The 139,716-nt window shown below is 47.4% G+C and overlaps 6 protein-coding genes and 1 pseudogene across 6 annotated transcripts; 5 read left to right on the top strand and 2 right to left on the bottom strand.

Moving 5' to 3' along the window:
* Nucleotides 1–5,590: 5,590 nt before the first annotated feature.
* GIPR (gastric inhibitory polypeptide receptor) lies at nt 5,591–21,275 on the bottom strand. The gene is made up of 14 exons (XM_063312621.1): nt 21,219–21,275; nt 19,920–19,949; nt 16,648–16,717; nt 15,362–15,469; nt 14,435–14,580; nt 12,676–12,779; nt 11,493–11,643; nt 11,201–11,360; nt 10,410–10,470; nt 9,334–9,403; nt 8,578–8,666; nt 7,757–7,895; nt 6,224–6,265; nt 5,591–5,860 (listed from the first exon to the last, which is right to left on the bottom strand). The coding sequence occupies exons 1-14, from the start codon at nt 21,273–21,275 to the stop codon at nt 5,591–5,593; spliced, it is 1,497 nt and encodes a 498-aa protein (XP_063168691.1).
* A 12,856-nt stretch (nt 21,276–34,131) lies between these two features.
* SARS2 (seryl-tRNA synthetase 2, mitochondrial) lies at nt 34,132–48,285 on the top strand. Its single transcript, XM_063312103.1, has 16 exons — nt 34,132–34,383; nt 36,662–36,757; nt 37,107–37,136; nt 37,821–37,961; nt 38,192–38,246; nt 38,413–38,476; nt 40,518–40,623; nt 41,234–41,281; nt 41,966–42,074; nt 43,252–43,297; nt 43,456–43,543; nt 44,197–44,309; nt 45,230–45,323; nt 46,303–46,395; nt 46,567–46,632; nt 47,508–48,285. The coding sequence occupies exons 1-16, from the start codon at nt 34,132–34,134 to the stop codon at nt 47,631–47,633; spliced, it is 1,527 nt and encodes a 508-aa protein (XP_063168173.1). The 3' UTR covers nt 47,634–48,285.
* A 2,479-nt stretch (nt 48,286–50,764) lies between these two features.
* Nucleotides 50,765–61,800, top strand: CCER2 (coiled-coil glutamate rich protein 2). Its single transcript, XM_063311848.1, has 6 exons — nt 50,765–50,842; nt 56,687–56,733; nt 58,061–58,154; nt 59,138–59,206; nt 59,804–60,642; nt 61,467–61,800. The coding sequence occupies exons 1-6, from the start codon at nt 50,797–50,799 to the stop codon at nt 61,548–61,550; spliced, it is 1,179 nt and encodes a 392-aa protein (XP_063167918.1). The 5' UTR covers nt 50,765–50,796; the 3' UTR covers nt 61,551–61,800.
* Nucleotides 61,801–63,392: 1,592 nt separating this feature from the next.
* Nucleotides 63,393–71,886, bottom strand: NFKBIB (NFKB inhibitor beta). The gene is made up of 6 exons (XM_063311845.1): nt 71,339–71,886; nt 70,227–70,332; nt 68,456–68,684; nt 67,854–67,942; nt 66,560–66,793; nt 63,393–65,220 (listed from the first exon to the last, which is right to left on the bottom strand). The coding sequence occupies exons 1-6, from the start codon at nt 71,758–71,760 to the stop codon at nt 65,182–65,184; spliced, it is 1,119 nt and encodes a 372-aa protein (XP_063167915.1). The 5' UTR covers nt 71,761–71,886; the 3' UTR covers nt 63,393–65,181.
* A 551-nt stretch (nt 71,887–72,437) lies between these two features.
* Nucleotides 72,438–85,407, top strand: SIRT2 (sirtuin 2). Its single transcript, XM_063311844.1, has 16 exons — nt 72,438–72,552; nt 72,654–72,703; nt 74,509–74,554; nt 75,286–75,402; nt 75,871–75,912; nt 77,030–77,136; nt 77,242–77,298; nt 78,427–78,495; nt 79,911–80,040; nt 80,439–80,498; nt 81,566–81,621; nt 82,343–82,419; nt 82,518–82,569; nt 83,635–83,702; nt 84,140–84,206; nt 84,407–85,407. The coding sequence occupies exons 1-16, from the start codon at nt 72,537–72,539 to the stop codon at nt 84,566–84,568; spliced, it is 1,176 nt and encodes a 391-aa protein (XP_063167914.1). The 5' UTR covers nt 72,438–72,536; the 3' UTR covers nt 84,569–85,407.
* Nucleotides 85,408–86,660: 1,253 nt separating this feature from the next.
* RINL (Ras and Rab interactor like) lies at nt 86,661–104,714 on the top strand. The gene is made up of 12 exons (XM_063311843.1): nt 86,661–86,951; nt 87,987–88,136; nt 88,948–89,086; nt 90,156–90,264; nt 93,842–93,914; nt 94,301–94,389; nt 96,695–97,021; nt 97,416–98,066; nt 101,091–101,405; nt 102,451–102,579; nt 102,952–103,112; nt 103,534–104,714. Exons 2-12 carry the CDS (start codon nt 88,084–88,086, stop codon nt 103,897–103,899), a joined length of 2,412 nt encoding a protein of 803 aa, XP_063167913.1. The 5' UTR covers nt 86,661–86,951; nt 87,987–88,083; the 3' UTR covers nt 103,900–104,714.
* Nucleotides 104,715–106,985: 2,271 nt separating this feature from the next.
* On the top strand, nt 106,986–137,726 carry LOC134503174 (SPARC-related modular calcium-binding protein 1-like; annotated as a pseudogene).
* Nucleotides 137,727–139,716: the final 1,990 nt, after the last annotated feature.

Below are 139,716 nucleotides of genomic sequence, written 5' to 3'. Positions count from 1 at the left end.
ACCAGAACAAGTGCTCTTAAAATACATTTTTTCTCATTTCTTCTTAATTTTAAATCTGCAATCTCTCCCTTCTATCATTCTTAAAGCAAGCATCTTTCTTAAGAAATACATATCTTAATGTGTATTTCTATGTTTATACAGTATTTGTTACAGCTAACATAAGATTAACTTCCTTCCTTCTCTTGATACATCAGTGTTTCTCAACCTTGGCCACTTTAAGATGGGTGGACTTCAACATCCAGAATTCCCCAGCCAGCATGCTGGCTGGGGAATTCTGGGTGTTGAAGCCCACCCATCTTAAAGTGGCCAAGGTTGAGAGACACTGCGAGTCTTTTCTCTGCCTCTACCAGCTTCCTATTCCCTGTGTTCCAAAGATCAACGATGCCCTTGTTTTTTATTCTATTTCTTTTTAAAAATTGTTGCTCCAGTTGAAGGCAGATAAGGGGTTAAGATTCCAAGAAGAATATCAAAACCATAGTAAATGTACAGTCCTGTTTAAAGTGTTTAAACAGGCATTTCTCACACACCAACTTTCCCTCTATCTGGTCTGCAGATATGATGGACTGCCACCTCCATCACCCCAGGCAACGTGGTCAAAACATTTGGAAGGCCCAAGATGTGGGAAACGCAGATGTACGTCACCTTAACATCTCTGCAGTATCCCTATAGATAGGCGAATGCCACAGCCATATTGCAAAGGAGAAGAGAGATGCTGAGTAATTCTATAGAGGTCACTGCCAGGAATTGCTTAGTCCACGTTCAATGCAACCCTGGACCCACGAGAAAATTCCTCCAGGTTCATTGGTACCTACTCTCACATAAATAGACAATGCCATCCTTAATGACAGATACCCCAACTGCTACCTTCTGGCTGCAGGGCAGTTAAGATTGAGAAAAGGACCGGTAGAGCCGCCACTGTTAAAAATGAAATGCTGTGCTGCTTGATTAGAAATCAAGCCATTCAGAGTGGCTGCCGGCTTCTTGCCAAGCACAATGTTTATGATTAACATCCACAACCGTATAATTAGCCTGTGTAACTCACCAACGCAGAACATCGCAGGAGATAAGGGAAAGCTGAAAGGCTGTAAAATTGTTGCAGATTGCACAAGCAAGGTGAGAGTGACACAGGCTAGAACTGAGCGCTCCCAGGCACAGGCACATCTAAGTGGTTTTTGAGACACCAGTAGTGTTCTTGTCAGGGCAAGAGGGAACAAGCGTTTCATCAGCAATTAAGGTGCTCTGGATAATGTTAATGGCAGGGACAGAGTTAAAGACTTGTACTTAATAAAGGGAACGTAGGAAGATCGGAAGATAGATAGATAGATAGATAGGAGATGGGATAGAATACAGGAGGGAAGGAAATTATCTAAGTCCTTGGAAGGGAGGAGGTGGTACTATCCAGAGCACCCCTTCCCCAAAACTGGCCTGGAAGAGTCCTGCTATTAGTCCTCTGTCAAGTCTGGGTCAGGAACAAGCACCTGGGGCAGGTAATATGCTTCAGGATCTTGGAATCAGCCTCTGGCATGAGACCTCCACTTAGCAGGGGGACTTGAAACTGAGGGCCACTGATTTCAGTGGGACTCCCACTGCAGGGCTGGATCCAACCCAGAAAGGAGAGCTCCTAAAGTTTGGGTGTCAAGACTCAGTTGCGTTCCTTTCTCCCTGGGTACGGCAGCTATTGCAAGATCAAAATGGAAAGTTGGGTCATAAACCACGACGTTGCTCTTGCATGGGCAGTGCGTTATGGTCCTTGAGTTGCAGCAAGCCAAGCCAGAAAGCTGTTGTGCGTTTGCTCTGTCGGGGCAAGATCAGCAGCCCCGCTCCAAAACTCTTCTCCCCCCTTGGAATTGCCAACAGCTCTGCAAAACCCAGCGCATCCAGGGATAGGCCTTCCGAAGACCGTTACCATTGCACCACGGGAATGTGAACGTGCTCTGGTGGAGGCAGGGGAAGCGTGGCCTCCCTGTCCCAAGAAAGGTTGCCACCTGCTTTTCTCTCTGAGTGGCCCTGCTCCTGTGCCTTTCACAAAAGCAGCAACCTGGCATGCTGAAATGCAGCCGGGGAAGACTTTCCCCTTTAGTTTTAACCCTCTTTTCTGGTGGGAGAGGCCTCGGCGGCTCTAACCTCTTCGTCCTGGGGCTGCTGCTAAGAAGCAGAGGAGCAGGGCTGGGAAAATAAGTTGGCAACCCCGACCCCCACCATCACATCCACTATCCCCTCGAGCCCCCGCCACCTCTTCTATGTTGAGCTTCCGAGAGCCAACATCCTATGCATTTGCACCCCCAGCCCCCAACAGCCGACCTTCCCCGCCTCTTACCTTCCACGCACCAGGACCGTCGGCCACCTCCACTCTCCCTTGGCAGCATTGAGTCCTTGGACTTCCTGGTTCCCCTCTGCGCAGGCGTCCCCCTCGAACCGCCCACTTCCGTGCCAGCCTCCCAATTGGCTCCCTTCCTCTCCTCCGCTCGGAATTCCGAGTCGCAAAGGTCTCTGGGAGTTATAGTTCTGTGACTTCACCTGGCGCCTTTGACGCGCTCTGCCGTTGAGAAGGGCAGGAAAGCTATTTGGAAAAAAGGGGGGTTTCTCCTAACCTAGCCACCCGTTAATAGAATAATAGAACCCCTCTTCCCCCCGCTTTTTTTTATCATGTTGCTTCGCAATAATGCATGCTTCTTTCTGGAAGTTGCATTTTTCAGGTTAAAAGTTCTGTGTCTCTGAGCATACAGTGAGTGCATCCTCCCCCTGAATGGAGCAGCAACATTTTAAAGCTATCTCAGGACAGGGGCTTGTAAGCGCTATACAAATTGAATGAATAAGTATAAGGAAGGAAGGAAGGGCAGATAGAGTGGATCTTTGTCTTCCCAGCAGAATCACCTTTGTTTTTTAATTCAGATTAAGACCAAGTATCTTTAAAGGCTTGGTGTGTATGGATGATGGTACGGACCGTAAATAATGAAAACTAAGTTACTGTTTTGTGCTTTATGCACCCCCGTTTTTGCAGTTGGAATTAAGGCTTATCAATGGCTGTGGGGGATGGGTGTGGTTTCCAAAATCCCAGTACAGGTAGTCCTCACTTAATAACCATTTATTTAGTGATGGTTCAGACTTGCGACAGTGCTGGAAAAAGAACTTATGACTGGTCCTCACGCTTAAAACCATCGCAGCATCCCCGCTGTCACAAGATCGCCAGTTTTGACCTTCCCAGCCAGCTTCTAGAAGCAAAATCAATGGGGAACCTCATGATTCATTTAAAAACCAGTTGGTTCTCTTAACGCCCACAGTGATTTGCTTAACGACTGCTGCAAAAGTAGTAAAATCGGGTCATGTTTGCTTAATGACCGCTCTGCTTAACAACTGAAATTCCAAAGAGACACAGATTGGGACCGCCTTAACCCTTGGGGGTTGTATGTCTGGGTTTTCCCCATGCTTCTTCAGTTTGTTAGGATTCCTGTTAAGTACTAGCAATAAATATTAGAGACCAGTTCCTTGTCTCAGTGTGTTTCCTGGTTGTTAGGACAAGGAGGGGGGAAAGGGTACCTCTACCATTGAGCCAGTACTTCAACAATTGGACTTCATTTCCTATAAAATAAAATTTCCTAACCCTTTACTTCCTGTCCCTTGTTTTAGCAGCAAAGGATGTCAAAAGTTCCAAAGTTCTTTTTCAAGAATCCAGACGCACCCATTGTCTCTTTTAGACCTGAGTCATTAAGCGGGTTGCAATCATTGCTTGGAACCTTTGCACTTTGAGTGATGGCATCAACTGTCCTCTTCTCGGCCAGACCTGCTGCTGATGGTCGCAATCTCTAGATCTTGCCTAACAAAATGAAGCTGATTTCATTTGGGCCTTTATCATTCTCAGCTAGCATTTTCTCTGAGTTAGTCAGCTGGTTGCCTGACTTTCTACGCTCAGAACCCTCACTTACTTCTGAAAGCTTTCGTTATTTCGGTGCCTAGACAATGTAGGAGGAGATCCATATTAGTCTATGGCAGGGTTTCTCAACCTTGGCAACCATGCTGGCTGGGGAATTCTGGGAGTTGAAGGCCACACATCTTCAAGTTGCCAAGTTTCAAAAACACTGCTATAAACGTACCTCAGTTTACATTCAATCTATATATTTCTAAATAAAAGTAAATTCAACTCACCACCAACAAGCTCTTTTGAAAAGGAATGAAACCTGAATAAATCTGGGAACTAATCACTTAGAAAAACAATGTTAGCTTAAAAAAAGTTGCATGTATGGGCTGAGCATCCCATGCCAGGTTCAATGGCTAAGAAGGATTATCTTTTTAAATCCACATTTAAATCCACCCCAATCCAGGAAAACACAGGATCTCCAATTTAGACATCTAACAAATAATTCCATTGTGCCCACAATAGCCACACAGAGAACCATTTTTAATTCAAATTAATAAATAAAATACTGTACCAATAAGAGATTAGTTAGCAATAAAAACAGAGTGATAAGAAGTCCCAAACTTCTTATCTCCTCACACAATCTGGAAGTGCCAATGAAAATATGTTCTTTGGTTTTACAGTTAATTCAAGGATTCCGTCAATCAGTAGAAGTTTTTTACCTATTCCTGTAAAGATACAGAAATCTGAGGGTTGCATTAAATACTGTTCTAGCAGGGTGCATCAGCAAAGGGGTGCACAGCATAAATCTGAACCAGCTGAGGTCAAGAGAAAAATCTCTGCAGTTTTAATCCAACAGGATTTTGACATTAGTAGTTCACGATGCTTCGTAACTCAAATCTTCCCATCCTGGGTTATGATTTCAGTCCAGAGAGACGAGATGAGATTCAGGATTGGGAATATGAAGTGAGAGCCAGCGGGGGTAGTGGTGAGGATACCGGACTAGGATAAAAGAGATCCAGGTGCAAGATTAAGCCATAGAAGTTCACAGGGTGCTTGGGGTAAGCCACAGTTTTTGAACCCAAACTATTTTGTAGCATTATTGTGGTGGGGGAAAAGGCTAGGTGATGCTGTTTTGAACTCCTGGATGAAAAGTAGACTATAAATCCAACAAATAAATAAAAATAATAAAGAAGTGGTCTCAGCATCTCAACTTCTGTTGAAGCCAAAGGCAGATATAAAAGCTGGAAAATGGGCAGAGTGGCGGATTAAATAAATTAAAAAATATATATCCCAGGAAAGGGCAGTGGAAAACCTCTTCTATACTGTGGCCAAGAAAAATGGAGTCTCCATGAAGTCACTGGGGGATTTCAAGATTGCAAAAGTTCTGATCCATCTGAATTGTTTCGGATGGTTTCTACCACAGAGCATTGTGAAAATCTTGACTGCTTCCTTAGTAACCCACCAAAAAGGCAAATGAAAATCAGCCCTTTTGCAGTTTACGGAGTTCTCACACTAGTCACCTAGAGGTGACTTTGACCGCCCACAGGCAACCAGGCAAATGACAATTTACTAGAGTTCCACTATTCCTCCAGGACTTCGCAGTTGCATCAATTTCCCGTATGTCTTAAAGCCCTTTGCCCTTTTGCATGGCTGGCAGCATTCTTTCACGTCCTGAAGGGAGCTGGTGTCAGCCACGGTTTCTGAGGGTGTGTGGTCGCTCCAGGGACACCCGTGCTAATTCTCCGCTTTCATCTGGATGGGGATGTACCAGTGAGATTGGCAGTTCACATGTGTGTGCTTGAACGGAGCCCCTGCCGCGTTCTCCAAGCCCCCTGGAGAAGCTTTTTGCCCAGCTTGGCTGTAAATCGGAGCGCAGGCGGGCTTCTTGGTCTGGCGTCTTTGGCGGCGCCAAGAACCCCAGAGGCCGAAGCTGCATCCTGGTTTCTCAAGCAGCCCGATGTCCAGCTGGCACGCCTGCCACTTCCTCTGGATCTCGGACTGGACCTGGAGGGAGAAGGGAGACAGACCGTGGCCCATAGGCAGGCTGCTTCAGCAGGTAGGAAAGGATGCCCCTGCCCTGATAGATAGCCAATCGCTTTCATTCGGATTCCTGCAGTGAAGTGGGGTTGGACTTGATGGCCTCGAGAGGGCCTTCCATCTCGAGGATTGGATGAGTCTATGAAGGGCTGGGAACAGCCCTTGAACTTGCAGCATTTCGTGCTGGAGATGGCTCCTCCCTCCCCCCCACCAGGGCTCTCTCTGGGGGACCCCCCCCACTTTAGCCCCCAGTCTGCTAAGAACCATGAACAGGCAGGGCTCAGCCCCATGCCTGTTTTGCACAAGGGGGCCTGCTGGAGGATGGCCTACCTCTTTATTGACAAAGCAGTAAAGGGTGCTCACCAACACGCCCTGAAAACAAACGAAAGATGGTGTTATCTTGCAGGCGTTTTATGCAATTTGAGCCACCTTCAGTGGAAAACCCCCAGCTGACTGGAAATGTTCTTCATTAGCTGGGTTTTATGCAGCTTGAGCATACCAGGGTTGTTGTTATTATTGTTGTTGTTGTTGTTTTTATATGTAATATAATATATTATTTTTTAGATTTAGAGGTTGCCCTTTCTTGGCAGTTTGCGCTTAAAAAATCATTAAGTTTTTCATGGTTTTTACCGAAACCGCGCGGCGGGGTGAGCTCCCGTTGCTCGTCCCAGCTCCTGCACACCAAGCAGTTCGAAAACATGCAAATGTGAGTAGATTAATTGGTACCGCTTCGGCGGGAAGGTAACGGCGTTCCGAGTCGTCATGCTGGCCACATGACCCGGAAGTGTCCTATGGACAACGCCGGCTCCAAGGCTTTGAAACGGAGATGAGCACCGCCCCCTAGAGTCGGACACGACTGGACTTTACGTCAAGGGAAACCTTTACCTTTACCTTACTGTCATGAGTAAGGATGGCCAGCAGGGGGCTCCCATCCAGACTGTCAAGCGCATGCGTAGCACTGAGGAACTGTTCAGCCATTCAAAGAGACACAGATCGGGACCGCCTTAACCTTTGGGGTTTGTATGTCTGGGTTTTCCCACGCTTCTTCAGTTTGTTAGGATTCCTGTTAAGTACTAGCAATAAACATTAGAGACCAGTTCCTTGTCTCAGCGTGTTTCCTGGCTGTTAGGACATGTACGTCACCCAGTGACACTATGTGAGATGGGTAGCTGCATAAATCGAAGAAATAATTTAATTAATTAATTAATTAATTAGGGGGAAAAAAAAGAAAACTGCATGTGTCTGGAGACACCGCAATCCACAGCTTTTGGGGATAGCAAAGACTTCCCGGGGGAATCCAAAACGTTCCTTCTTCTTCTCTTTTGAGATCAAGCAGGAGTGTCTGCAGGGTGTGGTCAAAAAAGTCATAATGGCAGCCACAACAGTGTGATCAAAGCGCCACCTCTTTTTTTATGTGAAGGAGTCAGATGTTTGTCCCCTCAAAAGCTTATGTCTTTTAATAATTCTTTTTAGTAGGAAAAGGACCAGTCTTCTTTTGATTTTAAAAAATGACAACCCTGGGAGCACATGTGCTGCTAGGGAAGATTTAGAGCAGTGTTTCTCAACCTCAGCAACCTTAAGACGTCCACACGTCTTAAAGTTGCTACGGTTGAGAAATACCGTTTTAGAGGGATGCAAAAATTTTAAGATGCACCTTTTGCAGTTTTAGAAAGATGCTCTCTTTTACCAGGCCTGTTGTGCTTTTCCTCGGTCAGGTTTTGCATGCAGGACTTTCTGATCACCACCCCTGCCCGAAATCCCAGGCTGCTGCTAGTCCCTGAAGTTGGTGGCTCGGGCCAAGGGTCTGGTGGTCTACAGCAGCTTCCCAAATGGGCAGCTGTGCCACACCGCTGTTCCCCTTACCTGGAAGGAGTTGAGGAAGAGCTCGAAGAAGAATTTGACGTAGCGCAAAGTGCCCTGAGCCTGCTCCTCCGTAACCAGGGCAAAAGCCACCTCGTGAGTGCCCAGCAGAGGGATGAGGGTTAGAGTAGATTTGGCCAACCTGAACGTGGAAAAAGAAAAACTGCAGCCTACTTCATCCATCACTGAGACGAGGCTTATGTACAGGTAGTCCTGATATTTTGGACAATTGAACGGTCTCATACCTTAGATATAAAGATCAAAAGCAGAAATCCTTTTTCAGTTAAAGGGAAGTGGGTACTTCTGCTCTAATAATAACCATCCTACAGGTGATCCTTGCTTCTTTGTTTAGTGATGGTTTGGACTTACGACAGCGCTGGAAAAACCGACTTACAACCAGTCCTCACACTTACGACCATCGCAGCGTCCCTGCAGTCACGTGATCACGATTTGGACGCTTGGCAACCGGTTCACATTTATGACCATCGCAGCATCCCGTGGTCATGTGATTGCCATTTTCAACTGTCCCAGCCGGCTTAACGGCCACGTGGTTCATTTAATGACCGCCGCAAAAAAGGTTGTAAAATTGGGTTGGATTCACTTAATGACTGCTTTGTTTAGCAACTGAAATTCCGGTCGCAATTGTGGTCACTAAGCGAGGACTACCTGTATTGCACTTAAGCATCATTAGCTCTTTTGGCTAACTGAAAAAGAGGCCATAGACTAGGTTCCCGCACCAAAGCCAAACCAGGGATGGGATCCAATCATCCTCCTTGCATTCCTCCCTACCACGGCTCTGTCTTACCCAGCAGTTAATTCCTTACCTACATTTGTAATCCGTGTAACGCATTTGCTGCGCCTGGAGCTTGGAGACCAGGATCTTAATAACCCGGATGAAAATCACAAAGTTGACCTGGGAAACGGGAAGGAAGGAATGATGCAGATATCCACAAATTCCACAGTCCTGCTGCATTTGGCAGAGCAGTACAGCCGATGCACCCAGATATCCTAAAGGAGAGTATCTGCAGGGCGTGTTTAAAAAGCGTCAAGACGACAGCTGCGTGCTGTGGACACCCGGCATAAAACCTGCGTCTGGGCTATTTCTTTTTCTATGCTATTTCTGACAGCCTGGACAAAATACTTAGCCAAACAGTTAGCAAGATAAGGTATGGAGTGCCACCTGAGACTTCCTATTAAGAGCAATCTCTCTTCTATATTTCAGGGCATGGAAATGTGCATGGAAAAAGGAGGGAAAGATCTTTTTACTTGGAAGAGGTCTCGGATCTGCATCCCACTTTTTCTAAGGGCAAGGCATGCAAGCGGATGAATAACTGGAAACAAGAATTTAAAAAACACATTTGAAAACATAGTAAAAAAAAGAACGTAGAAAACAAAGCAATAAATAGTACGTTCAGGGGGTTATTTTTAGTTTCTGCCCTCCTGTTCAGCCTACATCTGTCACCTGTATCTGCCTAGTTTTCTTGGCAGCACAGGCTGTATTAAAAATTCTAGGGGCCAGGAACTGATTTTTTGTTAAAAAAACAAAACAAAACAAGTGTTTGTGTTCCTTTGTGACTTACAAAGATTGACACCAAGATTGGGCAACGGATGATCCACCAGTAACCCATGTTGTCATTTCTCTCCCAGCACCTAAAAATTAAACACACACACACCAAACCCCGCAGTTTAGAAAAAGGAGGAAGATGAGTGCATCTTACCAGAACAACCTGCCTCTTTTCCAAATGTGGCATTTTAGTAAATCTGGCAGACTTAAATGAAGGAACTTCCAGTCAGCATTAACTTTACTGAGAAATCTGTAATTCAACAACTCAAAAGAGGCACTTTATTCTGTGAAAACCACACATGTATAAGCCAAAAATAAAACTCAGTTCCTTTTACCCTCCTTTATAACAATTGGTTATTCCTGGATGGGCATTCAAGCAGATTAAATAGAGTCATTAATTAACTGGCTGTAACCAGTCACTGACTAATAGCGTAATCCCACGCATTTTTACTCCGTAATAAATCTGCTGGGTTGAGTAAGACTTACTCCCAAATTGATAATAAAAATTTGTCCTGCTCTTTCTTCAGGGAATATAGGGCAAAATACATGATAGTTCACTACCATCTTTGGGCGTGGGGGCGTGGGGAATTAAACTGGCCCAGGGATCACTCAGCTTCATGACTGATTCAGGATTTCTGCAGAATTAGATTTAGCCCAACCTGAGTTTTCACTCATTACATAAAAAGCCTAATGGTCCACCTCACAAGATAGTTTGGAAGTTAAAATTTAGTAAGGAAGACTACGTATATTACTTGGACTCTGAGAAGAAAATCTAGTATATAAACACGTTACTGCCACAACTGCTGATCAAAATAACACACGATAATAATAGCAATGATTAGGGTTGTGCAGTAATCCAGATTCAAAGGGAAAAAGAAGATTTTGAGCAAGGCACGTCTGGTTTAAAGTATGGCCGGAAAGTTCTCCTTAAGCACTGCATGCTCCAAATCACCCTTTTTGTGTTAATTCTGGATTGATGCATAACCCTAATAATTGCTATCATTATTTGTTATATTAGTCTATTACTAGTTCATTGGTAGCCTTAGAAATTTTTGTAAGATGCAGCAGAAAGTTTATTCCAGGCTAACTTACTCATTATTTTCATACAGGTATCTCAGGATCCCCCAAGGGATGACAAAAAGGACGGGTGTCCCTACAGAAAAAAAAAGGAAGAAATTTTGTTCACACATCAGAAATTTCTTCCTCATATTGAAATAAAATCTAGGTAGCTACAGTTCATACCTGTCATACAGGTACAACCATTGACTGGACCTTTTCTGGGATGGCCCAACCTGTTATAACTCTCCTCCCATGAAAAAAACTAAGCCTTGCTCTCTAGAGAACTATAAACACTTTTAAAATTGACGTTTTAGGACAGGGTTTCTCCACCAGGGCTCCGTGGCACCCTGGGTCCTGCGTGAGGTCACTGGGGGTTCCCTGGGAGATCACGATTTATTTAAAAAATTATTTCAAATTCGGGCAACTTCACACGGAAGAGGCAAGTTTCATTCTCTTATTTTCAGTTTAAGAACCCTGTTCATGCCTATAGACAGGCCTACCCATGAAACGAATGTAATAATGTTGTAGCTTCAGGCCTCTATTTGAGCCAGAATGTGCAGGGAATCCCCGAGGCCTGGAAAATATTTCAAGAGTTCCTCCGGGATCAAAAGGCTGAGAAAGGCTGTTTTAGAAGGTTCTTATTGGCTGGGATTATTTAATATCATCACATATTTTCATGGTTCTTTAATTGATAATTGCCCGCCACTTTTGGGAGGGTTGGCAAACTAAACCTCAGAGTGTGAAGTCCAACGAATCATATTGATTAAAAATATCACCTAATTGTCTCTTTCCTTCTGAAATGTGGTACCAATGAACTGACTCACCCCATCCAAGGAGTAGATAAACCGGGAAATAACTTTCTTCCGAGAAGGCCATTGGTCCCAGCAGATTGTGGAGGTAAAGCCCTTCTACTAGTAGCCAAAAGTAGTTGGCACAGACGCAATACTGGGTTAGGATCTGGGCCAGGCGACAGCCAGCTACAGCCTGATCATCCGAGAGATTGAGAGAGAAGAGAAATGAATGCAAACCCAGAACCACCAGACCCCCTTTCTCGTCCCACCTGCATCCTGTTTCTGTCCTGTATGACCCCAGGATGCCCCATGGAAGGAATAGTACCTGTTCCCTTGGAAGACGCAAGAGATCCACCTGGGGCTCCTTGGGGAAATGAAGCCAGAGGAGGGTGTCCCGGACAAGGATGGAGGCTGCCCGCAGCACGTAGGACAGGAACAGATTCATGTGGATGTAATTGCGTATGCATCGAAGTTTCCTGGGTGGAAGAGACAGTGCACATACGGCAATCCTACTGCAAGTCTTTTCTGCCAGGGCACCTGCCCTTCGGAACATCACCCCCCCCCCGCAAGTGAGATTACTCTCAACCCTATTGACCCTCCGGAAATCTTTCAAAATGTGTGCTTTTTTTCCCCCAGCAGGCTCAGGGATCCCAGAGAAATAGGGAGCCCATGAGTTGGTTGTATTACAGGTGAGATTCTGACACGTTCTCCTGCAATCTTGTTTATGTTTAATTGTTTTAATGGCTGTTTTAATCATTGGTTTCGTTGTACGCCACCCAGAGTCACACTCGTGAGATGGGTGGCTGTATAAATAAGTAAATAAATAAAATCAGCCTATCCGGCCACAACCCAAGTTTGAGGCATATACTTGGTGCTGAAAGGACAACCCCGAACTGCATGGTACTGCCTAATGGGGTTCATTCTTTATAATTTCTGCCAGACTCCTGATCTTTCGCTAGCATAGACTAACAGGGCTCTCCTGTATAATGTATACATCAAAGTTACAGGAATGGCCCTGGTGGGATGATCGACTGGCAAAACCCGATGTTGTGATTGATCTCCTGTCCCCCCTCCCAACCTCTCTTCCAAAATAGCTACAGGTAGTCCTCACTTAACAACCATTCGTTTAGCAATTGTTTGAAGTTACGACAGCACTGATAAAAGTGACTTATGACCTGTCCTTGCACTTACGACAGTTACAGCATCCTGCGGTCACATGATCACCATTTGCGACCTTCCCAGCCGACTTCTCACAAGCAAAATCAATGGGGAAGGTGGCAGGAGGTCACAAGTTGCAGTCACATGGTGCCCTGCTTAACAACCATTGTGATTCACTTAATGACCATGGCAAAAAGGCCGTAAAATCGGGTGCAGTCATGTGACGCCTCACTTAATGACTGCATTGCTTAACAACGAATTTTCCGGTCCCTCTTGTGGTTGTAAGTTGAGGACGACCTGTAATATTTTGGAGCCTGGGGCACTGCCCTCCTGATCCGATTTCCCCATACCTGAATGCTGCCAAGATCACCAAAGCCACAAGGAGAGCCATTAGCGAGACAGAGTAGCCCACTGTATACATTAGTCGGAATTGTTCCAGAATCCACAAATGTTCCTGAAGGAGAAGAGATATTCAGGGATGCCTACCTCTAAAAACAGCACCCACATAAGAAGGATGTGAACATATAGATCCCTCTTGGATTATTAGCAAGAGAGGGTTTTAAAACCAGGATTTCCCTGCTGGTCTCAACTAGAATATCCATGCCTGCAGTCTTTGTTAGCATATACCCCATATATATTCCCCACAACATCGGCCCTCCCCACCCGGTCAGGCAGAGAGGGCGTGCTGCGGACCCCCTCAGCAAGAGAACCCCACCTGGCGGGGTCCAGGAGGCGGGCCTTCTCTGCAGTGGCCCCCGCCCTTTGGAACATCTTGGCCCCGGAGGGGAGGCAGGTACCTTCGCTCCCGACCTTCAGGAGGGCCCTGAAGACCTGGCTCTGCCGCCTCGCCTGGGGCAGAGAGGGGAATAGATCTACATGGGGATGGCTGCTTTAGACCTCTCCTCGCACATATGGACTGGTTTACTTTCTTCTGCCACTTGGACTTCCATTTTTTACCTTTGCTATGTGAGCTGCACTGGGTACCACTTTGCTTCCGGGTCCAATTCAAGGTGTTGGTGATCACCTTTAAAGCCCTACATGGCATGGGGCCAGGCCACCTGAGGGACCGTCTCACCCCCATTACATCGACCCACCCCACCCGGTCAGGCAGAGAGGGCGTGCTGCGGACCCCCTCGGCAAGAGAACCCCACCTGGCGGGGTCCAGGAGGCGGGCCTTCTCTGCAGTGGCCCCCGCCCTTTGGAACATCTTGGCCTCGGAGGTGAGGCTAGGCCCATTGCTCCCTGCCTTCCGGGGGAGTCTGAAGACCTGGCTCTGCCACCTGGCGTGAGGCGGGCAGGTGGGCAGGCATCCATGGGTTGGCTCACGCCTTAGAGCCCCTCCCACCTGATCAGAATTTTTAACCTCTTGGATTTTATACCTCTGTATATTGTATTTTATATTTGTAAATTGTTTCTATAGGATCTTAATTGTTTATTATTATAGTCTTAATTTTATTGTGAACCGCCCAGAGTCCCTCTTTTGGGGGAGATGGGCGGTAGCAGAATTTGAATAATTAATAAAGAAATAAACAGCTTCACTGAGTTTAATGGGGTCTGTGTGAGGCAGGGCTATAGATCTTGCCAGCGTTCAGTGGTCAAATACAGTAATGTGTTTCCATCTCAGAAATCATCAGATATTTTATTACATGAGGAAGAAATGGAAATAACCCTGTCCAGTGACTTAAGTTCTTTCCATCCACAAATCGCCTCATCAAGTTAAATGCATTTAAATGAAAAGCTGCGTCGTTAGCAAAACCCCTAGATAGGCACCTTTTTAAAATAGTGAAGGAAATGCAAAGTCACTTGCCATTTAATGACAGCAAAAGCTCACAAACTGTTAGGATGAAAAAACATCTCTCCCTCTCTCCCTTTTTTAATGCTTTTCTGTGGTAACATAACAGCCCCCCCTCCATCGCCTCAAACTGTCTTCTGTTTGCCAGCCTGTTAATCAAAGGGGGCTCTTCTCAAGCTTAATTTCATTTATGATTTTAGGAAATGTCTATCTCTCTTTGATTAAGTTAGTCTTGAAAGGGATTATAATTACTTACGACCTGAATGACCTGTCTCTAAACATACCAGACCCACAGTCCTTCGTCTAATGGATGTTACCTGGAAAGGGAGATCGTTGTTGAGGCCCATGCACTGGGAATGATCGCGCCATGGCAGCCCTGATGCGTCTATCACCCACTGCCCATCTGCACCGCATTTCTGGAACACGAAGCCAGCAGGAAGAGAAAGAGCAGAATCAGATGATGCTGGTAACAGCCAGCCTCTTTTTCTTTCTTTATTTTTACTCACATCAAGCATCATCTGCTGCATACCTGCCTGCCTTAGGGGACCCTTCCCCAGCTTGAGGTGATCCAGACAGCCTGGAGTACAGCTCCCATCATCCACAGCCAGTACAGCCAACAGGGTTCATATCCAGGTATTCTGGAATGCTCCAGTTGGGAAAATCGACCTTACTCCACCTGGGAGTGTCTGGAGGATGTGGTCCAAAAAGTCAAGATGGGGACCGTGATCAAAACTCTGCCCGTTTTTATGCACTTCTCACCTCCGTCCGTAAAAACCAGGCGGAGATTTGATTGCACTGTTGTGGCCAAAATCTTGACTTTATTGACTGTTCCCTGTGAACAGCCCTGCATCCCTCCCTCTGCCTTTCTGGACTCAGGAGGGTTACACTCTAAACCACCTGTGAAGTCATTAATCTTGGGGAGGACTGAGTGGGAAACTGTAACTAAAGCAGGGAGTTCTTTTTAGCACTAAAATACTTGCCAGAAGGTACAGCAGAAAGGAAACAGGACAGGAATGAAAAGTTAGTTTTAAGGAAGGGGAAAGGAGAATGTCATTTGGGGTGGACAGAGGGGTTAACAGACTTTAGCGTGGGAGGGGGTAAAGAAACAAGTAGAGAAAGAGGGAAGGAAGGTATTTTGGAGTTATTGTAATAGAAGATGAAAGGAAAAAGGCATCACCTGATACTCATACCCATTTCTCTAATGTGTCCATCAAGATTTTCTGCCTGCCTCAAATTGCATTTACCTTGCTGGTGCCAAGGGAGGTACCAGGGACAAGGAACTTGGGCAGATGTGTTCGGGAGGGCATCGTCCCAACAGGCGTACATGTCAAACGTACGGTTGCACACCAGGCCTGCAACACAACAGAGGAGAGGAAGAGGGGGAATGAATGAACATGGCGAGGAATCAATGACACTGACCACATCAAGGATGGAGAACGTCCAGATGTGACCTGCCTAATCACCCTATGCCTCCAGAACCCCTGCTCCGTATGCCTTAAGGGGCACATCAGGATGTACCCCGTGGTGTCACATGGTGGGGAGAATTTTTTTCTTTCTTTCAACATTTTACAGGCTGCTCACCAAAGGCTAAAGCTTTTCGGGGATTTAAAAATCACAGCATAAAACGCTTTTACAAAATGGGTAGACATATACAGCAATCAAAAACAGAGCCAGCAACAATGAAGTCAGATTTAAAAGCTCCGTTGCGGCATAAACTTTATTAGCTTATTGATATATGAAAAGCCCTGGATGAACAAATATATCTAGCCTCCAGGCTGAAAGGTGTAAAATAATTTGTATGTGAAAACAAAAGATGTGCCACGCAGTCTTCCTGGATAGCATTTGTGCCAAGAAAAACGGTTTCTTATGCATGGATATCTGTTCCTTTTGCATAATAGATTCTGTTCCACTTGTTATGGAGAAGAGCGGAAACATTACCACAAGAGACTTATTCCATCCACACACCCAAAAAGCATATTGCACCATCTTTTGGGCTGCTGAGATACTGCAAGATTTGCTCCACGCTTCTTCGGGACCTCAGGCAGCCCCGTTAAGGGCTTGATGCTTGTCCTGGTTAATATTAAGGCCAACGTCTCAAAGTTGCCTTTTTGAAAACCAGTTCAAAGTTCTGCACTTTGGCTGCACTGATGCAGCATACACCCAGTTTTGGTTGGGTGTGAACCCTGACACCGATTAGCATATTGCAAATATACCCACAGGCTGAAGGGCTCCCCGGCGTGTCATTTACAAAACAGATAGCATCTCTTGACTCATCCGTGCCTTCCTGAACAACGCAACAAGCTGCAGAAAGCAGAGTTCACTTTTGCTGTTCTGGCGAGCTGGCCAGTCTTTCCAATGTGCACAAAAATGTTCACCTGCAAGATGCAGCTGCTGGTTTTTAGTAACATCATTTGAACGGGGAGCTTTAAATCACTGCTGGAGAAGGCTGAGGAGAGGGAAGCTGCACAGGGAGAAGCCTGAGGTGCAGATTGACTCACAAGTCTGGGGAAAAGTCTACACGCTTTTGCACCTGTTGGATGGGGGTCTTCCACCATCTTGCGAATGCAGGCCTCTTGGTATCTCTGCCACGCCTCCAACATGTGTCATGTTCACATTCTAATGTCTGGTTAACATTGTAACGTTTCACATGTCATTCTCTGTTCCGTATCCCTTCACCCGGGGTTTTCCATTCTGTTGCCCTCCCTTGTTTTGAGGGCTTGGAATGCATGTTTGGGTTTGCGCTCCTGTTCAAGGTTACTTTCCCAGGCGCGTCTAACGGCATTCAGCACCTGGGAGGGGGAGCGTCCTGACGGGCGACGGGGCGGGACCTGCCCACAAGCAAGGCTTTTAAGTTTGTATTTGGCGCGCTTTTGCTCATTCTCAGCTTTCTCTGTATTTGCATACTATTCCTTTAATAAATCAGTTATCTTTAAGCCCGAGCTTGTGAGACTGAGTATTTGGGTTTAGGCAATCATTACATAAAGCTGAGAATCATTTTTTCCATTTTCCGCTGGCCCCATCCAATCCTTGGATAAGAGGGAACGCTAGCGATGACAGAACCTCACCTTCGCGTAAGTGAGGGAGGCGAAGAGGAGCGGGAGGTGGCCAAAAGCCGGCCAGCGCTAACCTCGAGAGCGCAAAGAGCAGCACGTCGGGAGTTGCGAGATACCCAATTGGACGAGCTGTTGACATCCATACAGGAGAGTCTCAGGAGTGAACAGAGATCTGTTATGGAAAGAACCACGGGGAGGGGGTCTCCCCAATTGGCCTGGGAGCACGAAGTCCCTCTGTCACCGAAGGTGGTGATAACCAACCAACCCCCGGAGGAGCCGGTCACTCCGGCCCGTATGAGGGCATTGGAAGATAAAATGGATTTAATAGTGACGATCCTCAAGGATCTACCCAGAGAGGATCAGCCCAGAGAGGCAGAGCCCACCCCGGAGGATTGGGAGGAAGAGCCGTCACAGTACCCCAGGCACAGCACCCTGTCGACCCGGGGGAGAAGTAAGACTCGATCAGCCCATCAAAGGGGAGAGCGAGAGGCAAGACCTCCTAGGGATCGACCACCTGTGGGGGCTCGGCGTACGCTGTCATTCGCGGCACCGCCACAGCCAGCTGAGCCGGCAAGAACCTTCCCACCATTTGGAGTGAAGTTTGATGGGGATCCCGCAACGCTCTCCTTCTTTATTACGAATGCCAAGCATTATATAGAAGATTGGGGTCGGAACTTTCGGTCTGAACACGGCAAGGTCAATTTCATTGCCAACAAGCTGAGAGGAAGGGCAGCGGATTGGTATGTGCAACTATGCCAAGCTGAGGCAACTGAGTTAGAGGACTTCGATGAATTTTTGTGGGCACTTAAAGAGCATTTCGAAGACCCCCTAGCTCAAGAAACGGCCAAAAATGACCTGCGGAAACTTTACCAAGGGTCCCTCTCAGTTGCCAAATATGCGTTGGAGTTTAAAGCTTTGGCAGGAAAAGTGGAAGACTGGTCTGAGCCAACAATCATCGAATTGTTCAAGCAGGGGCTTGAACCCGAAATCCTTCGATGGGCTCTGGGCAGAGATGATCCCAAAACGCTATATGGGTGGATTCAGTTGGCGGGAAGCGCAGAAAATGCCCTACGAACCTATGCCCATACCAAAGAGCTTAGACAAACCCGTCTCGCTAGAGGAGCGCGCACATCTGGACTTGCCAGCCGCCCCAAACCGAAAACCTGGGAAGAAGAGAGGGAGCAACGGTTCTCCAAGGGTCAGTGCCTCCGATGTGGGAAAGAAGGGCATCGAGCCACGTCGTGCCCGAGACGCCGTCCAGAGGAACGACAGACGAAACCCGCGATAAAGACGCCTGCTCCTGCTCCACCGCGAAAACCGAAGGCAGCCCTCGCGGAACTGGACCCCCCAGACCTACCCTTCGGAGAAGAGGAGGAAGAGTTGCAATTCGAGCAGCCGGCGGGAAAAGCCTACCACCTGCCCTGAAGGGCGCCCTAGGGCAGGTGGAAGAAACCGGGCGTAACCATGATTCGGTGAGTGGAAACTTTCCCACACTGACTGTTAAAGTTAAACTGGGCTCACAAACCAAAACGGTGGAAGTGTGGGCCATGCTAGACTCGGGTTGCTCCCGTTCCCTAATGCACCCTGATGTCGTAGCGGCTCTAGAACTGCCCACGTTCCCTTTGCCAAGACCCATGATTTCCACCCAGTCGGATGGAACTATGGCGGGAGGGAAAGCAGTCAATCTTTCCACGGAACTGGTCGCCTTGCAGATGGGCTCCCATCAGGAAAAGCTGCCATTTGTGGTAGCTCCAGTGGGGGGTCCTCTGGTAATCTTGGGGATGCCTTGGTTTGTGCAACAAAACCCTTTCATCAACTGGCTGCATAGAACTGTGACGTTTGCAGATGGATTTTACAAAGTACCCGAAAAGGACCTATTGGAGGACATGGAGGGTGGAGGGGTAGCGTATACCACTGTGCAAACGCTTCAACCTCTTGAGGGGCTACCCAATCAGTACCAAGATTTTGCTGAAGTATTTGGGGAAAAGGAAGCAGATCGCTTGCCACCCCACCGAAAAACGGACTGTACCATTGAGTTTTTACCAAATGTAAAATTGCCTCACCCAAAAATATACCAAAAATATACCATTGTAGCTTACTCAAACCCTGCCTGTCATCGGACCGTTGGCATCCGCAACCCACTCCTCCACCTCCCCTCATGATTGACAACCAGCAACACTTCGAGGTGGCATCTATTCTCGATTCCAGACGCCAGCGCTCTACTCTACAATACCTCGTCCGCTGGAAACATTTCCCTCATCCTGAATGGGTTGCTGCTCCAGACGTGCATTCTCCTCGTCTCGTAGCCCGATTTCACTCTGCCTATCCTGACAAACCGGCTCCCTAATTTCTTTTGGGGGGGCAATATGTCATGTTCACATTCTAATGTCTGGTTAACATTGTAACGTTTCACATGTCATTCTCTGTTCCGTATCCCTTCACCCGGGGTTTTCCATTCTGTTGCCCTCCCTTGTTTTGAGGGCTTGGAATGCATGTTTGGGTTTGCGCTCCTGTTCAAGGTTACTTTCCCAGGCGCGTCTAACGGCATTCAGCACCTGGGAGGGGGAGCGTCCTGACGGGCGACGGGGCGGGACCTGCCCACAAGCAAGGCTTTTAAGTTTGTATTTGGCGCGCTTTTGCTCATTCTCAGCTTTCTCTGTATTTGCATACTATTCCTTTAATAAATCAGTTATCTTTAAGCCCGAGCTTGTGAGACTGAGTATTTGGGTTTAGGCAATCATTACAACATGTCTTGAGCTGAATACCCAGTGGTGTGAGTCTGCAGTGTAGGAGGGAGGGGAGAGATAAGTGCAATTTGGAGGTTAGAATAAGGAGGAGAGATAAGTTGAAAATTTGGGGGTTAGAAACTAAGCTGCAAACTTGGAAACAGCTCTTTAAGAGCATGTTTAGAGCAGGAATAGGCAGGTTTTTCATGGATGTGGGGATAGAAATAAATTTTATTTATTTCTATCAGGATTGAGGTCCAAAGCAGTGTTTTTCGACCTTTTTGCACTCCTCGGCCCCCTTCCAACCTTGTTTTTCTCTCGGGGGCCCCCATCCAGGTCCCATTATTGGATATGGACACGGGGCAGTAACTGGTGCGTTTTCTGGTGTCAACAAGAGTGTATTTGCAGTATAATCCACGTTGCTTTTCTGTGGCCCCCTCAGCACATGCTATGGCCCCTCTGTTTCATCTGTGGCCCCCTTGAAATATCCTAGGGCCCTCAGGGGGCTATATGGCCCCTGGTTAAGAACCACTCAAGATGGCTGCACTCAAAGATGGCGCACAGCTTGTCCCAACTTCTCATTATGTAACTGCTCCAATTTTGCAAGTTTTGGGTTCGGTTAGGAAACACCTCGACTAGATGGGGATTAACAGTGAACAAGGACCCGCAAGCAGCCACATTCCTACTTGAGATATATAAGGTATGCTGCAATTAAAGATCAGAAGGCTAAACAGGGGTCTTCCAGGCTGCAAAGTAAGTCGGCGAAATCTGGACATTGAGAAAGAGCGAGAGAAAGAAGATGGGTGCCTTCCGATTATGGATTGGGTCTAGAGACTCTTATCAAGAGTATTGTGGGCTGCACAAAGACTCAGGCTGATGGCTTTCTTGAGGAGATGAGCCCCAGCAGAAACTCACGTACTTTGGGCTTGTGACACAAGCGGATCATGGAGTTGGAAAAACAATTACGTATTTGTAAGTTTGCGAGAAGGAGAAGAAAGGGGAGATGAATGAAACAAAAGATGGGTGGAGGGGATCAAAGACATCATAGAATCAACCCCAGAATCATAGGGCTGGAAGGGACCCTAGAGGTCTTCTAGCCCAACCCCCAATACCAACAACATCATTGGAATGTTTTTGACAAGTCAATGCTGGGGACAAGTGAGGCAGTCAAGTGGTCATCCGTGCAGTCGCCAGGACTCCATTCTGCTTGATGGCAGCTGGGTAACTATGCTACCGAGGTGTCTGAGAGAATTGGGCCCCACTGTGAAACCAAGTTGAAAAGCACTGAAGAAAACAGAGGCACAGATTCTCAAACACCTCACCTCTGTTTTCTGGTGGAGCAGAATAAACAGCAGGGTCAGCTCCAGGGATTTCTGCATGCCGCAGTTGCTCTGGATCAGGAAGTGCCCCCTTCAGGGCACCCAGGCTGGCACTCTCTTGAGCTGAGAGTCCTTGTCCACCCCCATCAACTCTGAGAGCTGAGCCAGGCAGCAGCCGTCTGAGAGGGAACAGGAAGGGGTCGTCCGGAAGTAACACGTCTAGTGTATTACACCTTAAAGGGCAAATTGGAGGAAGGGGATAGGCTCGTAAGAGCTTTCCATGCCACAATAATGCTGCTGTTGACTCAATCTGAGGCATCTGTGGCTGCATTCCCGCAATGTGTTTAATCTGGTTACTGAATTAACCCATGTTCTGGGTTCCCACAATATACTGCGCCATAAAAAAACTAAATGGGCTGGTTCTGCACTTCGTGCAAAGCCCACAGACACATACCCACATGCACAACTTAACCAAAGTTAACATGATCCAAGGCTTAGGTGTTGCATGGAAGTAGCTGCTAAGTCCTTATCTGGTGTGTGACAAGATCACAGCAACCATCTGGACCTGGCATCTTCAGACTGGTATCTCTCGTTCCACGTTTATCGATTTCAAGGAATTTTGTGCCTGTTCCCAAGATCCAGATGCACATAAAAAATGGGCAGGGCTTCAATTGTAACATCGAGGCTGCCATCTTGACTCTTTTGACGATACCCTGCAGACGCCCCCGTCCCAATTCCTTGCTTGTTCTTGTTTGCAACAAATCTGTTTCTCTGCCATCTCTTCCTGCCCAGGCAGGAGAGATTTCCCACATACCAGAACAACTATAAAAGTGGGCTCTGAGTTGGGGGTTGTTTTGTACAGGTAGTCCTCACTTAACAACCATTAATTTAGTGACAGTTCAGACTTACAACAGTGTTGGGAAAAATGACTTACGACCGGTTCTCACATAGAGTCCCTGTGGTCATATGATCACGATTTGGGCGCTTGGCAACCAGCTCGCACTTATGACTGTCGCAGCATCCTGTGGTCATGTGATTGCTATTTTCGACCTTCCCAGCAGGCTTCTGACAAGCAAAATCAATGGGGAACTGCGTGATTTTCTTAATAACCACATGGTTCGCTTTACGCCCACAGTGATTTGCTTAATGAGCACCGCAAAAAAGGTCATAAAATCAGGTCAGATTTGCTTAATGACTGCTTCGCTTAGCAACCAGAATTCCGGTCCTAATTGTGGTTGTTAAGTGAGGACCACCAGTAACTCCTTTCTGGCTGCAGCACATTCTGATCCCAGGTTTCCCAGCCCTGTCGCTTGGCTCCAACTGCCCCTGGCCCTTCATCCTGAATCCCTAGTCCATCACCCCTAATGAGGATCACCGCCCCTCCCACTCCCATCAACCTTATTACAATCATTGCCACTTATGCACTGTGAGAAACTCACAAAAGAACTGAAAAATACCCAGCCATTTTAAAAACATCATGCCATTTTTCTAAATGTAAGCTCTTTTTTTAAAGCTCTTTTTTTAAAACTCTTTTTTTAACGCACCCAGAGATTTAATCCAAGACTGTACAGAGAAGAGGGTGAGAACAAGGGATGTATCTTTCAGCTTTTGGGCTGCTCTGTTCCAATGGGTACAACAAAATCTCCTCCCCGCCCCCCAGAGAGGAAATTCACGGTCAGGAGAAGCCAGCCCTTCAAAGCGGGAGGCCTTTCTCTAGTCTGTCTGTACCCTATTTCCGCCAGGTAATGTTTACTTGGCTAAAAGCTGACACGAAGAAGTAAAAAAAAACCCTGCAAAATGATTGTCAACTGCTTCGCCCTGCACTTAACTGGCCAGGAGCATCATGCAGGCAGCCAACTCCATCTGGCCCAATCCTGCTGGGGACTCTGGGAATTGTAATCCACTCCCAGCTGAACAATGCCCAGTTAGAAAGCCCTGATCTGCACCACAAATGAGCTTAGCATGATTAAAGGGTGACTGGGAGACTTATATGTGGCAGGGCAGGCTCAACAAGGTACACACATACACAAACACAGCCATTTGCTCTCAGCTTATTCACTCTATCACAGGGTTTCTCAACCTTAGCAACTTTAAGATGTGTGGACTTCAACTCCCAGAATTCCCCAGCCAGCATCCAGGGGGCTTCTAACAAGCAAAGTCAACTGGGGAAGCCAGATTCACTTAACGACCATGGCAAAAATAAGGTGGTAAAATCAGGCACAACTCACTTAATGACCGCATTGCTTAGCAGTGGAAATTCCGGTCCCAACTGTGGTTGTAAGTCGAGGACTACCTGTAGTGCATCATTAAAACTGTGGGGTCATTGCCACAAGACAGGGCAATAAGTATTGCTTAAAAGCTGTAAAAAGGGGAGGATAAACTCATGGGTCTGTGACAAACTAATAACCTTGACAGTTTACTGTTATCTCTGGGTTGGGGGCAGCCTCCAAAGACTGGTTGCACCAGGGGAACAATGGAGGGAGAAGGGAATCTCTCCGTCTCTCCATCTCCTGCTTGTGAGCATCCAGGAGCCTCTGGCCAGCCAAAAGCAGGACCACGATGGGGGCTATTTCAGTGCTCCGATGTAGCTGGCTTTTCTTTTCCAGATCTGTCTTCGGTTACTCCTACCACTGCCCAGGTTGTGATGCAGGTGCATTCTGTCTGCTCCTGGTATCTAAATTAAATAAAAACCTTTTCATTTGATTAAGGAAAGGGAGAAAGCTAGGCAGGACCCAGGATCCATCAAATGGATGCGCACAATAATTCACCCCAACTATCAGAAACAGCTCTTTGTCCTCTTTTGAAAAATAACAAGTTAATCTGCAGACCAAGCCAACTACGCAGTTTTATTCAAGAGCGGACTATGAGACCCTCACTGAGTAACTTCAGCAGATTGCTGTCTGGGTTTATGCCATCTGCTAAACCCAGAATCTAGGTTAGCTACCTACAATTGCCATATTCATGTAGCACAGAGAAGCTAAATGACCATGGCTTAGTTCACCCACGTGCCAAGGGAAGGGCAAGGTTTCCACAACCTTGCTGAAAAATTATCCAGCCCTAGCTGCTGAACGTGGCCATACTGTGTTCTCAAGTAAAGTTTGCCCTTTTTAAACCGATTTCTATTTTATTTATTTATGGCCCAAGGCCAAGTCACAGAATTTAGAACAAAAACCAGCACATCATTAATACAAGTATAAGTATCTATCTATCTATGCAAAATCCTATAAAGTTAACATTACACAGAAGAGAGCAAACAGGTCCTACAAGCTATAAATAAAAAGTTCGCTACTGCCTTCAAAACACCCAGGTATTGGTCATTTAGTAAGAATACCTCTGATCCCTGCTGATCACTCTCTTCCCCCAGACCATTTCCCACTATTTTAAAAGTTGTTTTTAAATATGTCTGTCCTGGCTTTTGGCTCCCCCAACTTACCCTTTTTTGCAAGACAGGAAAGTCCCATTGAATTCAGTAGAATAGAAATTCCAATTTCTGGAATTAAAGATCAGATCAAAATATTCCACTGACTCTGGATATTTTGTTATTTGCAAGAGATGATGGTTAGGTTCATATAACACACCATGCCGTGGCTTGTTTAGCAACCCACCTGGGTCATTTGTCCAACCCTTCAATCCATAAATCACATTTTACAAAACCAAACGTCCCCTGGCGCTTTGCACAATGTCCCAAGGGGATCTATAACTTGTTACCCATCAACCACGCGATCAATATGGTGCCGTCTGAAACTTACCACCAGGTAAACTGAAAACTGGCTGATGTAACTGTTAGGTGGCCCCCTCAAAATGGCTTCCAGAATTTTTTCCAAGTTTTTTCCCCCCTATTTTGCTCTGCCCCACTACAAGAAAGTTGCCAGAAGAGCAGGGGGGGAAAAGGTAGCCTGACAGCTGCTTTAAGAGTGTTTGAAATCAACGGATTAAAGAGACACAAGCCTACGTACACGTTCTTAACATTGCCAGGCGAAGCAGCTACTGCTGAACTTCTCAACAGCAGTTCCAAATTGACCCGACAGCTTCTCGCAGCCTTGGAAGAAATCTGTTCCCAAAGCAGTCTTGAATCGAGAGCTAGAAGATGAACCAGCCGCAGCATGTACGTAGTTCCCCCAAAGAGAAGGAGAAGAACCCCACTTGCAGCTGGATTCTGCAGCCGGAAAAGCAGAGGGACTCTTACCTGCCAGGAAGGTAAGTCACGCGCTGTTCCAAAGCACCGGTGCCCCTGCCTTATCAAGAGCCCGAGTGGGTGGTTTGAGCAACAGGAAGGGCTGGAGCGAGGAAGAAGAAGGGGGTGTTCTCACGAGTCAGCAGGGGTGGAGAACATCCCTGGAGGTGCCTCTTGACGGCTTTGGACGTCATCCAGAAGTGCACGGGCAGGCACGGTCTAGCCCCATGTAGCAATTCAGGGGTAAGTGGGTGATGGGGGAGGAAACCTAATGCTATGGTTGCCATGCCAGAAGATGCCAAGTCCACGAACAGGATGGAGAATGCAAAGAAACAGTGCGGTGGAGGAAAACACTGGATTTTTGTATGCCTTTTTGTATTCTCAACGCACTTGAGAAAAGGCAACTTGTTACAGGATGCTGAGCATCATCATGCTTAATAATGTTGATGTGACAAGAACAGTCCACCTGGCTCACGAAGGAGGGAGCTCTGTGGTGCTTAGGTTCTCGGGGAGAGTTGCAAAGACTTCAGTCTTCCTCAAAGCCTTTGATTCAACCCCCTTTTGCCAAAATCCTACTCGGGTCAGTTGCCTGTAGCTCTTTTGATGGAAAAGTGCGCACAGAACTTGAGACCCATAGGACCGAACCACAGGGCTGATCAGGAAAAGAAGCCGCTGGTGTCTTCACGGGACCATCAGCAGCTCGGTCTGTAAAAATCAGCTATTGAAACTCGCAATCCAGAGAAAGCAATAATTTAAATAGGATATTTTCTGACAAATCCAAATGGCTATTAAAGGCACAAGAATAACGGAGGTACAGTTATAGATAAGCAGGATAAGCAAACAGGATAAGCAGCTGTGATGAGTCCAAACCAATGAACGACCATTCATAAGTTTATATCTTTATGGCTTTTTTATCATTTTAATCAGAGCTCACATTTTTTTCTCCTTCATCCTTGCTGCTGTTTAACATTAAACCTGGCAAATGAACATCCAGCCTTTCAGGAAATTGTGTCCATCACCCACGGGCTCCCCCAGTTCCTACTCACCATGGGGACACACTCCAGATTCTCTTCTAACAAGTTCTCAAAGACTAACCCTGTTCGTATCTTGCAAGAACCTCCTGTCACCATCATCAAGGATTTTGCTTCTGTTTGCTGAAGCTTTAATCCAGGCAATATATTTTCTCTCCTACTCTGTTAATTAAGATATCAAAGCTGGGGGGACAACATTATCAATTAGCAACTGCGGTAGTGAATAGCGACTGTGCTTATGTTGCATAAACTGAGCTTAATGTAGGATAATCACAGCTGGTACCTCTTCCATTTCGTGGTAATTTGGCCCCAGCGTTTGCAGCCATTTCCATGGTGCCTGCCAAAAGATGATGTGAACTTTCATTAAAGCTTACTACATTAGAACATCATGCATCTATCGGTTTTTACGCTGCCCGAAGACTCTGTTTACTTTCTGTAAGTGTCTCTGGCAGCACCAACAATGAAGTTAGGGCTGAAATATTTTGGAGGCGTCATGCAAAGGCCCGTCATTGGAGAAGACCCTGACGTGGAGTTTGTGGTGCTCTCTGAGCTGGGCCATTGGCTTGTAGGCGTTTCATCAGCAGCAGCGCAAACTATCTAGGCGGGCAACAAAAAGTCTGCAAGGCAACAACTGGGCTCAGAGAGCGCCAAGGACTCCACAGTTCAACCCTGAGCTACAGAGATTCTCTTCTGTTGGAACCCCCTGATGCTTGCAGGAAAACTGAAGACGATCAAAACAGGGGCTGAGAGAAAACAAGGAGGCTATGTACTGTCCCTCAGAGACAGACATAACCTTACAAGAACTCAGTTAGTGACAGGATGAACTTCAAGCCACAAAGAGCTGGAAGTGACTAAATGATGGATTACAACTAGTGGTTCTGATACATCTCATTTTACCCCTAAAGAATTATTATTATTATTATTATTATTATTATTATTATTATTATTATTATTATTATTAAATTTATATACTGCCCATCTCACTATAAAAGTGACTCTGGGCAGCTTAAAAATAAAAATTATAAAATCATTATAAAAATAGAAAAACTACAAAAAATAGAAGATAAAAGAGGCGGAGAGCGTGTCTTAAGCCACCAGCCACCCCCAGGGCTGCCTACCACTCTTGGACCTCCAAGCTAGTTGGCAGAGCCAGGTTTTGATGAAGACCGTGTAAAAATTTGAATTTGCAAAAGATGCCGATTGTCTCTGGCATCTGTGCAAGCCATGCAAGAGCTAAATGATCTTAGCATTAACCCTGGTTCAGAAGTCATATTAAACCACGATATGGTTAATTTGGTTCTGGTTGAGTGGGTTGGGTAAACCCCAATGTGGGTTACAAAAACACAATTTGCAATCTGTTTGCTGACCAAATTGTTGCTATATGGGTTCAATTTTAACCCCCAATATTCCCTGCCGGTTTGAGAGCCAGTTCGGTGTAGTGGTGAAGTCACCAGGCTAGAAAGCGGGAGGCAGTGAGTTCTAGTTCCGCCTTAGGCACAAACTCAAACTCAAACATCAGTGCCTGGAATTAACAATTGGCAGTTACAAGCATCTCCATTTGTGGAACATTGAAGCTTAGGAATTGCTGTCTTTAATGGTGATTTATGAGTTTTGGGCTCCAGAGACCCTTGAGTCATTATAATGGCTTTTGATAACTTTGGAGGATGGAGGCAAAGCCAGAGTGAAGCATCACGATTGTTTTCAAAGCTTTCGAAATCTTGCTCTCGTCCCATGACTCAAAAGAGTAAAAGCCATTCCCACCACCAATGAGATCAGAGGGAAAGGGCAGTGGCAAAAGCACCACGCAAGGCAGAAGAGTGGGTAAACATCTGGTCTGAAGATGCTTCTGGTGATCCACCAAGGTTCGTTGGACAACTTCCTTCTCCACTGCACATACCTGAAAGCAGGCCACAAGGAAAAAGCAGGCCTATAGTGAACAGTATCTCATCTGGGTCTTGCCACTTTGTGACAGCTTACCAAATAATTGCTGTACTGTAGACTGTCGATCCAGGATAGCTTATCTGAACTCATTCAATGTGCTTAAGCCATAATGTAGGCTTGTTTGCCCTTTTTTTAAAGATTTTTTTAAAAATCCTGCCTTTATTATTTTTATAAATAACTCAAGGCAGGGAATATACCTAATGCTGCTTCCTCCTCCTATTTTCTCCAAACCACCAACCTTGTGAGGTGAGTTGGGCTGGGAGAGAGGGATTGGCCCAAGGTCATCCAGCCGGCTTTCATGCCTAACGTTCAACTAGAACTGTCTTTTGCTTGATGTGTTGGGTGAATTCAGCCATTATGGTCTGTAAGCTTTGGTTTATGGCTTAGTATGTTTGAACTCACCCTACCGTAGCTTATTCAATAACTGTATTTAATAACCTGTGACTTTACTCAAGGGGCAGAGCAGTTGAGTGAATCCAGCCTCTACGTTACTGTTGCTGCATATTCATCTAAACTGTGAGTGACTCAGCCATAGTTCAGTGTTCCACGCAAACAGAGTTATTATTTTGAACAAACTTTGAAAAGGAAATAACCAAAGAAATGCATCAGGAAGCCTGAATGATCCTGGATGAGGCAGCCAAAATTACACATGAAGGAGTAAATAATATGAACAAAAATGGACATAAATGCATTAATAAAGTAGCTGTTTTTAAAAAGAAAATGACAAAATTGCTGCTATTTTTCACACCTTTTTACAGGCTTGGGTTGGAAATGTCAGGCTCCTTGTGGAATGACACAGAGGATCCCCAGAGGGGGGGAAATGGATTAGGAATACACAATAAACTTTAGCTGAGTGGTTCGTCATGGAAGGAACCTAAATTCAAAAGTACTTTTCTTTCTTTGCACCTTTACTCCTTTTTTGTTGTTTATTCGTTTAGTCGCTTCCGACTCTTCGTGACCTCATGGACCAGCCCACGCCAGAGCTTCCTGTCGGTCGTCAACACCCCCAGCTCCCCCAGGGACGGGTCCGTCACCTCTAGGATATCATCCATCCACCTTGCCCTTGGTTGGCCCCTCTTCCTTTTGCCTTCCACTCTCCCCAGCATCAGCATCTTCTCCAGGGTGTCCTGTCTTCTCATTATGTGGCCAAAGTATTCCAGTTTGGCCTTTAATATCATTCCCTCCAGTGAGCAGTCTGGCTTTATTTCCTGGAGGATGGACTGGTTTGATCTTCTGGCAGTCCAAGGCACTCTCAGAATTTTCCTCCAACACCACAGTTCAAAAGCATCGATCTTCCTTCTCTCAGCCTTCCTTATGGTCCAGCTCTCGCAGCCATATGTTACTACGGGGAACACCACTGCTTTAACTATGAGGACCTTTGTTGTCAGTGTGATGTCTCTGCTCTTAACTATTTTATCAAGATTTGTCATTGCTCTTCTCCCAAGAATGAAGTGTCTTCTGATTTTCTGACTGCAGTCAGCATCTGCAGTAATCTTCACACCTAGAAACACAAAGTCTTTCACTGCTTCTACATTTTCTCCCTCTATTTGCCAGTTGTCAATCAAGCTGGTTGCCATAATCTTGGTTTTTTTGAGGTTTAGCTGCAAGCCAGCTTTCGCACTTTCTTCTTTCACCTTCATCATAAGGCTCCTCAGTTCCTCTTCGCTTTCAGCCATCAAAATGGTATCATCTGCATATCTGAGATTGTTAATGTTTCTTCCAGCGATTTTAACCCCAGCCTTGGATTCATCAAGCCCAGCATGTCGCATGATGTGTTCTGCGTACAAGTTGAATAGGCAGGGTAAGAGTATACAGCCCTGCCGTACTCCTTTCCCAATCTTAAACCAGTCCGTTGTTCCGTGGTCTGTTCTTACTGTTGCTACTTGGTCGTTATACAGATTCTTCAGGAGGCAGACAAGATGACTTGGTATCCCCATACCACTAAGAACTTGCCACAATTTGTTATGGTGCACACAGTCAAAGGCTTTAGAATAGTCAATAAAACAGAAATAGATGTTTTTCTGAAACCCCCTGGCCTTTTCCATTATCCAGCAGATATTGGCAATTTGGTCCCTAGTTCCTCTGCCTTTTCTAAACCCAGCTTGTACATCTGGCAATTCTTGCTCCATGAATTGCTGAAGTCTACCTTGCAGGATCTTGAGCATTACCTTACTGGCATGTGAAATGAGTGCCACTGTTCGATAGTTTGAACATTCTTGTCATGCGCTGCCTGCCTCTGAATAATACTCAGACACTGGTTCGATGGATCAGGCTCTGGTTTATTCACAGCGCAGTTACAGCGTCGGAAGAAAAAAGCTGAGAGTGACAGGAGCGCGCCGGTGCGGGGTTTAAATACCCCGCGCCGGTCAGCGCCCCCTCACTCGCGGTCACGTCACCCCCCTTTGTCCAATACGTTGCCCTGCCGGTGGGTGAGGGGTTGTGAGGCCCCGCTGGCGTTCCGGGATCGCCCATCATCGGGTTTTCTATTCATCCGGTGATTGCTGTCAGCTGGGCGATCCCCGTTGTATTGGCGCTGATGGCTCGGGTGTGCTCCGTGATCCGTTTAGTTATTGTTTGTTGGCCGTTAGTCGTTGTGAGTTGATGGCTACTTATCTTGAGCCCCTTCTCCTGTTTCCTTGCTATTGTCATGTGTGCCATTGCGCTGATGACTTCAGCTCAACGGCACTCTTGACAATTCTTTAGTGTTTCCCTTTTTTGGTATGGGGATATAAGTTGATTTTTTCCAGTCTGATGGCCATTCTTGTGTTTTCCAAATTTGCTGGCATATAGCATGCATTACCTTGACAGCATCATCTTGCAAGATTTTGAACAGTTCAGCTGGGATGCCGTCATCTCCTGCTGCCTTGTTATTAGCAATGCTTCTTAAGGCCCATTCAACCTCACTCTTCAGGATGTCTGGCTCTAGCTCACTGACCACACCATCAGAGCTATCCCCGATATTGTTATCCTTCCTATACAGGTCGTCTGTATATTCTTGCCACCTTTTCTTGATCTCTTCTTCTTCTGTTAGGTCCTTGCCATCTTCGTTTTTGATCATACCCATTTTTGCCTGGAATTTACCTCCGATGTTTCTAATTTTCTGGAAGAGGTCTCTTGTCCTTCCTATTCTATTGTCTTCTTCCACTTCCACGCATTGCTTGTTTAAAAATAATTCCTTATCTCTTCTGGCTAACCTCTGGAATTTTGCATTTAATTGGGCATACCTCCCCCTATCACTGTTGCCTTTTGCTTTCCTTCTTTCTTGGGCTACTTCTAGTGTCTCAGCAGACAGCCATTTTGCCTTCTTGGTTTTCTCTTTCTTTGGGATGTATTTTGTTGCCGCCTCCTGGACAATGTTGCGAACTTTTGTCCAGAGTTCTTCCGGGACCCTACCTACTAAGTCCAGTCCCTTAAATCTATTCTTCACCTCCACTGCATATTCCTTAGGAATATTAGTGAGCTCATATCTAGCTGATCTGTGGGTCTTCCCTAATCTCTTTAGTCTTATCCTAAATTGTGCAATAAGAAGTTCGTGATCTGAACTACAGTCAGCTCCAGGTCTTGTTTTTACCGACTGTATAGATGTCCGCCACCTTTGGCTGCAAAGGATGTAGTCAATCTGATTTTGGTGTTGTCCATCTGTTGAAGTCCATGTATAAAGCCGTCTCTTGGGTTGTTGGAAGAGAGTGTTTGTTATGCAGAGTGAGTTGTCTTGGCAAAATTCTATCAGCCTATGTCCTGCTTCGTTTTGTTCTCCCGGGCCATGCTTACCTGTAATTCCAGGTGTCATTTGACTGCCCACCTTAGCATTCCAGTCTCCTGTGATGAAAATAACATCTCTTTTAGGCGTGTTGTCCAGTAGGTGCTGCAGATCCTCATAGAACTGCTCTACTTCAGCTTCTTCAGCATTTGTGGTTGGGGCGTATATTTGGATCACTGTGATGTTAGATGGCTTGCCCTGAATTCGAATTGAGATCATTCTGTCGTTTTTTGGATTGTATCCAAGCACTGCTTTAGCCACTTTACTATTAATTATGAAGGCTACTCCATTTCTTCTGTGGTCCTCTTGTCCACAGTAGTAGATCTGGTGGTCATTTGATGTGAAGTGGCCCATTCCAGTCCATTTCAGTTCACTGACGCCCAAAATGTCTATCTTGAATCTTGACATCTCACCAATAACCACATCCAATTTGCCCTGGCTCAAAGATCTTACATTCCAGGTTCCGATGGTGTGTTGATCCTTAGAACATCGGATTTGCCGTTCACCACCGGCACCATCGGCCGCTAGCCGTCCTTTCGGCTTTGAGCTAGCTGCGTCATCACGTCTGGGGCTAGTTGAACGCATCCTCTGTTCCTCCCCAGTAGCATTTTGACCATCTTCCAACCTGGGGCTCTCATCTTCCGATGGTATACCGACATATCTCTGGTTGTACTGATCCATTTAGTTTCCATGGCAAGAATACTGGGGTGGGTTGCCATTACCTCCCCCAGGGATCGCATTTAGTCAGACCTCTCTGTCATGACCTTCCCGTCTTGGGTGGCCCTTCACGGTTTAGCTCATGGCGTCATTGAGGTGCTCAAGCTCCAGCACCATGACAAGGTAACGATCCTTTGCTGAAGACCTTTACTCCTAAAGGACGTAATTTCACACTGGAGACCTACAACCACCATATGAACTATTGATTGTAACATAAACCACCATAGCAGGGTTGAAAGCCAGAACCAAGCAAATGTTCAGATTCTGTGTGAACCCAATTTCTAGTTCAGAGGGGGGCATAAACAAACATGATTTCATAGCTTTGCTGTGGCCATGCTCCTGGAAAATTATTACTGAAGCCCAACACATTTGGGGAAGTCTTGTGCATAAGACTTTTTATCCCATATTTTATTCAGAAGGCAACATCTATAGCTCTCTATCTTCCCATTTTCCCCAACACCCCTGTAAAGTAGGTTATGCTGAGAGTGACTGGCTCGAAGTCACCCAGGGAGCTTCTGTGGCTGTCAGGGGACCTGAATCTGGATCTCCAGTATCCAGTCTCCAGTCCAACACCTTAATAGTTGTGGAATCCTTGGTGCTCTCTGAGCTTGGTGGTTTGCTTGCAGACGTTTCATGACCCAACTAGGGGACATCATCAGTGTGAAGGAGGGTGGGGTTTGCTGCCCCACCAGCACCCATCAACCCTGAGCTACATCCATTCACTTGGAAGCTTAACAATTAATGCAATTTATTCCATTTAGAAATAAACTACATTAATTGGGTGCCCTGACTTCCTCATGGTTACATCCCCCCCACCCACCGACCCACCCCCGGGCACCATAGCCTAAGAAAGTTATTGCATTGCACAACCACTGGCTGTGTTCCCACAACGCACTAAACTACACTTCACCCCTTCTGGAAATCTAGATGTCATAAGTTAAAGGCTCAGCGTGGCATGGCAATGCAATATACACACGCACACGTCTGTGTGTATACACACACATATGTATATATGAGTGAACCATGGTTCAATTAGCCACGTCATTCGCTGCTATGGGAACTCGGCACTTGAAGCTGTGAACTCAAGTTTTGGGACCAGCCCGTTTCTGCACACAAGCCTCCTGACTCCGTCCCTCAATGCCCAACGAGCTCGTGTCCCGCCCAGGCCGTTTAAATACCCTTCCGTCGCCGTGGCAACCACAGCGGCTCAGCCGGCGCATCGGATTGGCTGGCCGCGGGACGTTGGGCCGTCGGGGGTGGGCGTGCGTGCGTCGCGTCATGTGATCGGCTGTCATGGCGGCGCCGCTGCGGCTGTGTCGCGGCGTGGGTCCGGCGTGGCGGGCGCTGCCGCAGCGACTCCGGCCACTGCCGCCGCAGAGGGCCGGCTCCAGCGGCGCGAGGAGCCGCTTGTACGAGCACGCGCGGGAGGGGTGGGCGTCGTGGCCGCAGCTGGACGTGGCGTGGCTGAGCGCGCGGCTGAGCGAGGCCGAGCGGGACCTGGAGGCGCGCAAAGGGCCTCTCAAGGCGCCGGACCTGCGCGAGATTGTAAGCGGGGGTCGCCTGGCTTGACTGAACGGGGCGTGGGGGTGGGCGCGGAATCTCGGCCTCAGGCCGGGGCTGCCTAGCCCCCACGGGTTGCTTAAAAGGCGCCGGACCTGCTCCCTCTCTCGCCCGCCTTTATCAGCATTTCTCAACCTCAGCAGCTTTAAGATGGGTGGACTTCAAGTCCCACAATTCCCTGGCCAGCATGGGGTCCACACATCTTAAAAGTTGCTGAGGTTGAGAAACATTGGTAGATGACCTTTGGCTGGCTTTTGGATTTGCACGTTATTTTGTACCCTGCACCAGTCAAAGGGCTTGGGATGCTAAGCCAAAAAGTGTTCACCGAAGTGACCAATACTAGTAGGTTGCAGAAATGTGATTAATTACATGCAGTTAAGCCAGCGTCAGTTCTTAGAGGGCCCATAGGTGGATCTTCTCCAGGATGATCTGTCCCCAACTCGATCCTTCGGATCTTCCAGCAGTGCCCCCATTGCCTCTCTTACTGAGTCCATCCCCCTGGCTGCTGGTCATCCTCTTCTTCTCTTTCCTTTCACCTTTCCCAACGTTATTTACTTCTCTAGAGAACTGGGTCTTCACACTGATCGATTAAATGCCGTCAAGTTGGTGTCGACTCTTAGTGACCACATAGATAGGTTTTCCCCATGACAATCTCTCCTTAACCTGGTCCTTCAGGTCTAACTTCTTGTGAGATGGGCGGCTATATAAATCTGATAAATGAAATAAAGGTGCACCCATCACTGCTGTACCTGAGTCCATCCACCTGTAATGGTTGCCTGTTCTAAAACACTATCAGACTCATGAGCAGGAATTCAAAGATATCTGATTTATTAAAGAACAGTATGCAGGATCACAGAGAAAGCTGAGAATGATAAAAGCGCGCCAAATGCAAACTGAAAACCCTCGGTGCAAATGAGATCCCTCCCCCCGCAGAGTCTTCCCAGGCTCACAATCCCAGGTGCTCCTAATGGCTTCTGATGGTCCGGGGGAAAAGGCCTCGAGCAGAGCACAGAACCCAAACGCATTCCATTGTAAGGAATTCAGACACAGAGCTTGGCACAAGGTCTCACAGCAGCTCCCTCCCAAACAGAAACACACATCAGCGCCATGGCATGTGAAACGTTATCATGTATACTGTACATTGAAACAGTGAACATGACACCACCTTGCTGCTGGTTGACTTCGTTCCTTCCATCTTTCTTAGCATCAGAGCTCTCTGTAGAGAATTAGGTCTTCACATAACGTGTCCAAAGTAAGATAATTTGAGCCTGGCCTTTTTTGTCTCGAGTGAGAACTCGGGGTTGATTTGTTCTATGATCCACTGGTTTGTTTTCCTGGCTATCTATAGTTTTCCAAGAGTCCTCTCCAACGCCAAAGTTCAAAAACATCAATGCTCCTTCTGCCCTATTTCTTCAAAGTCCAACGTAATGTCAGTGTCACAGGGGAAACCATTGCCTTGCACAAATGTAGCTTATCATTTTTAACTTACTTGGTTAAATATGTTGTGTGAATGCAGCAGAGGCAGTGGCTGGGTTTGCATTTTGTGGTGAACTGTTCTCCTGGAGTGTTGCATTAATTGTTTATACCTCATGCAGAAATGCCAGCCGTTATTTACAAACCACAATGGCTGGATTTATTTTTCTTATTTCACTCATGCAGTCATAAGATTCTTGGCAGTTTTCAGTAATTACAAGTAACACAAACACTTGAATAAATGCTGCAGTAAGAAATAAAATATATGAAGTTCTAAAACTGTAAGTGTCATAAACAGTCAAAGCAGGTGGCCTGTCGTTCATGATATGCCCTCTCAAGTTTTCAGTGGTTTCCAGAAGACCATGACAGTGGGTTTTATGCATTGCAATAGCCCAGAGTTGAACAGTATAAAGTAGAGTTGCTGTGCCTTTTTTGTGACCTAGAATTTAGTGGGTCAATTTTTTTTTCCTGTTTATTCTTTGTTCAATCTTTCCATCCTCCCCCTTCCCCCTCCAGACTTGAACTGGTTAAAAGCAAAAGAGTCCTACCAGGTGATAAGGAAGCACTTTTTTGTTTTTTAAGAATCTGGAGGTTTAGAAAAGGGTTTTCTGATTCACTTCTTACATGTAAACTTAGTTACATGCTACAGACTTGCCTCCCATTGCTTCAGATCTAGAAGAGCTGTAGTGTGGTGGAAGAGGACACTCAGGTTGCGTTCTCTTTGACTAATCTGGTTCAACCCTTGCTAGACTGTTGTAATTTTCTTTCTTTTCCACATCCTAACCACCAGATTACTGCTTGGGAGAGGTTGAATCAGGTTCAAGAAGAGATTGCAAAACTCACCACTGAAAAAAAGAAAGTGAGCAAAAAAGTGTACAATTTTACGGTGAGTGCCCAATATAGCGATAACTCTGGAATAACTCCTGAAATTACTACAGGAAATACGTTAAACAATTAATAAGCTTCTTTATCTGGGTACTTATCTGCAGTACCTAGTTTTGTTTTTCTCCGAATTATGACTGCTGGGGACTTTTCATTTTAAAAGAAAGATGGTGGGAATTGGATCAGTGCTTCAAATAGGGTACCCCAAATTTTGGAATGTTAATTGGTTGCATTCTCATAGTTGTAGAATAGACAAAAATAGCTTTGGATCCTTGGTTGCTTGACATTTAATTACTGGCAATCATTACATTGGTTTGTTTTGTGAATAACCTTCCACTGTTTTTTCTCTGCAGCAAAGCTACGATGATAGTACTTTACAGACGGTAAGGAAGTTTCATTTCTTTACAGACATCTTAATCATTTCATTCCAAAGCCTTAAGTGTAAAATTAGCACTTGCTTGATTTGCCAACCTGAGACTCTAAAACCGGAGGGCAAGAAGTGCTCAGGATATCTTTTCCAGCTCCAGAACCCACCAGGAATAGGGAGCCAAAAATTCTGTTCCTTTTTTTTTGTATTTGTATGCCACCCAGCATTGTTGAGAGTCAGGGGGCATATTATTGTTGCTATTATTTGGGAGGAGAGACTTAAAGAGCAAAAGAAGTATCTTAAGTGTTGCAGACTCGTAAAGCAGCTCTTTTCACTCTTAAATTCTTGAATTGTGCCCCACTCCAAAATGGATGTTAGTTTGGTCCACTTCCTGGAGTTGCCCTCAAGTCAATGGAAGGTATGCCTTTTTGCCAGAAGAGGTGCCTGCTGGACCACACCGAAAGCTCCTCCTTGTCTAGCCATAAGGACAATAATCTTTCAGCACCTGATTTTTATTATTAGAACTATTATAGTTTATTAAATGTATATGCCACCTGTTTCTCAATGATTCTGGGCAGTTACAGATAAAAAAACATTGAAAACAAGGGAAAAAATACAACGATGGACAAAAATGGAGAATATTTTCCGCTTTCTTCCATGCCCTCCTCGACATAACTTCCCTTTCTGTCTCTTCTGCCAGCTGCCTATTTACAACACCTTGGTGAAAGAGGGGAGGGAAATCCGCCTTCGCCTCAATGCCTTGCACCAGCAGGAGATTGAGTTGGAAGAAAAATACTATCTGCGTGCCCTTAAGCTGCCCAACAGGATTCACCCTGATGTGGTAAAGAGTATAAAATAGATAAATACAATATATAGGGCTCCTAGAGGTGAGGCAGCCCAAATTTCCTGAACCATTACTATAAAATTCTTCCGAGCCCTCTGGCTCTAGATTTGCTTAGCTGAGGCTCAGTCCTCTCTCTTCCCATGTGAAAACTCTGGAATTTTCCCCTTGATTTGGACAGAAATAACATTTGATGCTGTGCCTTCACTTCTTCTCTTTTCTTCCCGTAGCAATTTGGAGATGAGAACGAACCACGGGTGGTGGAGATCATTGGGGAAAAACCAGGTGAGAAGACAATGACCTGGGCTGCCACTGGGGTATAATGAAGAACCCATTAGAAAGATATGGTGCCCATTGACAGCTAGGACTGAAAAATACGACTTGTGCAGACAACCCAACACTTTACTTTAAAATATAATCCTTTTTCTTCTTTGCCTTGTTTTGGAAACAGAATTTGATTTCAAGGTAAAAGGACACCTGGAAATTGGCGAAAACCTGGATATTATAAGGCAAAGGTTAGTATGAAAGACTGTTGTAATCAGAATGTAGGATTAAAACCCATCCCAGTCTTCCCCATCTCACTCCGGTACATTCCGGCTATTCTGCTAAGCAGAAACATGGGAATAGGATAGGTGGAGCCGAATTTCTTTCTAATCAGACTAAAATAAGTCAGTGACTCCCCCTGCTGGCAGAGAAATTCACCTCTTTAACCTGTGGCCATTTCCTTTCAAAGCAGTACCTGGCATAAATTTCTTCAGTAGTTGGGAAGATGAGTGGTTTTAGACTCACTCTTCTTGGATAGCCTGTGGTGCCCTGCAAATTGGCTCTAGGCCTGACTGGAGGCCGCGCTCTAAAGACTGGTGTTAATAACCCAACTCAGCACGTTATCTTATCCGTGGGAGTCTCCAAAACACCTGAGCATTTTGGAGGGGAGAGCACGGGGAAACAAATTCTCTTTTTCTGCTCCTGCAATGGCAGATGAAGGAGCAACTCTTGAACTTGCCTTGCGAGTGGTGATTTCTAGAGTTTGGTCTGGATGATGCTGGTGGACTCTGAGACTTGCTTCACATTGTGTTTAAAAGTGGCATATTGGTTAAACCACAGCTGGCTGAGTTTAGACATCATGCTAAGCTATAGACCATAGTTTGCAGCCTTCCGTGGCTGAGCTCACACAACGTGAGATGGCCAAACCATGTGGTAACTTAGCACCTGGGTGGACAGGTCTCTGCGATTCACGGTCGTACAATGACCACCTTGGTTTCCCAGCAGCTGTAGTCAGGATTTGTAGTTCCCCGTCAGCGGATTAGGAGCACATAGGCAGAGCAGGAATAAATATTTGATGGGATGCCTTTGTGGTCCTTTCGCTGCCACTGGGCATTTTCCAACACCAATTGCCTGATACTGCTTTATCCTCCTCCACTCTGCAAAGCTCCTTGCTCTAGGCTTTTGGCAAACCTCAAAGAACGTGGAAGACAGGTGCTGTTGTGTGGTACAGCACAAACACACACGCTTGGCCTCAAGACTACAATGCTCATCACCTCCCACTGGGAAGGTTAAATGGAGCTGACGGGAATAATGATCTGTCCTTGCTGTGGTAATGCCAGGCTCGGAAAGGCTACCTGTGCGCTGATAAAGCCATGTTCACAGGCTGCATTAAAGAATAATGTAGCCTCACGTTCTGTTTGCTTGGCACATTCTATGAACTCGGCTCTTATTAATGGCTTAGGGTTGGGCAAACCCAGCTGTTTCAGCTTTTTCACAGTGCTTAAAAGAATCCATGGCGTAGCGCGGCGTGGTAACTCCACCAGCATTTCCATTATAGATTCGATGTTCCACGTGGTTGTGAGTTCAGGATTTTGTAGTGCAGCAGTTTCTTTCTAGCTGGGCAAAGGTCCTGAACTTCAAATTATAGCATTTTAATAAGACATTGCTGGAATATCTGTGTTGTAGGTCTATTTTGTAAGGCTGCCTCCTTGAACATTTCTCGCAAAATTCCGTAGCATGTTGTGGAGAACTCGATGAAATTTCAAAGAAAACAATGCTGGGGGTTGTTACCTTTAAAGGAGATGTAAAATAAACAGAGAGCGTGAAGCACACTATGCCAGTGTTTGACATGGCAGGCGGAGAGATGTGTTGGTAGCCAAAAATCAGGATCTGGTAGCACCTTTTGTGACTAACACATTTTATTAAAAGGCAGAAGCTTTTGTAAGCTGCAGCTCGTAAGAATTCTAAATAAAAATTAATAAAATTGGTTGTCGGAGAAGTGCTGCCAGATTCCTGATTTATTTCAGTATTCAGTTAGATCGTTTACCAATAAATCCGTATAGCCCATCTTCACAGTACCAGGCATAAAACTCAACCAGCTAGCACAGAACTTGGCCAGCTTCGGTAGCAAGCGTGTGACAATTTTCGATGCTCTTGGTACCTGATACCTGAAGAAGCAAACAGGTGGTTTGATCTAAATGTTATCCCAAAGACAATGGAGCTCTGCATGTGAATTTGGCTGCACCCTTAGGAACCACTTGAACGCCTTTTTCTCCCTCCTCCTCTCTGCAGGCGCTTATCGCATATTTCCGGTTTCCGGTCGTACTACCTCCGCGGGGCCGGTGCTCTGCTCGAGCAAGCCCTGGTCCAGTTCACGTTCTCCAAGCTGATAAAAAAGGTATTGAATTCTGAAGCATCCGTTCCCATAGATCGGTGTTTTTCAAACTTGGCAGCTTTAAGAGGTGTGGACTTCAACTCCCAGAATTCCCCAGCCAGCATGGCTGGCTGGGGAATTCTGGGAGTTGAAGTCCACACCTCTTAAAGCTGCCAAGTTTGAAAAACACTGCTGTAGATGGAAGAGAGCTGGAAAACACAGTGACTCTCTGAGATGTTATGCTGGACTTCTAAGAGGCAGGGAGTTGGAGAAAAAGCACAATTGCATGTGGGAATCCAGTGACTATCCAGTTGAGGGATGCAGCGAAATGCAGCTTAGCGGCCATGAACAGGTACTGTTCTGATTTTATAGATGGCTTGATGGGTAACGTGGATTGGAGAGGCTGAGAAGCATACTTGTAATACTGCGAGCGCCATAGTATTAAAACTCTTGTGTTCTTTGCAAAAAATTGCCCACCATTCTTTGCAAAAAATTCAGAGTGGCCAGCAAATGCTCAACGGTGTGATCTCCCTTCCCCTTTGCATCAGGGTCCAAGAGCAAGCTAAGAACGGGGGTTTGCAGGCCCTGGGCCACCAGGCCTGCAATCCCTTACGTTCTTTTCTTCTTCCTTCAGGGTTTCATTCCCATGACGGTCCCAGATTTGCTTAAAGGAGCTGTGTTTGTGAGTATCCCTCCTTTTGCTCCATTCTGTGCACTCTAAAAGCTTATAAATCATTCTTCCCAGGCGTGCCACTATGTGCATCTGAGAGTCGTGGTGTTCAGCCCAGATTGCTGAAGCATTTGTGGTTTTCGTGAATCAGATGCTACTCAACATGCCTTTCTGTGGAAACTTGCATTCTTTCACCTTTATGAGATTGATAAGATGGCTTTTACTTTATTAAGACCTTAATAACTAGCAGGGTTGCTGTGGGTGACTGAATGGATGTCCTGAATAGAAACTTGGAGGAGCTTAAATCAGTGATGTTATAATACTGGGTTAGAAAGGAGGAAGGGATATGAAGACGTGGATTTCGGTCTGGAGCCTGCCTTTAGAAGTTCACTCCTGGTCTTAATCTTTTCTTCTCCCTGCCTGAAATTTCTCTGGTCAGCTTAGCGCAGTGTTTCCCAACCTGGAAAGGTTCCACAGGTGCAGACTCACCTGCCAGAAACCTCCAGCCAGCATGCCCTTGCTGAGAAATCCGGACGTTGAAACCCATGCATTTGGAAGGAACCACAGTGGGGAGACGCAGGCTGAATGCACCTTGCTGTCTGTTTCCTACATGGGAGTGAACTAGATGCTTCTGGCCCACAGCTTTGTTGTTTTTGCACACTTGCGCACTTGACACTGTTGTCTTCTGTTTATCAGGAAGGCTGTGGCATATTACCTGAAGCCCACTCCTCCCTGGTGTATAGCATAGACCCTTCCCGGTTTGAGGATCTGAACTTGGCAGGAACATCTGAGGTTGGAATTGCAGGTATGGCTGAAACAGGAGTAGAGTCTCCCAGCCTGCGGTCAAGGATGAATTTTGGGGCCATGTGTCTCGGTTTCTTCCTTAAAGCATTTTCCTACTTCTTCCCACATTCCCAATCCAGGTGATATGCTTAGGTTGTTTACAGCTTTCCCTTTTTTTGTTTCTGATTTTCTTGCTATTGCTTATCCATTATTTTTCCTAGTGTTTTGTCTTTTTGTTTACTCTTTTTCAAACTTGTAATAACTAGAATTAAAAACAACTCACAACATTTTTAAAAAAGTTCCCACAGGAATATTTTTTGAAAAATAAATTAATGATTCTTTTGTAAAATGGATAAAGATATTCTTGAATGAAATGCACCATCTTGATCCACATACCTTAAATAATGACCAGAATTAGGTTACTGTATACGGAAAACAATGTTAAGGGGAGGCATACTGCTTGCATAATCAACTGTCTGCCTTTCCGGTTTTATAGATGTTGAAGAGATGGGCAGTGATGATGTCTTTTAATCTACAAACATTAATAAAAGGGTGACAGCTAAAATGTTTGATTTAATCAAGCTTTATGATTTCAATTAAGGTAAACACCCTGTTAATATTACTGAAGATCTATGTCCTTATTAATACAGATTTTTCCTGAACCATGTATAAATCAACTGATATACTGTAAATCTTGGTTTAAATCAACCGAAGAAGCTTCATGGATCTGTTTATGTGCTGTTAAAAGTTGGGCTGCAATGGAGGGAGCCTTTTGGAGAAGATAGGACCTTTTGAATTGCCTGAATAATGGTTTGAGCAGTTTCTTAAATTTTATTTATGACTGTAGCTGCTTTCAGTGCCTAATGAGTAGCAGCGATGGAATACATGTTGAAAGAATAGATAAGGTATTCCACCTATTTCCAAATCCTCAGGGAAGAGCAATGCTAAAAATATAGGCATATATCTTTATCCATTTTACAGAAAAACCCTTAATTTAATGTATTTTTTAAATATCCTTCTGGGAACTTTTTTTACAATCACAACAGTCATAAATAAAATTAGAGAGCTCTCTAATTGCAAAGTGCATTTTCATTGTTGGAAGATAGGGGGAAAGGAGGAACGGGAGGAAGAAAGGGATATTCACACTTCTTAATTAAAGGAATTCCATTTCTTCCCTTTCTGTTTTCGGCTTCCGCCAGGTTATTTTGCAGACCATGCTGTAGCTCTGCAAGATATGCCAGTCAGGTGAGTGTTTTGCACCTGCTGTGCCCTCACACCTGCAGACTTGCCATTCCGTGCTGGCTAGGTTTTCCAGGTGCTGCCGTTCCAACGGATTTTGTGGGGAAGGTGGGAAGGCCTGGTCTGGGCTGCCAGCTGATTGATCATCCCTTTTCCTCGGCCAGGATCGTGTGTGCCAGCACCTGCTACCGAGCTGAAACTGAAACCGGCAAGGAACCATGGGGGCTCTATCGGGTGCACCAGTTCACCAAGGTGAGGCTGGCCTGACCTGAATTTGCCATGCCTACCTTTAAGGGCAAGGTCTCCCGAGGGACAGACTGAGGGGGAAAGGATTCCTTGTGGATTTGGATTATGTAGTTCTGCAGCCACAGCACGGGCCTGGCTCCTTTGCTGGATGCAGCCTGAGGTTTTTTAGCTGCTGGCTGCAGGCATGTGTTCCACTCGTCAGCTGCGCTTGGAGAAAAGTCAGAGCGGCTCCAAGTGTGGCCCATTGAGGTTTTGAGTCATGCTGGAGTGGAGGTAATTCAGGGCTGAGAAAGGAGGTAGTAATAAATCAGTGCAGGACTTGGTTTCCCATGACAAAACAAGTGCACAATAAGAGACAGCCAAATTCACGTTGGCTGCAGCATTGAGCTTTTGCTGCCAAAATTGGGTCTGCTTCAGATCTTTTTTCCCCCTCCAAAAATGGAGTGGTTCTTGAAAAGTTAGGTCAGTGTCTTTTGAACTTGGCAACTTTAAGATGGGTGGACTTCAGTTCCCAGAATTCCCCAGCCACCATGGAGCATCTTAAAGCATGCTGGCTGGGGAATTCTGGGAAATGAAATGCACCCATCTTGAAGTTGCCAAGTTTGAAAAACACTGAATTAGGCCATCCCTTTTCTCTTCTCCTCCCTACGTTCCCCCAGGTGGAAATGTTTGGAGTTACTGCCAACGAGACAGGTCTAGAGAGCAACGCCTTGATGGAGGAATTTCTGGCCCTGCAGAAAGAGATTTTCCTCGAGCTGGGATTACACTACAAGTAAGGAGATGCAGTGGACTTAGTAGCAGTTGCAGGATCTGTCCTAACCCCTTCTGGAAGGTTGGCCAGTGTCCTAACAGCCAGGAACCACGCTGAGACAAGGAGTAGGTCTCTAGTGTTTATTACTGCTACATTCGACAGAAAATCCTAACAAACTGAAGAAGCGTGGGAAAAACCCAGACAGATAAACCGCAACGGTTAAGGCGGGTCTGATCTGTGTCTCGTTGAATGGCTGCTCAACTCCTCAGTACTATGCATGTGTTTTCCACCCTGGATAGGGGACCCCTCCTGCTCACCATCAGTGCTCATGACAGCCAGGGTGGGTGGAGAGTTCTTCTAAATGCATTGAGAGCTGCATTAAAATCTACATAAAGCAAGCCTTGGGGTAAATTAAGGAAGAGGCAAAGACAAGGAGAGCCAGCTTGGTGCAGTGGCTAAGGCACCAGGCTAGAAACCGGGAGACCGGGAGTTCTAGTCCCGCTTTAGGTGCAAAGCCAGCTGGGTGACCTTGGGCCAGTCCGTCTCTCTCAGCCCTAGGAAGGAGGGAAGGGTAAACCACTTCTGAAATCTTACCACCAAAACTGAAGGGACTTGTCCAGCCAGTCGCCAGGAGTCAAGACTGACTTGAAGGTGCGCGCATGCGCCCACGCGCACACACACACACACACTGAACAAGTAAGTCTCCCTTAAAAAACTTGGAGAAGGAAGATGCCTTTTAAAGCTGAGTGGGGTGTAAGGGAGCCCTGGAGGCTGTAGAAGAAAAAATCCACACTGTGAACTAGCCATGTAGTTTTAATATATACTGTGGAGGAGTTGACGGTAACCCCCCATCCAGGAAGCAAAATCCAAGGAGGCTGCAGGGTTTAGCTGGTCCCTTGTGGCTGCTGCATTCATTCTGACCAGCTTCTCTTTGTGGACAGAGTTCTGGATATGCCCCCCCACGAACTGGGCCTGTCTGCATTCAGGAAATTTGACATCGAGGCCTGGATGCCCGGCCGGGAGCAGTACGGAGAGGTGAGGAGTCACAAGGTGTAGGCTTTTGAGGTTCGTGCTGAGGTCAAGATGGTGGCCACAAAGTTTTGATCGCACCATCAGGCTGCCATCGTGACTCTCTTGAGCAACCCCTGGTTTGCTGTCCATGCTGGAATTGTTGCTGGTCTTCAGTCATTCGCGGTTCATGACTCCTCTGGGGAACCCCCTGTCTTGCTTTGAGTGTGAAGGAGAAGAACACCCCATGTCTGGAGGAACTTGCTGGATTAGGTCAAGGCCCATCGTGGACCAAAATTTTGCTTCTTGCGGTGGCCAGCCAGATGTCCCTGGAGGCTTACAAGCAGGAAGTGGAGATGTACCTCTCTCCCCTGCAGCCCCAACCCAGAGGTAACATGCTATCTGCAAGAGGAAGGTTTTTACCATCTCAGCCTTAAAAGAAGGGAATAAACCCCTCATAAACACTTCTGGGCTGTACAGGTAGTCTTCGACTTACAACCACAATTGGGACCAGAATTTCCATCGTAAGTTGTTGCAGTCATAAGTCAAGTCACCACGTGAGCGGACCCAATTTTACAACCATTTTTACGGTGGTCATTGAGTGAATCACTGCAGTCATTAAGCAAATCCAGCTTCCCCGATGAGTGCTTTTTGCCCGAAAATGGCAAAAAACATTGCAAAACGGGTTCACGTGACCGTGGGATGCTACAACCGGTCATGAATGTGAGTTGGTTGCCAAGCGCCCGAAATGTGATCATGTGACCGTGGGGGGGTGCGACTTTTGCGATGCTCGAAGTGCTTTACAGGCCATAAAACACCCATTCCAAGGCCGCCGTAACTTTGGACTGTCGTTAAACAGTAGTAAGTTGAGGACTTCCTGTATGGTACAATCTCAGCCCTTTCCGCACCAATCTAATTTCTGTGGCTCCGTCAGTGTGTTTCTTTTCAATTTGTCCAGCGTGTTCCTTGCCCTCACCCTGTTTCCTTCTTCCCTTTCCCTGTCTAGATCTCCAGCCTCTCTAATTGCACAGATTTCCAGACCCGGCGGTTGAATATCAAGTACTACGACCAGAACCAGCAGCTCAGCTTTGCGCATACCGTAAGCTCTGCCCAGGGAGGCCCTTGGGGGATGTCTCAAGAATAGAGATGGTGGGGCTGCAGAGGGAGAGGGCATCCATGTGGTGCCTTTTTCCCCTCTCTGCAATCTTAGGGCTGAGTGCCTCTTGCGTGTGGCCTCCAAGTGCTCACGACCTGCTTTGTTCCTTGGCAGGTTAACGGAACAGCCTGTGCAATTCCCCGGATGCTCATTGCCATTCTAGAGTCCAACCAACGCAAGGTGTGTGGAGGGAGTGTTTTCTTTGCCTAGGCTCCGGGATATGGCAGCCTTCCCCAAGCTGGAGCCCTCCCAGGGACATTGGGACTACAACCCCCAGAATTCCTAGCCAGTAAGGAAGGACATAGTATGCTTGAAAAATATTCCAGCTTCCTCCCTGTGAAAATAGTAAGGACATTTGCATGCACATACTCCCATTATATCATTCTTGCCCAATCTGGATGACCACCTGCTCTGTGGACTTCTACTCCCAGAGTGTAGAGCAAATAGCCAAGCTGGTTGGGAAATTCTGGGAGTGGTGGTCCCAATGCACCTGGAGGTCTCCAGCTAGGGGAAGGCTGCCATATCCATCTTAATAAACACTGGTTTTCTTTGGCACTTGGCAGTCCAATTTTTAGCTGCAGGAATAAGTCAGAATTACAGGTAGTCCTCACTTAACAACCATTCGTTTAGTGATGGTTTGGACTTACAACGGTGTTTAGAAAAAATGACTTACGACCGGTTCTCACGCTTTTGACTGTTGCAGCATCCTGTAGTCACATGATTGCCATTTTTGACCTTCCCAGCCAGCTTCTGGCAAGCAAAATCAATGGGGAACCATGTGATCTGCTTAACAACCACATGGTTTGCTTAATGCCTGCTGCAAAAAAAGGTCATAAAATCGGGTTGGATTCGCTTAACAACCACTTTGCTTAGCAACCAAAACTCTCGTCCCAGTTGTGGTTGTTAAGCGAGGACTGCCCACAAAGCTTAAACCCTGCAAAGGTCAACCTTAGTCTCAGGAACATCCGTACTGTAAATGATGTGGAAAGAGGGGCTGAGCCTGCACCCTGTGACAGTCCTTTTCTGCTTTTGACCCTCCCTTCTCCCTTGCCCAGGATGGCAGCGTTCTGGTCCCAGCAGTCCTGCAGCCCCTGATGGGCACGGAGATCATCTGCAGACCCAGCCACACCCCGCTGAAATACATTGGTCCCAACCAGGCCAAGAAAGGCAAAAACCTCTAGCCCCAGAGAAGCCCGGGGAAAACCAGAATGACCCAGGACCCTCGGTTAGGGGCCGGATATCGCTGCCCAATGGGGCAGCCCCTCCCTAACAGGAAAAGCACTTGTGCCTCGGACTGGTGGCCTGGGATGGCTCTGCGCGTGGCGCGTTGTCTCCGTGCACACTGTGAAAGTCACAGATGAAGACAGACATTTGCTTGCCACAGTTGTTTCTGAGTGCCACCCTTCTGGGTGGTATCGGGCCTTAGAGCAGACCAGCTTTCCCCGTCGGGTGTCCGCCAGATGTGCTCCGTCAACCCCCCCAGCAGAGCGCCTTTCCGGTGGAGGCGTCTGTCCAAGGAGCTGCCTGTCCTACACAGGAGGTGCGTCAGGAGCCTGTGGCCAGTTCTTGCTCGTTCCTCTCCGAAGGGCGGAGACATATTTCAGGGCCTGGGAGGTCCCGGGGACAGGAGCAAAAGGTTTATTTCAGCCTCCGGTTTCTTCTTCCTGAATCCTGCAGCCGTGTAAATTTTTTGTCCTCCCCTGTTTTTGCCCCTTGAAATTCCTGGTCTCGTAAACACCCCAGATCTCACACCACAGTGGGCTAGCTTGACCGGGAACAAGTGGGGGAGAAATAACTTATGTAAATAAATAAACAATTGGGGTGACGTTTTAACTGGCGTCGGTTGTGGCCTTGAATGGAAAGTATTGCTCTGTCTGCATCCTTTCCAAACGGAGCTGTCCTGGGGCTGGGGCCCTTCTGTTTGCTCCCCCACCCCCCTGCCCCCCCGGGCTGGGATAACTCAGTGATGAAGCCCTGTTCTAGGTGGGCCCCCAGCTGCTGGGGCTGAGCCACCATGCTCTCCTGGAGCTCCTGCTGTCGGGCGATCTCTCCAGTGCGCATGAGTTCTGCCCAACAGCTGTCCTGCTTTTGCACAACAAGCTTGTTGCACGCCACAGCCCTCCACGTGTGGCTCTGAAACAAGGCCCTGCCACAAAAGAAGAGGGGCCAGGTAGAGAAAAGAAAGATCAACAGGTGGAGCTAGTTGTGGTAAGTCAAGGAGGGAGGGAGGCTGCCATGGAAACCACTCTCCTATTTAGCTTGTGTGGAGCAAAAGGGGGCCTGGATAGGTTAAAAAGAATAATGGGGCCGGCAGATGCTGAAAATGCTGACATTGCGGATGCCTGCAGGTGTTTGTAGTTACCCCGGTGGGGGTGGAGGTGCTGGGCATATTATTTCACATAAAGGAAAGTTTCATCTCTCGCGCGTGCTTTGGGAGCAGAAGACCTTTCTGGTTCTCTCTGATCCTGAATGTAAAAGGAGGGAAAATAGGACATCGATTTTTCAGTAAAAGCCGTGGGGCTGAAGGATCCTGTTTCGTTCAAGGAAGTGAGAAGTGATTTTGTCTTTAATTGCAGCTGTAGCTCAAGAGCCTGGCCGTGCTGAGTCTCACTTCTGACACTTAATCACCTCACCCCGTAGTCACGACCTGGCTGTTCTTCATTCGGCCATGTCATTTGTCACGGGCTCTTTTTAAACTATACCCAATTTGATTGCCTCAGGCTCAAAAGATCCATCAGAAGCACTGGACCCTAGACCAAAGAGTCCCCCTTTTCGGAGGGAGATGGGCGGTGATCGAAATTTGAATAATAAAATAAATAAATAAATTGGATTTTTTTATATCTCCCTATAAGGGTTGGGGAGATGTTTTATTTTGAAAAAATATCTACAATACAAAAGTGAAACTTACAAATACATATGTGAGTGTTTTCTATAACTATTATCCTATCCTATATCTCTGTTACTAATGATACTGTGCAATGCTATACTATTTCTGTACTACACTCTGTGTCCTAACAGCCAGGAAACACGCTGAGACAAGGAACTGGTCTCTAATATTTATTGCTAGTACTTAACAGGAATCCTAACAAACTGAAGAAGCGTGGGGAAAACCCAGACATATAACCCCCAAGGGTTAAGGTGGTCCCGATCTGTGTCTCTTTGAATGGCTGAACAATTCCTCAGTGCTACGCATGCGCTTGACAATCTGGATGGGAGCCCCCTGCTGGCCATCCTTACTCATGACACTGTACTATTCTATACTATAGTATTACAGGTTACTTGTCTACTCCTAGTAGTATACTATTACTGGTCTAGAGTAACGTTTTGCCCTTGCTGACCCTGGCCTGACTGCAAATCCCCTCCCTCTCTGGCACCTCTTTGCATTCCAATATAGGCTCCGCTCCTATACACACTGCCTTTTTCACTAAGTGATAATTGAACTCTGTCGGAAAATGGGGCAGGGGGATCTTTCAAGGAAATTGTGCAGCCCAGTTCAATTGCCTCTCGTGTCATAAAAGTGTTCCAAGTTTCTGAGGTTAGAGAAGCACGTGCGCTCAGTCGTGTAGCCCAATGCCAAGGAGATTTACTCACATCCTTCTGAGTTTAGGCAGCGTTTCCAAATAGTTGCTGATGGACCACCGCTTTGGGCAGTAATTCTGTGTGCTAATTGAGTGGGGCAATGCCTCACTGAGTTTAATGCAACGGAGTCCATTCTAACCTCATGTGCCTAATATGCGTTGTGAGCTTGGGGTGCACTCAGCCTGAAAACATGGTGCACATTCCACCACCACCACCACCACCACCACCGTGCTTCACATCTTTCCTCCTCCCCTCCCTCATAGTTCTAGGGTTGTGTAAAATTACTCCCCCCCTCCAGTTGGAGGCACACACCATGCTTTGTGGGCAGTGCTAAATTTTTATTGTGAACTGCCCAGAGTCCCCCGTATGAGGGAGATGGGCGGTGATAAAAATATGATAAATAAAAATAAATAATGCATGAATTCTGCAACCCTTGGAAAGGGATTTTTTTTTAAATCGGGGTGTCTCATTAGCACAAGGTAAAGAGGCCACCCCCCAGCCCCCCAACCTTCTGTCGGGAGCAGGTGACATCACTTCCTTCCCAGCCTCCTGCTTAGCGTTCCTCCGCCCTTTCTCCAAAGTCTGAGATGTGGCGCTCTTCACGTTCACATGCAAATAAGCCCTTCAGCATCCAAGGACGTTCGCTCGCCCGCTGCAGCAGCAGCATTAGCAGCAGCAACCATCCTCTGCTCTGGGCTCTTCCCGTCTCTTGGTCTTGTCCACTCTTCGCGATTGCAGAGGACAGAGGGGCAACCTTCTCGGGCTATGCTTCCCCAAGGAGCCTCTTTTCTGCTCTTGTTCCTCTGCCAAGGTAAGTCGAGGGTGGTTGCAGCCTCCCACCAGCCCATCTGCCCTCCGTCCCGAGGGAGAAGCAAATACATTTTCCCCTGCTGTTCCATCCTCCAAAGTTCCACTTTTTTTTTCTTTCGATAGTGCTCTATTAAGCCCTTAAAGCAGCCTCACCGCGGCACAGCCCACCTACAGCTCAAGTTTCTTCTTTAACTTAAAATGCAGATAAGTGAAGTAGCTGTATATGCTCTGGTGATCTCCTGGGTTGGGGTGTTGAGTTCCAAAAGGATTTTGGAACCTTTCCTGCTGATTTTCCCCACTCCTACCTCCCCAGGAAGCTCGTGATTTTGCCTGAATGTAGCCAAACCGAAAAAGGTGCTGCCCAGAACTGATGGCCAGTCATTCTTCTGAGATCAGTTGTGCTTTTTTGCACTTGGAGGAAAGGGGTGTCTAACTTGCGAATTATTCTGTCAGTGATTAGAGTAAAATATACCTTATATCAGCTTGTTCCAATCTGTTTACCCTCCAACTGTGGGACTGCAAATCTTACAACCTTATAGGAGCTTATAGGAGTCCAATCTACTTGAAGGGCAGGATATTGAAGAAAGCCATACCAATTTGCTTCTTTCGTTCATTCAAACAAAAACAACAAAAATAATAATTCTGAATTGCTTTCAGGCTTGTTTATTATCATAACCACGGGCTTCTTTTTAAAATCTTTCTGCTGGAGTGATCCTCAGCTTCTGTCGGTCTCCCCATTTTTGAATGTGTTGCTTGCTCTCCCCCAGATGCGTTTTTTTTTTTTAAAAGTGCTCTCGTTTTTCCAAGCCACCCCTTTGCTCCGTTTTGATGGCTCGTTTTCAAAAGCGTGTCTTTTTAAAATGCCATGTGGAGTATGACAGTAACAAGCTGTTATATTTGTAGTAGTTCTTCCCGTTCAACCAGAACAACAATTCGTTTGGATTTCATCGGGTTTCGTCCTGAGGAAGGCAGAGTCATGCTCAGCCAGCGCTGCGCAAAGGATGGTCTTTGGAACTTGGACGGAGTTCCAACTCTTGGGGAGTTTCAGGACCACGGAGAGCGGCGCCCTGTCCCAAGAAGGCTGAGGCTTAAATGCTGTCCCTTTAGTGCAGGGATTCTAGCAAGGCAATTTTTACAGCACGCTGCCCCTCCCCTTTCCTGTTCCTGAAATGCTTGGATTGTGTTAATGGGCTATCTGCCTGGTTTCTGGCAACAAATCAGCTGCATTTTGTATTTTGAAACTTGGCCAAAAGGCTTGATGGAATTGTGGGCAATGTCGTGTACTGGTTAATTGTGGTGGGGAGAGGGGGCAGTATGGGGTACCAGCTGCTTGTGTGCACCCACCACTTTCAGATAGATTGCGTCCCATCCCAGTCATAACATTTTCTGAGACTAAATCAGGATTTCTAGGGAACAGATTAATTAAAAAAAAAGTAGAGTAATTGTTCCTCTGTCTTTTTTAAACAGTTGCCACTGTCTAAAACTAAAGTGTTTTGCTAAACACTTTAAACCTGCATATCGTAATAAAACAGAAAGGATGACCTTGTTTTGTATTTCCCTATTTCTGTTATGGGTGTTACTTAAATCATAAGGGGAACTAACTTTGCATTTTCAGGGTTTTTTTTTCCTGAAGCTTCCAGTGTGCCCTACTGGGCATTTCCTTCCCAAAAGCTGACAGTAATTAATTAATAAATGGCATTGTGGCAGAGGCTGACTGCCCAGATCTGGCCTCACCATCCTTGCTCTAAAGCGAACACTTGAAGACTGAGAGACCAAATGGGATTAGTTGACTTCACACCGTCTTGGATAAATAATTTGACTGCTACTTAGCTAATGCAATTTCTTTCACTGTACTGAACAACAGACGATACAGCTATTCATCCCAACTGGAAAATAGGTACCAACAACAGAAAGAATATTTCTTCATTCTTCAGTCCACATGGAATAGTCAATTAGAGCCTAAAGGAGCATTAGGTATGTTCACCGCCTTGAGTTATTTATAAAAAAATAATAAAGGCAGGATATAAATAAACAAACAAACAAACTGACAAAGGTGACCCCTAAGAACAGCCTTGTTCTGTCTGTGGTTTGTTCACCAGCTGAAATGAGTTGCAAATTAGCTCCTGGTTGAGGTCCATCACTATGCCTTTCGCAAAGCTTAAGGTGTCCCAAACTGCAATCACCTGCTTCCACCTTGCTCAAAAACTCTTATCACTGGAATTGACAACTGTATCCCAGGAAAAATTGTACTGGAAACCTGAACAGACACCTCCTACCTGCAGCCTGAGAAACTCAGACCTGTCTGCAGTCCCAAGCAACCTCTTCACAGGCTTTCAACCAGGATAGATACGCCCCTCGCTGGTATAACTGGGTCTCTGTAGAGGCAGAAGATGTTCTTCACCGTATTTGTATCCATGGCACACTAAGTTGTTTTGCATAGCACAGAACAGGCCTTTCAACAGATGCCAGATACCAAGAGAGCAGCCAGAGTAAAGGGAGTATTAACACCCCAGCCTCTCACACAAAGACAGTTCCCATCTGCTCCGCCTAAAAGATTTCAACACCCTAAAACTCACGATGTCATCTTGAATTGGATTCGTTTTCTCTACTCTTTAGGGATTGGCCTAGAATTTCTGGGCAAGCCTTCCTTTGAGAGAACTTGATGGAAAGTGTTTTGTCCAAGGAGATTTTGGCTAGTTAATGTGTGTGTGGAGCTGAACAAGTTGTTTAGCTTCATTATCTAATTCCCCAGCGGGACCACAATTTACTTCTCTCTCTGTCCTAGAGTTTACTTTAGCTTCTACCAGCTCTTTGCCATGCAGATACCTTACTTTACCTGTGCTTGAAACAATAGTCTAGACATATACACACTACCTATGCAACCTCAAGTTTTTTAAGTTGAACATACTCCCTACTCCTGGGAAAACATTAAAACTACCTGCTGTCTGGCACTCCCAAATTACAACTTTACTAGACTACATCTCAGAACATTTTAAATCTTATTCCTTCACGGCCTACCAACATGACCATCTTAAAAAGAGCAGGGCATCTCTTAATTGCCCATCAATCAATTGTGGGTATCTGAAGGGAGTCTTCCCAACAGTCCTCATTCATTTTCATGATGGACCACTGTTTTGCAAAATACGTGCCACGGTTTTCCCTCCAAGCAACTGGATTTGGGGATGGAAAAAGGGATTTGTTGGATGGTGGTTGTGTTTTAAAGATGAGATATCTTCTCCATTTGTCCCATTTCTTTCACCAGCTTAGTTCCTTCACTAAGTCCAGTTGGAAAGGATGGGTCACTTGAGAGTGAGATGTATGGAGCCATTGCCCTCTCCTCCTCCTCCTCCTCCTCCTCCTCCTCCTCTTTGGATGGTTGCCTCCTCTGACCCACAGAAGGTGATCATGCCAGGAATGGGTTGTCATGGTTAAAAAGTGATACTTAAGCCAAAGGTTACCTTACTTCTCTACTCTTTCTGACCAACCAGTCCTGAAGTTTTTTGTTTCTTTTTTGGAAAACTCGGAATACCAATAAAAATTCCGAGATGAAGATGTTTTTTTCTTCCTAGTCCTTGACTTAAAAAATAAATGTAATGACTGCGATGCTGTTTTTGGCAGTGAATTTCTTGGGCCAAATCAAAACTGTTGGGGGCTGACCTTCTGGAAGTTTAGACAATCAGCTCAGGGGATTAAAAGCAATGATTGGGGCCCCTGGCTGTCACCTCATTTTAATTCCTTGTTTTCAGTTTTGGCTCCAGCACTTTGCTTGGGAAATCATCATTCAAATTGGAAGCATAGGCCAGCGTTCAGCCAGCTGAAGGGACAATCACAGTGGTTAGAACTTAATGCTGTATGTGCAGCGGTTCCCCAGTTCCTACCTTCACATCGGCAACACTAAAACTGTTCCAAGTTCAGATTCCAAAGAGCTGAAAAATGTCAGGGAACTGACTCCGTGTAAAGCAGACACTTACATTCCTCTAATTTGGCATCCAGGCTGCAAGAGCTGAGATGCCCAAAGGTTATTTAGGAGACAGCAGTGCTGAGGAGCTCCTGGTTTTTCATCCAGGCTAGGACTGAGCTCTTAGCTGAATAAGGGCATAGAAAAAAACAGTTCCAGCCTCATCAAAAACAGTAAAGAGCAGGAACCAAGCAGAGCAGCATTTTGAGAAGAGATCAGGGCTAATTGGGGGTGGGGGGTGGGGAGGGAGGAAGCTGCCTCCACTACGTAATTGATGTTTTCTCTTCATTCTGGTTTTTTTTTTATTATTACTGTTGTGCAGTATCTAGCATTATGTAAGAGCCTTATGTAAGCAGGATTGGCACACCTGAAAAACTTCGTCCTGCTCTCTGTCTTCCTAAGCTAGTAGATTCTCATCTTTCTATGCCAGGGGACAGAGGAACCACTCCTGGAGATGATTAGCCCCATAATTACAACCTTCTCTGGCCCCGACCCCCTTTGGTGTCAGTGGATGCCACTCAGTCCTTGACAGTGGTTTATTTTAAAAGCCAACAGTGGATCTCTAAAGGGGACTACCAAGTGGGGTGGGGGGTGTCACACTTTTAACATTATTCACTGTTATCCCTACTGGAGATCAACTTTGCCTACAACCTGCCAATATGTCCTTTAACAGCAACTGAATGTCCCCAAATGCAGCAGCTGAAAGCATTTCCTGGGATGGAGATATAAAAATAGGGAAAGTTTAATCTGTCCCATTTTGGTGCTTTTTAGTGCTGCTGCTAAAAAGCCTAGGGAGGAAGGTCTGAAAAGAAAAGAGAAAGTTGGCAACTGAAAGTGGATGTGGAGTGGGAGGTTCCCATCATGGAGTTCCCATCCTGTTTTAAGTAAGAACTTGCTTTGGTTTTTCTGATACAAGAGAGCTACAGAACAAATGGGCTGTTTCTTTTTGTGAAGCCATTCAGCACAAGATGTACCTGGCTTAACAATTGGAGTGTCTCGCTGAGTCACAATGGAGATCCTTTTAAAGTCCCTGAACAGCTGTCTCTTCCCCCCACCAACAGATGCCATTCAATAGGCTGTGCTCTTGCCAGATTAAAAGATCAACGAACAGATGCCATTCAGTAGGCCACGGTCTTGCCAAATTGAAAGAAAAAGTGAGAGAGAAAAATACATATTGCATCATCTGGACAGGTACTCCACCATATGCCTCCATTAGGGCTGGTGAGAGTCTGGAGTTTGGATGCCGGGCAAAACGGACAAGACCGGCTTTTCAGAAATTGAGCCTCTTCCAAGTCTGCTTTTACTTTGTCCTTTAAAGGGCAGGCTCTTCAGGGAACAGAATTCTGCATGCATTCTCCTATGAAAAGCTATTTACGCTGACCAGGGTGGTTACACAATAAATCTAAATAAGACAATTCAAAAGCGGTTCAAGGTCAAACATAGCACCCTGGGAAAGCAGGTGCAAAGCCCCAGAAATCTATTCCATCTTTTGAGGGTTGCACCAAAGCAAGGGGTTTAGGAAGTGAGACTTGCTCTTTGAGTGAGATGGGCGGTGACAAAATTCAAAGTATAAATATATAAATAAAGCAATGTCACCCTGTCGGCCGAAAGTGCAAAACAAGGTACCTCTGTTGGGCTTGCTTAAAGGGAGCACAATCTTTTTGTCTGCTCCCCCCAACTAAATTTAGAAGCCCTAAATCCCACTTCTGCTTCAAGCAAAGGATCTCTCTCATGTTCCCATTTCACAGAGAGGAAAGCGAGATTAATATGAGGGCAGCCATGAGCACAAACCGGAGCAAGTCAATCAAGCACTGTACTTTGCTGCTGAAATCTAGGCATGTGTAAATATTTGGCAGACTATAATGTTTTCTCTTTTTTTTTTCCCAGCACTTTCGCTGCCCTTACCTACTCAGCTGTCAAAGGAAGATGAAAAGGTAATGGAAAAGGGAGAGGAGAGACAGTAGACAGTAGATATGGTGACCGCATAGATAGATTTCCTCCATGATAATCTGTCCCTAGCCTATTATTTCAAGTCTCTCAAGGGTGCCCCCATCACCACTGTAACTGAGTCCATCCACCTGGCTGCTGGTCATCCTCCTCTCTTTCCTGTGTGTGTGTGTGTGTGTGGCGAGGGAGAAAGAGAAGTCACCTATATCGTTAGAAGCAGACCAGAAAGCTAAAATGAAATGTTTGATGGAGGACTATCCTGTTCCTATGTTTTAGCAGGAGGTTAGAAAAGCTAGGACTGCAGCAGGCCAGATTTTCAGGAACTGGACTCAACTTTAGAGAGTGACCCATCACACAATGCCCCCTTGCGCTACAATGTGGTATGGTGAGTGTCAGAGGCAAGTAGTGTGCAATGCAGTGTGCAATGCAGCAAGGGAGAAGGGATTTATTCATTCATTTGCTCGGGCAACCGCCTAAGACATTCCAATCATTATCATTTCTGGAATGAGATATGGATAAATATTTACCCCTTTGATTTTATTCCCTTTCTCCATGCTGAGGACTAAGGCTGCAATTATTCCGAGTCTCTGTTTAACCAGGCCTTCAGGATAAAATGGGGGAAAAAAAACATGAATGTACAGGTAGTCCTTGACTTATGACCACAATTGGGACTGGCACTTCGGTTGCTAAGCAAGGCAGTTGTTAAGTGAGTCCAGCCCAATTTTACAGTCTTTTTTGCTGTGGTTGTTAAATGAATTACCGTGGTCAATAAGCAAATCTGGTTTCCCCCATTGACTTTGCTTGTCGGAAGCCAGCCGGGAAGGTTGCAAATGGTGATCACGTGACCCCAGAATGCTGCAACCATCGTAAGTGCGAGCCAGTTGCCAAGCGCCTGAATTTTGATCATGGGACTGCAGGGACACTGCGATGGTTGTAAATGCGAGGACCAGTTATAAGTCACTTTTTCCAGCGCTGTTGTAACTTCGAATGGTCGTTAAACAAATGGTCGTAAGTCGAGGACTACCTGTAAATTATAATGGAAGAGGAGCTGGGAGAGAATGAACTTTGTTGTGGTGGGGTTGGTAGGTCTGCAACAGGCAAAGCTTGTCCCATGATGTCAGGGTGTGTCTCCTTCGATTGTTGAACAGCTACAGAGCTTTTGAAGCTCCAGGAACTTCACTTGGGTGGGGAAGGAGTCAAGAGAAGGTCTCCATTCCACTGCTAGATTAGGACAAAAAGCTGGAAAAAGAGGCCCTTGACTTCTGAAATAGCTCCCACCACTAAACCCCTGCCTTCTTCTGGTTTTCCGGCCAGGTTATTAAGTGCATCTCCGAAATCCTAGCAGACACCCTTTCCAGTCCCAGCCCAATCCCAGTGACCAGCGAATGCATGAAGATCCTGAGGGAGGGTAAGTGGTGATTTGGGGTGAGCGGGTTTCTTTGCTTCTTTGCGAAAGAAACCGAACCATTTCAGTGGCGACGCTGGAGGAGGGAGCAAAGCTCAGAAGAGGTCTGGTAGCACCTTTTGAGACCAGCAAATTGGATTCAAAGGCAGCTGCTGCTCGTGAAAGCTTCTGCCTTGGATCCAATTTGCTCGTCTCAGAAGGTGCTACTGGACTCTTTCCGAATTATCTTGAGGCTCCGTGGACAGAGCAGGTCCCGCTCAATTCTCACCATGGATGAAATGCTTGCCTTGTTTGCTCCCGGCCAGAAGGTGACACCTGAATCTGGAAAGCAGCTCGGCCTTAATAGAGAAGGAGCGGCTGCCGTTCCTGGGCCTGATCCACCCTTCTCTTCTACCTGCTGCAGCAACGGCACCAGAACGTAAGGGCATTGCAGTAGTCATGCCTGGAAGCTTGGACTGTTCCCAAGTGAGGGTGCTGCGTGACTAACCCCCGAGGAGCGTATCCAGGAGGAAGCCTCAGAACCAGGAGCACCAAAGACGCCATGGACCTGTCCTATTAATGTGACCAAAATGGGGCAATTCTCAAACCAAGGGGGGAATAGCCCAAGGAATGGGATTGAATCAATCAGATTTCTATTTAAAAACTACATGAAATTCTTGCATGAAATCCTACACGATGGTGATGTAGGGACTAGGTCAAAAACTGTATTTGGTTTTGACTTAGTCCCATCATCACCACCATGAGGTGGAGCCTTCCTGCATACCACGCAAAAGCCAACTTGGACTTACCTTAATCAGGTGCTTAGAACTCCTATCACACCAGCCACACTTAATTTTAAAGGAATTGGTAGTCCAACGCCAAACATTCCTTGCGCTGGGTTTTTCTGCTCTCCAGTGTCTCCGACACTGCACGCGATGAGTCGCTTGCAGTGTGTGTGCACATGTGCATTTGTTACTCCGGGATTGTTAACACGAACTCCTTTTCAGATGAGAGAGTCCTCGCAATGCTTCATCATCAGCATCTGCTGACCGAGTTGGAGGAACTGGCCCATCAAGGTAAGCAGCTCACTTCTCGAATCCAGTCCCTTGCTAGGCGGAGGGTGAGGGCTGGGAGCCCTCTCAGGAGGCCATCTTGGGCACACACCTGCCTAGGTGTCTCGGGCGGGGGGGACTCAGAAGCTGCGGTTTGGACCACCACCTTTCTCCATCTGGGAAAGAACCAGCTGGAAGTTCCAATGGATAACTTTTTTTTTAAGGTGGTTGCCGGAGAAATGTGGGCCCCTTGAAATGGAGTTTCTGACACTTTTGCATTTTGGGAAAGCAAAGGAGAGATATGCAACCCTTCTTGCCAAGCATTCAAAAATGGGCAGGTTGGCAGTGATGCTTCTTCTAACGGTCATCCCCAATGGCATGGGCCTTGGCGTGTATTTGAGCATGCCCCTTAAGGGCACCAGGGCTGTTTGAGATCATGTTGTGAAACTGCCATGCCGAAACAGCAACTGGACTTGGGCAGGGGGGAGATCTGCTAGCAGGTGCAAACGTGGCACAGGTTTTCAGAGGGAGAACATTTGTTTCCTTCTGGGGACATATTTTGCTCCTTCTCCCAAAATGCATTCTTCTGCTTTCTGTCAATTTCTTCCATTCATTTCCCAGAGAATGCAAAGCACCGCATAGAGCAGGAAGGTGACCACAATGCTTGGGGAGAAGAGCAGCAAGGAGAAATCAAGACGAGGGAGGAGCCTGCCCAGCACACAGAAGCTGCCCCTGAGGAGGTGGAAGAGCACGCTGGCAAAAGGGAAAAAGAGGAGGAGGAGGAGGAGGAGATGAAGAAGTATGAGAAAACTAAAAACACAAGAGAGAAAATCAAGGCCTCCCAAGGGGAGGATCTTCGGGAGGCTTTGGAGGAACAGGCTGAAGAGGAGCAGCAGGAGGAGAAAGAAATAAAGAAGAGGAGTTCCTCAGAGACGTGGTCTTCAAAGGAATATTTTGGCCACGTCAAGAGGAGAGGTCCTAGGCAGCCCAAAATCAGAAAGGGAATGCTGCAGGGAGATGAAGAAGGCCGGAAGAGACACGAAATGGCCAAGAGACGCTTTAGGCTGGATGAGGAAGAGGAGGACGACACCTCAGAAGAGGAGCCAAAGAAATACCATCATGGAGGATACGGTGATCATGAGAAGTGGGAGGGAGAGGAGGAAAGATCTGATATGGCTAAAAGAGTGGCTGAGAAGGCTAGCGATGAGGAGACAGCTCAGTTTGAAGAGGAGAAAGGTCTCAAAACCTCCAACTCCAAGGCCCACCTCCATAAAGGCCAGAAGCCATGGCAGGAAGAGGAGGAGGAGGAGAACCACAGTAAGATGAGACATGGCCACCACCATAAACCAGTTGGCCTGGACCTCAGGAAGAGACATTGGAAGGATGAAGTTTATCTGAACGGCAGACACCACGCTCCTGAGGAGGAGGAGGAGGAGGACAAGGAAGCCAGCCAGAGTGAGGTCAGTGTCAAGACAGAGTCACTTTGCAGGACCTATCAGGGAGTTTGACGGAAAAAAACAACCACCTTCAGTTTTGATGGCTTCTGCTTTCAAAAGCTAAGGAGGGAGAAGGGGGAATTTGTACGTAGCTGAGAATATAGGGAGGAGGGTGAAGATCTAGGCAGGAGGTGAAGAACTAGGCTCCTAAAAAGTTATGTGTTTTCTCCTAAATATGGATACTTTAGGAGCTAATTGCCAAAGCTCTTTTGTCCTCATCACCATCTGTGATGGCAGATATCCATCGTAGGTTACAAGGCCTGGTCAAGTGACTGTGTAAACAGGAATTTATGTAAAGGCCAAATTGGATCCCAGCAGCAACAATCTGGCCCTTGATCAATTGCTCTCGAGCTGACTGCCTTCGAGAAAGTACAATCAATATGATGGCACTAGCATAGGGAGTCGAGTTCGCTCTCGGAGCGAATTATTGCAAATTTCTGGGAGTGACCCGTTTGTGGGGAGAAGGGCCAGTTCTCAGAGTTTAACTAGGCTATCCTTTGAACCTCAAGGAGGCTTATTTCTTGCTAGGCAGCATCCTGGCACTGCCTTCTTCCAAGTTTTCTTACAATGCCCTTCACCCTCCAAAAACATTTCCCCCCCGTTTGGAAAAGGTGGGCCAGCCTTAAATGTCTCGGCGACAATCCATCCCGGCTGGGGGGTTTTAACTCTGCGCATCCGGAGGACATCCAGGATGGAGACAACTGAAATCAGGCACATGCTGGGTTGCCCTCTCTCTCTTTTTTTTTTTTTTACAAAATTATTTTCTTGGACGCTGTTTTTCTCTTTAGGCTCAGGAGCTGGACAAACTGGAAGAGATTGAACGGGAGTTGAAGTGGGCTGCTGACAAGCTAGAAGAACTGAAGAGGGGGTAAATCCTTCAGCCATCTCAGGAGCTGGGGAGGGAAGGAAACATCAAAGGCACCGCAGCTCTCTATTAACTAGCCTTCTATCACCCCCCCCTTCTCTATAACCCCTCTATTCAGCTTGGCTTTCGACTGTTAATGAAGTTTTCCCTTGCTTACAATAATAATAAATAGCCACCTGGCCAGCATTTTGCCTCAAAGCAGGGAGTCCCTTACTTCCCGTGTAAAGTGCTTCATCTGGCCACAGGGGACTGTTCTAGGAACACTTTGTGCCAGGCCTGTTTTCTCATTGGCTACTGTTCTCAGATCTCTGCTTGCGACCCCCAGAATACTTTTGGTCATCTCCTAAAAGCTTTTTGCTAGACACCTGTTCCATTCTGCATTGTCTTGTAGGGGCAAGGCTGGCTGGGGAATTCTGGGAGTTGAAGTCCACACACCTTAAAGTGGCCAAGTGTGGAAAAACACTGGGCTAAACAGGGCTTCCCATCACCCCAAATTTCCATCAGAAAGGAGGTGACCTGTTGCACCCCTGTATTTGCTGTTGTAAGCTTGCCTTTTTCCTAACAACCTCTGCAGTAATTCTGCTGCCCCAGTACGTCGGGTGTATTTGCATCCACACACACTAACCAAAATAGTTACCCAAGGGAACGCTTCCTGTATCCTGCGTGGGCTAGCTGTGTCTCCGAGCCCTACAAGACAGCCATTCTGTCGTGGCCACGCATCCACTGGACCCACTCCTCTTCCTGCAGCTGATCTTGGAGGAGAGAGTTCCTTTCTGCTTCTACTCCTACCCACCTGTGAGCGATGGACCCCTGCCTCCCACTTTGATTCAAAAGCACAAGCGCACCTCAGCCATGGGAAATCTGGGAATCGGGCACCTTCCCCTCCCGATAAATCCACGCTGAGCCCAAGATAGTGCTGGGATAGGAGTTTAACTCTCCTATCCCCCCCTTGTTTATCCCGAGTGCTTTGACCTTCTTTCCCGATCTGCTAATTGGAGGGCTCCCATCCCAATCTTCCACCTCTTTGCCCTAACTGAACCGGCCTCTTTCTGAATCGGCGCAAAGGCAGTTTGGGGAGGCTGAGCAGAGCATGGACTCCTCACAGAGCTGTGCGCCTCTGTGGTGTTAAGCTTTCTACAATGCAGATGGGGTTTGCTTTAAGCATTGGGGTCCAGTCAACTTAAAATCACATTCCAGAGAATTAAAGTGGAGAACTTCTTCGGTGACTGCGTATGGCTTGCAACTGACCCTTAAAAAGGAGAAAGCTGTTTCCTCAATCAAGCACCTTTTTCCTGACTTCAATGCTACTTGCTATTTAAAAGGGAAAAGAAAAATATGACAAGGGTGGAATTTCTAATTAAAGGGGCTCTGGAGGGGAGAAACTAAGGAGGCCGCTCTCCAGTTGAATGGGCAGAAATTTATGGGGGAGACTTTACATCTTGGTCATAGGAGGCGGCTGTAATTCAGGGTTCCTCGACCTTGGCAACTCTAAGCTGTGCGGACTTCAACTCCCAGAATTAATGACTGCCACAAAAAAGGTCATAGATCGGGCTGGATTCGCTTAATGACCACTTTGCTTAGCAACTGAAATTCCAGTCCCAACTGTGGTTGTTAAGCGAGGACTACTTGTATCAGACACACACAGATAAAGCTCAAGCCTTCTTCAAGCTGAGCTCAGCCTCTGGTGAGTACATGGATACATTCAAGCAGTCTTCTCGGCTGGGACGTGGTTATCACTTGGGACTTTTTGTTTTTTTTGCTTGGGTGGCCTCCCATCGGAGTCCGATGCCGCTGAGCTTCCAGCGAGGGGCGGCTGAGCCCAGCAGCGATGAAAAGGAAGACAAAGGTGCACGGGTATCCATAAGGTTTAATCTGGTCTGCTCGGGGAGACCCACAGAATACAATCAACAGAGAGAGGCGGGAAGACCCAACCGAGTCACGATGCAGATTTAAAACCAGTTGCAGGAAATCACACTGGAACTTCAAAAGTCTCGGCTCTGCGGAAGGGGGGAGGAAAGAAAACGCCGCAAGACAGAGCAGGATTCAAACACCTGGCAAACACACCGTTCTTTTGCTGAAGACGAAGGGGGGGCATATTTTAAAGAGCCACTCCTGGGACTGCTTAGCTCAGCCTGCTGGGCTCCGGAGCCAGCCTCTTGGAGAGGAGGGGGGGAACCTCCAGCCCGCCAGATGTTGCTGAACTCCACTCCAAGCAGGTCTGGTTCCCACCGTCCTAGCTGCTTGACAGGTGTTTCTCAACCGTGGCAACTTTATGATGTGTGGACCAACTCCCAGAATTCCCCAGCCAGCAAAGCTGGCTGGGGAATTCTGGGAGTTGAAGTCCACACATCGTAAAGTTGCCACGGTTGAGGAATCCTGTGCTAGACTGACCCAAACCATCCCAAATTTGCACTGACATCTTTCCTTTCACAGCGGTGGCATCTGCTGGCTCTTTTAGGGCAAAAGGCTCTCAGGGTCCAGTTGGATACTGGGGAGAGAGGAGACCGGGGAGCGGAGTCGCTCTCACTGATACGGCGACTCAAGGTTGTGTCGAAAGAGCAGGATGGCTGCAGTTGGTTAGAGTCTGTGCTGGAGGCAAGACAGTGGCGGGGAAAGCTGCAGTTCCCACTTCTGGTTATTCCCAAGTCTGAGGAATCAAGCCGTCGTGGGAACAGCAGGCAAGGTTGGCCGAAAGCATTTATTTCCCTTGGAATTTAGCAGGGAGGTTTTCATTTCCGACCATCCAAGGCGAGGTCTGAGCAATAATTATGCCGCCCGTCCAGTCGAGGTGAGAGGAGACAGCCCTTTCGTCAGGGCCTGGCAGAATCACTGCCAGTCCAAATGGGACGGAAGTTCCATTCTCTTACAGTCCCAGGATGGGGAGGAAGGACAACCGAAGTTGATCTTGCTGATACTAAATACCCCCGTCAACTGAAGAACCACAACTGCTATCAGACCCCAAAGGCTGTGCCTTGCTGAAGTCCAGGGTAAGAACTGGACCTCTTCAAATATTTTGGACCGCAGCTCCCCCAGTTCCATGCTGGTTGGGGCTGTGGGGAGTTGAAAACCAAGCCCCGCAAAGGGCACCTATCCCAGACCTTTCCTGGTGCCAGGATGGTGACCCCGTCCCCCAACTCTCAGGTGGGAGAGATGGGAGCCCATCCGAGGCTCTTGAGCTCTCCAGAACAACATCCGCGTAACAGGACAAACGTAAGCGGGAAGGGAAAGCACAGATCTGACCGCGAGTGTTCACAGGAAAGGCCAGGAAGGAGACGGAAGAGACAAGGCTTTTTCACAACTAGGATCTGCTCGGGGCACATCGGCAACTTGCTTAACGAAGAAAACCCACACCTACTGATTCAGACACGTCAAGGCAGGCAAGAGCAAGACAGTAACGTCGGAGACAAGAAATCCATCCTCGAAGCAGAACAAAACAACGGAGGGTAGGTTGGAACGGGGCCGGGGAGGACAGCTCTGGGCCGGGCGACGCAGCTTCCCCTTCCGTCCCCGGCCCTCATAAATAATTCACGTCTGGCTCACAGTGAAGATGCGATTGCTACAGAAATCACAGCCGGTGGCCGCAGCGGGACGCCTTCAACGGACTCCGGCGTGGGGCAGACGGGCTCCTTGGCTCTCTTCTAATGTCCACAATTGATCACGATGTCGTCGTATTCTTCCTAAAGGAAAAGGGCCGACAGTCGACGCCCGCGACTGCCTTCTTCTACGCAGTCCTAGCTGCTAGGCAGGCGTTTCTCAACCGTGGCCACGTAAGGTAAGTGGACTTCAACACCCAGAATTCTAGGAGTTGGAGTCCACTCATCTTAAAGTGGCCCAGGCTGAGAAACCCTGTGCTAGCAGAATGCTGGGGCGGGAGGGCAGGAGGGAGAGGCGGTTTGCTACGCCAACTCTACGCTGGTCTTGCCTTTTCTCACACTCTTTCACTCCTCTGTCCAGTCCTGCCTTCCCATCAGCTCCCATCTCTTTATGTTCCTCATGGTGAGGGAGGGCTAAGCCAGGACGGCCTGAGAAGCAGCAACAACCCTCAATGGCTGAATGAGAGCAGGAAACTGGGGGTAACTGCCTGAAATTGGGGCTCGCTACTAGTTTCCATCCTTTTCCCTGTGGGGTTAACGGCCACAGAGGCGCCCCGATCCAGCCCGCTCTGCTCTGAACAACCCTTCCTCGTAAGAAAAAGGCAGCGGCTGCTTGGGACGAGCGATCTCAGGCTTGGGAGGGGGGCTCTGCCATCAGAGGGGCTTTTCAGTTGCAGGAGAGAAGCCACTGCTGGCCTCGCAGGCGTCCTTTTGCAGAGCGAGCGGTTTGGCCGAGCTGCTGAGAGACTCGCTTTGTGAACAGCTGGCAGCATCGGCCAGAGCCTGCAAAGGACTCCTGGCCTGGTTTGAGAAGGCAGTTTGCAGCCTCTCCCGCTGCCTGAGGCAGTGGCAAGACTGGCCCTACCCTAATCCAAAAAGTGCCTTCACCACCCTGGCTTAGGACAACCCCTGGCTTCTGTCTCTGGGCATATGCCAGAAACGCCATAAGCAACTCCGGCTCATTTCGAGCAGGAGGGCCGGGCAGCCTCCTTTCGAGAAAAGCAAGTCGCGCGGTCTCGTGCCTGTTCAGAAGGCCAGTAAGTGGGACTGCAGACTGGGATTCCCGGAGAGGAAAGAGAAGGTGCAAAGGAAGGGCACAAGATCTGTCTTTCCTAGAGTTCGCTCCTCCCAGCTTTAACTGAAAGGCAAAGGCATCCATTGGGGGAGATGGGCAGTGATATAAATTTAATTAATAGACCCTCCCTTCCTTCTTTCCTTCCTGGGTGCCCCAAGAGAGACTTGGAAAGAGCAAGAGTTGGTGAAAGGTGCCAAACTAACATTATGCAAAATCAATCATGTCAATATGCACCAGCTTTCATGGTTGGATCCCCTCCCTCTCCCCCTTTTCTTTTTTCTTAAGCACTCCTGCAGAATCTAAGTGGCACGTACCACAGCCTCACACCTCTCTCGAGAGCCCACTCACCTCGCTGTTACTGTCCACGCTCTCCTCCGAATCCCAGTCAGGCTCCTCTGAGCCGAATTCCCGTAACAGCTGTGGGATTTTTTGGTCAGGCCGGTGCACGGCGCTGTACATGGGCGTGTAGCCAACATACATGCGGGCCTCTGGGTCAGCTCCTGCACGCAAGAGGTATTCCACCACTTCGGGACTCTGAGACTCCACCGCCAAGTGAAGGGGGCTCCGGCCACAGCTTAGCTCCTGCGGAGGAGGAAGGCACAGGAACATAGCCTGAGCCGGGCGCTCTGGGTCAACGGGCCACATTTGCCAGCCCTTCAGGTAGGCCAGATCAAGAAACAGGCATGGCAGGGAGTCCAGGAATGCTACTTCATTGTTGTCGGGTAGAATAACAGAATCTGGAAAGCCTGTCCCTCTCAAGGCAGGATTGTTTTGAGTTTCTTCCTCACCCTTCCTTCTATCTCTGGACTTCATCTCTTGTCAAAGTCCCTCCTTAATGGCTCCAGGGGGCCCTGACCTTCCCAAAAGTCAGCTCTACAGCCCTTCGCAAAGGCAGAGCTTCAGTGGAGCCACCGGAATCCGAGATGCTCTCCCAGTATAGACTAGAATGCTCGCATAAGCACATGCTCAGCTTACAGACTGGTTGGGTTCGCTCAATCTGCTGGACTGGTTAAAATGGGGCGGCGGCATTTGTGGTTCAGTTGAGGGCAGGACCCAGAGCTCGTTCGGCCTGCGGAATAGACCAGGCTACTAATCTGGAATGTCATTTTTGTCATGCAGAGACAACAACGGCATGTTGACAGCTGAGGTTTAAGGCGTCACATGAATCCAGCCTGTGTGCTTCAGTCACAAAAAGTGGGAAAAAGTGGGAAATGTGCAGCAATCAATTAGCGCTTTCCAATCTCAGCTTCTTAAACGCAGCAACCCGTGTGCTCAAATGAGTTTCAGGCTCTCACAGCTGAGAAATATTTTTGCAACGAAAAAGGAAGAGATGAGGAACAGGGGTGGCTCCCTCCCTCTGCAAAAGTGGCCATGTTGGGACTTCCTGAGCCTTTCCTTTCTACTCCCCCCACCCTAATCAGCAATGTGCTCAAGCTGCACCCCTCCCCATCTGACTCCCATCCATGTCAGCCTCCATCGGTCAAAAATGGACTTGCCCAATAATAGTTTTTCGCCCCATTGCTCTCCCACCTTTCTACTTGAGTTTACACCCTTTTTCACGGTAATGCTGAGGATCATTCCCTGGGCAACCCAAATGAAATTGACGCAGATCTTTTGAGTTTTCATCAGCTCCAAAACTAACCGGCTTGTTGAGATCCGATCCTCCAGAGATTAAGAGACTGACAATATCCAAGTCTTTCCGTAGGATGGCCACGTGCAAGGGGGTGTAACCTGGGGAGAGGGGAGTTGTTTGAGAAACAAACAAAACACGCATTTCTATGAGGTCAACTTGGGCTAAAGAGTAGAAGAACAACATGTCACCCTAACCTACCACACTGGAATTCAGAAGTACCTCATTGTACAAAATAAATCCATTTGCTCCAATTCAGTTCCAATCACTCTGCCAGAATTTAAGTAATCTGTGCGGATCAGGCAAGGGGGTAAATTTTTAACCATGGAGAGCAATAAAAGTAAACAAAAGACAGAGAAACAGAGAGCAAAAGTCGTATTGTAAGGGGGGACAAGAGATATAAGTTTGTTTACTATAAGGCTTAGACCACAACAGGACGTGAGGTTAGAAGCCCACCCGCTAATCAATTTCCAGATAAATTTTTATCTACAACGATCTTCTGATTCTCCTCATAGCCATGAGGATTAAAAACTTGTGTCCCAGCCGTCTAACAGACTCCACGTTTACAGCAGACTTCAAAGAGGACAGTTCTAGCTATTTCCCGGGACGGTTACCATCGTAATTGGTGCAGTCCAACTGGGCTCGGAAACTGCTGCCCTGACAGGGCCTTTGCGTTGCAAGCGGAGCCAGAAGCTGCTGAGCGCAATCCCGCCATCCCTCTCGACATGCCAAGTGCAGGGCCGTATGACCGCCTTTCTCCTGCACAACCAGCCCAGCTCCTGCGGAAACGAGTTTGCCAACAACATCGGACGCCCCGAGGATGACAGCAATGTGAAGCGCAGTCTGAGGGACAGAGAAGGAAGAATGAAACTTTTAGCTTGAGAGTGATGGTTTTCAAAAGCCCAATGGGCTGGACCACAGCCAGTGGAAAAGCTGCAAGTGGATGGTTTTGCACAGCATGCCAAACCTTTGTTGACACAGATGTTGTGACTCACGATGGCCGGGTTAATTTATTTCTTAATTTAATCCATTTGTAAAGCCACCCATCTCAACAAGCGATTCTGGGCAGTGAACAATACCGAATACAAATAAAAACAATTACATCATAAGCACAAAAATTAAAACACTTGGCAGCTGAGATATACAGTATAATACAGCATTTTAAGAAAAAACCAAAGATGTTTTCTTTTAGCAGATTGTTTACACCAGGCCATACACTGGCCTGGTCTGCACATCATATTGAAGTGGTTTGTTTTTAATACAAAACAGTGTATGAACCAACCATTACAGCTCAGTGCTGTCCAAGAGAACCAGGCCACTGAAGCGTATTCCACAAACCATGGTTAAAACAGAACCTGGCTTAGCGTTCTGTGTGAATTTAGCCATAGAAATGAAGTGGGGAAGGGGGGCACTTTCTACCATTGAATTAAGCAGTAGGATCTGTTCCCCTGAGAAACATCCGTTTGTCTATCAAACCCAGGATTGTCTGTTAAGGTGGCAATTCTCTGTGGTCTCCAGGAGAAAAGGCAGTTAAAGACTCAATAGCAATTGGGAAAGGCGTATTTATTCATTTTAGAGATGCACAAGGCCACCCACCTCTACAATGACTCAGGGTGACACACAGGAAAAATCATCACACAATACAATAAAAACAAAAGCCCAAACGCCAGAAGAAAAACAACTGTTAAAAGACATTTGAACATGCAGGCTCTGCCACCTGCTCTGACCTAAGGTCTCAGGAAAGAGCTAAAACGTCAGAGCTCTTTTGAACACGGCCTGGGCGGGGGCCAGACACGTAGGGGGGAAGAGGTGCCAAAGGGCAGGTAGCGCAGCAGAGAAGGCACACTTCCTAGGCCCCATCATGTGGCTTTGCTTAATGGATGTGACTGGGAGCACGCCAGCTCTGCCCAATGAAACAGGCCTGGCAGAAGCCACGGAAGATTTAAATGGTAAAAGACTGCCTACTCCCCTCTGGATTTGCCCAGCCACCTGGCCTTCTCCAAGTACGTCCTGTCAGAAGTGGAGTAAGTGGTAATCAGAAGGAAAACTTTGGGGTGGCATGCGGAACACCCTTCTGGTGACCCAGCCCATTATACCAGCTTTCTTAAGGTTTAAGCCACTCTCCACTCCGCTGTATTTCCTGTTCTAAATGCTTCTTGATAAGGGATGTTATCATTTTTACTTTTCACTTTGGCTCAAAATCTCTGTGTCTTATTCTGGGGGATTATTCCTGTTATTGTACTCGGCCTTGACCTTCTAAAATCTGGCAAACACAAGCCTCTGTTATCAGGTCTGCCACAACAGAGTTGCCACTCTCTCTCTACATTGTGTGCCTCGGGACAGCACGGACCCGCTCGAGTGAAGCAAAGCGCCCTGCGGTCTAACCTGCCCAAGGTCGTTCTGAATATCCAGGTAATCTGTTCCTTGGGTGTACTGCAGAATGGAATCCAGGAAGGCTTCATGTTCATGGATCACAGCCAAGTGAAGTGCTCTGGAACAAGAGGAAAGAGCAAACGCTGCTAAGGAAGTAGCATAAGTGGTGCGTGGAAAAACGTCCTGCAGTACAGACAGAGAAGGGCCAATTTTTAGAACGTTGCTGCCGCCGCCTCAGCTGTAATAATCAGAAGGCGTCTACGCCTTGTGAAGTAAGTTTTACAGCTTCACCCTGCCCACTGGAATTACATGTTAATGTGATTGTAAGAAACGACTCCTAAAATAAAAGTGTGCCAGAAGATTCCCATTCATCACCATTTCCTATGGGAAGGATGAATAAACTCCAGGAGAATTGCTTCAAATCTCACAAAACAATACTTCCCAATTTCCTGTCCCAAGGGATTCCGACTTCCCGGATCCAATGTACGGGCAATGTGCAAGACTAGGGCTTCCAATGCTTTGAGAGAGAGCATCTTCCATGTTCTCTAAGGATGACGGGAGGGTGTCAAATTGTGAAAGTCTGTTCTGACTTACTAGCCCAAACCGAATCTTCTGGAGCCCCCGTCAAGTCAGTATCAGCCCTCTCATCGTAGAACACGTGCCTCAAAATGAAACCGTAACCAGAGCAACTGAGGTATTGGACAGCGTGGCCTAAAATTACTAGCTGTCCAAGACAAAGCGAGAAAATCGGGATTGCGTTCAGCTTTTTGAATGCGTCACCAGGGAGTCACTCTGCAGCCACTGCTGCCCGTGAGGGCAGTCACAACCAGCAGCCACCACCGGCCGAGGAAGACCTGTGCCCACGCGCTGCCCCTTTACAGAAGTGCCAGGCGCGAGGTCTGCCCTTTGGGTATTCACCTGGAGAGCCGTGGCCGCTCGTCCCCCGCGAGCGCACGGCCAACCAAGTGCAGCAGTGTTTCGGGGGACACAGAGTGGGTGGCCCCCTTCTTTCTGCCAGCGGCTTCTGGGTTAGCCCTCAGCGCTTTCCTCCGTCTCGTGGCGGGCCCCGCGGCCCCCGGGCAGGGCCTCCCTGAGACCCCCAGCCTGGCCCCTCGGGTACATACGTGTCTCCGTCCTCGGTGACAAAGCCCAGCACGTGGTGCAGCCACGCCTCGGGGGTCACCGCGGCCACCTGGCTTTCGAGGTGCACGGCCCCCACGCCTTCCACCAGGTCGCCCACGCCCTCGTCGCCCCCCAGGGCCGAGTCCAGGCGCTCCGGGCTCTCCTCCTCCTCCGGCAGTGTCTTCCGGGGGGCGCCGCGGGGCGGGGGCCGCTGGCCGGGGTCGGGGGCCCCTGGGCAGCCCCCCGGACCCACCTCGGCGTCGCCCGCGGCCACCAGGACCCCGTCCGCCTGGATCTGGACCAGCTGCCCTTCGCTGAGGGACCCCAGCCCGCTGTCGCACCAGTCCTCTCCCCCAGCCCCGGCCTCCAGCCGCTTCGGCTCCCTCGGGCCGCCCTGGGCCGGGGGGCCCTGCACGAAAGCCATAGCGGGGAACAGAGCGGGCCTACAGCAGCGCCCCGGCGGGCCGCGGAGCCATCCGGGAGGTCGGCGGAGCGCCCCGGTCGCCGACGACGCTCAGGCCGCCGCTCCGGGGCAGGATGCCATGGAAGGGGAATTTCAGCGACCTGGGGAATCCCCAGCCGAGCGTCCTCTCGGGCGAAGAGAGGCACGCCGGGAATTGTAGTAGCCTGGGAGGGGCGGCCCCTCACGTCATCGCTCGGCGCCTGCGCTTTTGGGGAATGCAGGCCGAAGCGCCATGTTGCTTTTTCTCCGAGGTACGACGGGAATTCGAGTTCGCTCGCCGGCGCGCGCGTCAGACCAGTTCAGCATCGTTTGCATCCTTTTCCCGCTTTGGCGTTCCCCCTCAGAACAGTCTTCCGGAGTCCTCTTGTTGACATCACTAGGCCGTTTACATTTGCCTTCGTCGACCCGCTGGGGTAGAATTCCTTGACTTTGCGGAGGTCCCCAACTTGGAAGGGCGCCTTTTCATTCGGCGACGTCACGCGCCAAAGCTACGCAAAGCCCGAAGGGAGATGGAGTCATTAGTCATTTCCCTCCCCCCGCCCCTCGTCCCTAGCTGCGATTGGGTGACCCCAACGCTCCCTTTAGGCCCAGCCCAAACACCGGTGACGTCAGACTGTTTGTCTGGAGCCTGGCTGGTCATTGGCTGCTATTCCGTGGGGCTTTTCGGGGGTTGTAGTTTTCCTCTCAGGGGGCTAAGCTGGCCGTGGATTCTCGGCGGAGCCTCGGCGCGACCTTCCATGGAAAGCCGGGAAGGTAACGGTGCCCCTGCGGGAGCTGTGGGCTAAGGCGGAGGCGGCCGGGGGCCTAGGCCTCCCGCCCACTGCCCCTTCTTCCTTGTCTCTCCCTTGTCACAGGCGCTGCCGCCAGTCCGGACCCGGACGCCGAAAAGGCCTCAAGATCCTCGGTGAGGATTTAGGGGGCAAAATTGGGGGCGCCCCTCCAAATTCCGTCTACGAGACCTTCTCTCTGCGCGGCTCTCCCCCACGGGGGAACGGGGGCGCCTGGAGTGCTGTCGATCAGGCGGGAAATCCAACCGTAGAGCTTCCTGGGAAAGCGGCTTGAGTCGCAGAATAAGGCTTGCCTCGGGGCTTTTGAAAGCGTTTGAAGCAGGCGTCCCTGCCCCCCCCCCCCGGTCCAGGGATGCTTCCACCCCCATCCTCCCCTAGGTGGGGTGGACTTCTAGGCCCATCATCCCTGGCTTAGCTGGGTGGGAGTCACAGGAGCAAAAGTCCAGCCCCTCTGAGCAAAATCCTGCTGTGATGATGAATTCCTTTTTGCTGAATCCTGCGGTAAAATAATAAATAATCATTAATAATTACACTAATACAGTCTTGTAGTGACTGGCACTGGGGAGACCACCCATTGGACCTTTAAAGCCCTGGGTACCTGAGGTAGACTCTGCCTAGTCATGGAGGCACGTCAGGAGGGGACGCCAGGGTCCCTTCTCTAAACAGCTTCCCTGTTGCAACCAGTCCGCAAAACCCATTACGTTCATGAAACTGGTACAGTTGCGGACTTAAGTAAGCATCTCAAGACCTAAATCGATAATATGTAAATAATACATCCATGCATAAATATGAATAAATCGATAATACATAAAACTAGCATTAGTTGTGGAATTAAGTAAACATATCAGTAATTCCTGACTCAATAATACATAAATAATAAATAGGTAAATATAAATAAATCAGTCATGCATCTAGTATTAGTTGTGGAATTAAGTAAGCATATCAGTCAAGCTGCTGCACATATTACAGACAAATCACAACATTTGGCTACGCTTGAAGAGAGAGAGTCCCTTGGGGCTGAGAGTAATGGTTGTGAATAAAACTGGTCAGAATGCCTGGGGGATTCGATTCAGTGTGGAACGATTGGCTTGAGGCAGCTGCCTGCATAAAATGGACAGTATAAAAGGAAGTGTCTTGCTGTTTCAGGTGCTACTTCTCCACATGGGCATAGTCTACAGGTAGTCCTCACTTAACAACCATTCATTTAGTGACGGTTTGGACTTATGACAGTGCTGAAAAAACCGACTTGTAACCAGTTCTCACACGACAGTCACAGCGTCCCTGCGGTCACGTGATCACAATTTGGGCACTTGGCAACCAGTTCGCATTTATGTCTATTGCAGCGTCCCATGGTCATGTGATCGCCATTTTCAACCTTCCCAGCTGGCTTCTGGCAAGCAAAATCAATGGAGAACTACCTGATTTGGTTAACAATCACATGGTTCGCTTGACACTTGCAGTAATTTGCTTAATGACTGCGGCAAAAAGGTGGTAAAATTGGGTCAGATTTGCTTAATGACCGCTTGCTTAGCAACCAAAATCCCAGTCCCAATTGTGGTAGTTAAGCGAGGACTACCTGTACGTTCAAATGCATTGCCCTTATATCTTCCCTCTAAAACTGCTGATGGGAGAACACTGAACCGTGCTGGGGTTAGAGCCCTTCTGAGTTTGAGGGCAGTAATTTGGCTTAAGCACCTGCAGCTCTGGAAAGAGTGAAGAAGCTATTTAAAAATACATTTTTAGGGAAGGATAGGCTTTTGGAAGTTCTTGAATTTCTCAGTGGTCTTTTCTGAGCACTTAACAGGCCCTGACCCTGCCCAGCTTCTAAGCCCAGGCAAGAGTAACCAAATACTGCCTTAGTAAATTCAGTTAATATTCAGGAAATCTAAGAACGACCTTCCTCCTTCCTTTCTCCCTGTAGAGTTCAGATTCTGAGGAGGAGGCGGGAGCTTCTGGCCAGACAGAAAGTAAGTAACTATCCTGTGGGAGTGCACATTTTAGTTTAAATACTGTGAATGTGTAAATGGAGACTATCCATATATCTGAAAACGACTATTGCCTTACTGTAGCTAATTAAAAATTATTTCTGGATGCAGAAACCCCTGAAGTGCGATATCCAGGATAAGAATGTTAATGTTTGTTGTACAGAGCAGCCAAGTAAATCAAGCACTAATTCTATAATTACATTTTTTGGTCTAGAAAAATGTAAGACTGGCCTTAACCACTAAGCCAGGACACCGGGCCTCTGTCCCGGGGCAGCAGATTTGTGCGTTTCCATTCATTAGTGAGCCGGCCGTGTGTTTTGGCTGCCTCGGGACAAGATGAGCAGATGTTCAGTGGAGCGCATAAATCAGGGCTTATTTATCAAAGATAAGAATAGAATAGGGGAAGTGAGTTCCCAATACAACTCTGTGCCTTGCCGTTCAGACTTACACTTCTCCAAAACGAGGAGGGTGATCCAGGGGTCTGTTTTTTGCTTTCTAACAATCACCGTTCTTGGTACGAGGCAAAACAAACTAGAGAAGCCTCTACTATCCTTTCAGGCATTAGCATTTTTTTTTTTTACATAAAGCACAGGATAGCAGGCTTTCGAGCAGCAGGTGGATCTTTTCTTCAAGTAAGAGGTTAGAACAATATGCATTGATCCTGGCTCTGCAAGGCACATGATAGATCGCGCTGTGACTTTCTCCCTCGCCAGTGGAATTTTTGCGGAACCTCTTTTCCCGGACACTCGGCTTTGGCAGCGAGAAACCTGAGAAGGTGGTGGAGGAGCTGACGTTGGAGGGCGTGGCCAAATTCATGCTAACTGAGAAATGTAAGCCAGTTCTAGAGACAGGAACGTTTTGCTCTTTTCTAATCAGCCTCTGAAGTTGATGAAAAGGGAGCGGAAGAGAGAGCTTGTGACTGGGGCGGCGGCGGTGTAGATGTAGAAAAGATAGGAGGGAGGGTTGGTGCTCCTATTTTGCTGTAGATAAGTGCTGTTACCAGTTTTCAGTGTATTTCTGCATGCTTGCCTGTGGTCACTGATGTTTTCCGTTTTGCAGCTAGGGACTGCTCTTGACAAAGGTAATTTGCCCAGGGCCACCAGAAGGTGTTTAGTCAGGCTCTTAGCAGAAGAATTTGAACTCCAGCCTCTGAAATTCTGTGGCCTATCGACTAAGTTTGCACTGGCTCCAGTGGCTGGATACCTGTGCCAAACATTGATGCTGCTCAGGGTATGGGGGTGGTATGGTACAATTGAGGGGTAGATGTTAAAAGGCACTTCCCACTCTTTCTCTTGCAGGCAAGAATATAATCTGTATGGTTGGTGCAGGAATCTCAACTAGTAAGTGTTACGACGGCTTTGCTAAACCTGTCACATTTTATTTTTTGGCTTTGTGAAAAGGAAATGAAGGAACAGGATGTGATAGTGGTTGGTAAAATCGGAAACAGCCTTTACATAGTTAGGGGTCAGACCAGAAGAAGCTCCTTTGTACTAAATTTAGACGGGGTCTGTCTGCAGGCTTGTCCAGGCTACTATGGGAACTGTAATCCAAGATCTCAAAGAAAGGTCTGCTCTTATCCTGCCACTTGAGATTTATTCCTTAATTAGGAAGTACTGAAAATTGGCACTGGGTTCTTATACCTACAAGGTGTTTATCCTGCTCCTGGCCCACGCTCTCTCCCATGATGAAGTATCTGAAAAGCTGCGTAACAAACATGCCTGCCTTTAGGTCTCCGTGTTGAGGAAACCTTACAGGCATCCCATCATTTTTAGTAGCCAGTAATTCTCACCTAGTATTGATACAGATATTTTCAGCCAGTTTAGCATCTGTTTTCATTAGTAGCCTTCAAGTGGTGTGTGATGCCGTCCTGGGTTTCCCATGCAGTCTCCTCTGCAACATACAGACAACCGTTAGATACATTCGTGGGCAACAATGAAGTATAACTGGCCTGGGTAATACACTCCTTGAGATATGCACTGAATATAAATCCTGGGCTAGAACCTCTGTTTCCTTTAATAGACACATCTGTATGGGAAGTGTAATGGTGAGAATTGTTGAAACTGGCAGGTGTGGGTAGTGCTTTAAGCTGGTAACTCACCTTTTCCCTACTTTCCTTCTCCCCTTTGTTGTAAGCCGGGTTTGGAATATGGAGCTGGAAATCCCAAGTACGGTATCTGCTGTTTAGCTGAAGCTGTATCAGTGCATTGTAGTATCGGAATAAGTAAGCCTCTGGGGCAGTGTTTCTCAACCTTGGCAGCTTAAAGGTGTGTGGACTTCAACTCCCAGAATTCTCCAGCCAGCTTTGCTGGCTGGGGAATTCTGGGAGTTGAAGTCCACACACCTTTAAGCTGCCAAGGTTGAGAAACACTGCTCTGGGGGTTCTATCCTTAATTGGTTTTCTGTTCAGCTGCTTCCAGCTGTCCATTCTGTCTCAGCATTTGCGTTTCTGCCTCTCAGGTGCAGGGATCCCTGATTTCCGCTCGCCTGGCACAGGGCTATATGCCAATCTACAGAAATACCATCTACCATATCCTGAAGCCATCTTTGACATTGGCTACTTCAAGGTACCAAGCTGAGTTCGTGCCTCCTCCTCGCACTGGCTGAACACTGTGGTCTCCCGAGGTTTGTTTTCTTTGCATAACTGATTCTGTGTCTCTGTCTTGATTTAGCAAAATCCAGAACCATTCTTTACTTTGGCTCGGGAGCTCTACCCAGGGCAGTTCAAGGTCAGTTGACGGTTCCTGTTTCCTAGGAGTACGCGGTGATTCAAACTTGGTCCTAAAAAGGCAATGGCCTTGTCACCCCGGGAGAAGAAACGGCTGCTTCAAAGAGCTCCTAACCAGTGCCCCCCCCCCCACGCTTCATGCTCTTGAGAAGCTGGATCTGGAGCGTGCCCCTGTTTTGGTTTGCTTGTAGTTTGGGGGGGGGTAAAAATCAGATCTCTTGGGGTGGTTTTAGAGCTTTAGAGGAGAGCCAGAACTGTATCAGCTAACTTGGTTGTGAATTTTCTTAATAATTTTTAATGCTTGGGAAGAGGGGCGTTTATCTATCTATCTATCGGAGAGGTTGTGCCCTGTTCCACCATCAAACTGTATACAATTCCTATACAATAAATCTTACAATAGAAATAGCATAGTTGCCCCTAAAACTATACCCCGGCAGCACTGCATTGTTCGACTAGAATTAACCCAACTGGCTTGGTTGTCCCTGGAGAGACTGCGAATAGTGCCCCTCTTCTGTGAAATGAGTGGGGCTGAGGTGCAAAGGTGCCACTTTTCAGCTGAAATCAGATTTCCCCCTACCCTGATTTTGTTTCAGAAGATGCTCAAGACTAAGCTCTTCTGTATGGCTTTTGCTGATTGCTCAGTGCCATCAGCAGGTTTCAGTGAATTGAGGCTGATGTTTTTTGTGCTGTTGTAAATTGATTATGGATTAATTTATTGTCGTTTATTGTTTTATTATTTAATTCCTGTGGATATATTTTTTGTTAATTTACCACAGATGTTTTATGCTCCAATGTTGTTAACTGCCAAGAGCCTCGTAAGAGTTGGAATGAATGAACGAACATATACATTTAATTTTGTGGTAGTTTTTGTTTATAACTATCACGTTATCCTTAATCCAACCAAAGAGCAAAGCAGTAAAAACAATTTAACCCTGAATCCTCCTTTGGACTTCCTAACATCAAAGAACCGAAAATGAATTTCTCCAATTAGTTTTCAGCTTAGAATGAGTTGAATTGTACCCAAACCAGGTAAAGATATTTGTAACTTGGTTTGTATGGTAAGCATCTACTGGCTTCCTTTACTTCTGAGAAAAAAAAGTACGTTATCTAAAGCTCTGGTCCTTTTCAGCCCACAGTCTGCCACTATTTCATTCGCCTCCTGAAGGATAAAGGGCTGCTCCTGCGCTGCTACACCCAGGTAAATAAGTCCTCCTTCCCTTTGGAGAAGAAAGAGAGGTTTCTGGTTTTTAGGGCTGGCTTTTAAAATGTTAAAATGGTTAAAGAAGAGCTTTAGTGATATTATTCTAAAGGCTGGCATCCTTAATAAATAAGGGTCAGCCTTTAGCCTTTTCTTTTCCTTGCTTTGAAATGGTGCATTGCAGTAAGTGAATTCTGAATGAACCATCTGACTGTGAGCCAGTAAAATGATTAATGTGTACAGTATGTACTATAAAAGGCATCCTTTTGTTATAGTAAAATAGCATGTTGCTTTTCAAGAGTTAAAATGGAGACAATTATTTTACAAGCATTTAAATGAGAATACTATAGGATACTAACAATTCTGGCAAGCGCGTTACAGATTTTTCTGTAATTTCGGAGGAAACATGTATGGTACTGAGTATGGAAAATGAAAAAGGGAGAATTGATGCAACTATGATCTGTGTGGAAAGGTGGTAGTTAAATACCTATTTTGTTTTAAAACGTGTGTGTAAGAAATTATTATATAATTAATGTAAATATGGAAAAAAGAATAAAAGGTCCCCTGTGCTAGCACCCTTTGGGGGGATGCCACTTTCATGATGTTTGCTTGGCAGACTATAGCGGGGTGGTTTGCCGTTGCCTTCCCCAGTCACCTTCCCCAGGATGGAAGGCTGAGTTGACCTGAGCCGGCCACCTGAGAATCCGGCTTCTGCTGGGATCAAACTCAGGTCGTGGGGAGAGTTTCGGTTGCAATGCTGCTGCCTGCCACTCTGTGCCACACGAGGCCATAATATATATATTGTATGTATGTATGTGTGTGTGTGTGTGTGTGTATAAATAAATATAAAAGGTTTGAAATGTAGTAATCAGGACTTTGATTTTGCAAATATGCTAAGAAGTGGGAAAACAGCTGAACACATTCCTGGTGAGATACCTCTTGATGGGCAGCTGAAACTGATTACAAATGTTAATAATGCTGGGAAGAAGATGGAATTGAGTTCTAGGAATCAGAGGACCCAGCAAGGGTGGCGACCGAAGTGACTGTGGCTGCATATTTTGAGAAGATGCAGCAGAGCTGGCACTTGTAGAATGCTGGGCGTTTCCCTATGTACTATGCAAAGCGAAGGGGAACTTTTCCTCTCTGTTCAGTTCCTGCATTCTGCTGGGGGGGTGAGCATTTATTAACATGGTGCTCACATCTTTTACCAGCTCCTTCACATCACAGGAGCCAGCGTGGCTCAATGGCCATGGTGGTGCCACACAGTGGGAGACTACAGCTCCCACCGTGTGTGTTCTTACATAGTGTCTTTGGAGGAGGACACGTCTCTCTCAGAGAGTCCTAGTCAGGTTTACCTACAAGATTGACAGGCATTTAGGGTTGGATTTACTTTGAACGACTTGTCTGCCTCTCAGAACGTCGACAGCTTGGAGCGGGTTGCTGGTCTGGAACCTGAACACTTAGTGGAAGCTCACGGCACCTTTTATACCTCCCACTGCATCAGCTCTGCGTGCAGGAAGTCATACAGCCTGGAATGGATGAAAGGTGATGGTCTGGAATTTGGGGCAGGGAAGAAATTGTCACAGGCCTTCCAGACTGGACTGAAGGGGTAAAGAAAATAAATAAAAAATTCTTTGGAGGAACTCTGTATTATGCCTTGTGCACGACCTTGATGTTCAGAGAAGCAGCAGTTTCACGACAGAGAGGAAGCAGTGCTTGTTTCTGGGATGCGTGAATGCTGCTGATGGGAGAAAGCCACCACTCTTGGGATTCCAGCGGTAGGCTTTGGATCGTCCAGTATGGCCGCTGGGTTTAAGACAAAGCTTAAAAGGCTGGTCAGAGTTGGGGAGGGGGTGGACGCGCCAAATAACGGATTACTGTAGCCACAGACTGAATTGGCTTGGATGCATTTTGCATGAGTCCCTCTTCTTTTTTTCTTTCAGAAAACATTTTCTCATCTCTTATCCCCCAATGTGAAAAATGTCAGAATACAGTGAAGCCAGGTGAGTATCCCTCCCATAGGCCCCCTCCCAGTCATTCATCAAAGCACATCTTGGGATCTCTGATCTGGACGCTGACTTGCCCATCCTCATCTCTCGCTCACCTGCAGTCGTACAGCCTGACTGCAATGCAAACTCCTATACTGGACCTTATATGGCAGTTGCATCTGAAGCGCCTGGGGAGGGAGGAGGAGAAACCAGAATGGAGAAAATGTAACTCTTAACAGGGAATCATCCAATGCTTTTCATGCTGCTGAATGGAAGTATACAAATGAAGAAAAGATGTGCTTCCTTCAATCTGGTTTTAATGAAGTTGTACCCCAGCATGTGGCCCTGGGTTTAAATCATACAGAAACAGTAAAAAGTGTTTGCTGAATTAATGTCTCCTGTTTTAAACTTGTTTTTAAATTGCTAACGGATGTACTGTAATAGCTTATGGCTATTAAGTGTTTAATAAGTAAAAGGAATTAGAGAGGGGAGATGAACACGTGGCTCAGGATTCCTGATGGGGTTAGGGAGTGCAGTCCCCAGACTTACCAGCAAGTAAGGCCCGTGGATCACTGGGGAATTGCTTCTGAATTCATTCATAGAGTATGGAGCGTTGTTTTTCTTTTCCCCTCTCATCTGTTGTCAGAATAATTCTGAGAGGTAAATGAGACGGTGAGATGGTGACTGGCCCAAGCTTTTGTAGGCAGATTCAAACCTTTCAAACCCTGCCCTCCTTTTTTTGATCTTACGCATGCCTGTTCTTAGACTCAGTACCTTCTGTAAATTGTACATATGGTTTCAAGATTTCTCCTATTTTGTATAATTTTGCTTTTGTGAATCTTGAGAAGGGACAAGGTTAAAGGCCCTGACCCTGACCTCTTTAATCACATTCAGTAGGACTTCTGACTCGCCACATTTCAAATTTGCGCTTTCCATTATATGTTCAGAGCATGTCAGAAACATGTTACCGTTTAAAGTAAGCAAAGATGTTTTGGAGAGCTGAGTTCTGTACTTACTGACCATGTTTCAGGTAACCCTAACCAGGGCTTCTGTTCTGTTCTGTTCTGTTTTCCTTTGTTCAGATATTGTGTTTTTCGGGGAGAATCTGCCATCTCGTTTCTTCTCTCTCATGCAATCAGTAAGTGCTTTGGTTGTTTGCCTTGGACTCAGAGCTCCTGCAGCCCCACATGTGCCAGTCTACCAAGACCCAGGATTTCTGGATCCTTATTTTAAGAGTTAAAATTTCCCCACGTGAAATGATGTCGCTCAGTCATAGATGCTAATTTATCAGAGGGGTGTTCAATTCTTACCCCTTCATCCATCATGAAATGAAATCTCAAATCACGGATGAAAATATGGCACTACAGTAGCGGTGTTTTAGGCTGCAAACAGGGACAAAAAAGGATGAAAGTTCAAAAAGAAGGGAACATTCAGCTCCCACGGAGTTACACCTTTCTCCCAGAGCTGTTTGTGGGCAACCCTTTGGCAGACATTAGCTGCATCTTGCACTGTTAGCGGGTTAGCACATCAGCCTTCAATTTTGTGGTCAGAAGTCACTCTGCGTGCAGCGTGTGGTCACTTACGGTGCTGTATCCACACACACTGCAGGAGCTGGTGGTTTTCCTCCCTCTAGAATAACTGCTATAGCTTGGGTCCTCAACCCTAAGCTCTGCTGCAGACTATCTTGAACATCATAATTACATGGGACGGCAAAGCCTGTCTAGGCCTGAATAAACAGAAGGTCAAAGCAATATATCCCGATAGCACAATTTCAGAGAGAGAGGGTTTAGAACCAGGCTGGAAACTCGGATACAGTTCTGTGGCGCCCACCATCCTTCACAGCAACCCTCTGCTTGCAGGATTTCCAGGATGCGGACTTGCTTATTATCATGGGCACCTCACTCCAGGTCCAGCCTTTTGCCTCCCTGGTCAGCCGGTAAGCGAACCTGGGCTGTGCCAGCAAGGGCTTGGCTCTCTTGGCTGAAACACTGCGGGCACCGTTGCTACATTTTTCCTCCTCTCTATCTCTTCCAGGGTACCTACAAACACACCAAGGCTTCTGATCAATAAGGAGAAGACTGGAGAGGTGAGGTTGGTTTTGCAGGACACTTCCTTTGGTTTGCTGCAGATTGGAAGCTTCTGGGTAGAGAGCAGTGTTTCTCAACCTTGGCCACGTTAAGATGGGTGGACTTCAACTCCCAGAATTCCCCAGCCAGCCTTGCCAAGGTTGAGAAACACTGGTAGAGAGAGTAGAGAAGATGACCTTGATAGAGGCAAAAGAGGCTGAAGCATTTTTTAAAGTCCAGAGCAGCAAGACAACATTCAGAAGCAGCTCAGGCCAATGCCTCCCTGATCCACAGGAATATAAGGAGGAGGAGGAGGTCCCACACAATCAGACTTGCAAGATTCTCTTGTTATAGCCTGTCTCAATAAAAGTAGAGAGCCAATCTGTGGTGGTGGTTAAGGCATCAGGCTAGAACCTGGGAGGCCGTGAGTTCTAGTCCTGCCTTGGGCATGAAGCCAGCTGGGAGACCTTTGGCCAGCCACTCTCTCTCAGCCCCCAGGAAGGAGGCAAGGGCAAACCACTTCTGGGGGGGAAAAAAACCTTGCCAAGAAAACTGCAGGGACTGGTCCAGGCAGTTGCCAGGAGTCAAAAACCGGCTCGAGGACACAATAAAAGTAGTTTTAGCCTTCCTGTGGAATTGGTTTCTTGGTCTGGTCTACCTAGTGGGCTGACAACAGGTAACCTGAGGACCTTTCCTTGATGGTTGCGTTTGGAGAGGGAAGATGTTTCCCACCAGCAGTCCTGCTCTGGTTAAGGGTGGGGTGCCCAGACAAGGTACAGGAAAGCTCAGGCTTTTCACACTCTCCTACCTTATTGGAAAATGCCCGGCATCTCTGATAACCTCAGAACAGTGTCTTTATGGAGGAGGGCCCTCTCCATCCTGCCGGGACTCTGAAAGGTTAACGAAGTCAGTCACATGCAGAAATGGCATGAAACTTTTGATCAAGGTAGGCAGCTACTTTCCTGATAAATGTTGGTGACAGGCTTATAAAAACAGAGATGGTTCTCTGCTGATCCTCCATCTAAAAATAGTCACCATCTTGGAGCCCTAAAAGGAATGTTCTTCCATTTTTGGTCTCCTTTCAGAGCGATCCTTTCATGTCCCTGATGGGCTTAGGCTGCGGGATGGACTTCGATTCAGCAAAGGCATACAGGCAAGTTCACCATGGGGAATAGGACTGTGGCAGGGCAGGTGCTGGGAACCTGAGGCAGGGACACCCCCATTGACTTGTCAGGGGTGAAGCATTCAGTGCTTTGCTGCCAGAAGACGTCTTGGGTAAGAGACTATACTCAGGAGTTAAATGAAGTAGAGTTTAAGCAAATAATTGCTGTCTGCATCTCTTGATTCTGACATGCACAGTTTCCTCAGTGCATATGGAATCTGGTGCAATCTTGTGGTCCAAAAGCTGAGCTCTTAGTCCTGCTGGCCCATGTGTGTTCAGGAGATGATTCTGCTGGCCTTCCTCCCAAGGTTTTTGTAAAGATGGATGGGTCTTGGACTGCCTGGTAAGCTCTGTATAAATACTGGAAGTTGGGGTTCAGTTATTCATAGTTCTTTTGGGGGCCCTTCCCACCCCACTTACTTTTTCAGGGATGTTGCATGGCTTGGAGACTGTGATGAGGGGTGCTTGGCTTTGGCAGAGATGCTGGGATGGAAGGTACCTGTCCTGTTTCAGAATCACCGAAAACAGCCCCGATCAAATCTGAAGAAATCAGTGGGATTATCTTGGGTTCCCTCTTGTGTCCTGTTGGGGAGGGGGTGGCTTGCCAGCTTTGAGCAAATTAAGGCTCAGTTTATTTCTGGGTTATCTTCCCTACATCGGTTTCTTTTCTTTTTTTCCCCCCCCTTCCCCCTTAGGAAGAGCTGGAGGAACTCATGAAAAAGGAGCATGCTGTCATTGAGGCCAAATCAGGGCAGACTGCCAGTGATGGGGCAGGCGCTGGTCGTCATCCAGCTAAGGAGCAAGAACAGAACCCATCTTCAGGGAAGAAAAAGCCACCCGCAAACAAAGAAGAATGAAGAGATTCGAGAAGACTGGGGGACTCTGCTTGCTGATTATTAAAAACCCACATCGAAATGAACACGCAATGCTTGGGGCTTTCTGTCTTGGTTTCCTTAAGGAGAGTCGATGTGGGGCCCACCCTTAGCTGTGGAAGCTCACGAGATGATTTTGGGCGAGTCGCTGTCAACCCAAACTGCTCCTAAGCTGTTGGGATAAGAAGAAGGGAGATTCCTATGTAAGTCACTTTGCGCTGCTGGAAGAAAGGCAGGATAGAATTCTAACAGATAAAATAAGTAAAGGGACTTAGCCATCTGGCATCAAAGATTTTGGGGGAGGTAATAGAGTTCAAGGAGATGCGGAATCAAAAGCCAGGTACCACCCCAGAAAGTCACCTCTGTGGATTTTGGGCACAGCTGAAGCCATAAATAGCTGAAGTTGTGGCAGAATTGAAGTTTTAATTTAGCGGTTGGAACATTTCTTTGGGATTTCTTTTGAGCCTTTCTGTACTCTGTCTTAAATGTTGGGAGGGTAAATTCTATAATTTCCCATTAGCCTCTGAAGAAAATCTCTCCTACGGGAGATGAGGAAGAACTTTGCTCTAATTGCATTAGGGGAAAAAGACAAAACGAGACTTTATTTTAACTTCTGTTCAGCCCTTATTTGTGGGAGTTTCTTCCTTTAGCACTGATCTAACCAAGGAAGGCACTTCTGGAGAGGAGTAGTTTGAAGTACTGGATCCACCTGTTGACTTACGGAGGGTAGCTGTTTTAACTACGTGTGACGCTTTTCTGTTGTCATTTACATTAAGCTGTCATTAGTGACAATTAAATACAAGCAGCTTGATCCCACAAGAGAATGTGTTGTGGCTTTTTTCTGTGTTCCTTATCAATATGTGTTCATTTTGCGAAGACTGGTTATAATTGGTGCCATTAGCACGTAATCCGTTCTGTGTCTTACAGTGGTTCAGCTTGGCAAAGCAGGTGGTAAGTCCAGGGTTAGAGAGTGTTAGTAACCTCTGGTGGACACCACTGCAGCCATTCTGTCTACAAAGTTTAATGTGGCTGCAACCTTTAACATTCAGTTTCTGTACTGAGAGGTAGCTTTGGCCTTCCCATCAGCTTTCTGGGGTTATGGGCTACAGCTTTAGGCACTAGCTGGTAGCTCCCTGCCATCTGGTGCTAGTTTTTTTTACATCTGTACTTTTGGACATGTCTGTATTCTTCAGACAGAGGTGCTGAAGGAGTATGTTTTTATAAGAAGCCACTCTTTCTGGAGTGGTCTAGCATAGGTAAGGGTTTCACGTTTAAAGGGCTGAGTTTTATGGGCCAGTACATGTGCTTACACGTTACACACTATTTTTTAAAAAATGGATTATGGAGAAATAAATTTGTAAAACTATTCACACTTTGGAAAAAATCCAAAGGTGCATAGTTGGGCGACATTTTCATTAGATCAGCTGAACTGTTACCAAAAGATAGGCAGGTTTCTAAGATCTCTAGTAATTGTCAGGCTGTTTGGAAAAAAGGAAACAGGAATTTCCTTTTTTAAAGCACTTTTCACTTTGAAAACATAACCAACTTCTTGAGCCTTCGTGCTGTTAATGTCTTCCATTAAGCCAGTGTTTCTCAATCCTAGCATCTTTAAGAGGTGTGGACCTCGACTCCCAGAATTCCCCAGCCAGCACATCCACACAGAGTTGCTGACGCTGAGAAAGACTGCACTAAGTCCTTCTGTCTTCCCTGGCCTCCTTGACAACTCCATTGTGCGTCTCAGCTTTCCCTTGCACCTCCCCTCTTGCCTTTTGGCTTCACGTGGCAACCAGGTTTTCTTGCAGAATTCTTTCTCATGGCATATAATGACCTTCTGGAGTCACTACTGAAGACTACGGATGGCTAGCTTGGATGGCTTTGAAAAGAGTCTTAAATTCAAGAAGGGTAAGGCTCTTGACGTCTGCTAAGCACGATGGTATTGTGTCACCTCTAGTACTGGAGGGATTGCTGAGGAACGCAAGTGGTGCTCAACTCGTGAGCTGCTCAGAAGCAGCTGGTTGGCCACCACGGGGCAAGAGGAAGCTGGATTAAGCTAGTCTTTTTTCTGATCCAGCATGTTGGGGCTATAACAACACTCTCAAATGTTGTTATAACCCTAATGAACACTTCTCTGCCCACTTTTATTTTCTCTTTAGCTGCCTTTCTTTTTTGAAGCAAACAGTGCGGCCCCAGGACCACGTGAAGACAGCTGGCGGAGGCGTCAACCACATCCCTGCCTTTGTCTCCTGCAGCTCAAATGCTCTGTTCCTGCCTACTTGCACTTCTCGCTCACCTTTTGCCAATCCATTGGTGGCCATTTGCACAGAGATTTCCTAGCCGGCATTTCACCTTTCCACATGCCCTTCACAAGGTAAGATCTTCCTCTGGCTGCTGAGGGGTCAGATAAACTGGTGGCCTTTTTAGCAGGACTGCAGGTTCCACTTCCAAACAGGAAAGTTAAGGCAGATTTGAGAAGAAAAGAGGTGCGTACGTCTAGAGGCCACAGCAAAGCTGCTTTAGGTAAAGACAGCCTATCTTGGGAGGAAAGCAGAAGGCTGGCTGGCTGGCTTTATAACCTGCTTTTGAGCTTTTCTGTGGCATCAGCCTGTTTGTTGGAAGCGGTCATAGGTCTAAATGCATTTTTTGGTGCAGGAACTCAAGTGCACCGAGAATTTTGGGTACGTGCAGGCGGAAGGTTAGTAAGGAGGAAATGGCCTTTGGCACTTCGGTGTTGGTGCATTTGGTGTTTTGCCAAGCGCCGGCGTCTGTCTTGAAGTCGGCCGAGCAGGGCGGTTGCCTTCCTTTCGGAGCGAAGCATCCACTCTATCCGCCATTTTGTCTGCAAATGTAGGCATGTGGGCTCTGATCTCCCATGCCAGATTGCAGCTGGGTCTGGTGTGAGCTACTGGGGCAGCGAATGAAAAGGAAGAGGCCGTTCTGAAGTACCTTCCCTTGGTCCTGAACGTTTTAAACTTAGCTATAAGTATGTAAATATGATTGTGTTCATACCTTCTCGAAGCAGTGGAAACTTTCAAGAGCATGGAACTTACTGGGTTATTTCCTTGTGGAAGGAGGCCACGAGGCAGGTATTATATATTTTAATAATGTATTTCATAACATTCACATTTATTTACAAATACATTGGTTGTTATAGATAGAAGTTTTCAGTCATGCCAGATGGGAATTCGGAGAACTGCCTCCCTACATTTTTCAAGGGCGGCAGGCTAGGGAATGGCTGGCTTTACTGCATCATTTGATGGCAAGGGCAAACACATAGGGCTTTCATCAGGGCACCATTCGGTTTACCTGGGTCAAAATGGACATGCCTTCCACTGCTGCTCTCTTTTCTCCACCTGTGAAAACCCGGAGCCCAGATTCATCTGCCTGACTTGTTCTGCTCCTCCAGGAGAACATTCAGAAACCGCACAAGAAGGAAGAAGTCTGGAAAGCTTGATTTGGAGAAGTGGGCTTGGTGATCAGCTGGAGTCTCATGGGCATGAGAAATGACGGCGATCATGGTTGATGCCAGCAAGGAGCATATGGGAACAGCATCTCAGTAAGGAGGGGGCCTGCATCGCTGGGCCAAGAAAGAGAATGCACATTGGTCTGCCCAGTTGGTTATGTGGGGAGCTTATAGTCCATGGTAGGGCACCCAAGGAAATTCTTGGGTCACTTCTAAACCTACCGCAGATCAGTGTTCAACCTTATGCAGCACGCAGTTGGTTGGCTAAACAGCTTCTGTGGTCCTCAGTTCAGGGATAAATTTTGGCTGGGGCCTGTATGGGAGGTGGGGTCACCAACCATTGATGGATAGGCAATTCTGCTGATGGCTTCTTTTAAGCGGCTCATCTGTCCCAGTAGCAAACCAGGTAGCATACTGGGTGGCCTTCCTATGCTGCATTGAATTGTGGCTGGTTTAACCATGATTTGCTGAATAAGCTACAGTTGGCTGGTTCACACAACAGGCTGAGCCATAAACTCTGCTTTACCAGTGGCAGGAACTGAGCTCGTTTAACAAAATCAACCCACATTAGGACTTAGGACTTTGCACAAACCCAACCACGGTCTAAATTAGTTCTCCTGCCTTGGCTGTGTTGCTGGGGGAGGGGGTTGGGCGGGGCTTCCTCTAATGTGTCCTTGGAATTAGAGGATAATACAGCTGGAGGACACCCAGTTGGTAAAGCTGGTCAGAAGAGTTAGAAATGTGGAGGGAGAGAGGGAGGGAGGGAGAGATTTTTTTTTAAGTTGTCTATCTTAGCAGGAGCAGGGCCTATAGTAAAGTTAACACATGAGGCTAGGGGTTTTTGGCAGCAGAATGCCAATTGAGCTGTCTTTTGCCTCTTTCGTTTGCTTTTTCTATTTTGTAGGTCGCAGCATACAGCAGTGGGAAAACACAGCAGTCACATCCCACTTCTGGACAGGCTCTTGGCAACAAGGGGCATTTGGGAGCTTCCGGGTGGCCAGCCAGAGCAAGTCAAGAGGCTGCTCTCATCGCACCAACCTGGGGTGAATAACTAACCATTAATTTATTATCAATTAATTTATTTTATATATACACACACACACACACACACACACATATACATATACATATACATATACACATATATATAATGGTTATTAAAATAAATAGCCATTGTTAGAAGGGCTAAAAGCATAGGCTTTCTTTCCCGCAAAACCAACCTCTCCAGATCTGTTGGAATTGGGGCAATTATATCGTCTGTACCTGAGCTTACTTGCCAGACCTGTTTTGCTGCTTCCAGAACACAGATTTCAAATGCTCAGATGGCAGGAAATTAAACCTCGCCAACATCTTCTGTAGCTGAAATCCTTCTTAGCAGCTCTCCCAACCCAACCTCCTCGGGATTACAGTTCCCATCTTCCCTAGCCACCAATGGCAATATGGTTGAGGGGGGTGATACAGGTAGTCCTTGCTTAATGACCATTTGTTTAGCGATGGTTCAGACTTACAACAGGGCTGAAAAACTGTCTTGCAACCAGTCCTGACACTTACAACCATTGCAGCATCCTCACACGATTGCCGTTTCTGGCCTTCCCAGCCGGCTTCCAGCAAGCAAAATCAATGGAGAATCACATGGTTCGCTTAACGATCATCACAAAAAAGGTCGTAAAATTGGGTTGGGTTCACTTAAGGACCACTTTGCTTAGCAACCAAAATTCAGGTCCCAATTGTGGTCGTTCAGTGAGGACTACCTATAGGCTGCTTTCCACTACCTATCTGGAGGGGCCAAGTTGGGAGGCTTCTTTTTAACAATAAAGCCGGGAGACATTACTTTTGTGGAAATGAAGCAACATCAAAGCAGACCTGTGTTCCTCCCCTCCCTCCCCTCCCCTCCCCTCCCTCACTTTGGCGCCCCTACTTGCCACGTTCTCTAGGAGAGCTGCCAATGAAATTTGGTTCTGCTGAGTATTTATACCAGTCCAAGGAGACCTTTTTGCACCTTTCCTTCATCCTGCCTCAAGGGGAGAGAAGGGCCTGTCTAGGAGGTGGTTACGCTTTTGTGTTGTGATACGGCCTTCCGCAACCCTGCTGTCTCCATTCTCGCCCCTTCAGTCATTCATCATTGCGAGAGATGGAAACGAAGGCTCTGGGATGCTTTTCCTCCGGATGCCAGGCAGTGAGAGTGAGGCTGTCTGCCTTTTCCCTCTTGAGGAGAGCTCAGGTGAGCTGGGTTGGTACTTGAGCCTTCTGTACTGGAGAGGTGAGTAGGGGCACCTGGCAGTCTCGTGGAGCAACTCAGCATTAAGCAGTATTTTCAGATCAGCAATAAAGGTCTTCAGACAGTCCTAACATTCACGGCTGAAAGATTCTGGTTTTCGTTCCCACGAGGAGGCCATGTAAACAAACGACCTGAATCAGCTCCTCGGGTTCCTGAGCTAGAGGTAACGCATCTTTCCTCCAGACGTGTGGAGGAGAACCCAGGAGCCTGCTCTCCTTCCTTTTCCTACTTGGCAGCACCCGGGAGTTCCCGTTCCCTGCCCGATCTCATGGTGGGACTCAGAGGTGTGGGGAAGGGGCGACTGCCATGCCTGAGCTGCTGTTCCTCACTTCCTCTTACCCATGCTGGACATCAACGTTCATCTTGTCGGGTCTCGGGGAATTTCAAAACATCATTTCCTTCTACTTAAAAGGGGAAGTGGTTTGGAGGAGCACAGAAGGACTGGTTATTGCAGGCTGCGTGCTCTCCCTGTAAACCGGTCACCTCCCTAAAGTGTTAGCTGAAAGACCAGCGGTCAGCGCTCTCTTTTCCCTTCCGTTCTCCGGCTGGTGCTGCTTTATCATCTGGTTCCACTGAATTTGGCATTCCCCATTTCTGAACTGAGCCACAGGTGAGGAGCTCTTCCTTGTTTCCATATCCCACCTTGCTTCTGAGGAGAAGAGAACAAGGTACCTGGTGTACGCCCCTTTCTCCATGCAGTAGCTCTGTAAAGTGGGGCAGATTCCTTCCCAAGTAAGCTTAAGGGAATGAATGTGGGGAGGGTCAGGGGGGCAGTACCTTTCTCATCAAGAGGAAGAAGGCAAGGGCTCTCCATCGGTGTTTCTCAACCTGGGCCACTTTAAGACGTGTGGACTTCAACTCCCAGAATTCCCAAGCCCTTGTGGCTGGCTGGGGAATTCTGGGAGTTGAAGTCCACACGTCTTAAAGTTGGAAGAATTTTAAGAACTGGCACGTATACCAGATTTTCCTTGCGTTCCCTACAGTAGAACTGCCTAAACGTTGGAAGAGCTGGGGGTTGCAGTGATGCCCACTGGGCAGCACTGGGTCTATGGGCATAACTGAAAATTTCTTCATTGTTGTCCCTTGCCTTTCAACATGGTGCTAATTACCAGTGTGAATTGGTCTCAAGGGTGTCTTGAAGATGGAGAGATCAGAACTATAATACATTTGCAAAGGTAGAGCTGCATGTGGAATGTTTGCTGCCATTTTGGTTGCTGTACCTCAGAAAAGATATAATGGCTGAGAGCGGGGCAAGCAGGGTGGTCAAGGAGCTGAAGTGGCTTCCTTCTGAGGGAAGGCTGCAACGTAGATGGCTTTTTAGTCTATAAAGGAGGCAGATGCAAGGGCACGACGGAGGTGTACAGGACGATGCCTGGTGTGGAGAAAGCGGATGAAGAGGCTGTTTTCCTCTCCCCAAGTACTAGAACAGTGGTCACCCCATGAAACTGAATCCTGGAAGGATCAGGACAGGCAAAAGGAAACATTTTTTACACAGTGCTGTGTAAATAATCAAACTTTGGAGTTTGCTACTCTGAGATGCGGTGCTGATGACCAGCTTGCCTGGCTGAAAAAAGGGGTTGGGCCAATTTGTGGAAGTCCCCGGGGATCGGCAGCTCTTGGCCTTGAGGGTCATGAGGTTGCCTCTGAAGGCCATCTGCTGGGAGGTGAGCAGGTTGGTTGGCCGCTGTGCGGACAGTCTGCTGGACTAGATGGGCCAAGGTTCTGATGCAGCAGAATTACGTTCTTTCAGCTGTTTTATTTTACGTGCAGCATTCAGCTTTTTACACCATCCACTATCAAAATATCTTTGCCATTTATTGTTTCTTTGGGGGCTTACGCTATAGCCTTTGTGCTTCGTGCCTCAGTAGAGCAGGAAACCATGGTAATTACTGTCAAGAGAAGAGGCTCTTGAGGTTTGAAAAACAGGGCTCAGCACTTTCAGGATACCTAACCCTGCCCTAAAGGAAGGAGGTGTGTATGTAAAGCAAACACACAAAACCATGGAAAGGTGGTTTGTCCTAAGCCCAGTCCACTCATCCCATTTAGTTCAGTATTTTTTCTGCTGGTTGATCACCTCTTTCTGAGATGATCCCAGCCCTGAGATCTTTTTTTAGACCAGAAGTGTCTGTAGTTGAATTTCAGACTTCCTTATGCCCCCGTGTGCTCTGCTGTGAGCTACGGATGTGTCCTAATCACCTTAGGGAACCGGTGAGTCAGGCTGTTGGTGCATCATGCAAGTAATTTTCCAGACTCTTTTTTTTTTCCTTTCTGCCTTTAGGTGGAAATTGTGGGAAAGCGGGAAGAGATTGTTCTATTTGTACAGCATGTGCCTGGCTACTGAGCACTGGGCCGGGACAGATGCTTCCTTTTTTCCCCATTGCAATCAAATATTTGAAATAAGATAAAGGTTCACAGGTCCTGCCCTACAATTCAGTGCAATCCTTTTCTCAGAAAAAGCATTTCTTGTCTCTGCTTACATGTCTTTCCCCAACTGGTAGAAGAATAGTCAAGGGACTTAGGAAAAGGCTAATCCGTTGCTGGTACCTGGAGCTTAAATGCTCCCAATGGACTCCTGTATCCGAGTTTGCTGTTCTGGGGAAGCTCAAGAAGAGACGGACGGTCAAAGTTTAAATGTTCTGGCAAGAAGTGCTCTAAGTTCATTGGTCTAATGAGGAAGAAAACATCCCTGCTTTTAAATTTGGCAGATTTGGAGTTGTGTTTCTCAAGCTTGGTTTCATTTAAAAAGAGCTGTTTCTTTCCCCGCTCCACCATATTTCATCAATATTAATTATTGTTACAGATTGAGCTGTTTAATGTGCAGTTCTCCTTTTTTTGGCTTTCAGATCCAATGACTGGCTGGGTTCATCCAACACACAAAGCCAACGAGAAAACCACATTTTGGCTTAACTTGATATGTAAACTCATCCATTGATTTTGAATCTTTGGCTACCTGTTGGCTGTCTTAAAACTACCAATTTCAAAAGAGTTTGTTTATTTATTAATCCCATTTATATGGCCACCCGTCTATCCAAAGAAACTGAGCAGCGAACGAAACAAAACGTGAGGCAAAAACAAAACTTCCCATTAAAACCAAACAAACAGCGCAAGTTGAGGCCCAATAAAATCTCCACAGCCACTGATTCATGCACCTCTGACAGAGCTCCCATTGCTGTCATACTGGCCCCAGTGCCAGGGGAAGATCCAGGTCTTTCCAGCCTTCCGAAATGCCAATAGAGTTGGGCTCATCTGGATCTCAACGAGGAGGCTATTCCATGGGGTGGGTTCCATGACAGAGGAGGCGTGCCTCCTGGGGTCTGCCAGGTGATATTGTTCCACCCAGAGCATGCCTACTCTGCCAGATTTGGTGGGACAGGCAGAAACAGCATTTGTATACTCCTACTAAAGTAATGGGTAGTCTGAAGAAATTGGACTCCATCTTCATCTCAATATACAGACACTACATTCCCTGTACATTCCAAGAGATGTAATATAGGGTTCTCTCTCTCTCTCTGATCCGCAGCTGTTCACCTCAAGGGTTCTCAACTGTATTTCAGAAACCTTTTGGAACTTGTTGGCTTCCACTTTGTGAGCAGGTGAGCACCAAGGAGACATGGCCTGTTGAAGTGGGATGGGAGGAATCTGTGGGTGCTGCATGTGGCTTTAGTTAATCCTGTAGCTGCCAGATACTTCTGAGATGAAAGGGCAGGCTCCTTAGCATCTGCTCTTTCCCAAATATTTTGGCTCCCTGGAAGACCTGCCCAACTCTAAGTCAAAAGAGGAGGTTTTGGCAGGCCTGGGGAAAGGGTGCTAGGAAAGAACTCTCTTACCACATGCAATGAGTACAGTATGAGCCCACACTTTAAAGCAACAGCGATGGTGCAAATGAAAAAAGATGGCACGGAAGGCCTACTGTGAGCCAATAGTGGGTATTGTTTTGTAATTATGCTTATTATTGTTTGTAATTATGCTTCTCTTCCAGAGATATCCTGCCCTGTTTGCTCAGGATCCCCCACATCTTTCAACTTTCTTCCAGAGCTGATTTAGATGCAGTCACCACTTTGGGCACAAGTGAGTGAAAATATCCAACATTTTGCTTTGGAGTTAGGGGAGAGTTTGCCTATTTCAGGGTTTCTCAACCTTGGCCACTTTAAGATAATGGACTTCAACTCCCAGAATTCCCCAGCCAGCCATGGTGGCTGGGAAATTCTGGGAGTTGAAGTCCACACATCTTAAAGTGGCCAAGGTTGAGAAACCCTGGCCTATTTGGTTTGCTCAATATTTGTACTTTCTGGAATTTTCAATGTAGTTTTTTCAGTTTAACAAACGCAAGCAATTATCTAGGAAAGTGGAAGGCTTCGTTTTATTCAAAAAGAAGCTAGATCTTTCTTTCCACTCCAATCTCACGGACCCTGAGCAGCTTACAAACAGTAGTAGAATTAATTAATTTATTTATTTATATTTTTCAAATTTCTATCACCGCCCATCTCTCCCGAAAAGGGGACTCTGGGCGGAATCCGATAGAAGAGAATATATGCACTGTCATCTTTAGTTCTGGATGGGGTTGCACTGGCCCAGACAGACCCGGTGCGTAACTTGGGGGTCCTCCTGGACTCACGGCTCCTGCTCAAAGAGCAGGTGGCAGCTGTGGCTAGGAGGGCCTTTGTGCAACTTCATGTTGTGCGCCAGTTATGCCCCTTCCTGGATCGGGAGGCCCTTCGAACTGTCACTCATGCTCTGGTTATCTCCCATATAGACTACTGCAATGTGCTCTACATGGGGCTACCCTTGAAGAGTATCCAGAAGCTACAGCTGGTGCAAAATGCAGCTGCGCGGGCGATCTTGGGTTTCCCAAGATCAGCACACATCAATCCTTTGCTCCGCAAGCTGCATTGGTTGCCAGTCTGCTTCTGGGTCCAATTCAAGGTGTTGGTTATCACCTTTAAAGCCCTACATGGCATGGAGCCAAGTTACCTGAGGGACCGTCTCACCCCCATTACATCGACCCACCCCACCCGGTCAGGCAGAGAGGGCATGCTGCGGACCCCGTCTGCAAGAGAACTCCATCTGGCGGGGTCCAGGAGGCGGGCCTTCTCTGCAGTGGTCCCCGCCCTTTGGAATATCCTTCCCCCGGAAATGTGGTTAGCCCCCTCTCTTCTGGACTTTAGGAAACAGCAAAAGACCTGGTTCTGTCATCATGCCTGGGGTGGGAGGGAGAGTAGCCATTCCTGGGGATGGCTAGTCTCTTAGAAGGACCCTGCTCTGCTTGCGAATCACAGAGAACTTTTAGCCACCGGGTTCTTATTATATTTATTTTATTAGGTATTATAGTATTTTATGGTTTTATATTTTTATTCATGTTTGACTGTAAACCACCCAGAGTCCCTTTTGGGAGATGGGTGGTCATAAATTTGATTGATTGATTGATTGATAGATAGATAGATAGATAGATAGATAGATAGATAAATGTTACCTAGTCGGGTGGTAAAACATCTGCAAGCAAACAACCAAGAAGCTCAGAGGAGGAGTCCACAGTAGTAGGATTAAAACAATATACAATCACACCAATTTAATACAATTTTTCAGGGGTGCTTTGAATTGGATTCCTGCATTGACCACGAGGTACAAAACAAGAGTGCCTATGACCCCTTCCAACTCCATGACACGTAACTTTGGGGAAAATTTCAGTATTTTAGATGGGAATTTGCTTGCAGAACTGTATATTGTAGGAAGAATAGTATTAAAAAAATGTAAATGGCAAATAGTAGCACCAACACGCCCCCAGATGCGTTCAGGCTAAAGAGCCCTGCAAGCTAAGATGGAATGCAATTGAAAATAATTTAAAGTTAAAAAAAAGGTAGAAATCTCAACAACAGAATTCATAGATTCAGTTCACTATTCCTTGCTTGGTCTGGAACAGTTTGGCCTGTGCGAGGTTGTGCGTGTATTTTCCTTTTTAGATATTTTTATCCCAGCTTTATTATGTTTATAAATAACTCAAGGCAGCGAACATACCTAATACTCCTTCCTCCTCCTATTTTCCCCACAACAACAACCCTGTGAGGTGGGTTGGGCTGAGAGAGAGGGACTGGCCCAAGGTCACCCAGCCGGCTTTCAGGCCTCAGGCGAGACGAGAACTCACCGTCTCCTGATTTCTAGCCTGGGGCCTTAACTGCTAGACCAAACTGGCTCTGTCGCATTGCTTTCTAGCCTTCAAGTCTCCAGTGCCGCCCTTCTCTATATTTCCCAGCTGGGAAGCTGCCCTTATTTGCATTTCTGCTGGCGTGCGGCTGTTCGAGGCCCAGGAGAACCCTCCCTCCTCCCCAGAGCACACCAAGGGTTCCTGTCCTCCATTCCCTGTTTGTTTCATCCTCAGCATTCTGGACGATGCCTCTTAAACCTGGTCATGGTCTGGCATCAGATGAAGCAGAAGCAAGCTCTGTGGAACCCAATGGGGAACTGCTGAAATCTGGGCAGCCCTCTTGCTCCATCCGCGTGACATCTGAGGACGCCGCCCTGTGCATCGTGAACCCGCTTTTTCTCTCCGTGCACAGTGATATTGAATGGCTTGACCTCGCCCCCGGCCTGTGGCACTCCAGCAAGAGAAGGTCACTGCAGCTCTCCAATGGCTCAGCCAAGCAAGAAGCCCCAGTTGGTTTGGGACATCTGGGGTCTCTGGAAGAGGAAGAGAAGCCGGAGAAAGGTAAGATTTGGGCAGCTCTCTGTGTCCGCGGTATAAACACCTTGCCCCCAGTTCTCCTGCTCCTCAACCAACACAGCTGTACTTTTTTTTTTGGAGGTTGTTAGGTGGTGGTTCCTCCCAAAGTTGGCATGGAGGGGGCATCCATTGACATAGAACTGGGCACGAAAGGTTGGGGCACAAGTCTCCTTAACCATTTCCCCAGTTCTGTGGGTTCTTTCCTGCTGTGGAATCCCAGGGGTAGAGGTGCGATTGCTGCTCACAAGAACCTAGAAATTAGATGATACTACTGTAAAATACGACCAGTTGCCATTCTGGATGGCAGATAGAATGATAGCTAGGCCGATATTGGCTGCCTATGCCCACAGACACCTTTCTTGGCCTTTCCTCCCCGCAGACCCTCTGTCCCGCTCAGCCTCTGCACGGCGGAAGTTCCTTTCTCGCAGACCGTCCTGGAACAGTTCTGAAACCGAGGAGCTGCCATGGTCCCCCACTCTGCCCCTGAAGGAGGCCCGGTCTCCACACCGTGTTTCCTGGGTGGAAGGGATCTCTGCCGACGCGCTTCCGTGTTGGCCCTTGAAAAAGACCCATTCCGAATCATTGCTGCTGAACGACTCCATGTTGCTGCCTCTCATTCCGGAACTGGATTCGCTCTCCATCAGCAGTGTGGAGGACGAGGGAGATGGGCTTCCTCCTGCCACCCCCTCTTCACAGAAGAGACAGCACCCCTCCTCCTCCAACTTCACCCACAAGGTGCTCTACCGCCTCTCGGCCATGAGCAACGCCCTCACTGGCTTCCTCTCGCCCGAGCGCCGGGTCTCCAAGCGGGTGCAAGAGCTGGCCCAGGAGCCTACATCTGACGTGGGAGGTCTCGTGCAGAACTTTGTGGGGCACATTCTGCGAGGTGCTGGGACGCGGCACCCCACCAGCATGGACATGCTGCAGGAAATACGGAAGATGATCAGCAACCTGAAGGGCTACCTGTGCGAGAGCTCTGACCTGCGCGTGGCCTACTACGAATGCAGCGAAGCCGAGGAAATGGACCTGGGTATGGAATGGGGTCTTCTGAGAGTTTGGGGAGGGCCTGAAAATGATCCGTTTTGGGTAGCAGTGATTGCTACGTAACAGGGGTACCTCAGTAAAACTGGCAGGATCAGGCCATTTCTGCCTTATATATTCTATGTTAACCTCCTTTTCTTCCCTTGTGGAGAAACCCATTTACTGATGGGGTGTATTTTGGCAAAGACCAGCTATGTTCTTACTCAGCGGGACTTACGCACAGCCCCTCGGAAGCCCTAAGTTCAGATCCAGCTCAGCTGAGAATAGTTTTTACTGACCGTGAGATGGGCTTGTTGGAATACAAGTCCCATAGTTTCCAGAAAGCATAACTATTGGGTGTGCTGTCTAGAAAATCTGCCATTGGATTTCAAGTTCTTTGAAAGCCACTAAAGCAAGGGAACACGGCGTTAGGCGAGTACGCCATACATGCCAAGCAAATAATGAATGACACATGGAGAGGGTGTCACAGATACTGTAGTTTTAAAATTTGCTGGGGTGTTCCTGAGACAGATGGGCTTGAATGGCAAAGTATTTGCGTTTCTGCTCAAACAGAAAGGGGTGGCAGGCCCTTTCCCCTGTTTGTTGCCAGCACCTGGGCTCCTGAGATAAACTCTTCCTGGATACAGAGGATCTCTTTAGCAGTCACAGCCGATGACTGTGGAATCCAGTCCCCCATCCTTCTTCCTCCTGATGGGTTTCTACAGATTTGCAGTCACCAGCCAATGTTCCAAAGGAGCAGAGCAAAGTTTAGCTAGAACTCTCTGTCTGCAACTCCCAAATTGTAAACCCATCAAGTCTGTTTCCCAGAAAACTGATCATTACTATCTCTTACCATATCTCTGAACAACTGAAAATATTTCTGCGGTTTCCACTCTGGGCTCCAGCAGGTTTACGACATTGTCTGCTCACATGCAAGTCAAGCAGTGAGCTTAGGAAATCAACCTGATCTGCGGTTGGGGTTCTGATGCAGGCAGCAGTGCCTGTGGCTTTGGCAGTTGAAGGAGAGGTTTGGGGAGGTGTATGTGATGGGGGAGAGAGGAAAGATCAATGTCAAAGAGACGTCACGAGCGCTTCCTTAAAGAGAAAAAAGAGAAGAGCAGTGTGATGAATGCGTACCCAAGTTTCCACCCAGACTCACACAAGAAGCTTATGGATGTCTGATTTATTACTGGATAGTATGCAAGTTCAAGAGCAAAGCTGAGAATGGCAAAAGTGCGGGTCTTTCAAACAATTAAAGCTTAGACAGTTCCAATCCCTCCCCCCAGAGTCAGAAGGAGTCCCCTCCCCGCAGCCTGCAGGTGTTCCTAACGGTTCCTGCCGGTCTTCGGGAAAGTGTCCTTGAACAGGCGAGATAACCCAAATGGACATTCCAAAGTCTCTGCATCAGTGCCTGGTAGAAAGAACAAGAGCAGCCCCCTCCCAAACAGTTACACGTGTCAGCGCCAGCATGGCATGGGAACTGGTTACGATGTTCACAGGAACATTGGAACAGGAACCATGACAAGCAGCTTTTGGGTTCACCTGTGCTTGCTTGCACATCTGAGGCTTTTGTGCAAAGTTTGAAAAATCGTTGATTCCTGAAAATTAAATTCCTGCTTGAAGATTTTTTTTTTTAATGACAGGCAATGATGGAGGTGGAAATAATCCTGGGTGGTTTCATGCGTTATTTTCCAGCAAGATTTTCAGGTCATATTTACCCAAATGGTTTATCTTCTGATAACTGTCTTGAAAGTCTCCAAAGCAGCTGGTCAAAGGTGGGAAGCTTCAAGGCTATTTTAGGCCAGGTTTCTCAATTAGCAGTGCAATAAAGCCAATAAAATGAGAGCCAGTTTGGTCTAGTAGTTAACGTGCTGGGCTAGAAACCAGGAGCCTGTGAGTTCTAGTCCCATCTTAGGCACGAAAGCGGCTGGGTGACCCTGGGCCAGTCACTCTCTTCTCTGCCCAACTCACCTCACAGGGTTGTTGTTGTGGGGAAAAGAGGAGGAGGAAAGAGTATCAGGTACATTTGCCTCCTTGAGTTATTTATAAAAATAATAAAGGCGGGATAGAACATAAATTGGGGCAAGGAATTTTGGTTGGCAGCATTTAAACAAGCAGCTGAATTCACCTGAATGGTGCCGACCAAGTCCATGCGCCCCACTCCACTTACCTTGTTTGCTTGATGCATAATTTTGATGGCTTTTTAAAAAAATCCTAAAGCTCTGAGCTCACCCAGCAACTCCTGTTGCACTTAGGATGGCACTGATGCCCCAAAGTGCTGCTCCGCTTTTCGTAAGCTGTGGGACTCAGCTCTTAATATTGTTTACGCTAGCGACTGGAATTTAAGCTGTCCAAGAAAGCCTTGGGTATCTTAGAAAAAGATGCGAAACCAGGGCCTCCTTAGCTCAGCAGCACTTGACCCAGCATTGCATGAAGGAAGTTCCAGTTCAGTCTCAGCCTCTCCAGCTCAAAAGAAGCAGGTAAACAGATGATGGGACGTCTCTGCACCACGCTTTGTTTTAACAGTGATTTCTTGAAGAAGCCCCAGTGGCTGGATTCCCATCCTGCACTAAGCTAAAACCTGCGATTTACAAACTAGCCACTGGGTTAGCACACCACACCAAGGCAGGAATGGGCAGACCACCTTTTTGCAACTGACGGAGCCTCTCCTACCGTGAAGACCAGGAGCTGTGTCCTCAGTTATTTTGAGCTGGCGAGTAGATGAGAATGGCAAGGAAGGACATTAAAATAGGCACATCCCCATCGGAAAAGCAAGGTATCTCTCCCACAAACAACCTGTACGGAAAATTTCAGTCCCATCTACAGATGTGATGCGGTCCTATCCAGTGTGTCGCTCTCAGCCCCTCTGAAATGTTAACTGCTGCCAAAAGGTTGCTCCGTGTTGGACTTAGCCTCCATGCTGGCAATACGGGCTAGGCGGACGCAGTTGGCTTGCAGCGCTTCCTAAGGTGCTAGTCCCTAGGACCAAAGGACCCGCCTCTTGACTCCGAGGTCACTCTCTCTTTCTGGCCAGGTTCCGTGGTGGAAGGTGCCCTCTACAAATGCATCCTGAAGCCGCTGCGGGATTCGATTTATGCCCAGTTGCTGGACTTCCGCACCCGTGATGGGACTCTGGACCGCTTGCGTGAAAATCAGCTGACCATGAGCCAGCAAAGCTTGGAAGAGCTCGGCGTGGTGGCCAGCGTGCCCGATGGGGCTTGCTTGGAGCGTATCCAGACCAAGCTGGGTCTCCTGCACCAGGCCTATTCGCCCAAGAAGAAAGAGACTCAGATGCTGAAGGTCTGCAAGATGCTCTACGAGGCTATGAACCTCAGTTGTGATAAGGCAGGTACGAGGCTTCTGGATGCGCTAGTTTTCAACTGAGTTATGTATGTGTATTTTGGTGATCGTGGAAGAAGTTTACTTGGGGGAAGGCAGGGGAAGGTTGTCCTATAAAATAAAGAAGAGTTTGCGAAAACCCTTCCCATGGCCGCCTTCCAAGACAGAGACAGTGCTTCCTCCTGTTGCTTATCTCTAAAGCTTGGTATTTGGAGATAGGCTGTCCCTGCACATGGAGGTTCCATTTGGCTACCATAGCAGCTGATCACCCCCTGAACCTGCTGCGATTGATGAGCCTACTTAACCCTCTCAAAGTACACATCTCAGAGGTCATCACACGCAGACCTCTTGTATCAATAGCCTTATAAATCGCGTGGTCCGTGGCTGCCAAAGGAGTTGTGAAGGGCGCAGCAATCCCAGATCCCTGCTTAGGCAGCCAACAGGCCTTGTATCTCTTTCCCTCGATGGAGCCAAGGCCAGCACGCAAGGGGTGATCTTAAGTCGTGGGTACATGTCAGGAATCGAATCTAAATTCATTCACCCTGTTCGGAGTGGCTTCTGTGCACGGATGCAGAAGTGAATGTTAGCCTTGGCCAGATTTGTGCCCTCTCATCTCGTTGCTACCAGTGGGAGGCGTTTTTTTCCAACCTGATGCTGGGTAAGTGGTGAATTGGGGTGGGGGTGGGGTGATCACACCGCACAGGGAAGGGTTCTCATTTCGCTCCCCCGTTAGGCCTCTGCTTGGAAATCACATTTGGGTGGTTAAGCGGTTTGGCGGGGGAAGCCCTTGTCATCAGTGGAAGGTTTCCCACTCCAGGTGTGTAGATTTGTGGGGCGGGGGGCAGAAGTTTTCCCCTCCTACGTAACGCCTTGCCATGCCATCTGCTTCCGCTGGGCCTGTATGCTCTCGGTTAACTTTGGGGAGACAAGGGTTCTCATCCGATGCTTCCATGACGACGTTGCCAAGCAGCCTCTGCCCCTTCCTCCGTTCCTGGGCTGCTTCAGACTTCTTCTGTCCCTCCCCTTAACGTCCCTTTGCTTTCTGTTCTTGGAAGAGGCCTTTGGTGCTGATGACTTCCTGCCGGTTCTTATCTACGTGCTGGTGCACTGCGACGTGGTGTCGGTACAGTTGGATGTGGAGTACATGATGGAGCTGATGGACCCCAGTCAGCTGCAGGGAGAAGGTAGCGTGGCTTGCCGTGTCCAAGCTGGATCTGTTTCCACGGAAGAGTTTCCCTGCACGAGCCACCAGGAGATCACCTTAAGTTCTTGCTGAGGCTCAGATGTTCTTCTAAAGCGTTTAATATTGTACCTGCCATATTGGAAGACTTGGGGTTGATTGAACGGCCCTGCTGCACACTGAAGCACGCTGTGCTTATCTGCTGTTAGGTTGGCAGAGGAGAGAGGAGGAGAAGACCAGCCTGAACTTGGGTTTTGGGGTTAGCCTGGGCTTGTGGAAGGTCCTTCAGAGGCTGAAAGTCTTGAACTGGCACACAAATACTAGTCCTAAAATGTCCCTGTGTTCCCACGTTCATATCCTTCCTTCTCATCCTCAGGTGGCTACTACCTCACAACTTGGTTTGGGGCTCTCTATCACATTGAAAACTTCCAGGCAGCTTCCACCATCACCAGGCAGATCAGCGTGGAGGCCAAGCGTTCCATCCATCAGTGGCATCGCCGCCGCACCATCCACCACCACCATCGCCGGAATTTGCAGGTAAAGGAGAGCCTTAACAATGAAAAGCCGAGCAGAGGATCCTAGGAAAACCTGGTCAGCACCTCCTACTTTCCCATTCTGGCCATTGGCTTCTGTGGAGCAGGTCCTGTGCTGGTATCATGCTAGCCAGCCATCAGGTCATTTTCAGCTCCTGGCAACCACGTGGATAGATTTTCTCCCTGACAGTTGATCCCTAACCTGGTCCTTCAGGTCTTCCAATTGCCGCTGTAACTGAGTCCCTCCCCCTTGCTGCTGATCATCCTCTTCCTCTCTTTCCTTCCACCATTCCCGGCATGAGAGCCTTCTCCTGAGAGCTAAGTCTTCGCATAACGGATTCATTCAAATGGCTGCACTGTGGGTTTGATCCTGTTGTTGGAATACTGTTACCTCCGTAGTAATTGGTCCTATTCCCTCTTTCCAGAACATCCTTTACGTCTCCTTCCTTGAACCCTTCAGTAACCAGAAGACCATCTCGGTTCCTCCCAACATGACAACAGCGTTGGTCTGTGCATTATGTGCCGAGAGATATGGTGTCTCCGATGGTGCAAGCTACGGCCTTTTCTTGGTGTCAGACAACTCCTCTCGGCTCTTAACAGAGGACAGCTGTCCACAGAAGATCCATGCAGATCTCGTCCAATCCCAAGGGGGCCGGGTCAATTTTGTTTACAAGCCCAAAGGTGGAGCCCTGCCTGCCCTTGGTTCCTCTCTTCTTCAGGAGGCTGTTAACTTCACTGAGTCCCACAAGCCTCTGGAAAGTGTGGGTATGGAGCCACTGGAGGTGGACTGACTATGGCTTGGAACTTTCCAGACATGTCCTCTTGTCCTCCTGGGTTGGGTACAGTTTCCAGCTTGGCAGAAATCTGAGAAAAGGCTGTGTTCCTGTGGAATAGAATCTCAGACAAGAAGACCCTTGAGCAGAAGATCTTGGCCTGAGGTGCCCACCTTGGCAGTAGCTGTCATCAGCTCTGAAACCAGCTAGGGCACAGGAGTGGGGTGGACCTGTTGAAGTTGTACTTCCCAGAGGTCTCCTTCTTTTAGCCTTCCTCATTCTGGTTCCTCTCCACCCAACATGAGTTTTCCCAACCAGCACCTCAAGTATCACCGCAAATTGCACCGTCAGCTCCAGGCTGTGAAGGTGTCCTGCTTTGATACATGCATTCCTCCTCTTTTGCTCAAGTCTTTGATTATCATCCTGATCAGCTTCTCCAAAGCCTTGGCCCCACGTCTCAAATTGTACACTTTGCTACACTCCCAGCAGGGCCAGAAGGCTTTTTTGCCCACCCAAGAGAGACTATCAAATTGATTATGGAAAAGTCAATCTGAACATAATGGTTTAATTTTACATAATGGTTTTTAAGCATGTCCTTTTCTTAGCTTGGAATCTGGCATTTCCTCCTTCCCCATCCTCCAAGAGAATGGGAGCCATGTCTATAAACTTGCTGCAGGCCTGAAATTTTGATTTAAGCACTTTGTCGTTCTTTAATAAACCCAAAGATGCAAATATCCCCACCTGGTTAACACTCCATCCTCATAGTGCTGTTTTCTGGATAACAGTGGCCACAAAGAAATTATTTGGGGTGTCCAATCCCCTCTTTTCCAGTGCCATTGATAGCTTTTTACAAACTTTGTTAGCATTCTGTCCAAATTTCCAGTTTAAATTTGGGAAGTGGGGCCTTGCAGTTTGTGGAGTTATATATGCTAAAATGGGTGTCTTTGAGATGGATCTGTTGTGGACTTCTTCATGTCTTTGGGGTTTGATCTCAAATAAGAAATCTCCTAAGCTGTCATTGGCACATAACTGAAACCTGGTCCCTCTATTTTTCCTGGTTCACCATCTATAATATGGGATTTATAAGACTAGAACAAGAGGGGAAAGTGAGACAGCAGTACAGGACTTCTTTTTTTTTTTTTAATGTTTCTGACAAAGCTTTGTGGAAGAAGCTGGCTTCAGCTTGAGACTGAAGCGGAGAGGGTCTCGTGTTTATGAAGCCCGGGATCTGCATATAAGAGGGAAAAGAGAAAAATCGGTGAGAAGCAAGTGGCAGCCTTGAGAATGCTGGCTTGGAAGGTGAGATGTGGACTTCCTGGGGAGCACCAAATTGGGAAGATTATCCCATTCCCTGATCAATGGCCATCTGTTGAATAGATCGCTGTTCAGTCTCATTTCTGTTCTATCCAGCAGAGAGCAGTGTCTATTCCCAAAGAAAGGAGCTCCCCTCTGTTTTGCCCCCTGCTTAGCAGTGTGCCCTATCCGAGGCTCTAATCTAGAATGCCTCCAGCTTTGGCCAGCAGCTGGTTTTCCTAGAGGGTCATTTCAGGGGGAGCTGTGGATTTAATGGTTAAAGCTTAACCCACTCTTGGACATTTTGTTCCCACGAACATCCCTTTCCCAACCTGTTGCTACAGGAGCTCTCTTCCTGTTTGCCCTTCCCTGGCTTGTAACAGGAGCTCAACTGGTAAGAGATGGTGTTGGTGGTGAGGAGAGGTGGGCGCTTAAGGGGGGTCAAAAAGAGAGTGGGCAAGGAAGGAAGACCTGAACTGCTTGTAGCTTCTTTTAGGGAACTGGATCTGCGAGACAGGATGGGGAACTTAGCTCACCTAACTGTTAAGTCCTAACTGCGGAGGTGTGATCAGACTCCGTTGGGGACAGCTTGCTCCTGAACAGGTGTTCTGCTAGAACCAGAAGCTGGCACACGTCAGGCAGTGGGAGCCCTGTTTCCCAAGCGTGTGTCCGTTCTGGATTGGAGTGCCCTCATCTCTACTAGGCAGAGGAAGGGGGAGACTTGGCAGCAGCAGACCTGATCCTGCACCTGCCTTTTCAAAAGGCAAGGTCACAAGTTCAGTGTCTTTACCTGGTAACCCACCCAGGTGTGTTCCCCTGAGCCAGGGTAGGGAAAGGATAGAAGAGAAAACAGTGCTTTCTTTCTTGAACTGCTCACTCGGTTGCCTTCCAGCTCCCAGCACAAACAGGTGGTCCTCTCAGCAGGTTCCCGCAGAGGTGGGTCTGTGGCGATACCCCTTCTTTTTGTACCCCTCCCTTTTGTATTCTGTGCAGCAAGTCACAAACAGGTGTCAGAGCCTTGGGGACGGAGGGGAAAGGCTTATAATTGGACATTTCCTGTCCTGTCTCAGCTGTTCCCTCCCAGCTCCCCCATCCCAGAAATCTCCGACTGCAAGGAATGCCCTCCGTTGCTTCGAGAGAGTCTGGAAACCCCTTGTAGAAAAAAAAGGTTTCTTCTTAAAGGTGCAAATGGGAACACTGACTTCAGAGGCAGACTGGTGCCCTCCAGATCAGGCCAGGTTTATGGGGACTGTAAACAAAAATGTGCCAAGTATAATAAGTAGTTTGTCTGCAGTTGGCAACAGGAGGCCCCTGGGCCAAATCCGACTAACAGAGAAAAATGGATTGTAAACTGAGCTTCCAGACACACAGAAATAACAGCTGTGGAGGTTGAGAGTTGGTTAATTTGGGGCTGCTGCCCTGTACTGATGGAGGGCAACTGAGGAAGAAACTGGCTGTGTCGAGATAATAAACTAGGTGGAGTTCACTTATCCTGTAACACCGTAAAAGCTAGCTAAGATTAAAGTTAGCTAAGATTAGCAAGGTATATTTAAGCTGCTGCGAGGCCTTTAAATGACCTGATTAAATGTTGTGCGTGAACCCAGCCTGCATGAAGGCGTGGTGACTTTTTAAGGTTATAATACATCGGTTCCAATCCCTTTTGTAGCCTGCTGTGGATGGAACAGGCGAGATCATGGCCAGAAGGTCATGTCCGGTGTATGATCCTTGATACTTAGCAGTGGTCTGCTAGAGGGCCAGCTGCCAAGTCTTACCTCGGCAGTAGTAATACCTTTTTCTTTTTTTTTAATTCGTTCGTGTCCAATTCTCAGAGACTGCCTGGACAAATCCCTGCAGTTTCCAGCTTCCACAGCCACAGAAATTAAGACCGGAAGTGGCAGATGCAAGATCCATGCAGATCAGTGCAACAGTCGCCCTGTGGAGACTGTGGGTCCTTCACCTCTAGAGGTTTTTGGAAGAGGCTGGACAGGCCCCTCTCACGAAGTTTCACTGATTTTCCTGCACGCTGCAGAGGGCTGAACTTGATTCTGGTCATCCCTTCCAACTCTACAATCCTGTGACTTTTTCGTTTAAAACTAGAGGATGCCACTAACCAGCTGTTGCAGGGCAGAGAGATCTACAACCAGTAGCTGGTGGCTCAGTTTTGTCCTATAAATGATAGCCCATTTCTGATGCCTGGCCGCTTGATAATGTGCCACAGTGCGCTAAGCCATGGTTTAGAAACCACAACTGGCTGGGCTCACGCAGCAGACTAAGCTGAAGCGAAGCCACGATGGCTGATAGCGATGCCTGAGCCAAGCCACTGCTTAGCAGTTGCTCCTCGCTATCTCACATCAGACGCTGGGAGTGTCTTGATCTGTGGTGCACAAGCGAGGCTTGACAGTCAAGGCAAGAAGGGGAATGTGTCACGTGGGAAGGCGAGCGTTCTAGCCTTTCATCCTGAACCGAAATCGGTGGGGGCTTGCCAGCTCGGGCGGTGTGGTTTTAACCAGAGCAGGGGCAGTTCTCAGCATCTGGGTCCGACCGCTGTTGCCAGAAGGGATCTTGTTGACAGCAGCTAGGGAGGAGTGAAGAACTGAACAATAATGGTCAGCCAGGCTCAAACAGGCCTGGATAGCAAATCCTTCGATAGTTCAAAATCCCCTTAAGTTGCATGTATATGGGGAGGAAAGGCTGTCACGGGTGAAATTTCACTCTGCGCGTGACCAGTTATGCTCTTTTGGCATTATTTGGCATAGGGTTCCAGCCCTATGGAACCGGGGCTTGTCTGTGAAAAGTTGGCTGGAGACAAAGATTTTCTTCTGATTTAAAATACAGTCCCCCCCACACACACACCCCACAAATGAAACCTGGCTTCTCTTTGAGACGGCCTCCCTCCAGCCCAGCTTGAGCCTCTGGTCTGGGAAGGGGGGGATTTCCCCTCCCCAAGGGGGCGTGGATTCTTCCCCAGCTGTTGGTGGCCCACGTGGTTCGGACACCTTGGGGAAAAGAGCAGTGACCTGCAGGGAAAGGCGGAGGTGGTGGTGGGATCTCTGTGGCTTTGTAACTCCTCATGCAGTGACTCAGCCGTGTCCAGTCAGTGTCCCCTCCGTCCTGCTTCTGGGGGACCTCGGTGAGACGCTGAGCGCCCGCACCATCATGCACCCTGCCCTGTGGCTGCTTCTGCTCCTTCCACAGCTGGCAGCACCTTTTCGGTGGGACACGTCTCCGGTAAGGTAGCAAGGGAAAAAAAAAGCGGGGGAGTGTGTGACACATTGGCAAATGTTGGTGGGGGGAAGGGGGGGAGAAGTTGAAAAATACTTCTGCTTCCAATCAGAAGCCTGTGGAATCTGATGTCTCGTTTGCAGACACCAGAAGCTCCTCCGTTCTTTAAAACGCCGGTCTGAAATTGGAAGCCTGAAGAGTGTCTAGTAGAAAAGGCTTGAAGTATAGAGGTGTGCAATTGTTTGGGGGAGGGGCCGCAACACGGGGGGGGGATATTGGCTCTGTGATCCTGAACGGGGTGGACCCCCCCCCCTTGTTTTATGACTTCTCTTTCTGGAATTTTGCTCTGGAGGAGTTATGCTATAAATTCATAAATTCACAGCACCTGGGAAGTAAAAGACATGTATGTGTGTTTAAATACCTAAACAGGTTTTTTGTTTTTTTTAAAGATCAATATTTGGCAAAGAAATGTTATTTCCTTTGGCAGTTTGCAAATTTAAAACTCTAAAGCAGGAAGTTTGGGGGTCTGGTATCTATTTTCCACAAAAAGCCATACAGAATCAAGGCTAACATTTGGTTCCTCCCTCCCTTTTTTTCAAACCTAGAGAAATTGTCACTGTTGACAAAAAATGCTTGGGCACCAGCAGAGCAAAGCAAAGCAAAATGTGTTTTTCCTCTACTTCTTTCTATTTATTTAAACATTCTTGATGAGTACATTCTGCCATAATGTTGATTTGGTTTGCGTTGGTTGGTTAATTGAATTTTGGTTTAATTTCGCCCCCTCTTTCTGCTCAATCATCAGTACATAACCTTTTCCTGGAAACTTGCATGATTGTTTGAGGTAAAGGGGTTTGTAAATTCTGGTTTATATGCTTGAAGTTCACTAAGGGTTGAGTTTATGGTTATCTCATATGGGCAAAAAAAAAAAGAGACTTTTCCAACTATTGAAACCTCCATTCACTTTTTTTCTGACAGTAAGGACTGGACTAGACGCTTCTTAGCAGTGGCTTTCACAGCATGTTCCTAGGCTTTCCAAAAAATGCAGGCATGCACCCAAATAATAAATGTCACATTTGAGAAGCTGAGATCCTCTTGAAAAAAATAATAATAAAGAGAAAAATAGTTGTGTAACAGAGGTAATGGCTGTGTGTAGCAATGCAAAAATGACACAAGATAACACGCTCCCATTCTCAAACAGCCCGCAAGTCCCTTGTGCTTTTCACAGCTGCAGGATAGGGTGAAATTCACCCTTCCACTCTCTTCCCTAGTGGGAAGTAATTGGGTCAGTGGCCCAGTCTTACCACCTGCTCTGCATTTTTGCTTTGCAACGAGGCTGTTAGTTTCCAGCCTTCCATAAACCAGGTTCCTGGAGGTAGAACACGCAACTCAGTCCTTGGAATTTGGGTTCGTCCCCTTGAAATTAGTCAGCATAAAGCAAAAGAGAATTCTCCCCGCCATCTGCTGCCATCCGGTTAGTGAGAACCAAGACCTTTTAAAAGGGATAGTATGCATTAATATGCATTAATTGAGCCTCTATTTCTATTTTACTGGCTTTTGCCCTCCCTGTGAGCTTTGAACACACATCTTGTGGCCCGTTCTTGGAAATAGAAACAGATGATTCTTTGGGTTGAGTGAAGAGAGGATTTTTTAAAAATCAGTTTAGAGTTCAAGTCTTCTTTGCCACAATCTTTTATCCATCTACACATAGAGTCATTTTGATTTTGTGACAAAAATTTGGTCCCTGGGTAACTTCACTTTATTTAGTTGGCTGTCCAGAGGCCTGGGCTGAAAATAATGCCGAGGAACTGAGCTTCCATGTTTACAGATGTTAAAAACAAAACAAAACAGAGGCACTATGACATTTCTGTCACCATGTGCCAAGGCTGATGGATTGCTGTAAACACGGAAATCTCTAATCTTAACTGGTCTGTTGCTGACCTCTCTTGCAAAGCTCTTGCTGCTCATCTAGGCTTACAAGCCAGATGAGCTCTTGCAAAGGTTTCGGGCTAGTAGTTTTTTTCCTAGCGTTCCTCTACCCTGTTTCCTTCCAAAACTCCCATCCTTCACACCTTCGCAAACCTGCCTTTTGGCTTAACCCCTTCTCACCTCTTAGGGGGACAAAGCCCATGTGTGCATAACTGTTTCGATGTGCTGCTTTCCTTCCTTCATTCTTTCTCCCCTCCCTGCTCAGTGTTGTGTAATTGTGGATGTTAATGGTCTTAGAAGAGGACCTTCCATTTTAGACAGTTGTGGTTACTTCTCTTTCTTCAACCTATGATGAGTCAGGATTGCAGTACTTGGGGCTTGGGGTGGGGGGCAACGCTGGGCATCAGCTCCAGAGTCCTGGCTGGAAGGTCCTTTTGCTGGTCCCTGTTGTCAGTCAGATTTTTGAGCTGCATGTTAAACCCTCTTTGGGCAGGGAACTTCCTCACTCTTGATTGTGCAAATTGCTCAAGAAATAATTCAGGAATGTGCCCCCTGTGCTTGTAGCTGTTGCTCAATGTGCTTGCTCTCTGATTCCTATTCGGCTGGGAAAGCGTTTTTGCTAGCTAAGTCCCACTGCCTGCGTTCCGCCTTGGTGCGAGCCAACCTGATTTATTAGGAAAACACCTGTCCCTTAACTTCCATTCACTCACTAATGTGTCTTGGCCACTTTACCTATCATCCTCAGAGTAACTCAGGGTTTTTTGCCTAACCAACAGCTCTGCTTTTTAAGAGCAAAGCTGGGTGGGTTGGCATGCAAAGGACGGGGTATGTTTGAGCCTCCCTTAGTCCTGTTCCTGGGCCATTCAATTCCACTCCATTTACCTGGGATTACTCTTCAGGTCTGGTGCCAGTGGTGTTTTTTCTGCAGCTGGGGGCTATACTTTTGAGTCATTATAACTTTTTTGCTCACTAAAGATCTCAGTGGGTAATGTTGTAACAGAAAAGGAGATGTGAATGTTGGGTTGGTTGGCTGATTCACAAGGTTTATATGGCCACTCATCCCATCATGTGATTCTAAGTGGCTAAGAACAATTTAAAATAATAACCCATACACACACTAACAACAAATACAATACCATGTCACTGAGGTCTGGCTCAAAACTTGTGAGCCCTTCAGGGTAGGCCAGGTCAGGATACAGACTCCACGAGGACTATTACAACTTTATTATTATAGGCTGTAATAACAGAATCTTGGAAGTCTGAAAGAGATTCTCTCCCCCCTTCATATACCTGAGAGAATCAAGGTGGACCAATCTTGAATTTTTTCCTCATTCTCTCCTTCCTTTCAGGGTTGTTGAATACCCTTTTCGAGCTATCTTTGTATTTCTCTACACCCACCCACCCCCAAACATACAAATCATCATGGAAACCAGGATCACTGAACATCCTGGCTTTGGATTTGCCGAAGGCCAACAGGGTTGGGGACATCAGGATCTCTGGAGGACTAAGCATGAGTGGCCATGATCAAGGCCTTTTATTCTTTCTTCTACCCCTTATTACTCATTCTGGATTTTTAAAAATGAGTTATGGGTGTATTCAGACTATGTCATTTTATCTGGAGATTTGCCACTGAATGTTGGCAGTTTGTTGCTGGTGGGTCCAAAACAGGCTAAGATGGTGAACTACGTTGGGCAGTGTTGGGCTTTAGGGGTTCGTGAGCCAGACCAGATTTCCTGACATTTCGCTGGCAACTGTGGCTAGTGAATAAAAGTTAGCAAGATGACAGAAACTGGACTGGAATGGAATGGAAAAAGAAACAGGCCCGCACAATCCAAGGGGGCTTCGCTCACCCTCACTGAAGGCCTGGGAGAAGAGCCAAGTCTTCAAGCCCCTTTGAAACACCAGCAGGGTGGGGAACATCCAGTTCTTGGGGGGAACCTCATTCCAAAGGGCAGGCACTGCTCCCGAGGAGGCGCGCTTCCAGGATCCCGATCGATGACATTGTTTAATCGAAGGAACCTGGAGCACACCAACACTGCCAGATCGAATTGGCTGGTCAGATGCTATGGGAGAGAGGTGGTCCCACAAGTAGCCAGGCCCTCTGCCATAGGTAGCCCCCAGCACCTTGAACTGCACCTGGAAGCAAACCAGCAACCAGTGCAGTTCACAAAGCAAAGGTGTTACGTGGGCATATGGAGGAATGCCCCTCACTGCCTGTGCCACTGCATTCTGGACCAGTTGAAGCTTCTGAGAGGACTTCAAGGGCAGCCCCATGTAGAGCGTGTTGCAGTAGTCAGGCCATAAGGTGACCAGGGCGTGAGTGACTCTCTTACAGTCAGCTTCGTGTTTTAAAATGGAAAGCTTTGTAGTCCAGGTGAGAGGGTTTACCTAAAAGATGCAAACCACATTGTTACTTGAAATACTTACTTCCCTGGTTTGAAATTCTCCTTTTGTTCTGTTCAAAGACCCACCTAATCCAAGATGCCAAGAGGAAAATGGCCCCTTTGCTCCAGTTTCACATCTCCCTTCCCCTAAAATTTTGCCCATTGCTGAACTCTGTACTTGACTATTTATTGACAATATATTGACAGTATTAAAAATAAGATCATTTCTTGTTTGGTTTCAAGATATAGCAGAAAAGATTAAATATACAAATATCCTACAAGAATCCCATACTCTTCTCTGTTACATATGGGAATGCGGTGCTCAGCACCACTGGCGGTGCCCACAGATGTGAAGAGCCAAGGAAAAACAGGATCAAATAGTGACAAACCACAGGTGTCCACAGGCTGTGGTCAAAAAAGTCAAGATGGCGGCCACAAAAGTCCATTCAAAGCTTTGTCTATTTTTTAAGTACCACATGGACAAAACACTTCCTCCTCCCTCCCTCCCTTTTTGTGTCTTTTTTTTTTCTTTTACTCCCCAGCTTTCACATCTCTGATGGATGAAGCTTAATGAGAACATGGTAGATTTGAAAGGGTTCCTGTTAGGATTTTTTTTTTCAAACCCTAGGTCTTATCTGGAAAAAAAAGTAATCCAGAGGTGAATTAGTTTGTTTTCAGCTGATTACTCTCAATGTTTGGGCTACTTGTATGATTCTGGGAAGGCGTTGGCAGGAGAGAACCTCAGAATTAGATTTTGTCTATCCTTTTCCCCCAGCTGGGCATCAGCCAGCTGGACACAGGAGCTGTGATCCCTTTCTCAAGAGCGATGGGCTTGGGCCAGATGTTCTTCTCCACCAGCAGTAGGTCATGCTTCCACATACAGCATTGCCAAACTGGGAACGACTGACATCCATATTAGTTCCTAACGTGTCGCCTGCAGGAGCTAATTTTAACCTGCTCTTGAGAGGCCAAGTCTGTTCGGAGTGAGGTCATCTCTCCTCTCGGCCCCTAAAAAAGTTCACTGTTAGTCTGCTAGAAACCCAGCCGTGTAACCGCCCATCTGTGTCTTCTCCTGGAAGTGGTAGATGGTGAGGACCAGCAGAACGCTCCCCACCTGCTAGACGGGCATGAATGGGAGGCGCTCCATCCAGATCCGATTTTTCTGTATCTCAAGGGCAACAGATCTGAATCAGAGACAGGCTGGGTGCTCTTGTTGCACTAAACCAGAATGTTTAGGGTTTTTTAAAATATATATATATATATTTTAATATTCTGTAAGGCAAGAAGAAACAGGAATACAAGATAACGGCAGAACGATGTATGTCAACATATGATCATAGGTTACACATAACACTCAATTTACCAATAGAAGAGTTGTTATTATTAGCATAACTTTGAGAAGTCAGTATTAGAATTTCATCAGTCACTTATTCCGTAAGAGCAACTGACCAAACCTTTGCACGCTAATCAATGATAGGTTATCTAGAAATTTTCAGTTTTGAGCCAATTCTCAATTTTGCAGCCAGGTGTAAGAATAGAATAAGCTCATTTTCATTTAGTTTAGAGTGATCTCCCTCAAAAATAGGTAATAATCCCAAATCTGAAACACATTCTACTTTTTCTTTAGCTATTATTCTAACTTCTTTGAATATTGTCTACTAAACCAGAAGGTTTAGATGGTTTGAACCTAGTGCAACCTCAACCAACTGTGCTTGAAAAACCATAATTAATCCCAACTTGGTGGCTGAGGGCCACATGACATGGTTTTTGGGTGGAGCTGAGAGCCATGGTGAGCAAGGCCTATCAGGACTGGGAGGCTTCTGATTTCCAGTAATCTGAGGATTCTTATTGCAAGACTTCCTGTATCATTTTATGTATTTCCCCATTTAAAATTATAAGAAGCTGTCATGCCATCACTCGTGGTTGAGAGAGACCCCTGGTTTATGGTTTGATACAGTGTGAGAAGCTAGACATCATGTCTTTTTCCTTGAGCCTTAGGTAAACAAACCATGGTTAAGTGCAAACCTGGTCCCTGTTTGCATTCAAGTGGCACCTTACAATCCATGCATTTTCCATGAAGCCCCATAACTGCCATTTGAAGAAAGAAGTTTGCCTTCATGTTCCTTCTTTCCCTAGATCAGTGCTTCTCAACCTCGGCAGCTTGAAGATGCGTGGACTTCAACTCCCAGAATCCCCCAGCCAGCATCTTCAAGCTGCCGAGGTTGAGAAACACTGCCCTAGATGATTTGAGCTTTTATGATGCTATAGAAGATTCAATAACCTTTGAGGCCGAGGAGGGTGTCACACCGAGAAAAGCTGTTTTTCTTTCCAAAGGCTAAGAACTGCCCAGGTCAAATGGACTCAAGATGATTCTCCTTCCCAAAATAGGAAGACCAGTTAGCAGAAAATCACGGGTGACTGTTTTTTTTGGGGGGGGGGGGTTCTCCTTCTGGTTCCTCCCAGCTTGACTCAATACAGGTGCCCAACCCTTAGGAGACCTCTCTTCCTTGACCTCTGATAGGAACCTAGGAGACTGATACTCCTTTTTTTCTGGATGTGTAACCGTGGCCTTTGCTCCTGTTTTTTGCTGCCTCGGGTTTCTTAGCATATTTGCTTAAAATGGCTTTTTAGCCAAAGTGCCAGATTCCTGCAAAAAAATTTTTTAAAAACCCCAACTCTTAATGCCACAGCCTGCCTTGCCCTCCGCATTGCAAATAACCCGTGCTCCTGCATGGAAAGGAATGGTGAGATGACCTTGGGGAAGGATGCAAGAGGCGTTAAGGAGAAGAAGCGATTCCAAAGCTCAGAGGTTGAAGAAAGAGAGTCAAAATAACCCCACCTTGGTTTTCTTCGTATTGCAGATAGCGGTCTTGGAACTAACTCAGCCCCGTACCGTGAAAAGTGTTGTAGGTGGTAATTCGTACCTTGAATTGCACCTGGGAACCTACCTGAACCCAGCTGGCAAAGTAGTGGCATTCCATGGGTGTTCCATGGCGCACCCATAACTACCTGTAGAGGCAGGCAGAACTGCATTCTGGGCCATTTGTAGCTTCCAGATGGTCCTCAAGGGCAGTCCCAGGTAGGATGCACCGCAGCAGTCCAAACGAGAGGTGACCAAGGCATGAGTGACCATTCTGGAACGGGGACAGCTGATGCACAAGTGACTCATGTAAAGGAGGGGAAGGGACCTCAGTTGCATGGCCATGACCTCCACATCCCCCATGGACACGATCCCCCCCATTTTATCCATAGAACCACGGCCCTTCAAGTTGGCTTGCCTGAGAGAGAGCAGCTGATCTAAAGTCACTGTGAGTTTCCATGCATCACCGGTATTCGAACCTCGGTCCCCCTGGTCCCACGCAGTCCCAAATCTTGCTCCCTCCACCTCTCCTCACTGCGGGGGACATGGCTGTCCCCCCCCCCAACCTGTTTTTAAGCAACAACCGAAGACACAGCAGTTCACCAGGCATTTGCAGGAAGAACCGTGCAGGACCAAATCGCCTTTTTAAAAAAGAACTTTGTTTTAACTGCTGCAAAAGGAGCAGCCGGGGCTTTTGTCAGGAGCTCCGCTCTGCCCGTAAGCCTCCTAATAACAAATAACAGCCACCCACCCACCCATTAAACTGCAAGATGTTTGTCTTTTGCTAACATTGCATCTGGGGAAAGAGCAGGGCGGGTACACAGCATGGCAGAAGGCCAGAGCCTTCTCCTCTTCCTCCTCCCCCCTTTCTCTTGGCCCCCTTCCCTTGCCCTTCCCTGCTCACAAATAAGGCCCCCTTCATAAGCCGCCCAGCAGCACTTGCTAACCAAAGGCTTTTGTCGTCTGGGGGCAGCGTGGGGAGGGCAGCTGCCCTACAATGAAGCTTTGAATCTGGCAAGGGAACAGGGTTTCAGCAAAGTCTCTTTGCCATGTTTGCTGGAGGCGCTAACAAATTATGCCAGCTGACAGCTGAAAGAGCTATGTGTGTTCTGGCATGGCAGCTCACGGGCCACCGAAATGGGGGCATGATGAACCAGAGATGCAAAAGCTGCTGGGAGGGAGACCAGACCAGACCTACGTGCTTCTCAAACGGTTTGCAGAAAGGTAGTGCGGTCCACATTTTGCAGCATTGATTTCACCCAAAGGGGTGCCCAACATACTCCGAGGACCAAAGTAGGTCTCCTCCTGGAGTGATTTGATTTGCAACTGCAAGCTCTTGTTTTGGGTTATTTGGGTGCGTTCTTCTGGACCAGCTTTCCATACGTGGTCTCCAGAATCACCTCTGTCTTTGAATCCACCTCTCCTCTTCTGGAGCCGCCTCCCTTCCTCTTTGTCGGTGGCGCCCGTTGGACAGGAAAGGTGCACAATCCAACATGCTGCAACAACCAAGAGCAGACCGTTGCCGCTTTTACCTTGACGCCATTTCTGATTTGGACCCGCTCAACTTGCCATCTGTTCATTTGTGCACACAACCACCTTCCCCTCCCTATAATTCTGCCCAGAGGCTAGTGGCCCTCTGCTATTCCTCATTTTATTTTTTTAAGGCTTGCGGCATTTCAGTTCGTGGAGCTAAAAACCGTAGACGCTTGGCTGAATGTGAACGTGACTGGGTCAGATTTAAGGACGAGTGGGTTGCCAAGAGACATTCAGGCATTTGGAAATATTTTGCCTTCAGTGCCACATGCCTTGATTTATAAAGTTGTGCCCTTGGGGGGTAGTTTACAATACTGTAGGAGAGGGGGAGATGGTTGGGGGACAAGAGAAGGAGAACCAGGTTGGGAGAACCAACCTGGCATATAAGAGTCAACTTGGTGTAGTGGCTAGGATGCTGGGCTAGAAACCAAGAGATCTTGTGTCCTCGTCCATCCTTAAACGGGAAAACCAGCTGGGGGACTTTGGGCCAGTCGCTCACTCTCAGCCCAACCCACCTCACAGGGTTGTTGTTTGAGGGAGTAAAATAGGAGGAGGGAGCATTAAGTGTGCCGCCTTGACTTGGAAAAACTGGAGATGGGATGTACATCTAATGATGGTGTCATCTGGCTGAACAGCCTAACCGGGCACTGGACTTCTTAGCTCAGAAAGGCAACATTAAACAAACTGAAGCCTGATAGGTATCAAAGCAGCACCCAAGTTTAATTAGGACAGGGGATGGGAGAAGAAAGAGAGGAAGAAAACAGGGTAAAGGTCTTGAATGCCCTCCTCGTCAAGGGAGATGATGGCAGCTGGAGACCCGAATGAAGGGGAAGAGCCGTGCTTCTGGATTGGCTCACATCTGGGGCGACATTCAAAACCTGACTGAATTACCCTCAGTTGTCCCCAAAGAGACTGTGAAGCAGCATGGATTTTACAGGCCTTAATCGGGAACCTGGAAACTAACTAAATTCTGGGCTGGGAACTAAATAAGGTCAGCATCGTGGGGCCAAGGTAGGCTGACCACATTACCTTGAGACAAAAATGGGACATTGGGATGGCAAAATGGAGCAGGGCTGGGCGACAGGCTGGATCGGCAGGCAGGAACGTCTCCGGTTTTCTCGGGCTGGGAATCTTCGGATTCCTTCGTTTGCGAGAGGCAAGGCCGGGCTGGAGAGTCTAGCGAACGGTTGTCCCCGACAAGCCGTTCCACCTCTGGCCGTGCTTTTGCGTTCTTTTCTTCCCGCCGTTTCAAGGCAGGAGCCGATCGGCTCGCCCTCTGATCACCGCCTATCAGCCGATCCTGTTCTTTCCTTTTTAGGTTTCCCACCAGCTTGAGCTCTGCGGCTTTTTTCCCACCGTTTCTGCTGAGCTCCCCCTCCTTCCACCCGAAGTCAGACTGCATTCTGACAAGTTCACGGGAACTTTCAAATGTTTAAGTAAGGTTTTTAAGAAAACGGGACAAAATGGACATTTATATTAAAACGACAGGACAGTCTGGAAAGGTTAAAAAAACGGGACTGTCCTGTTCAAAATGGGACGTATGGTCAGCCTAGGCCAAGGGGAAATAAACATCAGGGTTTCCCAGTATATTGTCCCCGATTTAATCTGCAAGTGGGAACGGGGATCTTGAAAGCCTCAGAGTCCCTTTCTTTGCAAGTTTCTGGCATCTCCCGCTACAGCTAGAAAAGATGTTTCCAATGTCTGTCTTTGTTCCCCAACCTGGTGCTCCCCAGGATTCAAAGCTGGTGTTGTCTACAACAGTTGCAGCATGTCTTGTAGCAGGAACCGGAGTAGCTTCTGGATGCCGATTAACCAAGTTCTATTGGCTCATGGCATTTGGCACATCTGAGGCCGCGTTGCAACCCGAAGTGCACACACCTGTACAGGCACGGTCCCCCGGTTGTTTATCCCCAGGAATTCAAGCATCTGTCATTTGATCCAAGATGGTAATCCAATGAACACCTCGGTGAGGCAACTCATTTAGACCGGTTCCCTCCTTGGAGCGTGGAAAATATTGGTTTTGAAACTTGACTTCTATTTTTACAAGCCTGGGGACCATCCACGTCTCAGCACTGGCAGTCTCTGTTTTATAAAGGGGGTTCGTGGTGGCCGTATCGTGTTGATGTACCAGCCACTGGGCAGGGGTGGGGGAGCAAATGAAAAGTTCTGGATGGGCTTCAGGGCAGGTCTGTTTGGTAACTGATGTCTCAGCTGGAGAAGACATGCTTATGAAAAGCTAAATAACCCCACAGCCTGGGTTTTCTGGAATCACCAATTAGACATGTCTCAGTGGTAGGCTTGAAAAACATGAAACTAGGCTGGAAGAATGCAAATGCAGAGAATTTGGATTCGAAGCCACAGCGGCCCTTGAATTTGGTTTTTATGCATTGATCAAATGAAGTGGCTGCTTTTTAGGAAGGTGGAAAGCTACTTTGGACGACAATCGTCCATTTAGAACCACATTGATTGATGCTGAGTTGCTGAGCTTGGTAGGTTTCTGGCAGATATTTTTCAAACCCTTCTTCAGGGAGTGTCTGTGGGATTTTTTAATTTATTTATTTGCATGCAAAGCACGTATTCTGCCAACATGCCATAGCCCTTCCCTAAATCCAGTTCTTGGTCGGGCTGTGCCAATTTGAAGACTCCGACGTGGGGTTTGAGAGAAGCTTGCAGACTGTCGTGAAAACACTCCCTGAAAGCCGAAAAGGGCACGTGGACTACTCAGCCAATCGCTTCTCCTTTGCTTTGCTGACTTTCTTGCTGCGGGGAGATTCTTCTTCCATCCCACGGGGTAGAGCAGTGTTTCTCAACCTTGGCAACTTTAAGATGTGTGGACTTCAACTCCCAGAATTCATGGGAGCCATGGCTGGCTGGGGAATTCTGGGAGTCGAAGTCCACGCATCTTAAAGTTGCCAAAGTTGAGAAACACTGGGATAGAGCATTCAACAGTTCAAACTGGGGTGGATCAGCTGCCAGGGGTCAAGACTCAATCCACCCGAGCATGCTTAATTTTTTCATGCGGGTGTTGTGTACTTGCTAACCAGTGCCTAATGGTGCTGGAAAACACATGGAGGCACACTGTTTTGGTCAGTTCTTATTCCTCTGATGGCACAGATGCCCCCTCACTGGATGCTACATTGACTGTGGGAGAGCGCCTGGGTGAATCAGTCCCACCTGGGTAATGCAAGTGATTATATTTGAAACTGGAGTGCCCAGAATTTTGGAAAAGGAGCAGAAAGACACATTCATGTCCCAGCTGGTGCTGCCTTGGGGCCATTGTTATCCCTCTGCCTCCCTACCTTGCAGGCTAGCTGTGAAAATAAAACTGCATGACACAGCTCCTGCTCTGAGAAAGACTGAGGAAGGTTGCTGTAGTAAGTAGGCTTAATCATAAGCACCTCCAATGTTCTGTGCAAGTGGGAGCACATGAACCCAAAATGTCCACCCACTTTCTTTTCTATCCCCAGATATGTTGGTGTGGATGTGGATTGCATCAGAGTAATGATCTAATAAGGATTGCAATTTAAGGTTTGAAGCTGCTGAGTCTTGCAAATGGCTCTTTTTTTGGAACAGAGCGCAAGACAGGCCAATACAGAATGGACAGGTAGTTTGGGAGGGGTTGGGGTTGGGCAGCGCCGTGGGTCAACAGCCTTAAGGACAACCTGCCTTAGCACACATCACTTCAGCGGGTTCTCTGCACACCGCGAAGCCTCCCCCTTTCCCTCTCTGCTGTTTCGACTGCTTCCCTTCCTCCTCTGACCTCGGAGAGCCAAGGAGATGGATCAGATGCCACCGTGATTTCTTACTCTTTCCCCCTGGGTGGGGTTGAGGACGGGAGCCAGAGGGAGAGGTCAGCGGACTGGGGGGGGGGGGTGAGCACAGCGCATCTTGACCAGAAATCCTTCAAACTGCACAACCAGAAGAGGAGAATCTCAAGAGCCTTGCTCTGGCTGGTATCTCACAAGCTTCTGAAGTGTTGGAGAAGCAGGTTTTATAGACTGTGTCACAAACGGCCAGTTGTGTGTCGGGTCTAGCAGCTTCATTAGTACAATAGGAAGCATCTATTTATTTGTTTCTTTATCGAATTTCTGTGGCTGCCCATCGCACACAAGGGCGACGTGCAATAAAGCCAACGGTTCAAAAGTATACAAAAACCAATTAAAACAAGGCGATGAAAGGGAACACATCAGAATATTAGGCATGATGCTACCAATGCATGGGCTCCCTGTTGGCAGGGGATCCCGAGGCCTGCTGAAAAAGCCACAGTGGAAGGGATTTCCAGACGGTCCCAATACTCTGGAATGGATGGTTTGCAGGGGACCCTTTTCTTTAGACAATATTTTCCCCTTCCTCAAAGAGATCTAAGCAGCACCACAGCATTTGGGACCCTTTTGCAGAGGGGTCCGGACTTCAACCCCCCCCCAAATCCTGCCCTGACCGGGCCCCTGTGTGGCACCCAGCTTCTGAGATGCTAATGGAGGACGCAGGATGGAGAGAGGTAGGGGGAGGGCGGCCTACCTAACTCTGTTGACGCAGCACTCACATTTTCCTGGCCGCAGCCCCTGTGGTTACGGAGACAGCGTGCAAGGAGCCAAGGTAAGCTTCGAGGCACTTGAGTTGCTCACCACACACGCGCGCACGGACACAAAGAGACAGGGGACCCGTTGAGTCGGGAGGCGGCAGGCCTGCGGACCAGCTTGTCCATCAAGACCAAAGTGGTGTGATGGCAGCTGCCCCTTCGCGGCTGCCCCAGACCCTTTGATGGCGCATGCCGCATATCCGTGGAACAGATGCCATTTCTCTCTCCCCCCACCTTGCATTCCACCTTTGGCATCAAGACCGCTGGGGTATTTGCACCCCCCGACCTGTTTGTCGGTCAGTTGAATTTTCAGCACTGGAGTCTCCCCCCAGATCCAGATCTTGCCCCTTCACCCCCGCTGCGGAACATCGTCCTAAGCCGTTTTGGACAAGTGGGGTTGCAAAGTTTTTTTTCAAAAAAAGAAATATTGCCCCACTGAACCAGACAAGCACGCCAGCTGGTACATTTTTTTTTTTGGTGCTACTAATGGTGGATTTATTTCAGGTGCCATCCCAGTGGGCAAAAGGCAACCTAGTTTGTCTGTTAAGCGCCCCTAGTGAATCGTCGTTCTATTTTTCGTATTGGGGACTTCTGGGGAGCAGAAGCTTTAGCGTAAAAATGTTAGGACCCTTGTTCTTCTGGGCTGGGCTCTCTTCCGGGGTCTGCCAGTGTCAAATCGTAAAGAACGGCAGCCTTTTTGTGTCCCACTGTGCAGATGTGTGTGCCCAGGAGCCTCGAGGCCCCACAACCTGCCTTGTTATATTTGGAACCATTTTACAGACCACCACATTTTCCAAGTGTGTCTTCAACCAAAACAACTAGCACCCTCTTGGCTAAATTATTAGCTAAATTGTCTGCTGCAAAATAAACAAATATACCATCCGTAATAGACCTTCAGTCATGTGTAATAATATTTGTGTTGGGAGGGAGCTCAGGTATGATTTGGAATCCAAAGAAGGCTGTTATGAGTTCTGTGTTTGTAAACATTGGGTAGTGTTGCTCCTTGCGGAGGGCAAAGAACACATAACGTATGGCGACGGGACTCTGCATCATCCTCCAGTCCTGGGGGCAAATAAAAATCACGCTGTGAGCTGACTTGAACTCTGTTCCAGTGTGAGGGACCCCCCCTCACTGCTTAATATGGGAACATGGATCAGTAGCCACGCATCGCACATAACAACCAGGTGGAGTTTTGGTCACACTGTTGTGGCCCCATCTTGACTTTTTTGACCACCCCCTAAGGACACCCCTGAGAAGCTGCAATAAGTATACAGGCAATCCTCACTTAATGACCATTTGTTTAGTGACGGTTCAGACTTACGACAGTGCTGAAAGAACTGACTCACAACCAGTGCTCATACTTACGACCATCACTGTGTCCCTGCAATCAATGGGGAACCGTGTGATTTGCTTAATGACCATGTGGTTTGCTTAATGACTGTGGTGATTCACTTAATGACTGCCACAAAAAGGTCTTAAAATTGGGTCGGATTTGCTTAATGACCGCTTCACTTAGCAAGTGAAACGCCGGTCCCAATTGTGGTTGTTAAGCAAGGACTACCTGTAGTGAGTGCTGAGTTTGTAGTATGGTGTCTTTAATCTTAGCAAAAACTTGTCTTCCCCTTTTAAAGAAACTTTTTATGCAGATGCTGGAGCCCAATCTACAGTGCCCCACCTCAGAATTTGCAACCAGGTCCTTCCCATTGACAACGATAGGCCACAGAGGGCATAAAAATTGATCACAACCTGGTTCAGATCCCAAGGCTCCAATGGGATCCTCCCCACCCTTTGTGAAGAATATTCGTTTGCTTTGGTTTGGGCTTTTCCAAGTAGCATTTTGGCAGGCAAAATTCTTGTCGATGAAGTGACCGGTGCTTTGCACAAGCCGTGCTGCCATGCATCTGAAGGGCACCAGCTTGGGGAAATTTCTATGTCCTGTGTGTAAATGAAGCAGGATTTTTTTTTTTGTAAACCACCTGCCACCCTCCACCCCCTCCCCGCCTTGCATACAGAAGGGTCCTATATTTTTCCTGGTCTGAATATGGCAGAGAGTTTGTTGCGGTAACCCCCTTTGTCCTGGGGAATGATTTACCTGGGGTGGAGGAGGTCACAAGGGCCCCCCTTTTGGAAGCCCCTTGCCAGAAGCAGTGCCCCTCTGTTGCAGCTCAGGGCAGCCGAGATGGGGGAGACTCTCTGAGAGTCCGTGTCTGCAGGAAGTGCTGTCAGAATTGGAGAGGTGGCATCTCTTAGGACATAGTAGCTGCCTGCCAAGCTGACAGGTGACATCATGTCTGCTTGATGATGGTAACGCTCAAAGACACTTCTGTATCATTTAGAGCAGTTCAAACTTGGTCACTTTAAGATGGGTGGACTTCAACTCCCAGAATTCCCCAGCCAATATGGGTGGACTTCAACTCCCAGAATTCCCCAGCCAGCATGGGGAATTCTGGGAGTTGAAGTCCACATATCTTAAAGTGGCCCAGGTTGAGAAACACTGGTCTAGGCAAAGAAAACGTTGAGTCTGCAATGAAAGATTCTCAATGCACGCCCGTCCCAACGGGGGAAAGCGATGCGGCTGATGAAGCAAGCTGCGGCTCGTAATATGCGTTCATTGGAAAAGGTGCCATGAGACCCCTCCTGATATTTTTAAAGCTTTTAGGAAACTCTTTAAACAGCGCGGCAGAGGGCTCCACAGGCAAAAGTGGTTAATTGAATTAAATGTGCCCTGAATGACTTTCTGGGCCCATCCCTTGAGAGGAGAGAGAGTTGAGGAGGTGCAGATGAACTTTTAATTCTGAACGACGCAATCAAGAATGTGACTTGACTATCACTCCGCCACGTCCTCCTTCCCCCTTTTATTTTAATGCCCATCTCCCTGTTTGCAGTTCATCATCTCGGACGGTGACCAGGAACAGCTGCTGTGCCCAGTGGAGTGCCCCCATGAGCACGGCCGCCCTGTCTGCGCCTCCGATGGGAAGTTTTACAAGTCGCCCTGTGCCTTCCAGAAAGCCAAGTGCCAACATCCTTCCCTGGAGGCCTGGCCACGCTTCCGCTGCAGGGGGGCCTCCCAGCGAGACAACAACAGTAAGGAGACAAGGGCTGGGTGGGAACAGGACAGGGAAAGCAGGCAGGGGGGGCGCCCAGGTGCAAAGGGGGTGGAGCGCGGGAGAATTTTTGGGAAGCTCGGCTTCTCCAGGCCTCCCGGACTCTTCAAGAGACCGGCCCCAGCTGGCCGTAGCTGAGAAACTGGGCTGCGGCCTTGATTGATTAATTGGCAAACCATTTAATTGAAAAGCCTGGATCCGATTCTGAAGCTGATTCGGATTTATCAGGAAAAAAGGTGGTTCTACTCCATCCCAGCCGGCTACGCCCAGCCTTGCCCCCACATCTAGTTGTGTCAGGTGATAATGCAGCCTTGCTGTACTTTGGGGGCACATAAACCTGCATTTAGCTGGGTCATCTTAGGAGAATTGCTTGCCATTCTGGGATACTACTGTGAAGAAGGCTTTCAGGGGCAAGGCGTGCTTTCTGTACATGCTCAGAAGCATCGTGGGGTCTCAGTGTCTAACGTTAGGTCTTGACTTGTGTCTTCGTCCTGCTCGCTCCATAGGTGCCAATTTGACCCGCTGTCAAGAAGACCGAGCAACGGCACTCGCAAAATCCCGGCGCCAGACCCACGCCACTTACGTGCCCGAATGTAGTGAGGATGGGACCTTCATGGAGGTTAAGAGTTTTCCAACTTTTCCTTGTGGCCCAGGGCTCCTTCCCATCACGCCCCAACTTCTGTGGGCTCCTTTGGTGCTCAGGGTGAAGGGCAGCAAATGGGGTATCTGAGGAGGTCAAAAAAGTCAAGATGGTGATTGCATCAGGGCCATCCAGGCACTGTCCTTTTGATGGTGTGGTCACAGACATCATCTTGATTTTTCTGACCCTTCTGCAAACACCCCTGAAAGTCATTCCTTTCAGTAGGTGGATCCTGAAGGAGATAGGATCATGCGTGAATCCCAGACTTAGAGTTCTCTCAATGGATTGAACTGCAGTCCCCATTACGCTGGACATGGATGAGGGGAACTGTAGTCCAGAAGGATTGTTAGGAGATGCTGGAATCCTCTTTGCATGTGTGAATGAGGGTTGCTTCCAAGACAAAAACAACAAATGAGCAGAAAGGCACCAAATCGGTTGGGATCCATGTATCCCATTAAACCACGGTCTGAATCCCGAATGAACACGCCCTGCTCAGCCCAAACCAAGCAATCTAGTTTATGCTTAAGGGTCATGTGTTAAACAGGTGACTTGGGAGCCACCAAGCTAGCTATTTGCACTTCTCACACTCAAAGTATATGGTTTAGCATATTGTGTGGACGTAGCCAATGGTGGTTTATTCCAGTGTTTCTCAACCTCAGCGACTTTAAGATGTGTGGACTTCAGCTCCCAGAATTCCCCAGCCAGCACGGGGAATTTTTGAACCCCCTACCCTGATTCAAAAAAATGCCAGGGGGGTATCATGGATGAATGTCACTACAAGTAGACATACTCATGTTTAGAGGAGGGGTGTCCACAGGTATGGTCAAAAAAGTCAGGAGGACATCCACGACGGTGCATTCAAAGCTCCACCTCTCTTTGATGTACAACAAATGCCTTGACTTCTTCGACCATCCCCTGCAGACACCCCTGAACTGTTGAAGGGCATTCATCATTTATGGTGCAGACCCGCTCACCCGAAGGAAGCCTAAGTGGGCTGCGTCGCCCCCTTAACCTGCCTCTGCATTCGAGCTCACCACCACAGATGTGACAAGCCTTCGAGTCAAGCTCAGTTCCTGGGGATGTCATGGAGACGTCTGGGCAATGTCACAGAACTGGTTTACTCTTGCCTTCTTCTGGGATACTGCAGTTTACTGACTTCCCAGCCCAGCTCACAGATCTGGCATTTCCTGTTGGGCTCCCATCCAACCACTAACCAGGTGCAAACCTGCTTAGCTTCTGAGCCGAGTCATGTACTGCCAACACTCCCATCTCTTGAGGCAGGAGATAATCTTGATTTCTTAGCTGCAAGAGGGTGAGCGTGGGAGCAAGCCACCACATCTTAGTGGAGAGCCAGAAGCTCTCTGTGCATGCCAAAGAGGTCTTTTAAGGATGCCATAACATAATATTGGTTTCTTGGCACACCCACCCACCCATTCCCCCTGCCCATACAGGTCCAGTGCCATAAACAAACTGGCTACTGCTGGTGTTCCACGCTGCTGGTGTTCCACGCCGGAAGGCAAGCCCATCGGAGGAACATCTGTCCTCAACAAAGCACCCAATTGCACAGGTAACGGCCTCCCTGTTTCCCCTGGCTGGAATCTGTCACCTCCAGCAAGGCTCCTGGGGGCTGATGGGTGGGGTGGGTGGGCAGGGAATGTACCCAATTTTTATTTGCCTGTTTTGGGGCCTGGCTTGTCCTTTAAACTCAAAAATTAATGCAGAGAAGCTGTATATCCGAGCCAGCTCCCGTGCATCCTAAGACCAAGAACAGCCAGAAGCTGGAAATCCAGCTTGCTTATTTGTTTGTTTGTTTGTTTGTTTATCAAATTCATATAGATTATTGTAGACCAAGAGCAGTGTTTTTCGACCTTGGCCACTTTAAGATGGGTGGACTTCAACTCCCAGAACTTTCCAGCCAGCACACTGGATGAGGAATTCTGGGAGTTGAAGTCCACCCATCTTAAAGTGGCCAGGTTTGAAAAACACTGACCAAGAGGAATGTAAAAAAGGTATAAACCCTTATTGGTAACCCCTTTATTCCTTCTGTCTCTTTCTCTTGTCCTCCCCAACCAGGAACTTTGACAGTGGGAGCGTCATGGCAAGAGCCTAATTCTTCTAAGCGAGGTAAGTTGCCTCTGCTTGCTGTTATGCCAATTATTCACACACGCCCCCGCCCAAACTGGGTTGTGCATGATATGCTTGACTTGGTTATTGAGTTAACCCATGTTCTGGATTCACACAATGCACTGAATTTGGGCTCCCTCCTCGAGCCGCAAAAGCTAACCAAGTTCAAACTAACCCAGTTTAGCATGTTGTGGGAATGTAGCCCCTGGGGCTTCAACTGTCCCAGCTAAAAAGATGGTGTGAACCCAGCATTTTGCAATCCAAGCTCTAGAATCCTGGCGTGCAAAGTGCTCCCTCTGCTGGCAAGTGTGAGTACTGCACTTAGTGGTGCACCAGAGAAAGAGGCATTGACTGCAGCCAGAGCTCTGGAGGGCGTAACTCACAGTCCCCCGGGGGTGTCCACAGGCAGGCGTCAAAAAAGTCAAGAAGGTGGCCACAACTATGCAATGAAGCCCCACCCCTTTTTCATGTGCTTCATGCAGGCTTGGACTGCATGGTTGTTGTGGCCTCCCTCTTGACTCTTTTGACCCCCCGCATTTCCCAAAGCCCCCACCCACCATTGGCAAAACAGTGGTGGTGTGTTTTCCCAGCATTTGATAAGAAGCATAAGGCGGCCTTAAAAGTAGGCTTCACGTTGCTTGGAAAAGTAAAACAATGTCCTGCCCTGGTCCCGATGTGCCCCCCTTCTCCTTCATTGCAGCCCCCAGCCCTTGCCCAGAATACACCTGTCCTTGGTTTAGATCAGCGTTTCTCAACCTCAGCTACTTGAAGATGTGTGGACTTCAACTCCCAGAATTCCCCAGCCAGCATGGGGAATTCTGGGAGTTGAAGTCCACACATCTTCAAGTAGCTGAGGCTGAGAAACACGGGTCTAGATACTTGAGCTGTGGAAGGAGGCCTTGCTCACCAAAAAGGGTTGATTTCCACATTCTGCCCTTTGAAAAAGGCTCAATGCCTTTAAGGATGGCGTGGCAGGCAGAAATCCAACCGGTTTAGCTTCTTCCGCATTAGGAAAGTGGACCCCCGTTGGGTTTCTGGTTGGCCAAGTAAACATCCGATGGCCATTGTAGAATCAAGCCATCCTGTAGCTCTGAAATCTTTCACTCTTCGGACAAAGAAGATGACATTAAAACCTCTATAATAGTTGCCTTCGACCTCTTTTCCTCCCTGAACGCAGAAGAAGGTGCCGGGCCACTGCCTACCCCACCAAGCCCTGTGCCCCGCAGGCAGGCAGGTAGGTAGCCCTCCCCTCTCTCCCCTGCTTCATGCCGCCTGCTTGGGGCAGAACTGCTCAGGCCGTTGCTGTGGGTGTGTGTTTGCAGTGCTCAGAAAGGATTGTGCAATGCATGCTTCATTACAGGTAGTCCTCGCTTAACAACCACAATTGAGACCGAAATTTCAGTTGCTGAGCGAAGCAGTCATTAAGTGAATCCAACCCAATTTTACTACCTTTTTTGAAGCAGTCATTAAGCAAATCGCCACAGTCATTAAGCGAACCATGTGGTCATTAAGTGAACCATTGATTTTGCTTGCCAGAAGCTGGCCAAGGTCAAAAATGGCGATCATGTGACCACCGGATGCTGTGATGGTCATAAATGTGAATTGGTTGCCAAGTGCCCAAAGCGTGATCACGTGACCGCGGGGACACTGCAACGGTCGTAAGTGTGAGGACTGGTCATAAGGTTTTTTCAGCACCGTCGTAAGTCTGAACCATCACTAAACAAATGGTCATTAAGTGAGGACTACCTGTATTTATTATTATTATATGCTTCATTATTGAAGACCCTGAATGTGGACTTTTAAACCTTCACTGCCTGAGTCAACTGATTCCGTTTCTTTCTTTCCTTCTTTTTTAACCATTCCTATGTCAGCAATTGTCCCTTCCGCCCCACCCCAACCCCCTTTGGGCAACCCTGTTGAAGTTTTGAGGGCACGGCATTCCTGCTTTCTGAGCTACGCTTCATTGTTCTTTAATTTCCAGACTGACCTGCAAGGGTTTTTCTGCAAATGAATCTCGGGCAGTTGCAGGCCCGGTCTGCTGAGTGTGCAAAACAGGTGGACGGGTGGAACAGCTGCCCTTAGTCGGGGCGGGGAGTCCTGCTCTATCTGGTGATAGATGACCTCTCCCTGAAGAATGCTGGCGGGGTGAAAGATGGGGGGGGCTCCTGAACAGGACTAGGAGACTTTAGACTAGGAAGGATGGTGCCGGGGGTTGTGGGGGGAGAAAAATTGGGGTAAGACTGGGGCATCAAAGAACAGGGTGGGGCAAGATGGTTTCCTAATGCCACATTATTGCCTCATGCTCTGCCTGTTTCCTCCGGCCGCTCATTCCGCCTGCCTGTCCACCACGGACCTCTTGCTGTTTCTCCGTAACCCAGAAGGCACCACCTTGCCTTTCCTGATTCCCATCATCCTTCCGGATTTCAAGGCCAATCACACGGCGAAACCGGCTCAAGGTGAGCCCCGCTTCCTTCCTTCCATTCTGCCCCGGCCTTTTCCTCTAAGGAAGTCCAGGTGCCCTTCAACCTACTAGCCCTCATTTCGCTTTCCCCCTTTCAGAGAACAATAATTTTAGTGCTCCGGCAGAGGCTGCCAAAAGGCTGCTTTTTAAGGGCTTTGCCTGCTTCATCCTTCTCCCCTGCAGAATATCCACCATCATGTGAGCAGGAGCGGCGGGAGGCCGTCCCTGAAGCGCGGCAGCACCAGCAGGAGGGCACCTTCATCCCCGAGTGCGAAGGCGATGGCACCTACAAGGAGGTGCAGTGTCACCAAGCCACGGGCTACTGCTGGTGTGTGCGAGTGGACACTGGCCGTCCCGTTCCAGGGACCTCCACCCGGTCAGTGTTGTTCCCCCCTTGAAGCCTGAGCGTACATCTTAATTGGAGCCCCTTTCTTCTCCCCTAATACAGCAACCATCCATCCTTTACAGGTAGTCCTTGCTTAGACCACAATTGGGACCAGGATTTCGGTTGCTAAGTGAACTGGTCATTAAGCGAATCTGACCTGGTTTTACAACTTTTAAGCAAATCACTGTGGGCGTTAATCGACCACGTGGTCATTAAGCGAATCACGTGGGTCCCCATTGATTTTGCTTGGCAGAAACAGGCTGGGAAGGCCAAGAATGGAGATCATGTGACCATGGGATGCTGTGATGGTCATAAATGTGAACTGGTTGCCAAGCGCCCAAATCATGACCACGGGGACACGGCGACAGTCATAAGTGTGAGGACTGGTCATAAGTTGTTTTCTTCAGCACCGTTGTAAGTCTGAACAGTCACTCAACGAATGATTGTTAAGTGAGGACTGCCTGTATTCTAAAGGACAGTCCTTTATTTCAAAAAGCTGTCCTCCTGATTTCTTTATTTTTCAAAAACTCACCTTCATTTGCTCATTGGACTTTGACCGTAGAAACGGCACGACTTAAGGCACAGGCTTTCACATTTGTGTGAAAATATGGAAATGGAATGGTCTTTTTAAAATAAATTGACACATCCTGTTTGATTTTAGAGATTTTTAATTAGAATACACCATTTTGTAAAGTTTTGCTTGGCTTGGCTCTTGATTTTTCCTTGGTCAAGCAAATTTATGAACAGAAAGATTTTTTTTATCCTTGTGAATCTCTTCTAGATTTTTCCAGTTTGTCCCTTGCTTTTTCCAAGAAATGTGGTCCCTGTAGCCTTACTCCATTGCCCAGACTGGAGCAGTAGAATATCTAGTTCAGTGTTTCTCAATCTCAGCAACTTAAGATAGGTGGACTTCAACTCCCAGAATTCCCCAGCCAGCACACTGCTGGGGAATTCTGGGAGTTGAAGTCCACCTATCTTTAAAAAGTTGCTGCAATTGAGAAACTCTGCTCTAGTTTTGATTGAGCGATTAAGTGCCATCAAGTCATTTTTGACTTCTAGCAACCACACCAGGTAGAAAATCCCCACCATCACTTTCTTAACTTGCTCCACATGAAAACGGTCATAATAAAGCCAGTTATGCTGGCATACTTTGTGCCAGCTTAAGGATTGAAGGGAAGCATGTTAAATCACTTGTCTGGATGTGCCCTAGAGGTATTAGGACTGCAACTCCCAGCATTCCTATTGCCAGCTGAGGAATTCTGAGGTTGCAGTCCCAACACAGCTGATAGCCCCAGGGCTTGGGGAAGGTGGCCAGAAGCAGACGGTGCAAGAGAAAAATAATACAGGTAATTCTCAATTTACAACCACAATTGGGACTGGAACTTCCACTACAGTCGTTAAGCGAGTCACACCTGATTCTATGACCTTTTTGCTGCAGTCATTGAACAAATCACTGCGGTCATTAAGTGAATCTGGCTTCCCCCACTGACTTTGCTTGTCGGAAGCCAGCTGGGAAGGTTGCAAATGGTGATCACGTGACCCTGGAACGCTGCAAACATTGTAAGCGCGAGCCGGTCGCCAAGCACCTAAATTTTGATCTCGTGACCAAAGGGATGCTGCAACTGTTGTAAATGCGAGGACCGGTTGTAAGTCACTTTTTTCAGCCCCGTCGTAACTTTGAACGGTCACTAAACGAATGGTCGTAAGTCAAGGACTAACTGTATAGATAAATTGGGAGAGATCCAGATCTGGAGCAGGTCTGGACTGCACTTCTTTCACTTCCTAATAGCCCCCCGCAAGGGGAGCCCTCGGAGAGACTTATCACCCTTCTGCAGAGCCGCCTCTCTCATTTAGCCTCTTCGTTTTTCAGAAACTTTCCCCCGGATTGTGAAGCTGACAACGGCAGCCAAGAGCATGGAAATTGGCTCCTTTTTCCGGGATCGGATCCTGCCCGGTAAGCAAGAACGCTTTGTCCCCATTTAAAAATAATAATATTAAAAGAGATTGTTTCAATATATGATTACTGCCGTGAGATTATTATATGTGCAAAGATGAAAGACTGGATGCTACCCACTAGGGAGGGATGGTTGGTGAAATTGACAGATCTTGCTGAGATGGACAGACTGACTTCTTGATTAGAGAAAAGTCACTGTCTACATATAAAAGCTTTAAGGCTTTTTTCCATAAAAAATGAAGAAATGAACTTGTGATTTGTGGCTTTGCTGACTGGATGGATAGATCAGTGTTCGTCAACCTTGGCAAGTTTAAGATGGGTGGACTTCGACTCCCAGAATTCCCCAGCCAGCCATGCGACTGGGGAATTCTGGGAGTCGAAGTCCACCCATCTTAAACTTGCCAAGGTTGACAAACACTGGATACATTATAGAAAGAAGAGTTATTTTGTAACTTTAGAGAAAGAACTTAAAATGTATTTGTACTTATAAACTGCTGCGAAGGATACTGGAAGCCTAAATAAATAGATAAATAATTAAAATTAAAATTAAAAACGGTTATTTTCAGCAAGGTTTCAGCAGCTTTCTGTTGGAAAGATTCCTGTTTTGATCTTCCCGATTAGGTTGTCCCGGGTCAAAGAAAACAGAGTTCCTCTCACAACTGATCAAAGCCTTAACTTCCCACATGCTGCAGTCGAGAATGATGACCATTCCCTACCGCAGGTACATTTGGCTGACCCTCTGAATTTATGGCTGCCTGGAAAACCCCTGATGGATTGTTTGCATGAAACGGAAAAAAATGCACTTATGGTTTGCGGTTTTGATGGTTAGAAAAAAAATTGGGTAAGGCAGTGAAGACGAAGCACTCTGCAGAGCTTTTGACACCACAGGCACAGTTAGACTGTGGGTGCTGGGTGAGTGAGAATCATGCGCCCAAGTCAGTTTTGGAACCTGTTTTACAGGTTGATTGATTTTAGGGAATTTTGTGAACTGCCAGGAACCCTGGCACAGTTGGCATATATAAACCTTGTACATAGATAAATATCTGGAGGGCTCTGGAGGGCTGGCCTCAAAGCTATCCAGAGGTGCAGGGAGAGAGAAAGTCAGTTTGGTGTAAGGCGCCAGGCTAGAAACCGGGAGACCGTGAGTTCTAGTTCTGCCTTAGGCATGAAAGCCGGCTGGGCGACCTTGGGCCAGTCCCTCTCTCTCAGCCCAGCCCACCTCGCAGGGTTGTTGTTTGGAGCATTATATACACCACCTGGACTTGTACAAACAATAAACAACAAAATAAATAAAATTATATCTGCAGGTTTCCTGATTCCTTGGCAGCCCCCAGCCTGGAAGAGCGGGCAGTACGCTGGCAGTTCACCCACTGGACAGAGATTTCAGCAGCAGCATAAGCGAACGGGAGCTGCGCCCGCTCAAGCTGTACATGAAACGCAACGCCCAGCCCAAACGCTGCGTCCGCAAGTTCCTGGATTACCTCAACGGCAACAAGTTGATCTCGTTGCCTGAGTTCAGAGGCTGTTTGGGGCTCAGCTAACCCCCTGGTGTGTATTGAGTGGCAGTGGGCCTTTGCAGACCCCCCTTTCCACTTGCAGCGCAAAGGGGTGTACATGAAGGTCTCCCCTGATGTTACTCTTTGGGCTGAAAGAGGACTGGCCCAAGATCACTCAAATAGGATTTGAACCTGGGTCTCCAGGCTCCAGGTCAAGCAACCAAGCCAGCACTCTGCATGCCTGCCAGGAACCTCTTAATCTGTGCACCCTTCTGCATAACCAAGCAAGCCTCTGAAGGCAATCATCTCAGAATGGTTAAGCCACATTTCTAGTTCTCAGGAGCCCACGCACCTTCTTGAAAGGGCATAGGCATCTCCTATTAAAAGCTAGGAATTCAGTAGAGGCATTGCCCAAATTTTAAGTCTTAGGGGCAGGGCCAGTTTTCCAGCGCTCTCCAATTCAGAATTAGGTCAGGGCTGAAACTTGAGGAACTCTCAAGTGCCTGGTTGCAGCAGGCATCTTGACTTTTTTGACCCCTGTGCAGAAGCCTTGTTTGCAAGTATGCCAGAGTGGCTCTTCCCGGCCACCTTCTCTGTATTTGGTGCTACCAACAAAATTGGGAGCTGCTGGGTTTAGCAAGGCCTGGAACAAAATTAGTTCTTTTTCAAAGCCCCCCCCCCGCCCATTTATTAATCCACCCCCACCCACTCCCCATTTTTCTTCTGCCAACTCCTCTGACAAAAGGGTGTTGGGACAGCAGATTAAATACGGATTACCTTTCTGAGCCATTTGCTTCCAAAACTATTAAGTTAGCATTTGTCCTTTCGCGGAAATGACCGTGGTCACCTGAAACCCTTTAAAAGAAATGGGGGCAAATTGGTTTCTGTTTTACCAACTGTGCACGGAGAAACTCAAAACCTTCCTCCCTGATTAAAGACGTAAATTCAAACAGCAAAAGACAAAACACCTCTGCATCGTTGAATGGTTTTAATTGTGTTTCTTCCATTGTTTAATTCTGTAGTGTTGTTTTTTTGGCTGCTTTTGCTGATCCCTGTTTCCATTAAGTTTAATGCTTAGTCAAGAGCAGAAATTGTTGCTGGGGAAAAAAAAAAGATCAGAATGAGAAAAATAAGAATGAGAAAAGTTGCCTTCCTTGGATGAAGATAGGAGAAGAGAGGGAGTGTCAGGAGCACTGAGGGTGAGCAGGAGGGGGCCCCTATCCAGGGGGGAAAGCGCATGCGTAGTAGAGAGAATTTGAGGTGTCCTTCGAAGGGACCTCCCGGTCTCCCGGTTTCTAGCCTGGCGCCTTAGCCACTGCACCAAGCTGGCTCTCCTGGTCTTTGCCTCTTCCTTAATTTACCCCAAGGCTTGCTTTATGTAGATTTTAATGCAGCTCTTAATGCATTAGAAGAACTCTCCACCCACCCTGGCTGTCATGAGCACTGATGGTGAGCAGGAGGGGGCCCCTATCCGGGGGGGGGAAAGCGCATGCGTAGCACTGAGGGGTTGAGCAGCCGTTCAGAGAGACCCAGATCAGACCCACCTTGACTTTTGGGGTGTATCTGTCTGGGTTTTTCCCACGCTTCTCCAGTTTGTCAGGATTTTCTGTCTGATGTAGCAGTAATAAAACACTAGAGACCTACTCCTCGTCTCGGCGTGGTTCCTGGCTGTCAGGACAGGGAGGAAGGATACATTTCTATCCTTTGGAAACTTAAAACCAATATTGTTGAGGGTGGAAGATGGTGGAAGACGTGTGCCGAATTATCAACTCCCTTTTTAAAACAGTTTCTTTAGCTTTCGGTACATTTTGCTGAAACAGAAGGAACAGCATTGGAGGGAAATTAACTCTCCACACCAATTAATCTCAACCGTGGCAACTTTAAGATGTGTGGACTTCAACTCCCAGAGTTCCCCAGCCAGCATGGTTGGCTGGGGAATTCTGGGAGTTGAAGTCCACACACCTTAAAGTTGCCAAGGCCGAGAAACACTGTTCTATACAGTAGTAGAAAATGTACCCAATGAACTGTTGGGTTCGCCAACTTCACTCTTCCATGCACTGATGATGTTCTTTAGCCTGGTAATGAAACATCTGCAAGAAAACAACCAGCTCAGAGAATGCCAACAGCCCAAGAAAATTCACTTTCTCCTATCTGTTGTGTGTAGGTTCTTGATCTTTGGGTCTGACATTTATACTTTGCCCCCTGGATGCCCTCTTTATGTCACCTGCTACCACTAAGTTTTCCCTGCTGCCCGGGCATGTATTGTCAAGACCAGGAGAGTATGCATGGCTGGATATCCAGGGCCCAGGAACTGAGAGGCAACAGTGCCTGTGGATAGAATAGGCTTTCCCAGCTTGGTGGTTCCAGCTGTGTCCAACTTCCCAAACTCTGGAAATTCTGGGAACCATGGTCCCAGCAGCTCCAGAGAGACTCAGGTGGACAAAGGCCAAGTTTTGATTCAAGAGTAGGCTGACCATATGTCCCGTTTTGAACAGGACAGTCCGCTTTTTTTTAACCTTTCCACACCGTCCCGTTGTCTTAACATAAATGTCCATTTTGTCCCGTTTTCTTAAAAACCCGTACTTAAAAATGTAAAAGTTCCCACAAACGTGCCAGAAGGCAGTCTGACTTCGGGTGGAAGGAGGGGGAGCTCAGCAGAAATGGCGGGAAAAAAGCCACAGAGCTCAACCCGGTGGGAAACCTAAAAAGAAAAAAACAGGATTGGCTGATAGGCGGTGATCAAAGGGCGAGCCGATCGGCTCCTGCCTTGAAACGGCGGGAAGAAAAGAACGCAAAAGCACGGCCAGAGGAGGAATGGCTTGTCGGGGACAACCGTTCGCTAGACTCTCCAGCCCGGCCTTGCCTCTCGCAAACGAAGGAATCCGAAGATTCCCAGCCCGAGAAAACCGGAGACGTTCCTGCCTGCTGATCCAGCCCATTGCCCAGCCCTGCCCCATTTTGCCATCCCAATGTCCCATTTTTGTCTCAAGGAAATATGGTCAGCCTATTCAAGAGGGACAATGTGGCTTCTGCTTCCCAATAGGGCATAAACTTCCCTTGGGCACATGGGGAAGTTTCCTAATTGCTCATGCCCATTTTTTCCAAAGATAAAGTTGGTGCAGAAGAGACCTGGGCATTATGGCAGCTTCCTATATTGGCCATTTGTATCCGAAAAGACAATAATCTTCAGAGTTTTCCTGTCTCAAAACCTAGAGAGATTCTTAGCTGTTAGGGGCAACTACTAAGGTGAATTCCAATCTTGCATTTAATTAATATTTTTCTCCTTTCTGTTAAAAGGTTTCCCTCCCCCCCACAAAAAAACCGGTGTGCACTCTTTTTCTGCGTTCCTACCTTTGATTGCAGACCCTTTGCACTTTAAAGAGGTGGACTGGATTTTTTGCCAAGAAGAATGACAATGCTTCAGGCAACAGGAAAGAACACGAAGGAGAACGGAGCATTGGTGACTGCGAAGGCCACCTTCAGTTTTTCCTCTCCCCCCCTCCCTTTGCTTTAAAAATGTAGATAAAAGGGGCTGCAGTATTCAGCTACCTTCATAGCTTTTGTATTAATAGCAATAACAATAATCATAATAATTCCTTGGTTAGGACTTGAATGGTTACATTTCCACCAGTCTTAGACTGTGAACCTACCTGTAGATTACCCACACACAAGAATAATATTTTAATTCTCGCTTTATTTTTATGGTGTCATTTTAAAGGGAAAATCTGAATGTAAGATGGCTTTCTCTGAAGGTTTTTAAAGTTTTTTTTTTTTTAAAAAGGGCAATTCACCTTCTAAGTCCCTGGCGCTATGGAAAAATAAGCTGAGGTTTAGAACAAACTGCAGTCTATCTGTGTAGGCTATTTGAATCAATAAATTATATACCAGAAAGGGTTTTGTGCTCTTTTTTTAGCGACCTCGGGTTGCCTTAATGGCTCACTCTGCCTTCCGCGATGTTTTCAGTGCACTGGAATCTACATAGTGTTGGTCTCACAATAAGGTGCCAGCAAGCAAGCACCCCAGCAGGAAACTTTTCTCCAGATGGGGAACTTCTCTACCTGTGGAATGTGGGTGTCAGAATGCCTTTCAGAACGTGGATGCGTGGCCCCTTCGAGAACGAATAAGCACATTAGCTAATCCCTGGAGCAGGGTTTCTCCGCCAGGGTTCCGTGGCACCCTCGGGTTCCCTAGGGGTTCCCTGGGAGATCACGGTTTCTTAAAAAAATTATTTCAAATTCAGGCCACTTCACATTAAAGGGGAAAGTTTCATTCTTTATTTTCAGTTTAAGAACCCTGTTCATGCATATGCACAGGCCTACCCATGAAACGAATGTAATAATGTTGTAACTTCCGGCCTCCATTTGAGCCTGAATGTGCAGGGGTTCCTTCCCCGAGGCCTGGAAAATATCTCAAGGTTCCTCCAGGGAGAAAGGCTGCACTGAAGTATTAGAAAACGCTTGAACATCATTCAAGGCTTGAACATCGTTATCTCTGATCTCTTTAGTACGCACATTTCACCCTTCCTATGTGCTGGGATTACAAACTCCATCACACCCAGCCAGTGGACACAATGGTTGAAGATGAGGGGAGCTGTAATCCCGGCCCGTTTGGCGGCTCTATAACTCTTCCGTAAAAATGGTCCTGGTAAATTATAAGGGAAAGACAAAGGCAGAGTTAGAGGGGAAAGTTAGAGATGTTATTTTCATCATGGGAGACTGGAATGCTAAGGTGGGCAGTCAAATGACACCTGGAATTACAGGTAAGCATGGCCCGGGAGAACAAAACGAAGCAGGACATAGGCTGATAGAATTTTGCCAAGACAACTCACTCTGCATAACAAACACTCTCTTCCAACAACCCAAGAGATGGCTTTATACATGGACTTCACCAGATGGACAACACCAAAATCAGATTGACTACATCCTTTGCAGCCAAAGGTGGTGGACATCTATACAGTTGGTAAAAACAAGACCTGGAGCTGACTGTAGTTCAGATCACGAACTTCTTATTGCACAATTTAGGATCAGACTAAAGAGATTAGGGAAGATCAGCTAGATATGAGCTCACTAATATTCCTACGGAATATGCAGTGGAGGTGAAGAATAGATTTAAGGGACTGGACTTAGTAGATAGGGTCCCGGAAGAACTCTGGACAGAAGTCCGCAACATTGTTCAGGAGGCGGCAACAACAAAGAAAGAGAAAACCAAGAAGGCAAAATGGCTGTCTGCTGAGACACTAGAAGTAGCCCAAGAAAGAAGGAAAGCAAAAGGCAACAGTGATAGGGGGAGATATGCCCATTTAAATGCAAAATTCCAGAGGTTAGCCAGAAGAGATAAGGAATTATTTTTAAACAAGCAATGCACAGAAGTGGAAGAAGACAATAGAATAGGAAGGACAAGAGACCTCTTCCAGAACATTAGAAACATCGGAGGTAAATTCCAGGCAAAAATGGGTATGATCAAAAACAAAGACCTAACAGAAGAAGAAGAGATCAAGAAAAGGTGGCAAGAATATGCAGAAGAGCTGTATAGGAAGGATAACAATATTGGGGATAGCTTTGACGGTGTGGTCAGTGAGCTAGAGCCAGACATCCTGAAGAGTGAGGTTGAGTGGGCCTTAAGAAGCATTGCTAACAACAAGGCAGCAGGAGACAACGGCATCCCAGCTGAACTGTTCAAAATCTTGCAAGATGAGGCTGTCAAGGTAATGCATGCTATATGCCAGCAAATTTAGAAAACACAAGAATGGCCATCAGACTGGAAAAAATCAACTTATAACCCATACCAAAAAAGGGAAACACTAAAGAATGTTCAAACTATCGAACAGTGGCACTCATTTCACATGCCAGTAAGGTAATGCTCAAGATCCTGCAA

The sequence above is a fragment of the Candoia aspera genome, chromosome 10 (genome assembly GCF_035149785.1).
Source record: "Candoia aspera isolate rCanAsp1 chromosome 10, rCanAsp1.hap2, whole genome shotgun sequence".
Taxonomy (NCBI): Eukaryota; Metazoa; Chordata; class Lepidosauria; order Squamata; family Boidae; genus Candoia; species Candoia aspera.
This window is presented reverse-complemented; position numbering and strand designations above follow the sequence as displayed.

What these genes read in the sequence shown, in the direction of transcription:
- SIRT2 (XM_063311844.1), top strand. An exon ending in TTTGCCTCCCTGGTCAGCCG is followed by an intron (nt 82,420 to 82,517) that starts GTAAGCGAACCT and finishes TATCTCTTCCAG; the next exon opens with GGTACCTACAAACACACCAA. An exon ending in ATAAGGAGAAGACTGGAGAG is followed by an intron (nt 82,570 to 83,634) that starts GTGAGGTTGGTT and finishes GTCTCCTTTCAG; the next exon opens with AGCGATCCTTTCATGTCCCT.
- CCER2 (XM_063311848.1), top strand. Translation starts at nt 50,797, where the DNA reads ATGCTTCCCCAAGGAGCCTCTTTTCTGCTCTTGTTCCTCTGCCAAG. An exon ending in TGTCAAAGGAAGATGAAAAG is followed by an intron (nt 56,734 to 58,060) that starts GTAATGGAAAAG and finishes TTTTCCGGCCAG; the next exon opens with GTTATTAAGTGCATCTCCGA. An exon ending in GGAGGAACTGGCCCATCAAG is followed by an intron (nt 59,207 to 59,803) that starts GTAAGCAGCTCA and finishes TTCATTTCCCAG; the next exon opens with AGAATGCAAAGCACCGCATA.
- NFKBIB (XM_063311845.1), bottom strand. Translation starts at nt 71,760, where the DNA reads ATGGCTTTCGTGCAGGGCCCCCCGGCCCAGGGCGGCCCGAGGGAGCCG. An exon ending in GTCACCGAGGACGGAGACAC is followed by an intron (nt 70,333 to 71,338) that starts GTATGTACCCGA and finishes CTCTTGTTCCAG; the next exon opens with AGCACTTCACTTGGCTGTGA. An exon ending in GGACTGCACCAATTACGATG is followed by an intron (nt 67,943 to 68,455) that starts GTAACCGTCCCG and finishes CCCTCTCCCCAG; the next exon opens with GTTACACCCCCTTGCACGTG.
- SARS2 (XM_063312103.1), top strand. Translation starts at nt 34,132, where the DNA reads ATGGCGGCGCCGCTGCGGCTGTGTCGCGGCGTGGGTCCGGCGTGGCGG. An exon ending in GATCATTGGGGAAAAACCAG is followed by an intron (nt 38,247 to 38,412) that starts GTGAGAAGACAA and finishes TTTTGGAAACAG; the next exon opens with AATTTGATTTCAAGGTAAAA. An exon ending in GAGCTGGGATTACACTACAA is followed by an intron (nt 44,310 to 45,229) that starts GTAAGGAGATGC and finishes CTTTGTGGACAG; the next exon opens with AGTTCTGGATATGCCCCCCC.
- GIPR (XM_063312621.1), bottom strand. Translation starts at nt 21,275, where the DNA reads ATGCAGAAATCCCTGGAGCTGACCCTGCTGTTTATTCTGCTCCACCAG. An exon ending in GTGATCTTGGCAGCATTCAG is followed by an intron (nt 11,644 to 12,675) that starts GTATGGGGAAAT and finishes TCTTCCACCCAG; the next exon opens with GAAACTTCGATGCATACGCA. An exon ending in ACTGCTTTGTCAATAAAGAG is followed by an intron (nt 5,861 to 6,223) that starts GTAGGCCATCCT and finishes TTCTCCCTCCAG; the next exon opens with GTCCAGTCCGAGATCCAGAG.
- RINL (XM_063311843.1), top strand. Translation starts at nt 88,084, where the DNA reads ATGACGGCGATCATGGTTGATGCCAGCAAGGAGCATATGGGAACAGCA. An exon ending in GGCTTCCACTTTGTGAGCAG is followed by an intron (nt 93,915 to 94,300) that starts GTGAGCACCAAG and finishes CTTCTCTTCCAG; the next exon opens with AGATATCCTGCCCTGTTTGC. An exon ending in AGTCACCACTTTGGGCACAA is followed by an intron (nt 94,390 to 96,694) that starts GTGAGTGAAAAT and finishes TTTCATCCTCAG; the next exon opens with CATTCTGGACGATGCCTCTT.